The 144,179-nt window shown below is 42.2% G+C and overlaps 1 protein-coding gene, 2 long non-coding RNA genes and 1 pseudogene across 8 annotated transcripts in view; 2 read left to right on the top strand and 2 right to left on the bottom strand.

Annotated features, from left to right (window-relative positions):
- The window catches only part of LOC105238984, a 25,919-nt gene extending 9,807 nt beyond the window's left edge, over positions 1-16,112 (bottom strand). Inside the window, exons 1-5 of one of the 2 annotated variants that reach the window (XR_004623301.1) lie at positions 16,053-16,112; positions 14,686-15,945; positions 6,017-6,125; positions 5,136-5,407; positions 3,433-3,660 (exon numbers count right to left, since the gene is read on the bottom strand). This is a non-coding gene — a long non-coding RNA (uncharacterized LOC105238984). The remainder of the gene's footprint in view (positions 1-3,432; positions 3,661-5,135; positions 5,408-6,016; positions 6,126-14,685; positions 15,946-16,052) is intronic. The other variant, XR_002143355.2, reaches the window with a different exon arrangement.
- A 10,308-nt stretch (positions 16,113-26,420) lies between these two features.
- Positions 26,421-107,045, bottom strand: LRRC8C (leucine rich repeat containing 8 VRAC subunit C). Of its 2 annotated transcripts, XM_034653852.1 has the most exons (3): positions 106,861-107,045; positions 62,530-62,671; positions 26,421-32,934 (listed from the first exon to the last, which is right to left on the bottom strand). In XM_034653852.1, the coding sequence occupies exons 2-3, from the start codon at positions 62,665-62,667 to the stop codon at positions 30,661-30,663; spliced, it is 2,412 nt and encodes an 803-aa protein (XP_034509743.1). In that variant the 5' UTR covers positions 62,668-62,671; positions 106,861-107,045; the 3' UTR covers positions 26,421-30,660. The 2 variants fall into 2 exon arrangements, with proteins under 2 accessions (XP_034509743.1, XP_034509744.1); XM_034653853.1 differs by lacking the exon at positions 62,530-62,671.
- Positions 37,256-55,012, top strand: LOC109490122. Of its 4 annotated transcripts, XR_004623299.1 has the most exons (4): positions 37,358-37,425; positions 42,975-43,104; positions 44,645-44,721; positions 54,929-55,012. It is a non-coding gene; the product is annotated as an uncharacterized LOC109490122 (long non-coding RNA). The 4 variants fall into 4 exon arrangements; XR_004623300.1 differs by lacking the exons at positions 37,358-37,425; positions 54,929-55,012 and adding an exon at positions 37,256-37,308 and having other exon boundaries at positions 44,645-44,777; XR_002143357.2 differs by lacking the exon at positions 54,929-55,012 and having other exon boundaries at positions 44,645-44,777.
- A 9,727-nt stretch (positions 107,046-116,772) lies between the features above and the next one.
- On the top strand, positions 116,773-120,535 carry LOC100475416 (annotated as a pseudogene).
- Positions 120,536-144,179: the final 23,644 nt, after the last annotated feature.

The raw sequence follows: 144,179 nt of genomic DNA, 5'->3' as shown, positions 1-144,179 counted from the left end.
TGTGTGGGGTGCAGCTCGGAGTCTGCTTGAGATTCTTTCCCCCTTCCTATTGCCCCTCCCCCTGTTCATGCACATTCTCTCTCTCTCTCTCTAAAAATAAATATTTATTAGAGCATGTGTGTGGGGAGAGGAGCAGAGGGAGAGGGACAAGCAGATTCTGTACTGAGCACAGAGCCCGATGTGGGGCTGGATCTCACACCTCTGAGATCATGACCTAAGCTGAAATCAAGAGTCAGACACTTAACCGACTGAGCCACCCAGACACCTCAATAAATAAAATCTTTAAAAACCCACAAATATACCTCAATAAAACTGTGAAAAGAAAATGTGAATTGAATAAATACTGATTTTTGTTTTTAATAAATGATTTTTATTATAAAAAGACAAACGTGGAAGAGACACTATTATGGAGCAGAAGGTATGTCAGCAGGTGACAGTAGGCATCTGTCTATTTTGTTACAGATCCTTAATAGAAAGAGTACATCTCAAATTGTAAAGGCAGATAAAAGGGAAAAAAGGAAAAGAAGCCAAATATAGATGAGATGACAGGAAGAAATCACCTAGCTGTCTTCAATGAGTTCAAATATTTATATGAGACTAGCAGTTGGTAAATTTTTTCTGTCCAGGTAGTATTTTAGGCTTTGCAGGCCAACTGGTCTTGTTGCAACTACTAGACTCTGCTTTCGTAGTGTGAAGGTAGCCGTTAGTGATTTAGAAACAAACAGGTGTACCTCTGTTCTAATGAAGCTTTATTTATGAAACAGGCAGCTAGCCAGATTTGGGCTGGGCTGCAGTTCGTAGATCCCTGCACCAGAGCAACCACAACCCCAGAAACCTGAACGAATCACTGTGGGTCAACCCTGAGGAGCCTTGCCGGAAAGAGGAAATACCCTGAATATGGAGAAGGGCAGAGGATAAGAAGAGGAGATACTACAGTTTGCAATCCATTTAGTTTAGCATTGAGTTCTGGCACGTTTCCAGAACAAATGATTAGATAATCCCATTCAACCAATGTTATTTGAATATCTACTGAGCGCTAAGTTCTCAGTGGTGACAGAGATAGCCTTTGCCCTCAAAGAACTTTTAGTCTCAAGGAGAGAGCAAGTGATTTTGTAAGAAGTGGTGATTTTAGGGGTACTGAATGTTCTGAAAAGGGAAGGGTATGGGCCAAATGGTCTAAACCAAGAGATCTAACTTAGTTGTGGGGGGAGGTTCAGAAGACTCCCTGAAAAACTTGAAATTTGAAGTTTGAGGAATTAGGCTGGAAAGGGGGACAGGGTAAGAAAGCATTCTGAACAGAAGGAAGGACTTGTGCAAAAGCTCAGCATCAGAGGGAATCCTCAAGGCATCAAAGTAAATGGAAAAGTGTACAAATGGCTGGAAGAGAGAAGGAGAATGGAGCAGGACTAGCTGAGTGGCAGGCCAGAGCCAGGCTCAGGACTGTGGACTTGGTTATTTCTCTGCTACGCTGGCTTAGCAACACTGGCAAGAGTGGACATGAAGTAACTGACAAAACTTTGTTCTTAGTAAGATCATATTGTCTGCAGTCACCCCATTCCCCTTCCAGACATTCAAAAGTCAACCTCTTAGGGGCGCCTGGGTGGCACAGTGGTTAAGCGTCTGCCTTTGGCTCAGGGCGTGATCCCAGTGTTACGGGATCAAGCCCCACATCAGGCTCCTCTGCTATGAGCCTGCTTCNTGGTTAAGCGTCTGCCTTTGGCTCAGGGCGTGATCCCAGTGTTACGGGATCAAGCCCCACATCAGGCTCCTCTGCTATGAGCCTGCTTCTTCCTCTCCCACTCCCCCTGCTTGTGTTCCCTCTCTCGCTGGCTGTCTCTATCTCTGTCGAATAAAAAAAAAAAAAAGTCAACCTCTTAGCTGCCTCTCCTTCTAGTCCTAGCTCCTTCCTACCACACCCCACTCCCGTGCATATCTAAAATTCAAAATTCACACCCACGCTTAAAATCCTACAATGGATTACCGTGCTCCTTGGGACTTCATATATTTGAATTTTAACAAGGCATTTAATTCAGTCTTTTATGATGTCTTTGGGCAATAAATTGAATTGTTAGCTGGATGTGGAGACTTTAATGAAATACTGTTAACGGTCTTTAATGGATTGCCACGGGCTCACATAAACTCTTCTGAAGTTATGGCATCTAGACCATGTGGCCTGCAAGATCTCTATATCAGGTGAATAGAAGAAAAGGATCGCACTGGCTCTTTAATGACTTGGCCCAGAAGTGACATCACCGTCATTCACAATCTGTTGGCCAGAGGTAGTCACATGGCCCCAACCCAATTACAACAGAGCCTGAGAAAAGTAGGGGAGGACATGGCATATTTGGGAAGAACTATCTTTGCTACAGTGTGCTTGTTGAGTGTATGTATATCATAAAATGTGGGTGGTTACTTAATAGGCCTGATAGGAAAATCAGCATTCAAAAATACCTAAACCAGGTAAAAGAATATATCTAAACCAACAAAGAGATATTTAGGAGTATTCGATATAAAATCCTATACCTAAGTTAAATTAAAAGTGAACCATTCTAGTACAAGGTGAAAAGTATCTTTCTTGACATATTTCAAGTTAAAGAGAAACATACAAATGGTTTTAATTAATTACATACGCAATATGAATCATCAGGGTCTGCCAAAGAAACCTAAAGCAATCATAACAGCCTCAATGGATGTATAGAGTTTACTGTAAGGTAGATAACAATTGCCTTATTCCCTTGGCTGGTCGGAACACATATGCAAGTGGGTTTGGCATCAGGGGCTACATTTAAAGAAGAAATCTAAGAATCTGGAGTAAATCCAGAGAAGGGAAGTGGAATAGGAAGGGTTGTTGAAAGATATGGGGAAAACACTGGTCTGGGAATTAAGAGATCCAGGTCTAAGTTCTGGATCTGCCACTTCCGGGTGATGCCGGGCAGAACCCGCTCCCTACCCAGCTGCACTTCACCCCCCTAAACTTCATCTTTCCCCTGGGTAAAGAAGGAGATCTGGACTTGAATTCTGAAGCCCTTTTCAATTTGAAAGTTTGGCATCTATGAAGTTTGGCCATCTGAGAAGAGTCGAAGGAATTTAGGGATGTGTAGCCTGAGGCAGGAAATACTGAAAGGGGACATGAAAACTGTTTAATTATTTGAAGGATTGTCTTGAGGAAAAGGAATTAGATTTGCTCTGTATGTCATGCAAGAGCAGACCCATAGCCAGAGGGAAGAGGATACAGAGACGATTCATCTTCCTAATGATGCAATGGGCTTCCATGTGAGGCAGTGACCATTTAGGGGAAGCAGGATATAAATTTCCTTCCAGCCCCTCCAAAAGTACTTGGTAACAATCATACAAATCTGTGTGAGAATTGTATTAAAAATTCCTTCATGAGAATCTGTACACACCCATAGGAATTTCTTCAGACTTACTTACCTCCAATCCATGTACTCTGTATTCCTCATTCATCAGTAGCCTGGGTATCTTCTTGTATGACTCAGTATCCTTTATTCTCCCTCTTGTTTCTGAGATTGACAAACTTATTTGGTCCTCTTTTTCCGGGTCTTAACCTTGGCCCCTCTTTAAGATGTGACTTTATCCGTCCTTTGATCCTTCAGACCACAACTTTGGGCAATAGGTACCACAGTCGATGATCTTTCCTAGCTAACAGAACAATTTGCAATTAAATTGCTATTCATTTGGCCCCCATCTGACATAGGAGGTGTATAAAACACGGGAAGATTCCTTATCAGGGCTGCATAGAAGTATCTTACATTAGGTGGGAGGTTGGACTTCATGACCACTAGGGTCCCCTTTTATTTTCAGATTCCTTTTTTAAAAAGATTTATTTATTTATTTTAGGGAGAGAGAGACAGAGAGAATGGAGGGGCGGGGTAGAGGGAGAGGGAAAGAAGCAGACTCTCCCTGCTCTCAGAGCCTGACACGGGGTTTGATCTCATGACCCTGAGACCATGACTTGAGTCCAAATCAAGAGTCAGATGCTTAACTGACTGCACCACCCACGTGCCCCTTATTTTCAGATTCTGTGACTTTTGTATTTATATTTGTCACTGTTCACAGGGTGGGCAATAAATAGAAAGTTTTCAGTGATTCTTTGTCAATTGTAATGCTCTTCCAAGAACACCACCATGCAAAAAGTCACATATACACAGAAATACATTTGCTCCTTGATTTTGCCACTGAACTACCTTCAGCAGATCATAGGCAGCTCTTGGAGCAGTGGAGAGGAGCTCATTCTTCCTCTTTTACCTTCTTGTCTGGTGTCTATATGAGCAAAGGGATTCTATGAAGTATAGCCAGCTAGAGAAGAAGAGGGGTAGGAATTGTCATGGAACAGTGTAGTGCTGATGGCCACGTGATCAAACCATGGCTTTGGCCTCCTTGGCCCTTTGAGCTAACCAAGATTCAATGCTGTTTGAAGGCTTGTTGGGAGGTAATTATAGCAATAGTTGTGCTGATCCTGGAATGATTCAGTTCCAGTGGAAAGTAGCAGAAGACTAGGACCCTGGCCTATACATAGTCTATAGAATGGCTTCTCCTCTTCATGGTGATCTTATTTAAAAAAAACCTCAAATCTGCTCATATCCTGCCACCAATACTCTCCAACTGCATCTCTAATAATATCTAAACTCTGTATCATAACTTAAATAGTCTGATTCCTGCTCCTCTCTCTAATAGTTATTTTTTAAGGGCAAAAACCTTCTCTTTGTCCTGCTGAATCCTCTATGTTGAGAACAGCACCTGGCCTATACTTTAATAACTCTTCATTGAATAAATGAATCTAGACTCGACTTCCAGAGAACTTTACTAAATTTATATAATGGAATCTCTCATCACTAAATTCTTAAGAATAATCCCTTGTTAGAAATTCTATCCTCATATCACCATCATGCTTTGGGGATGAAAAGTGTTATTTTTATTAATAATACGATAGCTGAGGAAGTGAAGACTAATGTCATATCCAGTTCAAACTCCTTGGGAGAATTTGGTTGGGAGAATGGAATTACCCAAGTTGGACTCTGCCCAGCACACCAGGCTTAAGTTATTGGGTAAGAGTACATTAGAAAAATGAATTTTGGCAGCTGACAAAATAGTCTCTTTATGTGGAAGTAACTGACCTTGGATTCAGTTTCTTTTAAAGACTGGCTTTCTCTGGCAGGGGCAAGAGATGATACTTTGAAGGAGCCAGCATTTTGCAATGACAGAAGCAGTACCAGGAAATTTGTGGGTGGTTATGGAGTGTCGATTTCTCAGCATCCATTAGGGTAGGAACGCAGTGGATCAAATCTGTTTTTTGTTTTTGCCAGTGTTTGGCCTCTTCACTCGGGGAATCACCCATGATTGTAGCTGACTGTAGTCCAAGATTCTTGAGCTGCCCTGAATCAGATACCTATGGGCAAAATGGAAGACATTTATTGCTTCCTTCCTTTTTCTCTTTTTTTCTTCCCCCATTTAATTTCCCACATTGTCAGTGAATGAGTCAAATGTTCAGTATTTTTTCCCCCGAGACAGACTTTGGAAGAGCCACTGTGGTGCATCATACTGGTTCTAAACTAGTTCATCGTGACATTCTGGCATTTTGATAGGACATCTTTTCTGTGTCAAGCTGTCCCAGGGTAGCTCAAACCCCTTTGTTCACTTTTGACAAGATAGATGGAAGACAGGGTGATAATACAGCAGGATGAAAGGCAGAAAGTGACCTTAGGAAGGGTGTATGCGTGGCCGTCTCCACTGAAGGTGCAGACAGAGCTGAGGGAGTGGTAAAAGGCCTCCTTGTCTGAATGCCCCATATTCCAGCAAGCCCCTAAGGCTGGAAAAGATTTTAAACAGTGGAGGTCTTCTTTGAGGTATTTATATCCTCTGCTAGTAAGGTTATAAGTAATCACCTTTATTGTGAATCCAAATAGAGCATATGGTGCCAGTTATGTTGCAATTTGGAGGAAACCACCCCAAAATACCTCCTCTACCAGCTGGTCCACTGTCTACAAGCTTTACTCACATCCTTTCTTTGTGTAAAAGCTCCATCTTCAAAGACCCTAAGAAAATGCTGTTGTTTCGCCTGGGAGGAAATGGAAGTCAGTTGACGGGACTGGGCTTGGTTTATTTAGCTGTCAGAAAAAAATGCAAGAGTAATTTTAACTAGGAAGTTTGGGTTGGGGTGGGAGAGATGGGTCAGCCCCAGCAATTGCTTCACAATGGAGTGCTCTGGGAAGGCAAGACCAGCAATAAAAGACACTTGTTTGGGGGAACCAGTGAGGTGAGCCACAGATTAGTGGCAACATATGCAATCTATGAAATGGCTATTGCTAAACTGTTCCCCTTCAAATCTCACCCAAGAACATTTCTTGTGGCCACTCTAATGGGAAACATGCAGGGAAGGGAATTCTGGGAAATGTAGTTCAGCCTCACCAAGTTAACACTTATCAAGCCACCATTCCAAGTCAGCTGATTCTATATCCTGCAGCCTTTCCATAACACCACATTGTCCCTTTCCAACTGGCCTTTTAAGTTACGTGTTCAACCTTAAACCCACGAAAGACATTCTTCCTAGTTCCACCTAATTTGAGCATTGATACCATCACAGGCCTCGAGCAGGGCTGGCTAGTGGCTAGGAGGCAGCATGTGTGAGAAAGACTAGTTTAGCATCTTCTAGAGTAGATCCAACAATAGGCTAAACTCTGGCTGCAAAGGAAAAAGGTCTCATCCGTGGGGTGTATGTAGTAGGGGTCAGGCATTTTGTTCTTCATGTTCCTCTAGCCCAGCAACACCCCCGTCACATAGCCAGTCACCACGTTAGGCTGTTTTCGTCCCGCACAGAGAGGTCCAAACAAGGGGAGGGGATGGGATTGGCTAGAATATAGCCCTGCTTCTCTCACCAGGCTCAGGGATGCTTCAGCCTTGAAATATGGAAACTTTTCCAATCCACAGGTCTAGAGGAAGCAACTTTTTACAGTTCACACAAAGGCACTGGATGTGTGGCTGTGCCCCTTGAGTCACTTGCCTACAGCTGTCTCACAAGACTTCTCTTCTTCCCCCTTGGGAAAGCCACTGGACTTCACAGACTGCCCACAACTAGCTCAGCTCCTGGCCTCCTTGAGTGGAGCTTGAGTGGACCTCCATGTGACGAAAGTAGGAGCTGAGATGAAGAAACCAAACAAATAATTTCACTCAGGTCCTTTCAAAGCATCAAGACAATGACACCTTCATCATGACTTTGAAGAATTCCTCCTTTCCCTTTTGAGGGTCAGCAGAGCATTTCAATAAGAAAACTGAGCTTGATAAACAAGGATTTGGGTGTGCGTGTGTGTGTGTGTGTGTGTGTGTGTGTGTTGTAGGAAGTGAGGTAATGCAAGTACATTTTGAAAGCACCAACTTCCCATCAAGATGGAAGGCAGACTGTTGATTGATGTGGGCTATAAATGGCCTGTGAGCTCACATAACAGGAACACGCCTTATCAGGATGCCTGGAGAGCTTACTATCTACTTAGGATGATTTTTTCGCTGCTGCTTGTCACAGCTCAGCTCTGCCTTCTGTAGCACTTCCAGCCTTTTGCTCTGATGCCCCTCGGAGCTTCCACTTTGGTTCTTACGGCCCGGCACCCTCCTGGTGGTGCTATTGTGACACAGCTAGTTGGAGCTTATTTTGGACAATTCTTCATATTTCCTTTTAAGCATCAAATGAAATACTGAAAGTTTTTAACACTTGTGATTAGAATGACTATGGAAAATACAATTGACCCACACCAGATTCTGCTCTAAGAATCAAAAAGAGGTGTACCAGTTGGCTAATGTGCACATATCATCTGATGAAGACATGATGAACCATCCTTATATGGTGGCACTGCAAGTTATTCGGGGGGCCTGGCATGGAGCCATTCACGCACCCACATCCATAGGCCCAACCCACAGAAGCAACACGATGCCACACGCATTGTTGTTTTCCTGGGTCTTCACTAATTCTCTCTTGTCTGCATCCCTTCCTCTCCTCTCAGGAACTTCATTTTTTACTCTTAGAACCTTGCAGCATGGAATAATGCAAATAAACATACCCAATGTGCATCACACACTTGGCAACGATGACCGTATTGCTGAGCCCTTTACAGGAATCATTCATCCAATAACTATTTCCTGAGGACTATAATATGTTAGAAAATGTTCCAGATGCTGGGGATATAGAATAAAACAGAGGAAAATCCCTACTCTCATGGGATTTACATTCCAGAGGGAGATAAAGAGAATTTTAAAAGTAAAATATATGACATGGAGAAGATGGTAAATGCTTTGTAGAAAAAGAAAATGAGGAAGGGTGCTAGGAAGTACTGGCGAGGGTCCAGGAGGGTGGGCTGTGGCTCTTTAAATAGGGCGGATGGTGAAGACTTCCTGAAGGCTGATCTGTATGACATCTCTGTAGGACACTTAATATTGTTATCTTCATTTTACAGGTGAAGAAACTGAGGTTTAGAAAAGCTTCTTTGCAAAAATTGATCTCTTAAAAGATTATTCATATGTTAGAGTCTATCTCTCCCAGAAGTATTTGCTATGGCTTTCTTCCTAGCTGTAGAATGCAAAGCAATGGTACACAGCTGAGGACCTGTAACCCGAGGGATAGGGATATGCCAAAGGTGTGAGACAGAGGAAGAGCCACATTTCCTATGGATCCTATCATCGCAATGGCTTATCGGCCTGCTGACCCGGTCTCCCTCTTGAGCGGGGATTAACCTCAGTATGATGCTAGGCAGGGTTCTGTGGCCATGGAATAGACTTAAAAAAGAAGTTGCAGCCAATTTTTAAAAGTAGATTTACTTTTGGGGCGCCTGGGTGGCTCAGTCGTTAAGCGTCTGCCTTCGGCTCAGGGCGTGATCCCGGCGTTATAGGATCGAGCCACATCAGGCTCCTCCGCTGGGAGCCTGCTTCTTCCTCTCCCACTCCCCCTGCTTGTGTTCCCTCTCTCGCTGGCTGTCTCTCTCTCTGTCAAATAAATAAATAAAATCTTTAAAAAAAAAGTGGATTTACTTAGAGCAGTTTTATGTTCACCGCAAAACCGAGCAGAAAGCTCCGCGAGTTCCCATACACCCCCGCCCCCACACACGCACAGCCTCCCAGACTATCCACTTGCGGCTAGACTTTTTATTTACAAACGTTAACTCCTGCCCTGTCTTGCCTCTTTCTTAGGAATGAAATCTGGGCTGCAGATTCAAATAATATTGTTCACTAAATGCTGAGTCCCCCACGCACACCTGGGCTGCCCTGTCTGTCGGGGGCCGGCCATTGTCCCTCATCAATGGCGGGCCCTGGAGCCTGCACGGGAGGTCAGAAGGACACACAGGGAACGTGGACAGACGGCCAGGTTCCTGAGTGCTGGCCGGCCTGTGAGCTGCGGCAGTTCTGAGGCCTTCCCCACTTAGTAGCCCTGTCAACTCAAGCAACTTTCTCCTCCAGGCCAAGGTTGTGATTTCTTTTCTAGGAATTTCTCAACCCTGGATTTTCCCTTTTGCTTTTCAGTTTCTCAGTCTAAATTGGCTCCACTTGCGCTCCAGACTTGCCTCAAAGCGCCGTATTCAATGTTGAGCCTGGAGTAAAATTCTCTGCCACAGGCGGTGAGTCACGGCGATGTGACTCCTCACTGACTGGGAGCTGCCTCTCAGACTGGTGGGCTTGCCCCGTGGCTGGCAGGAAGCAGCCTCCAGCCAGACGCCCACACCGCTGGGCAGAGCCACTTCTAAGAGGCCGTGGTCGGGGTGGAAATGTGTCAGCCGCCAGGAGGGTGGAAGAGAGGCATGGGGGTGGGAGTGACCTCATGCCTGACCCTGCTGGATGTGAGGGGAGGTCATGCATGCTCGAGCTTGACTTTTTGGGGGAAAGGAGTTGAAGTCATTGATGAGCTTTCTTTACTTGAGAGTCAGGGGATGAAGTCACACTCGGGTTTACCTTATTCGGGAGAAGAAAGAATGACAGCATGTTGCGTTTCCCTTGTTTGGGGTGCAGGAGTGAGTGGAGAGGGTACACCATCCTAGAAGGCACCTCGTTTAAGAGGCTGGGGAGGTGGTATAGCTCCTTAGCCTCCACGAGGAGGTTTGCCTTCCACCCTGCAGAGCTGGCTTTTCCTCAGCTTCAGAAAGGAATCTGGAGCCGGGGATCTGGAGCCGGAGCACCCCCAGCTCCCTTGCCCTCCCTTTGCCTGACTGAGATGCCGCGCCTGGGACTGGGCTCGGAGAACCGCTCAGAACCGCACCTGCCTGGCCGTACCGACAGAGGGCGCTGCGCAGAAGCCGGCGGCCCCATCAGGCAGAAGGCCGGCTTAAGAGCACTACCTTCAGGGGCAGCGCTCTAAGGCTAAATTATTCATCCACGAGGAGATCTTAGTCATTTCCACAGACAAAGGCAAAGATCAATGGCATGATTTGGAAACAATGTCCTAGGTGAGCAACTACTGACACAATAAAAGGTAGGAGTGATCACATAAATTATCCACATTCACTCATTCATCCCATTCAACAAATAATCATTCAACATCAACTATGTGCTAAGCACTAGGCCTTGGGGATGCAGACAGGTTCGGCTTTCGTGGAGCTTAAATTAATGTTATACACTGTACTTTTGAATTCTCCAAGGTATCTAATTATAGCCACAGGAAAAGGGAGGGGGGGCAACAGATGAGTCCTGCTGCCCCTGAGGCAGGATTAGACTTACTAAGTGAGCTCTCAAAAACGTGAAATTGCATGAAATTTACACTGCCTCTGTCTCAGTGTCTATTCATCACAGAGGTTCAAAATACACTTAAAAATAAAATAAGTAGGTCTGTTTTTTCACAGGCCTCTCATACAGGCCTTTCATACTGAGACCCACAAAATACCCAGTTCCGCCCCACACAGGTGTGGTCCCATAATAGTAACCGGCAGGAGAGTCTCCTGGGACCTCTAGTTGCCATTGTCTGTCATTGACGACCCTCTATCTCTTCTTCTAGGCCTGCACCCCATTACCCACCCAAGTCACTTTACAAGTAGGAGATGGCCTTTTCTTCCTCTAAGGATCTGCCAGAACCAGAGAGATGAAGAAGTCATTGTGAATTAACGAAGTTCCTGAATGTCAAAACAGAAATCAGTCCTGTCAATAAACACAACTGGGAGTGAAGTATGTGAATAGTGTTGCCTGGACGGTTCCTCAGCGGATCACAGGAGGGAACCGAGGGAGACAGGAGCAGGGAAAGGCTCCTGACGTGAAGGAAGGGATTGAGGCTTGACTGATCGGAAAGGAGGAATGGGAAAGACAAAATGGGTTTTCCTTTTTGAAGAAAAATTACCCAAATCATTTTAAATTATTTTTAAAAGAGTGGCATGTCATCAGTCTTATCAGCCTTTTTTTTTTTTTTTAGGGAGAGAGCGCGAGCAAGTGAGCAAGTGTGCATGTCCGGGGGTGGGGGTGGGGCAGGGGCAGAGGGAGAGGGAGAGAGAGACTCTTAAGTGGGCTCCATGCCCAGCACAGAGCCCAATACCAGGCTCGATCTTGTGACCCTGAGATCATGATCTGAGCGGAAATCAAGAGTAGGATGCTTAACTGACTAAGCCACCTAGGTGTCCCCAAAATAAATAAATAAATATATCCATCCATATATATTTTTTTTCTTTTTTTTTTTTTAAAGTAGTCTCCATGCCAGCGTGGAGCTCGACACAGGCTTGAATTTATGACCCTGAGATCCAGACCTGAGCTGATATCTAGAGTCAGATGCTTAACTGATGGAGCCACCCAGGTGCCCCTCCCAAATCGATTTAACATTGAAAAAAATATAAATAAACCCTGGCATGGGAAAATATCATAAACAAGAAAATTAATATATACCCAGACAATAAGGAGAAGTGTGGCGCCTATGATACAGTATAAAGACACAAAGAGCAGAACCCAATCCCCTTCCTAAGGACAGAGCTACCAGGTCTCCCTGACATTTCTGGACCTCCTACCTGGCCCTCAGTGATGAAGTTCACCTCTGATGCACAGCCATCACCCTTATTCATGGAGAAATCTATGAACCTCCAAGATGAGCTAGAGGAGAAGGGAGGTGGCAGGACTCATACTCCTCCAGGGAATTACCGGGCAGAGGGGAATACTAAACATCTGTCCAGACTACACAGAGATGTGCCAAGCCCTTGGAAGCCAGTTCTCTGATGCGGACCTGTGAGCCCTCGGATGGAGTCCAGTATTCCCAGTCTATATATAAGTTACCCTCCCTCCCTCTTTTTCCTCCTTCCTTCCTTCCTTCCTCCTTCCCTCCTTCCCTCCCTTCCTTCTGTGTAGTAAGTAGAGTATACAGAACATAATTTAATCTGTTTCAGTTGATAATAAAAATCCTTCTGGAATTTCAGATTCACCGTTAGGAATTATTTTCATCAGATATAATGACAAATACTGATGTAGAGAGAGTCCGGAGACTAGTCTGAATTGTCAAAGCCTTGAGAAATATCCTGAAAGTTGGCTATGAGAAATTCTTAATTTACAGTCACTTTCTCGAGATTTTTCATTCTCTCCTAAAAGTCAGAGGCAGAAGAATTTCTGATTAGCTGAGGTTTCTTGTTGTTTAGTCTCTGGTGGAAGCTTTCCTTGCCACTGTACTCTTCTTTTCCGGATACATCAGGGTTAAAATATTGGGAACAACCTAACAAGGGGAAAACTCTCTTCTATTTATATAAACCATCCACATATCTGGCTGCAAAATCATCTTCATATACATAATTATCTCTGGTTGAAACATTTTATCTTGATTAATTAAAGCACTTCTGCTGCTCCCAACAGCAGGGAAGTGTTTCTGGAAAAGACTCCAAAGTCACTTTGCCTCCTTAAAAGATCTGTTGTCCACAAGTCTAGACTGGCAAATGCCTACCATCACTTTAATGATTTTATCTACTACAACAGAAGTGTGGCAATTACATACTTTAAATTACTTCTCTTTTAATTGAACACTACCTACATAATTAACAACCTCGATTTTAAAAAAATGCTTTTCGGGGCTCCTAGGTGGCTCAGTGTTTAAGCATCTGCCTTCGGCTCAGGGCGTGATCCCAGGGTCCTAGGATCGAGCCCTGCATCAGGCTCCTCTGCTGGGAGCCTGCTTCTTCCTCTCCCACTCCCCCTGCTTGTGTTCCCTCTCTCATTGGCTGTCTCTATCTCTCTCAAATAAGTAAATAAAATCTTAAAAAAAAATTAAATAAATGCTTTTCTATTTTAAATGTCACAGATTTTCACTGTAGAAAATTATAAAATAGAGAAACAAAGAAGAAAATAAAAATCACCTAAGTGATAAATACCATTACTAAGTAACAAATCACTACTAAGTGATAAATACCATTAATATTTTGGTAAATATCCTTCAGTATTATTTTACAATTTTTTAATATTCAACCAAATATTACATTCTGAAAGCTTACATTCTCATAGGGATTTGATTTTTTTCCACTAAAAAATATATCCCACACATTTTGCCCATGCAGTTAAATATTCATATGCAACAGGACATTTAATGTCTATGTGGTTCTCAGTTGTTAGATGTATCATAATTTATGTAATAAATCTATTGAGAACCTCAATTATATTGTTGTATTTTTTTCACCGTTGTATGTAACCCACACATGGACAGCGTTGGGCATAAATCTTTTCAAGAATCCCTAATCACTTCTTTATGGCAGATTCCCAGAAACAGAATAGCTGGCTGACAGGGATTAAACATTTTCAAGTCTTTTGCTAAAAATACTGCCAAACTGGCCTCCGGAACGTATGGATGTATACATTTATTTTCTTAAAGACAGTTAAGAGAGTGACTCTCCATCTTCAACAACATATGGTCTTCAAAATAAAACTTTTACTAATTTGGTTGTTGAAAATGGGAATCTCATTTTCGTTGCAATGACTTTGGATACTAGTGAGGTGAACCCTGTTTTATGCATGTAATTGGCCATTTGTATGCGGGCTCTGGGGAATGGTCTTTTCATGCCATCTACTCAAGTTCCTTCTGTGAGGGTTATCTTTTACTGATTGGTTTGTAGGTAGCTAATTGGTCTTTTCCACAGTGAGACCATTTCCAAAGTTGAATTTTATGGCGATGTTTGTTTTACATGCTTCCTTTTTGTCACCTTCTTTACGAAGGTCATGGAAAATGAAGGCATGCTAAAAACTGGCCAAATTACCTTGCTTCCTAATTTACAAGTAATCTTTTTTTCCCTAAGCCTACTCATGTAATTACTCTGTTTTGAAATTTTGCAGGGACTCTTTTCCACCTTTATTTATTTATTTTAAAGATTTTATTTCTTTATTTGACAGACAGAGAGAGCACAGCAGGGGGAGCAGCAGGCAGAGGGAAAGAGAGAGTGAGAAGCAGGCCCCCCATGGAGCAGGGAGCCGATGTGGGGCTCGATCCCAGGACCCCAGGGTCATGACCTGAGCCAAAGGCAGACGCTTAACAGGCTGAGCCACCCACGTGCCCTCCTTTCCACCTTTAGAATGAAAATGAAACTTACCAGAAAAAATGAGGATATAACAGCAGACCTCACCTGCCGCTGTGCTGTTCAATACAGTAGCAAGGGCGGCTCTTTCATTAACTGTTCTTATCACACACACACACACACACACACACACACACACACACACACAGAATAATAATAAATAAAGAGGGCAGGGGCAAACCTTTGGAGGTGATGATTTCCCAGGTGTGTACTTTTCTCCGAGCTCATCAAATCGAATACATCGATTCATCACAGTTTTTTGTATTGCAATCATGATGTGGAGAACAAAGGCGAAAGGAGATGAAGACAAAATTAAATTTCCTTACAACTTGCAGTCCATCGACAAATACTCAAGACAGGCAGAGTATGACTTTCCTCCAGGAACTCCCAACTGTGTTAGCGTTAATGCTTTGCTAAAAGCAAAAAGCAATCTTTGCTTGACAATAGCCAGACCTCCAGCATCCTGTAAGTCTTCCTTAACATGTGGAAATCGTTTTTGGAAACTTCTTTGTTTCTTCCCCCCCAACTTTAAAGTATAAACCTAATAGCTCCTCAAAACCCCAATGCAGGGGTGCCTGGGTGGCTCAGTTGGTTGGGTGTCTGCCTTTGGTTTGGGTCATGATCCCAGATTCCTGGGATTGAGCCCCGCATTGAGTCCCCATCGGGCTCCCTACTCAGCGGGGAGTCTGCTTCTCTCTCCCCAGGCTCGTGCTTTTTCTCTCACTCTCTCTTTCAAATAAATAAATAAAATCTTTAAAAACAAAACAAAAACAAAAAACCCAGTGCAGGTCTTTCTGCCCATGTGTCCTGTCCCCATGTTTTAATAAAACCACCTTTTTTTTTTTTTTACTGAAAATGCCTCAAGAATTCTTTCTTGACCATTCACTCCCAGACCCCACATCAAATCACATCAAATCATATTTCAATAAAGTGGTGTTTAAAAAAATACAGTAGCCACTAATCACACGTGGCTATTTAAATTTAAATTTAAAAAAAGAAATAAAACTAAAATTCAGTTCTTCGCTTGCTTGATAACCACATGTCACTGTGGCTACCATTTTGGACAGCACAGATACAGAACTTTTCCATTACTGCAGATAGCTCTCGAAAGCAGTGATAAACAGATTTCATTTTCCAGTTTCTGGGTCTGCTCTCTTCTACTTCTAGCTTATGCTTGGGATGTCTTTCTCCTTTTCTTTGGCTCATTTCCATACATCCTTCAACATACAGCTCAGATGCCACCTATTCTGGGAAAGTGTCTCCTGACCACGCCAGTCCCTGGTCTGGATGGCAGACTCTTCTGTGGTCCATAGAGCTCGGCCACAGCATCCTTGCTATAGCCAACCACAGACGTCATTTCACTGGTCCTTGGCCCGTACCAGCTCAGGGAGGGAAGAGTACGTGTCTTTAGCTTCAGATTCTCCGGGACCCAGCATAGTTTCTGAAAAAGGGACAAAGCTTGGTGTACTATATGGACTGCCCACCATGTGCCCCACCCTGTGCAAATGCAATGGTTCGTTCTTAAAAATTCTCAAGAACTAGGGGCACCTGGTTGGCACAGTGGTTAAGCCTCCAACTCTTGGTTTCGACTCGGGCAATGATCTCAGGATCCTGGGAACAAGCTCCAGGTCAGGCTCCCTCAGCTTGGAGTCTGCTTGAGTATCTCTCTGCCGCTCCCCTGTGTGGGTGCACTCTCTCACTCTCAAATAAATAAATAATAAATAAATCTTTAAAAAAAATTCTCAAGAACTAAAATGCATACAAAAAAAGCATTCAAGGAGCAACAGATGTTTTAAAGAATAATGCAATGATTGACTATAATAAAGTAATGAAATACATGGGTGTACTTTACAAGCTGCCTCAGAGAAGACAGTTATAATAACAATACTATACCCTTTCCCTTGTGAGAGATATAGACATAGTATCTTTATACTTCAACACATGTATGTCATTGGAACAATTATGAACCATATCCTCTTAATTAACCAAAAATAAAAGAGTATGAAAACTTGTCTGTTATCATTAGTCTTCTGGAGTCTCTCTGGGGTCTTCATTGCATTTTCCTTCTAAGTTACAGCTATTACTGCAGAATGTGCATTTTTGAGGAACAGGCATTTTTGAGCAACAGGGCCAAGATACATTTTTCCTTTTAAATTAAAAAAAACACAATTAACATGTATTTCTTAGAGGAAAAAATTAAATATACTGTTACATATAAAGAATAATGGATAACTCACTCTTAATCTTACCCCCAACTGACAATTTCTGTTTGCATTTGGCATATAACCCCCAAATTTTTAAAATCAGAGATATATGTATTTTTGTTTCTTACAAGAGTGAGATCCCACTGTACTTAGATTTTTTTCAATTGACACATCATGAATAAGTTTGTCAATAAATATGCCTGTAACATAATTTTCAATGTCTATCTAGTGTTTTATTGTAAATATGTACCATTTAAAAAATCACTCTCTGGTTTTTGGAATTTTAGATGATCTCTATCTCCCTCTCGCCCCCACTCTTGATAATAGCACTGTGCTGGATGGCTCTCCTCCTGACTAAATGTTTTCCAGAGATCTGTAGATCTGAACTTCTCCAAGGAAGAAATAAGCAATGCCCGTCCTTTGGGGTTTTAGAGTGTGTTGGACAGAGGTGGATAAAAACATGCCCAGACCAACCCAGGAACAAAGCAACCAAATTAATGGGTCGAGAGAAGTCAGTGGGCTGCTGGTAGTAGATTCCCTAGAAAACAGTCTGGGGCAAAACTTACCTGCTAATGCTTCTTTGGGCAGTGCAATGTCAGGGTTATAAAAATGAGGAAAGAAGATAATCAAGGCAGGGAAGGAGGAAAGTGAATACTGGTTAATGAGTTGGTCACAGCTTCATGGTAAAACACAGCCAGTTTCTTGCTGACATGGATGTCTCTAGAAGGACATACACAACAGTTGAGTTTGGGGATGATTGGTAGGAGGGAGGAAGAGGATATTTGCCTGCTTCCTGGGGTCTCCTTTATGTTTTTGATTCAAGTAAGTCCCACTGGGCATGACTCACCCCACTTCCAGGTTGTGTCGCCTGGTCCCTGTGGACAGCCATTGCTGGAGCAGTTTGACACTCAGGTGGCCTGTGCTCCCTTTGTCTGAAAGTGGTTGGAAGAGGGAGGGGCTCCCTGGGTCTGGTCAGGGAGAAGGTGGGAGACAGAGACGCTCCCACTGTGGCAGGCTCCCTGGAGTCCTGCCAGGATCTAAGTCTCACCCTGGGGGAGGCAAGGGAGTGAGGAATACACCAAGACGTGGTACCAGCAGAGGAGGGGGACGACCTCTTGCTTTTCAACCTGTGCTTTTCCTTGGAGGCCCATCAAAGCCCTTGGTTTTGAGAAAAAAGTGATTTCATGGAGGGCTGTCCACACGAAATACCAAGTCCCAGTCTCCCCAGGAGGTAGGACAGGAATGCAGTGTTGTAAAGAACGGGAAAAGGAAATTAAGTTCTGTGGGCAGGAAAGCTCCACCTTTCCTCTGGGGACAGAAAAAGATCAAGAGGTCAGATGGGGACGCTTGGCTGAGCCGAGCCACGCCCCCCTCCACTTCTCCAGGTCTGGACCATCCAGGTCACAGGACAAGCAGGCAGCCTGGGCTCCCCCAGGAGCAGGCTTCGGAGGGGGTGGGCAGATACAAAGTGTGTACATCCTCGGGTGCCCTGAGATCAACAGCACCTCCAAATGATCACCCCATACCCCAAGGGCAGGGGCAGAGGAAAGAGGAGAGTTATGTCCTTAGACTCACACTTAGAGTTCAGTTTGAATGGTTTCCTTTTGACTTTCCAGACTTGAAACAGGACAAGTTTCCAGCAATTAGCTGGGCTATTAAAAAAAAAATGGCAGCAAAACAAAGGAAGAAACTAGGGTGTGAAAGAGGAGGAAGAGGCAGGGACAGAGGAGAATGAGTCCGCTGGGTGGTTTCCCCGAGGTGTCCTAATGCCAAGGACAAGTTCAGCAACACTGTGTTTGTGAGTCTCATTGTGCGCCGCCAAGTCTGCTCTGGGCATTGTCAGTCTGCCCACGACGCTTTCCCCTTGCAGCTTTTGGTTTTCTGCAGGACCAGATGGTAGTTTTTTCTTTTCACAAGGATTTGAAAACAGAGAGGAAGCTCTCAGGCAGACTTTGTAAGATTATCTAGGCTTTGGGTGTAACTGAGGGTGGGCTTAAATTCTTTCCCATTTCCCACTGCCTGAAGGACGAGCTCAAGAGCTCGCTGGCGTGGGACGCCTGCAAGCTGATCCACCACGGCTTCCCATCTGCACCTGCCTCCCCGTGATGGCACGTGGTCCCTCCCTGACACCGTGTGGTGCTGTAGGCTTCTGGACCCACCCAGAAAGCTCTCCCTCAGTCCTCTCATTTCTGCCAGGGGCGTCACATGCGTCAAGACTCAGCTCAGGTTTACCTCCAGAAACCGTACCTATCTATCTCCGGGTGAATCTGACCACACGTCCCCTTGCACTCATGTGTAGTGTGGGCTCTTATAAAGGATTCTAGCTCTTGAATACTTGGCTGTCTTTTCCTGTCAGATTAGGAATTTTTTAAAAACAGGGATCATATTCATTTTTGATCCTTCAGCACCTAGAACAGTGTCTGATACCCGGAGTGTGCTTAGAAAATGCAGTTGGTGGGAAAGCCTGTCTTTCCAGAGAACCGTGTTTACGCACTCGCTACCTTGCTCATCATGCTGCCCACTGGCACTGCTTCCCTGTGACTCTCCTGGCAAGCACCAGCTCCTCCGGGGCAAAGCTACAAGCTTACTGCTTGTAAGACAAAGTCTAGTACCTCTAGGTGTTAAATTCATGTTGGCTTCAGGAAAACGTACAATACCGGAGGCTACTTCTTACATTACCCAGAGCTCAGTTCACAGTCATCATGATGCTAGAAAATCTCTTGAGTGCAAGCACTGAGCTAGGCACATTGTATGCATCACACTACTAACCTTCACAACAGCCCTTAAGGTGGGTATCCCCTCCCTGCTGCCCGTTTTACAGATGGGGAGACAATGACTTGAGGAGAGAAAGGATTTGCTCCAATACACACATCAGGACAGTGACAGAGAGGAGAGGTCAACTCCGGTTTGAAATCAATGCTGTGAGGCAGCCAGACTTTTGGCTGTAGCCTTTACCCCCAGAATTTCCAACTACCTGTCAGTGTTTGAACTTCTGGAGAAAAGGGAACCAGTCATCCTTCCCTAACTCCACCCATGTCTCCTCACAGCCCAGTGACTGCTGCAGAATAGAGCGAACCGTCCACTTGGAGGACTGTATATATGATTACATTGTCACTTCATTTTACTCTCGCTAGCAAACCATGGGTCATACCGCAGAGACCCTGAAAACAGCTATGACTTATGGCTGAGGATACAGGTAGAATTTCCAGAGCACAGATTGTCTTTACCTTGATTGGAACCAGGACTGGTGATAAACTATGAACATAGATTTGTAATTTAGCAAGGACAGAATTGGAAGTAAGACCAGCATGGGGATACCTAACATTTTAGCGCTTCCTGGGAGGGGCAGAATATGGATGCCTTTAATATAAACAGAGACCAGAGAGTTTATATTAACTGTCCCAAGGTTATACATCAGGTGAGTGGATAGTGAGGATCTGAATTCACTTTGGGTTCCAGGGCCTGTGTTGGAAGTGCAAGCCAGACCTAAACTGTGGTGGGCCTTGAAACATAGGTTGAGGTCTACAGACTATTACGAAGACAGCGAGAAGGTTTTGAGCAGAGGAGCCGTAAGATCAGAATTACACTTTGGAAAACCAGTCTAGCCATAGAGAAGAGGAGAAAGCAAGGCTGGAGGGACGAGCAGTTTGCGGGGAGACCATTAAGAGGGCTGTTGCCAATCGTTGTGCTTAGATGAGGTTTGCTCTCCAACACGTCAGGCCTGAGACGACAGGACGGAGGACATGCCCAGAAGGCAGCTGGAGGTGAGAGGCGGAGGGCAGCGGTAGCGGGGGGCACGGCCCCGGGAGTTGCTGTAGAAAGGCAGCAGGCATCACCCTGAAAGTCACGAGGTCACTGACGGCTCCCGTAAGGACCAGGGGGGGACAAAGGGCTGAGGGTGAAACTTGGAGATTTGGCATATTCAGAGGGAAGGAGAAAGGCAGGGAATTTTGAAGAAGACGGGAGGAACCGTCAGAGAGGTGCCGCCCAGAGCAAGGACTTGTAGCAAACAGGCTGACAAAATAATTGAACAGCAGACTCCAGCCTTCCTCTTGTGGAACTGTGCTGAGAGAATCTTTGATAAGCTGCCAGGGTGGAAGAGGTGAGTGAGGGGGTCCATAGCAGGAGGCCACGGAAGAACGGGGAAAGTTAAACTGCCCTGCGCTGGACTGAGGAATTTGAACTGGGGGTGGGGTGTGGAGCAGACAAGAGAGAGGGGCTGGGGAAAGGGAAAACAGGGGTGGAGGAGAGGTGGTGAAGCGGGGGTGGGAGGTGGAGGAAAAATTCGTGGACAGGCTGAGGGCTTTTATAAATATGAGGCTGGAAAGTGGCCTGCATGGCTCTCGTGAATGCTCTGTTCTCTCCCCAAACCTTCACTAGAGTCTCCCAGACACACCAAAGCCTGGTGTGTGTGTCGGGGGAAATCAAGGACCAGGGCAGACTCCTCTTTCAGGTCTGGAAGAGATCAAACACGTGGAACCGTGAGGGTGATGCGTGGAAGACATTCCACAGAAACAGAGGTTCAGAGCCAGTGGCCTGAAATCATGCACACACTGAAAATTTGTGGTTTGGAGAGGGCATGGGACTTCCAAAGGGCTTGGGATGGGGGTATAGCCAGTGTCATCTAAATCTTAACAGACGTTCAGACTCCAGCTGACCTCTGCGGTACAACCTTATGAGGGAAGATGTGCCATTAAAGTTATTTTTTCCAAATGAACTAAATACGTTGGTGGATTTTACAAGAGTGAGCATGAGCGAGGGGAGCCCGCAGTGAATGGTTTGAAGATGAGTAGGCTGGAGGGAGGACACTGAAGTTAAGGCAGCATGACACAGACTCGGTTCACAGGGGCCCCCACGGGGCAGGCTGCCCAGCTGCGAGTCATTAGTTTAAACTGTCTGCTGGAGAGCATCTCTGGGACTTTTCTGGTCCCTTTGCTTGTGAGTAATTGTTTCCTAGAAAACTTTTCCTAACCCCAAATGTTCCTCCTGAGCTGGAAGGACAGGAGCTAACAGAGAAGGTCGGAGAGAAGCAGGGGGTGGGCGACTGCCGAGCCCTGCTCCTGCAGGAGGTCAGGAGGCCAGGGAGGCTGCCGGAGAGGCAGGAGGGCGGGGGCTGGGCACCAGGCCTGGAGAAGAGCGGCGGCTGAGGGACCTGGCTGACGGGCCGCTCCAGCTCTCCCCACCTTTCAGCACAGACACTGATGAGACTTTTCCTCTGATTGCTGTAAGTCACAGACCAGGGCTGCGCATGCCCCGTGTACACGTGCATCTCTGAGCACTGCAGGAAATTCTGGCTGTCACTGGGAGAAACATACGACAAATAAAATTCATGAAAGCACCTCTCACTTACACCCTGTCAAAAGGTTGAAGATTTAACAAATTTTTTTTAAAGCTGTACATTTATTTTAATAAACTCTACCCCCAAGTAGGGCTCAAACTCAGGACCCCCAGATCAAGAGTCACATGATCGGCTGATGGAACCAGCCAGGTGCCCCCAAAGTTGATGATTTTTAAGATGCATTTCAATACAACGAAATGATGACTCTCTCGCAGTTATTTCGTAACAAATTCGGCCAGACTCTCCCATCTTGCCCAAAGAAATTAGAAACAAAGGAAAGGGGTGAGGGGACTATTAGCTGACTCAATTTTCTGATTTTCTGCAATAATCAGTGGATTTGCTGAGGGAGTGTGTAAAACGTCTCAGCTTTATTTGGCCTCTGTGGGTCCCGTATTTACTAGCTACAGTTGCTAGTGAACATTAGGGAGACCTGCTGCCTCTGGTTGAAGAGACTGGTGTGGACAGTGTAACATTGTAATTTCGCAGAGGCCACCATAGTTTCTCTTGTTCCAGCTGTTCTTACAAGGTGACACTGACACTCCTCCCATTGAAAGGTGGGGTTTGTATCTCCTCTCCCCTGCCGCTAACCTCAGGCAAGATTTACAATGGTTTCAACCAATAGAATATGGCAGAAGTGATGTCACAAAAGTGAGGTCATAAAAGGTGATACAGCATCCTTTCTGCCCTTTAGAATAGCCTCTTGGGAGCCGTAAGGGATTACAGAAGAGCTCTGATTACCCTGAAGCTGACATGCTGTGCTCCACTGAGGTTCAAGCTGACAGCCAGAATCAAATGCTGGATGTAGGAGTGAAGATGACTCCAGATGATACTAGCTCCCAGCCATTGAGTCTTCCCAACTGAGGTCCCAGACACTGTGGAGCAGAGAGAAGCTGTTTTTGCTATGCCCTCCAAATTCCATAGCCACAGAATCTGGGAGTGTAAGAAAATAGTTGTTTTAGCCTACTAGGTTTTGGGGTGGTTTGTTACATGGCAACAGTAATTGGAACAGATACGAAACCAGGAGCCCTATCTAGTCTCCGAGGCCCCCTGAGATACTTTGTCGGAGCGTTAGAGCTTCTTGGAACACTATTTGAAAACTCTGAGTTAACCAATCTTTAAGGGCTCCAAATTCTATCTTTCTAGTAAACCTGGAATGAAATAGTTTTATTAAGAAAGAGAAGTATCTTGCCTAGTGCTATGGATTGAATTGTGTCTCCCGTAGTGGCCAAGGACAGGCTGTCCCAAGATGGGCCACTTTGGCATGAAGATTATTTTGAGCTGAGGGCAATTGAGACCCTGCAGGCTCAAGAGAAACGTTTTGCCTCTACCTTAACTACATAGAAGAATCTAAATTGGGGTCTTTCCCAGAATAAGGTTATTAGCAGAGATAAATTTTATCTGACCTATCTATATGGTGGGGCAAACATCTAATCACCAAATATCTGCTCCTCTTCTTCTGTGAATTGCATTCCTTCCCTTTGAAGTTCCAGACCTCTGCCCTCTTCTCCTTAGTTCAAGATGACATAGAGATCTCATTTTTCCTGTTTTTAGAATTTCCAGTCCGTGTGGATTCCCCACAGATACACTATTAAAATTGATTTTCTCCTGTTAATCTGTCTCATAGCAATTTGATTCTAAGTCCAGCTTAGAGGGACCTTGAAGAGGACACAAATTCTTGCTCTCCAACACTCTCAAAATGATGAAGTCCTAACCTCCAGTACCTGTGAATGTGGCCTTATTTGAAAATAGGGTCTTGGGGCGCCTGGGTGGCACAGCAGTTAAGCGTCTGCCTTTGGCTCAGGGCGTGATCCTGGCGTTATGGGATCGAGCCCCACATCAGGCTCCTCCGCTATGAGCCTGCTTCTTCCTCTCCCACTCCCCCTGCTTGTGTTCCCTCTCTTGCTGGCTGTCTCTCTGTCAAATAAATAAATAAAATCTTAAAAAAAAAAGAAAATAGGGTATTTGCAGATTATCAAATTAAGATGAAATTATTAGGTGGGCCCTAACCCAATATGATGGAGGAGTTCTTATAAAAAGGTGAAGTTTCGAGGCACCTGGATGGCTCAGTTGGTTAAGTGTCTGCCTTCAGCTCAGGTCATGATCTCAGGGTCCTGGGATCGAGCCCTACATCAGGTTCCCTGCTCAGCGGGGAGTCTGTTTCTCCCTCTCCCTCTGCCCCTTCCTCCTGCTTGTGCTCTCTCTCTCTCTCAAATAAAGAAATAAATAAAATCTTTTTAAAAAGGGGGAGGCTTTGAACACAGAGATAGACCCACAGGGAGGATGCCAAATGAAGATGTAGGCAGAGATTGAGTGACGACCCATCTATAAGTCAGGGATTCCCAGAGATTGCTGACAAACCACCAAAAGACAGGAGAGTGGCGTGGAGCAGATTTTCTCTTACAGCCCTTGGATGCCACCGACCCTGCTGACACCTTGATCTAGCACTGTGAGACGATAAGTTTGTGGAAGCCACCCTGTGTGTGATAGTTATGGCAGCCCTGGGAAAATAACACAGCCCAGAACCAGTTTGGACGGGGATGATGGTCCTCATAGCCCCAAGGCTATCAGTTAATAGAGTTAGGCTGTCCAGATGTTAGAGTATGATTTTAGCAAAATCACTCCACAAAGACTATATGAAATCATAAAGGAATCCCAAGAACTGTTGCAATTATGAGTGAGGAAATATTATAATTTTTATATTAAAATCACTGCTGGAAGTTAATTATTTTTTTCTTAGACTATAAAGGAGACAAAACACAAAGAGTTACAGGCTGCCTCTTTTGTGTCACTATTCCCGAGAACTATATTACCTGACACTATTACTAAAAACTGAATAAACACTTTTTTAAATGGTGATGTCTAGATGTAACTTGAGTTGAAAAAAATTCCTTGAAAGATTCAAAATATAAAGCCCATTTTCTACTTGTTTGCAAACTTTCTAACAAGATTCCCTAAATCAAAATAATCAGCATGGTCAGTTTGGTTTATGTTTGGTAATAATACCTTTGCCTAATGCTGTGTCTTTATGTAAAATATTTAAACTTGGAAAATGCTGTCTCATCTATGGTATGCCTGATCATATAAATGTTTGTGCTTTGCTTTGTTCAAATATGAAATCTAAAGTATATAGCCTGTATTCAAAGATTTACACACAAAATTAGTACAGCCTCTCACTTTTTTCCTACTTGGATACTGAGGATAACATTCAAACTTACATTCCAAAATATGCAGGCCTGGGGCCATGTGAGTACCCTCACTGAGTCTAAAATTGTCGTGGTTTCCCTCTTATGTACTTCTGCACCCAAACAGAAGGGCTTATATCTCGCTAGCCTGAACAACTGACTTGATTTATTCAATGTCAGTGTTTATCTCAATATTGTGTATAAATGAAAGGACCGGAAGATGGGACATTGGAAGGTACCAGTGGACAGTCTTCTCTGTTTGTGCAAATTGCACTGAATCACCAGCTGTCTCCATTCTATTGCATTTCTCAGCTCATGTCTCCAAAATTTCTCGAGCTGCCACACAATCCTGTGTGAGGTTTTTTTTTTTTTTTTAAGATTTTATTTATTGATTTGTCAGAGAGAGAGCACAAGCAGGGAGAGGGGCAAAGGGAGAAGCAGACTCCCCGCTGAGCAGGGAGCCGGATGGGAGACTCGATCCCAGGACCCCAGGATCATGACCAGAGCAGAAGGCAGACGCTTCACCGACTGAGCCACCCAGGCGTCCCCCTGTGCAAGTTTCTGATGCACACATTCACAGGGCCTCTCACCACTCTCAGAATCCTTCCTTGTCTCGATAGACTTTCTCCCAAGGGCTATCAGTTGATTACCAGTAAAATGATGGAGGCACAAACGACTACAGAAAAATACGGTAAGTGGCAACGTAGCTTCAAAAGTTACCAATCACAATTTTCTTCTGTGTAAGTGGTATATGAGATTTTCCTGAAAAGGGCTTCCATAAGCCGGAGTGCGTGTGATGGAGGAGGGGAGGCTTCCTAGCTGAGCAGAACCGTTCTGATTCCTTCAAGCAGCCGCACTCATTATCGGAACACCGTGTGGTGAGAGCTGCGCTGGACAGCGATCGCATAATCAGATCTGGCAAAGGCACAGCCCTTGCCTCCAGACTACATATTCAAGCACTAATTACTCCAATAGAACTCCAGGGGCACCTGAGGTGGATGCGGCCGCACAGTGAATTAAGGAAGGAAATAATTAGTCACAATTGCAGAAACGAGCTAAACACGAAGTGAAAGAAGGCATGCGGCCCATTTCCTGCGGAGCCCAGAGAGCCTTCGCAAGGGCAGAAGCAACACCAGGAGAAATGCAAAAGGTCAACGTGACTTCTATAATCGAAGAAGGGACGAATCTCAACTTTAAATTACAAAAATGACTTTATTTAAGTTATTTTCTCTTCCTATGTACTACAATAGCCAAATAACATGAAGACATTTTATTGGGAATTTGCACGATGACAAATCAACCTTCAAGCATTTTCTTGACAGTCTTAGAGGTTTGACCAGCATTTGACACAATTTGACATAGACAGTGAGAGAAAACAAGTGGCAGGAAAAACAACAACAGAGTGAGCACATAAGGCATTGAATTTCAACCCCAGTAAAAATATTCATTCAAGAGGCAGAATCGGGTGGGAGAGGGAATAGTACTCAGCAGAGAGCAAATTTATAATTACATTAAAAACCATAAATAGGAACTGTTGTTTAACATGGCCAACAAGTTAAGTTGTACAAAGTATCTTTTTTCAAGGTGATAAAAAAAAAATTCCTTGGGGTCAGGAGGACACTCTTCCCTCCCCCAGCATGAACTTCAGGATATTACCTTTGTCAGTACATGGCTCTGGGAAGATGCAGTAAGAGGGGACACCGAGTTTGAAAGGCTGGTATGAAATTGTATTAGAAGCATGTCACCGAGACCTAAATCTGAAAAAATCAATGACAGGTCTGGTGGAGACTGTCCAAGTTTTCTTACAATGTGTCTGAATTGACAAGAAAAGACGAGACTCTGACAGACTCTTGAGGCATTCCCCTCCCTCGTAACTGAGCTGTTTTGTTCCCGTGTTTTGGTTACTTAAGGTTACTGCGGGACCCTACTGTGAGTTATTGAGATCCTACCAAGACGTGGACGGCTTGACTAGCATTACCACACTCAGAATTAATGGGAGAACACCAACTGAAATTATATGAAAATTTATCTTATCTATTCACTACTAAGTACCGCTGACCATTTTCATAAAGATGGATCATGAATGTTCACTATTTAAGTACATATAGCATTACTATTGATCAGATATTTGGTAGGAAATGAGAGAGTAGAATAAACTGCTTAAAAATGGACTTTTTTTAAATGATAGAATTAGAAAAATAAACAACAGCAAAACTCCTCTTGGGGGGAAATAGTAAGAAGAGATATAAAGAACGTGTCTTCTTTTTTCTCAATATCAGAAATCATAAGACAGCACATTGCAAGGACTTGGATCTTCCCCATCCCAAGTAGCCCAAGAAAGATGCCAGGTTGTTTAAGACGCTCTCTAAGGATGGCTTGAGAGGCAGATAAAGAGGCACCACTGAATAACGAAACACTCCTAGCAGGCATATCTTGCAAGCCTTTTTGCCAAACACGATGCCATGTAGACTGCTGGAACTCTTTACAGCAGCTCCGTGGGAAATGTAATGGCAGGGAAAAGGTGGGTGAACCGCAAGAAAAATCTGCAGTTGTTTCACTGTATCAAGAACATTTATGTTAAAAGTGCTGTGTTAAGAACAAACCAAAACAAAAGCCTAACACACAACTAGTTTTCTGAGGTGTGGTCTTCTTAGGGGAGTTCCACTGCGATACACTTCTATGCTTTGCTTCAACCAGACCACGTCCAGACAATGACCTGTTCTACACTTAACCAGTAAAACTGACCAGAAAGCATACCCAGCATGGGCTTCGACCAGCCACAGGCATTATGAGTACATATGGTGCTTTTAGATTTACAGAAGCAGTTTCTCAGGAATCCTATAGAGGTTGGAGAAATAGAGCTAGTTGTCCTTTTTTTAGCAAGAGCACTTGTAAAATACAGAAAGGGATTAGGTAAACACCTGTTTACACTGAGTTGATCCATTAAAGGACTTTAGAAAAATCAGCAGTTCATTTACCTGAGTTTCCCATTTAAAGGCTAAATGTAATTGAATGATTTTTGCTTATAAATGTGAACAAAAACAATATTAAAATGGGCCAGAGTCAGAAAATTGACACTCAAGATGAAGTCTGAGACTATTGAATTTTTATAAAATCTAATAGAAACATCTATGAACTTTCCTTCTCAGTTAAAGCATAAAGTCATAGAACAATACTGATTTACTGGATGTTATTTAGAACTTAGGTTAGGGGTCAGCCGGTGAAATCATTAAGCAAACAAATTAGGTCTTCTGGAATTGAGAGCAAATTATGACATGTTAAAAGTACTTACTAGTCACTTATGTCAGTTATGAACCCCACGTGAGATTATGATTTAACACCAGATAAAGACTTCAGCATAAATACGATTTTTAACCTGAATAGATCCCTTTTGAAGGGTGGTATAGAAAATAACTATAAATTTTATCCAGAAAAATAGTGCACCCAGTGTTTTACCAGTAGTTATCTAAGCTTACCTTTCAACAGGGTATTTTTGTCATGCTCAGCCATGGAGAATCTTCCAAGTCTTTTGTTTGCTTAAAATAAGAGGGCTGTATTTCTAAATACAACACATTGTTCATAAGCAGGATCCTAACCACATTCTGGAATTGAATATTTGCTCCTACAAGAAATATAGCCATGTTACTATTTTAACATATCATTTCCATTCTAGGTGGGAAATAAGTTATACAAAATCACCATTCAAACACTTGGACAAGAACAGAAACAATAAAGCATCCCGGACTGCATGATTTCATTATTAAACAAATGAAAAGCATCTCTTTCCTAAATCCTTCACTCCATGACACCTCCTAGCATCTCCAACATGAGTGAGGTACGTGTGTCTGCTGAGTAGTTGTGTTGAGTTCCAAAGCAGCACTGTACAAAATCACCAGGATCAAGGCGCAAAATTTAAAAGCAGCTATTTTGAAACCCCAAAAGCATCTTCCTATTTTCTTTCATTGTTAAGTCACAAAACTCTCTTAGGTCAGACTAGAGTTCTGACAACAGTCAGCGTGAATTTACTACATAAAACACAATTCCCATGATCAGCAATACTGGCCCTGGATCGAGGGCACAAATCGTGTTTTCATTTTCCTGAAGAATCAGTTACAGATTTTGCCCAAGATGCGTATACTATGTTGGTTTAAATACAAAGATAAATAAAAGCTCTGCTGACCATCAAGCAAAAATTATTTCTAAGTGACAGCCACTTAGCAATTTATTCACCCCTTAAAAAAAAAAAGTAACAGAACCATTTTAAGTGAGATGCTTATTTTAAGCCAAAAAACAGAAACAGTTCCTTGTGCTCGCGTCGCTCGCACCCGCAGCAGGGGCAGGAGTCCGGGAGCTCCACTTACGGACACGTGGGTTATTCTGTGTAACAGTCAGGATGTGAGGAGCTGGCTGCCCTACGCTGCCCGAAGCAACCCGGGCACCTGACTAGAGTGCCAGCTCTCTCAGAGACGGCTTCAGCAGGGCATTTTTTTTTTCTGTCTGATGTACCCACATATCAAGATATCAAAGGTTATTACATTACTTAAAAACCAGGCTTCTGATTCTGATTTTTAAATTTAATTACCTGTTTTAATTAAAATATATCTAGCTTCTCTGAGGTTGCTCACCAGTACTGCATAGCAATATTAAGATGAAGGGTGGGGGGAGGAGAGCCTCTGTATTTTGTTTTTAAACGATATTTTTGAAATGTTGGTGAGAACGCAAATCAGTCAGATGATACATGACCAATTCAGACCGGCCAACCATGGGAGATTATTGATTTCACTCACTTACAAAATCCTAGCCTAACAATCACATTGACTGTCAGGTAAATGAAATAACACAATTCAGGGTTCTGTTGGAGACGAGGAGAAATTTTGAAAGCAGTGGTCTGTGGCAATGCACTTATGTGAATTTACACTCCAGAGAAGAGTCTTCCGTAGGACGAAGGACTTTGCCAACGCAGAAGGCAGCTGGTATTACAAGGACTAGCGCAGACTCCTTGGTACAGACAGAGTAAAAACAAAAGTAAGGACCCTGGACAGGTGTAAACAAGCAAAAAATGACCTTTGCAAAATATCTATTTAAAAAATACCAAAAAGCATGCAACTTAAAATTCCCTCCCTTTCACAAGAATGAAATGAAAAAACAAAACAAAAAAAAAACCAGACGGAACCACCTGTTTCTGTCAGTAGAAAACAATAATAGGTACATTAGGTTCCAGGACAAATAAAACTTTAAAATATTAATAGTGAAAAAATACAATTAAATTTTTATTAAAAAATACATACTCCTTACTCAATCTTTGTGTACATTTTGTTTTGTGTGAAAAAGAAAAAAAATAAAAATAAAATAGGAAAGGCATTAAGACTACCTAATTATTTATACTGTATTTGGTAGAAGCACGTCTCAGTCAGGCTTTAAAGAAAAATAAGTTATTCTGCTTTCATTTGCTCCCGGACATCAGAAGGCAGAGTTTCAAACAGAGCATCTTCCACAACTAACCCGGCTCGCTTCAGGGCCCGACAGTCACCCAGTTCGGGAGGGAGGATTTCAAAGTGATTGCCTTTAATGTCTAAGTAGGAAAGAAATAATAAATTTCCAATTTTCGGTGAAAGTACTGAGAGGCTGTTTTTCCCAATCTTCAGCGTTTTAAGCTTCTTGCAGAAGTAGAGTTCGTCTGGAAGGCTCTCCACTTTGTTACAAGTGATGGAAAAGTACTGTAAACTCTGTAGCACTCCGACTTCAGGCGGGATGAACCGGATGTCATTGTAGGACAAGTCCAAGTATCGGATTTTGTTGCACAGGAAGAGGTGGGACGGCAGCACCTCTATTTTGTTGTGACTGAAGGCCAGGCGCTCCAGGCTGGTGAGCTTCTTTATGTGCTCGGGGATGTAGGTGATGCTGTTGTGCCACAGTTTCAGCACCGTCAGCTTTCTCAAGTGCTGGAAGCTAACGATTTCCTCGATGGATTTCAGATTATTTTCCTTGAGGTCCAGTTCCTGGAGGCTGAGCAGACTGAACACGGCATGGGGGATGCGCTCCAGGTCGCAGTGGACCAGCTCCAGCTCCGTCAGATTGGTCATCTTCTTTAAATTGTTCAGCATCACCAGCTTGGTGCCGTCGTTGTGGACGCACATCTTCTGCAGGTGGCTGGAGACGTCCACCACCGCCTGAGGGATTTTGGAAACGTTGCTTTTGATAGAGAGGATTTTAAGGCTTTTGAGATCCCGCAGAGACTCGAGAGTGACATTTTTGGAAATGTCATGACTTAGAGAGCCAACCAGGTAGAGCTCTTCCAGATTCCGGAGCCCGTACATCCAGGGGGGCAGCTCCCTCATATCATCAAACTTGACGCTCAAGACCTTGAGGTTTTCCTTCAGGAAAGAGAGCGCCGCACTGTGGATTTTGACTGAGCACTGGTGTAGCGAGAGCTCTTGGAGATTGTCCAGCTGCGCGATGGTGGCGGGGATCATTACGTTCTTGATGATTTCCAGTTTGAGAGACTGCAACTCTGTGATCTCAAAGACTGTGTCCGGAAGGCCAGAGAGCATGATAAGAGGCAATTCCAGCCGGTTATGGGCATTCGTTTGTAGCTTCTGCCTCAGTTTATCGGGAGTCCACTCGTTATTTAAGTTGAGCTGCTTTAATTTGTTCTCGCTGACTTCAGATAGGAACACTGCAAATCTCTTGGAGTACAGTGGGTCGTACTGATCTATCATATGAAGCATAAAAGCAAAGTCATTTTTCACATCCGGAATATCGTCAATTCCAGTCTCCTGCCGGACATACTCGAAAGAGTATTCCCGTAGAGAACGGTAGAACAGCCAGTATAAGGTGTAAAGGCACGTCAGTCCGTAGATGCTTACAAAACACAGGTAGCAAAAGGACAGTTTTGAGAACAAATGTGCCATGGTGTGATTACAAGAAAAGTTTTTATATCCGGTCATGTCCTGAATGTCGACGTTACAGTCCACGGTGAACTGAACTTTGGAAACCAGGGCGCTATTATAGGCGATGATGATCAGGAATTTTATGACCTTAAGCACAGTCTGGCGAACATACATGGCATACAGGATGTCACCTTCTTCGACGTGCAGCCTGAACTTCTTCACCTTCTCAAATAAGGCCTTCGCTTGCTCCCCTTCCTTCTTATCCAGGGCTCCGGCAGTGGACTTGTCAACCACGAACTTCTCGGGAATGGACTTTAAAGACTGAGAGTTGACCAGGCTGCCTTCCGGACCCGACTGGATGGTGTTGGACCTGCTCATGTTGTTCTTCCTGTTGTCCTTTTCCTCGGAATCCTCCCCAGACACCTCCGATAAAGCCCGTGTGGTCCAAGGAGAGTCAAAACACTTCCCCAGGATGGAGATGAAATGTTCTATCTTGGAGCTGGAGCCAGGGAACTTGAACCAGAAGTTGCTGCAGAGCATGAAGACCAGGGTGTGGATGAGGACCAGGTAAGGGAAATACTTGGCATACCAGTGGAGGGCCCGCTCATAGCACATCTGGTTTATGAAGCTGTACTGCTGGAGATCCAGATCTGTCTTTAGTCCTTTCATTTCCACAGTGGCAGGGTTGGTAGGAGACGGTTTGGGGGGAGGCAGCGGGGTGGTGCTGGCCACTGCTTGGGAGACATTGGACACGGAAGAGTGATTCTGAGAAGGCTGGACTCTTTTCGGAAGGCAGATGATCTTGTCTTGCATGACCTGGAACACAGAAGTAATATTTTCAAATTATATTATTCAAAGAGCTCTGATAATGTCATTAGTGTGAAGAAAGCAGCAATAACATCCAATAAATGTCCATTTCCTTTGCCTGGAGAATACAACGTTCGATTCCGGCACCAGGATTTCATTCCCTGCCCACGTGCTGGGAAAATGAAATATTTGACTTTGCTCATCATGTGTAAGTTATGACATAAAACACAGCAGTTGTCTTAGGTCACAGAAGAACTCACAACAAAATAAGTATTTAAAGAACATTCGTGTATTTTAAAATTTTGCATTTCTTCTCTCCCTGGAGCCTGGAGAATCAGTCATTGGTCTGGGAAGTACATCCTCTTATCAGACTCAATCTTGAACTGGATGGCTCCCCAGATTAGATGGACTTGTGTATGAGAATTAACAGGATTGGCAGGAGGAAATGTGGAAGAAATTCCTGTCTTTATCATTTGCCCTTTACTTTCTACCCATATCCTGGAATGCATGCATAGATGAATGCAAATGGCCTTCATACAATGGGAATTCACTAAGCTTTTATAAAAACCATTTCATCTCTCTGCAGAGAAATATGAAAGAATCAGAAGCTCTTCACACTAAAATCGTTAGGTTTAAACTTGCTGGCTTTTCACACAAAATATTACATTGAAAACTTTTATCCCTCTACCAATACCGCAATTTGTTGAAAAAAAAAAAGTAAGTCCAAAGAATGTCCAGTAGTCTCCTAACATTGCAATTTGGGTAAGGAAGAGGGCATCCTTTTTGCAGATGAGGGAGTATGAGACCGAATACTCCTGGAATCAACCTGGAGGAACTGTCCCCAGGAACAATAAGCAAACAGTCTGGAGGAAGAATAATAACCAAGGAATTGACAGCAATAATGTGAGATTAATAATGCAGGGAAAATCTATTTATACCTTAAAAATGTCAAATGGCTGGAAACCCATAGCTTTCAGTGATTCTGCAACAGCAAAATGTTTAGTAATTTTGGTAACAAACAACAGAGTTCCTTCCATTGATTATAGAGGCAGAAACTGAATCCATTGTCAAGTGGGTGCTGTGGCATGGGAATGTGACCACAAGTTGGTGACATGGGGGACACCGCCCCCCAGACAGAAGTACAAGGTCTGACAATGGAGTGGGGCACCCAACATTTAGCAGAGTGTCCAAGACAAAGGAGACCACCCGCATGTATTTGCTGAGAAAGTGGATGAGTCCCAAACTGACACGAGTATTTCCAGTTCGGAGCTGCGTATGTCTGCATGCGGCCCTCAACTCTTCCAGGGAAGAAGGTAAGGATGGCAATTCTAGTGCTGATGGCAGAAAACTTCTGTGTTTAATATGCCACTGACTCTGTTCTAAAAATGTCACCGGTATTCATTGTCACCAGGATCCGATGAGGCAGGTAGTCTTATTATTTCCATTTCACAGATGAGGAGACCAAGGCACAGAAAGGTTAAGTTACTTGCTACTATCATCCTGCTCAGGCCACCTGGACCCAGAGCCCACATTCTTATTTCATTTTACTGCATTTCTAGAATTAAACCAAAAAGATCCCAATCTGACTTTATCATAACAAATTACCTTATGCAAATTTTGTCGCAGGAAAAGAGCTTATTTCTTCAAAACCCTATTCAGGTAACAGTGAAAGAATGAGGTTAAGGGGAAGAGAAGAAGTCTCATTACAAGAGTTAGAAAAGCTCTGTCCTGGAAGATGAAGCGGGGAGCAATTATTTACTATGTCAAATAGGAGAAGCAAAGAAGAAATCACACACGTGACTGCATTTCTAGAATTTGGTGGCTACAGAGGTGTGAGAACTGAGCAGTGGTCTTCAAGCATTTCTATCACTTACCTATGTCAGAGAAAAAATGTTGACCATGCCCACTCAGTATGTCTATTCATAATTACATCCATAAAGTCCTGTCGATCCATATGTGAAATATTAGAAAAGCTTAATTCCTTTCCCTTGAAGCTTAAAATAAATACAGGCATACCGTGAAGATATCGCAGGTTCAGTTCCAGACCACCACAATAAGGCACTTATTGCAACACAGCTAGTCAAATGAATTTTTTGGTTTACCAGTGCATAGAAAAGTCACGTTTACACTGCACTATCGTCTATTAAAGGGTTACGTCAAAAAAAAAATGCCCACTGTCATCTGAGCTTTCAGCAAGTCAAAATCACTGGTCACAGATCATCATAGCAAATATAATAATAATGAAGAAGTTTGAAACATTGCAAGAATTACCAAAATGTGACACTGAGACATGAAACAAGGAAATAGACCTGCTCACACAGGGTTGCCACAAATCTTCCATTTGTGAAAAACACAGTATCTGCAAAGTGCAATAAAATGAGGAGCACCTGTCTAAATAAAAGTTTTCATTTTTATCTCACATCTCAATGCAGCACCCTTTGCATTTCTGGGGGGTCAAGCACTCTACCTTGGAAACCCCTGGAATAGAAAATAGCAGGAGGAAGTCTAGACAAATGCCAGATTACCCTTAAGGAATACGGAAGAGAGACAAATAAGCAATTCAGTGTTTGGGGTCATGTTCTGGATGTGCTCCCATTCGTGGTCTTGTTTAACACTCCAACAGTCTGTGAAGTAAGCAGAAGGTAGGGACAAGAGATGAACAGGGAAAGTGAGTGTGTCCCTGAGTACCTTCCCCAAGAGTGACACCTTGGAGCTAGTGTGTTAATACGGCATTGTTAGTGTCATGAGGAAAACACGGAAGCCTTGGTTTGTGAAAACAAGATCAGTTAGAAGATAACGAGGCAGGTACCTTCTTAAAGTGCTAACTCCTTGCCAAGCAACCAGGCAGCCCCCATTCCTGGCCCCCTGCCCAGCACTTCCCCAGGCTTGTTCCTGATGGTGGAGGATGACAGACCTCTGGAGCTTGCTTGCACAGGGTTTCAGGATATCCATTGCACAAGGGCGCCAAGCAAAGGGGGCAAGCAAGGGTGGGCTGAAATTCTGCTGTGCCCCTCAGCGGGATGGAAGCACCATCCTCTTGGGGTTCTCTATGGTCACAAGGGGGGGCTACCTTTTTATATTCTGCACAAAGGTACCTGATTGGGTAGCATCGGCCATGCTAGGAAGTCAGGTCATATTCTCCCCATTCTACAGAAGAAAAAACCAACTCAGGCTCAGAGAATGGCAGTACTTGTCCAAGTTCACATAGCAGGAATTTAAACTTGTCTTCTGTTTACAGCCTAGTGTTCTACCCCTCCACGTGTCTTCTCATCTCACCAAGCGTCTGCTGGGAGGGCTTCATAGAGAACAGCCCAGCGTAGTGCAGGGAGACAGAGCTCATCTCCCCAAGTTCCTCTCAGTCTTCTGATGCTGGATTTCTCTTTCAATCTTCACAAAGACAGAATTTTCAAAATGTGCCTACTTAAATCCCAGGAGGGGAAGGACGGTGATCTATTTTCCAGCAGCTGTTAACTATTCAGAAGTGAGCACAGAGTAGAAAAAATACTAGAATTCAGAGGCTAAGGACAATAGCTGCTCCTGCAGCTGAAAGAACATTTCATAAGAAGACTCCAGCAGAGATGCAGCTCAGGGCAGAATTCTCCAAAAATGTGACGGCAGGTTGCCTAATTCAGGACTATGAGAAGGAACAGGGCAGGTTCAGGAGTCCAACAGCAAGAGTTGGAGGATTTAAACAGTAAAATGGCCTCAGGACAGAGGACGGAAGTTGCCTCCGCCATGTTAAAGACTCACAGTATTTCTGAAAATGGCAGCATTGAGAAGAACTGGGAGAAGGATCTGCATTTTTGAAGGTACGGTAAAAAAGGGAAAGACAGACAAAAGTAAGGCAGCCAGGCTTCCTGAAACAGCAGCCGCAACCACAACAACAAACGGCACAGGGTGCTCTGTGATATCTTTGTAAAAAACAGCAGCTTGTAAGAACTTGAAATTCTTTGTTTCCTCTTTCCTGCTTTTTGGAGAAATCTGTTAATTCAACCTAGATACCTCACTTCTATTTACCTTTAGCCAATCATTTAAAGGTTAGAGAGCCAAAGAAGCCTTACAGAAAGGCTGCAACACCAATTTCAAAGGAGCCTTGGGGTTGCAGGCTGAGGGAGAGCGGCTGGGGGTGAGCAGGGATAAAGCCCCGCCCCCTGCCCCCCCCCCAAGCTCATACACACGTGTCACAATGCAGAGGAATTCCACCACTTTCATCCAGAGGCAACCCTCAGAATGCCTTTGAAGGAAAAGGGCTTGAGAACAGAAGCTACAAGGGGTGTTTGTGCAGGGAAAAGGAGCCTGGAAAGGGAGGGAAACGGAGTAAGGGGAAAGAACAAAATGGAAAAAGCAAGATAAACAAGAGAATCCAATCCAAAATACAGCAAGGTGAGACAGTTACTATCCTGAAGGCTGATATGAGAATAATTCTTGAATAAAAGTCATCTGTGTTAAGGAAAATATCTGAGTTGGTTTGGAACCAGGAGGGGAAGGATACAAAACAAGGTGAGTCACTGAAAGCAAAGGTCAGATGAAGCCATGGCAACAAAGATGGCCAACCCTACTCTATATGGGGATGAATAGGCTTGGAGGTCGGAGGAGGTGAGTCAGCAGAGCAGAGAGGGGCTTGAATCAAAGAAAATGGGTCAGGCAACATGGTGGGAGGCTGGAGTATATACTCATTATTTCTATTTTGAGATATAAATACCTTTCAGTCTTGCCTGGAAGTTTGGTGAAATCTGCTACACAGAGACACGCACAGACACACACACACAGAGCTTTTGTTAGTCAATTTATAAGAATCACAACAAAAAGGAACAAACTTTCATGTGTGCATCAAATCTGTACAGACAGGGAGAATTTGCCTGGGATGGTAAAAATCTATAATGCCGTTTCCATGGAAGCAGGAATGAGGACCATGAGAACCAAATCCTTCCAGGAGTCTGTAAAACTTGGAGATGGCCATGGGGCCAGGGACTGGAATTTGATCCATCATGCCCTAGATCCAAGGAGCAGCTGATGTCCAGGTGGCAAACCTGTATAAAATGCTCCTCAAGGCCTTATGATGAAAAGCCCCAGAGGGATAAAAATATACACGTAAAATTGTTCCATCACTGTGATTAATACCTAGGTAATGTTTCTGGAAAAGAAACCCAAGGGTTTCAGGGATTGCCGAAATGGGCTCAGTAAAATTTGGACTCATAAATTCTCATTTGTAAATTATTTTGAGATAACAGCAGTTTTTAGGGGGAAAAATGAAACTCAGTGTGTTTTCAAGACGAACAAAGCGAAAATTCAAAAAAGGAAATAACTGGGAATTCAAAAAAAGGATATAACCGTGGTGCCTGGGTGCCTCAATTGCCTAAGTGCCTGCCTTCGGCTCTGGTCATGATCCCTGGGTCCTGGGATTGAGCCCTGCCTCAGGCAGGGAGCCTTCTTCTCCCTCTCCCTCAGCTCATGCTCTCTCTCTCTCAAATAAATANCCCCCCCCCCAAAAAAAAAAAAAAAAATTTAAAAAAAAAAAAAAAAAAAAAAGGAAACAACTCAACCAAACCATGCCTGAAGTGGTCCTCAGATCTAGGAAAAGAAATCAAATATTTAAGATCATAATTGTCACATTTATCCCCGCAAAGAGTTGCATTTTTAAGTGGAATGTGTGCCTACTTTATCACCTGTTGAAATGCCTTGCACGGTCAAGGCAAAATTAGGGCCTTTGGATAGCACTTGTCACTATTTTCAATCATTAATGGTCATGCCTACGTCTTAGATTGTCTGATACAGCTTTGATGATAGTTATTTGAGTCTCAGTACTTTGTTAGAATTAAAACATCCACTATGATAATGTAAAAATAAGATCCCCTTAATTTAGACAATTTCCAGAAACGCAAGGCAGTGAAAAGCAGAACCCACCTGTGGTAACAAGTTGAAAAAGTATCTCATTTGCATGAACGAGACACCAGAGAGCTGAGGTTAAAACAAAACAGAACAAAACAAAACCACTTAGCTTCAGAGAAGCTGCTTGAAATAACAAAGACAGAGTAACAGAAGCAAGTGCCAGCTTATCTGGAACATGCTGGAGATAGAAATGACATTGATGGGAGCGGCAGAACAGGAGAGCGGAGTAGTTGTGTGTGTGCCCTCAGAAGGCAAGCGTTTGGGCATATCTGCTGTATGTCCGCTATTATGTAGGGATACCAAGAACAATAGGCCCTTCGAGGTCAAGCACGGGAGAAAGTCAACTCATCAGTAATCACTGTGATAACTGTTCACACTCATGCTTGTCTTTCACAATAAACTTTAAATCAACTCACCAGATCCAGAAGGAAAAAGAACCCCGCCATGGTGGTATTTTTATTGGAATTAAATTACATTTATACATTAGTTTAAGAAGAATGAACATCTTTATGGCATTGATTTTCCCTCTCCGCGGTGTGTTTCCATTGGTTCCTATCCAATTTTATGCCTTTCAAGAGTGTTTTACAGCTTTCCTCACAGAGATTTTGGACATTTAATGTTATCCCTAACTATTTTTATCATTTGTCATTACCTTTTTTTTTAAAAAAAAAAAACACAGATGGTAGCATCCTTCTTTCCTCCTTCCCTACCTTTGTGCCATCCCTTAGTAAGACTGGTAAGTCTGGGGTACACCCTTCCAGATCTCTACCTGTGCATGTGCATACATAGGACATCCAAACCCATGGGCTCTCACTACATGGGCTGTTCCTGCACTTGAGCATTTCCCTTTGGTTGTCTGTCCTGAAGACCATAGCACATTGCCACACAGGGCTCTGCTTCGTTTTGAGGACCAGAGAACTCGTAGCGTGGCTATGCTATAATTTACTAAAAACATTCCAATGATGACATGCATTTAGGTAATTTTTCTACAGAGACCAATGTCAATGTCAAAAAATGACACGCCGTCTGATTTTATATGGCATTCTACAAAACAGGACAGAGAACAGATGGGCAGTTGAGAGGTTCATGGCAAACATTCAGCACCGGGGAATGCCTTTGGGTTATTGAGATTCTGCTCTATCCTGTTTGTGGCGGTGGTTACAAGATTTACACATGTTTTAAAACTCAAATATAGATCTTGTTTTGATAAAGAGTGCATTCTTGAAGGTGGCAGGGCTAAATGCTGTCTAGCATCAACAGTACCCCACCAGGTTTTTTAAAAAAAATATTTTTCTTTCATCTACTTTGCACCTGTCTGTGATTTTGTTTTATTTTTTAGGTGTCTCTTTTATGGATCCTAAAAAAATCCAAACTAATCACTTCTTTCTTTTTACAGTGAATTTAATCCATGACATTATTTTGCTCACTCATATTTGGATATTTAATGATATTTGAATTTATTTCTGTATTTTTTTATTTTTATATATCCCTTTCCTTCCTTCTTCCTGCCTTCTGCTGTATTGATCACATATTCCACACCTCCTATTTCCCATCCTGCCTCACCTGGTGAGTAATGTGTAGACTGTATTTCTAGAAAGAGGCTACCTATAATTTCTTAAAACATACACATTTAAAGTTTTCAGTATTGCAACCCCGCTCTAAGCATGTTGGAACTACCCACTGAACTAGCCCATTGTGTTGTTCTCGGGCTTTCTTTGTTTTCTCCTGAAACACACATAAAAAAAAAAAAACACACCTATCGTTGGCTGAGCTTAATTATAGGTTTAGGGAATCATGCACTCACCAGTTTTCTTAGTTACTGCATCTTCTCTAAGGAGATTCCTTAATAATTCTTTTAATAAGGGTCTGTGGACTGAAAGCTCATATACCTTGTGTATCTGAACGGGTCTCTATTGCTTTCATTCTTGAATAATAGCGTAGAAAGTTATAAAATTCTCTTGTGGACAGCAATTTCCCTTCAGTGCTTTAGAATGCTATTCCATCTTCTTCTGGCCTATATTTTCGCTGCTGGGAAGCCTGCTGTCACCTCGAGTTTGTTCTTTAGTGGGCAATCTATCTTTCTCTACCATCTATCTCTTTAAGCTCTTGCCTTCAACCCCAGATCCTCTACAATTTCACTTTAATTCTGGATATATGTGGATTAATCCTGCTCAATATCTGTAGCTAAGGACTCAACTTTCTTCAATTTTGGAAGACTTCAGCAAAATTTCTTTAAATATTGCTCCCACCTTGCGCCATCATTTCTTCCATGTTTCCCCTGTCGTTCCTATTAGACGTATGTTAGAGCCTCTCGGCAATCACCCACGGTGTGTGTGCTTTTTAATCCCTGCCTCTCTGTGCTGGGCTCTGGGTTAACTTTGGATTCTTATCTAATTCACAGTCTTATTTTTCATATTTTTAAATTCAGGGACTTTTTATTTCCAAAATTTCTAAATGTTTTATATCCATTTGCTCTTCTGTCACATCTCCCCATTTTTTAATGGTGTATCTTTCTCTTGGACCATTGTCAGTGTATTTATTTGGACTTCATTATTTGTTTCAAAATCTAGTTTGGTCTCAAGTGAATCAATGTTCCAACGGCTGATTTTGCTGAGAGCCTTCTCTGAACATGGTTTTCTTCCTGTGCTCTTGGTGGGAGGCTGGTTCTGAGATGGAGATTGTCTCCCACCATCTCTTGCGCGCTCTTTTGTGGTTTCCTGCACCCAACCCCCAGGCCCCCAACCCACCGCTGGCTCTTATCGCAGCATTCTGATGTTCCGCTCCAAAGTCAGGGTCTCACGGATCCGGTCGGGAAACAGCAGGCAGGCTGGCTCAGCTCCTGGCTGGGAGGCACGGTTTCCTCAGAAGCACCAGTCCACCATCCAGTTACTTGTCATTCTTTTCAGCTTCCTTTCGGGAGCCGCGGCCTTTGGCTTCAAACAGTGACCAGGCTCCCAGTCTCTTATCTCATTTCGCGCATTTTTAGCTCCCCTTGCTGGCGGGAGCCGAGCCCTGGCTGCTACTGCCTGCTTTTGGCTCACAGCCCGGCAGTTGCTTCAGCCCCACTCAGTATTCCATTCCTGCTCCACAGAAATGCTCTCTTGTTTTTGAATCCATGTATGCATTTTTAAAATCTCTTTTTATACCTTATCATGGCTATATACATTGAACAGAGGGAGTGCTTTGAAGTGCAACACTTGCTTCTGTATCTTTTCCATTAGAAATGTGTGTGTGTGTTTTAATATGAAATTTTACTTTCAAGACTAAAATAATGAGGAATCAGCATTGCCTGGGTAGTGCCAGACAAGGTACACCTGTCATGCCGAATTCCTCTCCCCACCAAACAAAGGCTGAATTTCTTTATTCATCTCCCAATAACAGTATATGAGAGTACGTACTGTCCTACAACCTCAACAATTAAGTCCATTACTCTTTTTCTATACATTATAACCCCCAAATTATTTCTCTCGTTTAGACTTTAAGTCATAGTTATGACTGTATTATCACTGAAAGCAGTGAGAAAATTTGCTGTGTGTGATAAAACGGCAGGTGTCATTCCAATATGCTAACTTGTGATCCAGGCATATTCTTTAGATGGGGGTTGATTCTTTAAGAGGTAGTGCTTTATATATTTTTAAAAGATTTTATTTCTTTATTTATTTGTCAGAGAGGGAGAGTGAGATCAAGAGAACAGCAGGCAGAGGAAGAAGCAGGCTTCCCGCTGAGCAAGGAGCCCAATGTGGGGCTCGATTCCAGGACCCTGATCATGACCTGAGCCAAAGGCAGACACTTAACTGACTGAGCCACCCAGGCGTCTCGAAGAGGAAGTGTTTTAACTTGGTAATGGCTAGTTACAAACAGGTAGATGGCAGCCACAAAGAGGCAGATGGGCCGATATAAAGGAGATTAACTGTATCCTCTTCCCACCCCACAGATTCAAATACAGCTGATTCCAAAGGGTTCTCCCCTGCAGCGAATCATCCAGATTTGCCCCCAGTGTGACATCAAAAAAAAATCTCTCCTAACCCAAGAATGACCTAGCAAGAAACATATCCTAAAGACCTATTTCCCAGGGCTTGTTCAGAGATACTAAGGATAGAGAGGTTTTAGTTCTAACAACAAAAACTTCTTGAATATCCACTCTATGCTAAGCACCATAGGAAAATCAAGGAGGCATAACCAAGGTTTGCTGTTCGACGAGCACTTACACTTCTACTGGAGAGACATAAAGCGTCATATGAGAAGTCAGGGGTGCAAACGAGGCAGTATATCCACCCAATGAACGGCGCGGTAAGTACAATAAACACTCGGGCTTGGCGTAAGCAGGGTGGGCTTCGTGGGGGTGGAGCACCTTCATTCGGACTTTGAAGCTACTGGACTTGGATGGATTATGGGAGGGTTAAGGTCAGAACCTCGTGGTTCCAGAGGCAGAAGCAAAGGGTTGCACTTGGGAAGAGTAAGAGAAAAGATGCCAAAGGTCAAGTGCGGGTCTTCCTCTCTGAGGTAGACTCATTTCTCCTGGGAGAAGGGAAGGAAGTTAATTAGCACGTCTCTACGTTATCAGTGAATTACAAAGTTACCCTCCCAGAAGCAAGGTGCTAGAAGAGAAAGAAAGCACCAATTCTCAAGAGACACTATTTGCCTCCACCAGTGACAGGATTCGCTCTGAAAATGCAGATTTTGTTTCAGGGCTAACCACTGGAAATATTTTAGGTACAAACAAATCTTGGTGAGAAAGAAAAGGAACTGAAAAGGTGGGAAAGATGGTTCTAAAGGGTTAGTAAACATCTAAATGCGTTCGTTCTCAGCAAATGTCTGATTCACACGTCTTGCTATCCTCCAAGGCCAGTGCATGTATACTTGGGGGCAGTGACCACGGGAGCACAAACACAGACATCCCCGAGCACCACACACGGCCTCCCTCTCACCAGCACAAGCCAGCGCCCATCTCCAGGGGAAACGGGAATGCAGAACTGCAGGGCTGTGGGGCTCCTTGTGTCCTTATATGGGGGACAGGTAATAACACACAGTGTATAGAGGAAGTGCATAGCCAGAGAGTAACAAGAAAGAGGGGGGGAAATGTACCAGTCTTAAGCAAATTGCCCAATTTTAAAGTGTTAATTAACAAACACAAGGGCTGAGTAAAATGTTTTATTGGTTGCTCATTGCCTTGATAGCAATGGGGGAAGGAGAAGGAAAAAAAAGGTCATACCCTGGCACCTCTGATGCCCGGAGTCCATGTCCTTGAAGCAAAATTCAAGGGATTGGAGGGATGAACTGATTAAAACTTGAATTTTTGAATTTATGGATTCTCTCGGTGGGAAGGTAGAGCAACAGTACACTTGCTATAGGGTTCACCTGCACATGACTAACACCCAGGCATCAAACACATTTTCTTGAGTTGAGCATTATCAGAAACTTCTGTGCCTGAGGGAACTGAATGCCATTAGTCCGGGAGAAGAATTAAACACTGAAAAAGTTAAAGCATACTTTCTTGAGTCATTACTGTACAGAATAAGGATATATAATTAAACAGAACTGGGCACCTGGGTGGCTCAGTTGGTTAAGCATCTGCCTTCAGCTCAGGTCATGCTTCCAGGGTCCTGAGATCGAACCCCACATCGGACTCCCTGCTCAGTGGGGAGCCTCCTTCTCCCTCTCCCTCTGCCCCTCCCCCTGCTAGTACACCCCCCCCCATTCTCTCTCAAACAAATAAATAAAATCTTAAAAAAGAAAAAAAAAGAACTGGAACAGTCTTTTAAGCCCTGGTTGGCCCCCATCACAGCTCCTAAGGAAACACAGCATAATTGCTCATCCTTTTACCTCCTAGACCAGGAAGCTCTTTAGAGGCGGACTCCATCCTCACCAACACCACCTGGCACGGATTAGGAGCACAGTAAATATGAGGTGAGTAAACAAACACATTTTTCCCACCAAAGGGAAACAAACTACAACAACGGCAAGCACGCACACTTATAAAATCAGATGCCAGTGAACATCTGGAAATATTTGGCTTCTAGCTACCTTCCTCTGAGATGAAACAATTCATTTCACACAACTTCCAAATTGCCAAATGAGGTCTGCCTAGTGATTCCTAAAGCCGGAGCTAAGTGCCTACTCATTTAAGATACACAAACAGGGAGACAAATTTGGGAGGCACAGTAAAAAAGAAACCACCACGTCTGCCTTAGGATCATGTCTACATCTGATACTTCCCTTAATAAAGGTGATTCTCCTATCACTGTAATACAGACACACTGACTTTTTGAGGGGAAGGATGACTATACATACTATAAATGTCATTTTATTTTCATTAATTATTTTTAGAGAGAGCGTGAGCACGTCCACTTTTGTGAGTGCAGTGGGGGATGGGGAGAGGGAGAGAGAGAGAGAATCCTAAGCAGACTCTATGCCCAGTGCAGAGCCCCACTGCAGGGCTTGACCTCACGACCCTGAGATCATGACCTGAACCAAAATCCAGAGTTGGTCGCTTAACTGGCTGAGCCACCCAGGCACCCCAAATGTTAATTTTTTTAACCTCTGGTTAGCCTGAGATGTTCCAGCTATGAAGGGTGCTCTCATTTCTTATATCTTAGTGGTATCTACATTGTGTTTTCTTCTCCTTATGAGGTCGGTTGCTGCGGGATGCAAAAGGCACTAGAAAAAAAAATTAAAAAATGAGAGAGTGGATCAGATTCAAAACTGTTTTTGCTTCATGGCATTTTTCCATAAGCCAAGTGGACTAGTGAATTATTTGATTCATGGCAATTTAAGATTTAAGTGGAAAGCATTTCAAAGTCAAAACCATGTGAGAAAATGTAGTGGATATAAAAAAACTATGGATAAACATTAGGAACCTACAGTTAATGATTCATAATAGACACAGTTTGTTTCAGTTGCCTGAGGAATGTAAAATATTTATAATTATGCTCTTGAAATAATGAAGGGAAAGCTCTTTTTGAAGCAATCTCCAGGAACTGAAATCCTAGTTCTGTACTCAACTGACTTAGCCCTGGACACCCTGTAGTTCACTGATAAATCTGTGAACAGGAGTAAGAAGGAAGAAATTGGGGGAGTCCAAAGAGAAACATAAATCTCCTGGGCTAGCTAGACAACAGTGCTGAACAAGCCGCACAAAAATGCATCATTCTAAACAATGGAAGCACTGTGGAAGTACAGACAAAAAGCTGTACTGAAAGGGTTTTTTAGAAAATGATCATTTAGAAATTTACTCTGATAATCAATAAATTGCAACAGCACTCAGCATGCGAAAGATGTCAAGGCTGTGGTCAATGTTATGTGAAGGAACAGATGGTATCGTTTATGAGAGAATATCTGTACCTCATTATGACATCATAGAAGGCTTGCAGGTAAGGCAAGAGTCATGGCAATTCTTAGTCATTTGGGTTTGTTGGATGGTAGGAAATCATCATGCTTTTTGGAAGCTGACCTATCTGGACTCCAAATATCATTCATTTGGATAAGAAAGGTTCCACACATTCCAGGGAAATAGATCTTTTACCACAAGGAGTGAATTCCAGTTATGGATCTTTGTCTGACTTATCTAGATGGTTGACCTCTGGGCAGAACGTAAGACTCTTCTTTGTTCCTCCTTCCTTCTTTCTAGGAGAAACGGGGCTAGTAGAGATAGTAGCATTAAAGGAAAAGTAGTGAACCTTGGTGCTCATAAGGAGTGAAGGCTCTGAGTTCAAGTGGCAAGAGCTCTCAAGATTAGTTCGTCTGGACTCTCCTTAGAGTTTCCCTTGGGAGTCACCACTTTGAAGTCTCTCTTCTTCCTTGAAGCTGGTCACATGCTGTGTCTAGAGCTGCCTCTGTCTTGGAAGTGGACAGTACTGAAGGAGGGCCTGGGGAGGATAGCTCAGACAAGCTCTCTCCTTGGCTTTAGGGTGAATCAGCGATCTCCTCCTCCCCTCTTCCCCTCACCCCACCCTCCCTTCCCGCCTTGGTCTCTTCCTTGCTCGAGTGTCCCCTTTCCCGGTCCAGGCAGGCAAAGATTAAAGTGCAGGGAAAGAGCATAAGGAAGCTTCTTGAGCTGCCCCCCAGTCCCTCCTCATCCAGGTCACATAGCCTTTGGTGCTTAGGGAAATGAAGGCCTTGTGACTATCTGAGGTCTGGCTTAGCTCACCAGGAGATGGATATAGCGACTTTGGGACCAGAGCTGAGCTTTCATCAAATGTTCTCTTGACTGGTCTTGTCCTCTACCAAGCTCCTGTATGGTCCTCTGGGAGAGGGAAGAATTGAGCATTTGGTCCTTTATCTTAGACCTTTCTCAATCTGTTTACCAGAGAACCCAACTAATCACACTTAAGGCTATAAGGAAATGCACCAGATGAAGGCATTTGAAGTCTTCAGTTAAAGAGAATAAAAGTAATATATTTCTATTTTACCACCATTTTTTCACAATAAACTGTGAAATGGAAATGCCTATTCTGCTCATTAATAAAATGGAGGCTCAGAAAAGCCATGTGTTTCACCTAAAAACCTATCCATGGGAGAGTTCACGCTTTCTGTTTGAGCTTGGGGGGAAGGATTTAACTTTCCTCTTTAAATTTAGCTGATGTAGCTGAAATTAGAAAACTCAACCCAGGTTTTGCATTTCCAGTGAGCACACAAGGTTTCTTCCAAGGTAAAATGATGATGTAATTGATGGCCTGTTTATTAGACAAAAGACTTGTGGTTGATGGTGTGGTTGATTTCTTCTTTTTTAAAATTAAGTTTTTATTTTATTTTTTAAAGATTTATTTATTTGAGAGAGCACATGCAAGCAGGGGAGGGGTCGAGGGAGAGGAGAGAGAGAATCCCAAGCAGATTCCACACTGAGCACAGAGGCCGATGCAGGGATTGATCCCACGACCCTGAGATCATGACCTGAGCTGAAACCAAGAGCTGTTGCTCACCCAACTAGCCACCCAGGTGCCCCTTAAATTAAGTTTTTATTTTAATTCCAGTTAACTTACAGCATTCTATTAATTTCAGGTGTACAATATAGTGATTCAACAATTCCATATATCACCATAGCACCTACATTTTAAAAGTTAACATCAACATCCCAAAACATAAGCTAACATGCTTGAACTTAAAGCCACAGAGACTTAGCTTTAGGTATCAGTGCAAAGAATCTCACCAGCTCTTAAGGACTAATATGCTTTGAGACCTCAGCTCAATTTTAAAATAGCTGACCCTAATATTGCCAGTTAGCATAGTTTACTTCTTAGGAAAGCTAGTGTTTAGAACTTGCTATTATATGATGAAAAGTCACTATGCATATTTAAAAGCCTTTATTCCTTTATTCTTTAGGAAGAAGAAATGCTGTTACATCAAAAAAACCTGAGTCCTCATTTGCTAGAATCCTCCAAGTGAACATATATTCAATTTTACTTTGCCTCACAAATCTTATTCTTTGTAACATACCGTAATACTTCCTTCCCCCAGGAATATAATTTAAATAATCCTATATAGAATATTGACAAACTCTATTTCCCCAGTTAGACTTAACTGTTCTTCCTCCTTTGTAGTCATCGCAAACAATGGCCACTGAAAGATGACCACATGCACGCGTACGCACACACACACTGCAACAATTATCTTGCATTTTAGAAGGATGTATAGTAATGTTTTCCTTTGCAACAGTGTAAACATCTTCAGAGCCAAGACCAAGTTTCATGTTGTCAGAACTTAACATGCAACAAAATAAGATGGTATAATGAATGAATATGTTATTTTCATTTCTCTCCAACCATTCCTTAAGCTCCTTAATTATTTTGTTTTCCCCATAATACCAAACACAGTCCTGGGTACTAGTCACCATTCAACAAATACGTACTGATTTATTTGTAATTTCATGGCAAAAATTTCATTGAACAGAATACTTCTCTCTATCACCACATATACTCAGATAGAAACTTGATATTAATCTGTCAAGGATGTTATAGAAGAGATTTCTCTGTTGGATAGGAACCTATACTAAATCACCTCTAAATTCTCCGGCAATTCTGAAATTCTGCTTTTTTATTTCTTTGAAGAAATTTAATTAGGGCAGGACTACAAACTTCAGAGAATAGAATAAACCTGTATCATGAAAGTACCACCATTACTCAAGAACCACTAAATTTTAAGTTAATTTTTAAAAATCCCCGAAAGACTAAAGTATACGAGAGAGTTAATGAACGTTAAAAAGCCCTCAAGAGTCCACTTGAAAACCTGTTGTTTAGAGTGAAGAAAGCATTTTCCCACAAAACAACATGGAGGTTTTTAGACTTTTAGGGAAGCTCATAAAATCCCATCCCTGGGCACAAGGTCAAGTATTAATACTGTTAGGGAACTTAATCACTGCCCATAGTATGGTTTACTTTGGGATGTTGGCAGTATACTTCTCTGCACAACATCCGAATAAATGGGCAACTGTCTGGATAAGAAAAACCTGGTTTTTGCCATGGCACTCAACTACAATTTTATTATAAAACAACCACATATGGTCAAAACATAAATTCTCAGTTCTGTAAAATATATTCCACTGGTCTCACCGAACTGACTCTATAACTTGTTCCGCTGAGGCAGCTCAATTTCTGGAAGTTTCTATGCCAAAACAGCATGGTATTTTTTTCTACACAAATTTTGGGCTGTAGTTTTCTAGCACATGAGGGCATATAACCATATATAAGTCAGGGTGTGTTGATCTCTCTCTAGCACATTATTGCAATACATCCTCAAAGAACTTTTTTTTTCCAAGTCTGTTGCTCAAACATAGGGCCTATCTCACTTCTTTGTCCAAGGCTTATGCTAATTATTCTAAGAATAATGCTTCCCCTGTGCTACCCAGTTTTAGAAGACTGCGTTTAATCTCTGATATCACTAAAGGAAAATTACTTGCTACTGGCTCCTTTTTCTACTTTTGGGGGAAGATCTGATTTTTATTACCTCTTCATTAATTACCCCACACAAAGCTTTCCTCTGTCAGTTTATGATTCAGTTTGAAGCTGCATGTTCATATCATTGTTTTTATTAAGACAGTCACTGAATTCTTAGAGCTGCTGATGCATGTTAATGCATCCACTCGACACATTTCTTGAGTGCATGTCAGGTCTAAGACATGCAGGTGGACACAGAGATGAATCAGACATGCATCCTGCCTTTTGGTAACTTCAAGTCTTGTAGGGACAATGAGATATGCTCTTGACATTTTCTGCCATACACTCTGGCTGAAGTGTTAACAACGGGTCATGCTAATTGCTTTAGCAGTTCATAAGGTCCTAGGTCCCAAACGCTATGCGATTAAATTCTTTGTCCTACATCTCACAAGTCAGACTGAAATCTGAAAGCTTAAATCTAAGACCACTGATATTTGCGGAAGCACAGTGCCCAGGGCACCAGTGGTGATGCTCAATTTAGGTTAATACTGATGTCAAACCTGATGAAGACGATGCAAAGGAGAAAAACTGTAAGGGGTGACATTCCCTTGTGCTCCCACTGGACCTGGCACACTGGCCTCTTCTGTTGCCTTTGCTGGCATTGTCTTCCTCTAGACACCCACATCCCTCCCTCCACTCCTCTAATTCTACTCAAATGTCACCTTTTCAGAGAGGACTTCTTGGACCACCCTCTTTAGAGTAGGATACTTGTCACTCTCTCTCCTTATATGGCTTTAATTTTCTCAAAGCACTTATATCTAATGTTGTATTTTAACTGTTTATTTATTTATTTTTACCAGGGACTTATCATTTTTTATCACTGCCTGACCTCACTGCTTAGCACCGTTTATTATATGTAGAGAACAAAGGAACATTGTTTGCATGACACACGGATTCTTGGGCTATTCACTTTCTGGAAGGGCATCTCTAATAAGAGAAAACTCATTACTTCACATGACATTTTCAGAAACTTCTAGACTTTTTGAGAGTCTGGGTTGTACTGAGCCAAACTCTTCCTTCCTAAAACTTCTGCTATTGGTTCTATTTGGTGTTCTAGGACACTGGAATAAGCTGAAGCCATTTCAACTTTCCACATGGCACCTCTTCAAGCATCTGCTATGCAATCTCATGTTCCCATTAATCTTCTCAACTTTAGGCTAAGCATACCTTCCACCAGGCCTCAGACAGGGGGTGTGGGTTTCTCTCTTGTACTGGTCACAGTCCCTTAAGTTATGGTGTGTGATGCCCACAAATGGATATACTGTCTCTGTGGTTCAAAGGTCTCACCCCCTTTCCACAGCTGTTAGATGCCCACTGCACCTTTCTACTTGGCAATAACGGTCTCATCTACTCTTCCTTGCTCATTCACCTCTTCGTTCCACAGAATGGATTCTAGTGAGCGCTTACACTGGCCTGCTACTGCTCTTGGTCCTGNTCTCATCTACTCTTCCTTGCTCATTCACCTCTTCGTTCCACAGAATGGATTCTAGTGAGCGCTTACACTGGCTTGCTACTGCTCTTGGTCCTGGGGATAGAGGATAAACCTGACATAAGGCATAGCCTTACGGAGTTTATATCACTTAGAGGTAATTCTTCCAGCTAGATTTTTGCTTTTGAAACAAAAGGATGATGACTCGTACAGCTAATGATTCTTCTAGTTGTGGAATTTGGAGTTAAGAAATTTCCAGCTTGGAAAAAAAAAAAAAGAAATTTCTAGCTTGTGAAATACAATAGAAACATTTGCACAGAGATTTAGAAGTTTACAACTGAAAAAAAGGATGAGATTTAAATGGAGCACCTGACTCATATTCTATAAAGAATCTTTAAAGAAATTAGTTCACATAGTTGGGGTGGTGTGTNTCCTCCACTATGAGCCTGCTTCTTCCTCTCCCACTCCCCCTGCTTGTGTTCCCTCTCTCGCTGGCTGTCTCTATCTCTGTCAAATAAATAAAATCTTTAAAAAAAAAAAAAAGAAGTTTACAACTGAAAAAAAGGATGTTTTAAATGGAGCACCTGACTCATATTCTATAAAGAATATTTAAAGAAATTAGTTCACATAGTTGGGGTGGTGTGTGTGTGTGTGTGTGTATGGTAGGGAGAGGGGAACCTCAATGGTACAGGGTTGAATTATCCATATTCCTCAGTGCATAGTAATTATCATTCCTGCAATGCCTCTTCCTTCTTCCCTCCCTCTCTTTCCCTCCTCCTACCCCTCTCTTTCTTTCCTTTTATCCCTTTATGCCACTCTATTCCCTACCACCACCATAATTGAGCACTTGTCATATAAATTTTGGTATAAGTTTATCGAGTTTCTAAAAAAATCAAATTGGAATTTTATTAATATTGCTTTTATTCATAAAATAATTTGTGGGGACTGGACCTCTTTGCAATATCCATTCTGTGCTATCTAAGGACATATAATCTCCCTCCATTAATTCGAATTGTCTTATATGTCATTTACTAGACATTTTAAAGCTTTCTGTGAGGTTCCTGTGTATTCTTGGTTGGCTTAATTCCTATATAAGTGATAGTTGCTATTATTATTGGTATCTTGTTTTTTTGTTAAATCTTTTGGTTGGTATGTATCTTCTAGCTGGGAGTGTTTTACTACATATTTTAAAAAGTGAGCACAAAACAATTCTGGGTTAATTTTTTTAACTATACAAAGGCTAGCTGTTCTAAAACAATAGAAATTATAAAATAAACATAACAAAAATGCAAGAGTTTATAAAGGAAAATAGTACCGTAGAGGAAGAAGGAGCAGCACTCTTTATACTAAACAGAAGACTCCAGATATAACCTAGAAATTTACTAGCCTTACAGTTAAAATATAGTCCCAGTATTAGCTGCATCTTTATCTCAGGGCCCCTGTGTGGATGAGAGGACCCTTATGTTGTCAGTGTCCTCAGTGAAATGGGAAGGAGCAGACTTTGAGAGGAAGCAAGTGAGCAGTGGAGGACTAGCGGGTCTGTTCGGTGGATAGGATTAGAGGACTGGAGAGGGTCTCCAGGTGCAGAGCCCTGACTAGAAACACAAGATCATGCCCTCCATATCAGAGCAAACCTACTCAACAGAGACATTTAAACACAGGTCTTGGTGACTTATAACCCAGGATCAACAACAGAGACCAAATATATGGTAAATCTCATTTGCTTCTTATAGGAAAACATACACACACACTCACACACCTGAAGTCCAACAGTGCTGTGTTATTTGAAGGAAAAGATGCATTATTAAACAATCAATAGGTAACATGATCATAACAATCCATAATAGTGAGATAAAAGGAACTGTTCCTCATTCACTAACTGGCATCGGACGGCACCAGATGATCTAAGAAAAGCATTTAGATCCATGCCCATGTTAAACCCAAGAGGATGAGGTGAAAGGCACTCATATATTATTCTTGTGGCCAGGAATTCACTACACATTAAATTGTCAAGGAGATAGATGACAAGAGTCAAGTTCTAGGGAAGATCAAAAGTATCAGTTTGAATAAACCACCATAACAAGGAAGTCCTAACTAAGGCATATTTTAATTACTTAGATGCAACAGGGACTTTGAAATAGTGTTTTCCGAAAAGCAACCGCCACCGTCCAACAGAGATGGGAAAGGTTGCTCTTTAAAATGATTTTCACCATCAAATGACTTCTGTTTTACATTCCTCAAAGACCCAAAGTAGAATGGTGACATGAGGGTACACAGAAACTTTATAATAAACAGATTTTAGGGACGCCTGGGTGGCTCAGTTGATTGATCAGGCTGCCTTCTGCTCAGGTCATGATCCCAGAGTCCTGAGATGGAGTCCCGCATCGGCCTCCTTGCTCGGCAGGGAGCCTGCTTCTCCCTCTGCCTCCTGCTCCCCCTGTTCCCCCTCCTTTTGTGCATGCTCTCACTCTCTCTGACAAATAAATAAAATCTTACCAAAAACAACAACAACAACAACAACAACAACAACAACACAGATCTTGGATGAGGGCTTCATTTTCAGTCTCCTCATTAAGGCCATCTACTCTTTCATCAGAATTCTGAGTTACACCTAAAACAATAGGCTAATCTAAGAAAGAATTTCTGAGTCTCCATCTCTCAATTCAAATTTGACAAGAGACAAAGATCTACTAAAAATCCAGACAGGATGGGCCAGAGGGTGGGGGAAGGAGACAGAAGCCAGAATCCAGGGCACATTATCAAAATGAACTCCTCTAGAATCATCCTGGAGTCTGTCATCTCTACTTTCCAGTGAACTGCCGTGAGCCCCTTCACCGACAGGCCGCTGGCTGTGGGGTTGACACTGACGGCTCTAACTCAGAGAAGCAGAAGTTACCTTCCACGTGCACCAGAAAGCACAGTGGGGAATTGACTCTGACCGACAAGCTCAGGTGTCCCGAACTCCTCTCTGGGGTGACCCTGTTGGCCACACTGCACCTTGGGATTGGGTTAAGTCCCCACGGATTTTTCAGTAGGTGCTTTCAAGTCACTGAAATCATTCTCTGGGGTTTCTTTTCTTTCCTAATTCAGAAAGCAGGAAATGTCCTTCTTGTGTAACAGTCACAAAGCGGTCCCCTTGGACTTCCAGGGGGCTTGTTTCTTCCAGTTCCTGTTTCTGGTTTCTAACTACTAACGCTATATTTGGTAACAGCCTGCCTGTGGGCTGTTTTGGATTTGGTCATAATAAGATAACCTGGAGTCACGGAGCAGAGATCTAAAGCAATCTTATTTTTCCAGGAAGCAATGTGTTGACCTTTCAGGATTTGTTCCATTTTATTGAGTGTGTTGAGTTTTGAATAGTGTTGTTTATAGCACAAAGTTGGGTGTTTACACGATTGGCCCTTAAGGGTGTATGACTGTACAGGAATAGGATACGTACAGTCTCCTGGTTTACAATGAGTTTACGTTGGCTTCTAATGTGCACTGATGTAATCTAAGGAATGCTTTTTATACATGCTCTTATTGCATGGCAGCCTCAAAAATAGCTACTTGCTTGGAAATGGACAAATATTTGTCATAAGAGTAAGACTCAAGTGTTGACTGTAACCCTTTTACATCAGGGCAAAAAAGAATGGGCACTGATAACTGATTCATAGGTAACAACTTCTCCTTTCCCCACATTTTCAAAATGCATACTGTTAAACCTATATGAACACACATATATTTTTTTAAGATTTTATTTATTTATTTTAAAAAGCAAGAGCGCACGCAGCGTGCACACACAGGAGAGAGACGGAAGGAAGAGGAAGAGAGAGAAACCCAAGCAGATTTCCTGTTGAGCTCGAGCTGAGTGAGGCTCGATCCCACAACCCACCCTGAGATCAAGATCTGAGCTGAAACCAAGAGCTGGACGCTCAACCGATGGAGCCGCCCAGGCGCTGCTGAACACAATTTTTTAGGAATAAACAAGCAACTTTTCCTTGCCATTGGAAGAAGCCATTTTGAAAAGAGTCAAAAAGTTATTGGACTACTGGTTGGTTTTTTTTTTTTTTAATTTTACTTATTTATTTAACACACACAGAGAGAAAGCACAAGCAGGGGGAGTGGCAGGCAGAGAGAGAAGGCTTCCCGCTGAGCAAGGAGCCTGATCGGGACTCGATCCCAGGACTCCGGGATCAGGACCTGAGCTGAAGGCAGCCGCTTAACCAACTGAGCCACCACCACTGAGTGTTCTTGTAACCCTACGTTAGATTTTGCTTTGTCATGTTTTTGAACCACAGGAGTAACTTGTTTTGTAAGTAAGATCAGAAAGATCACACTTTCACTTTACAAAGGGAAACCCAAGGCCTAAGACCCTATTTTATGATATGATTTTAATGATTATTTAAGTATTTAAACTGTTGCCTTGGAATTGGGAAAGGAATTTTAGCTTCATAGAGAACGTTTTGTTTATGAAATCATCAGTCATTAAGACAATTTCAGATGATTATATGAGAATTAAAACAAGAGCTCAAATTCTCCCCCTAAGGAACATTACTTTCATTTGTAATATGGATATATGGGATGTTTTTACTTTCTTAATTTATACCATGTTTTATTTTTTGTTTCTTTAATGTTTACTATAGGGTGAAAGTTATTCTTTTTTATGGCAGGTGTATAGCGAATAATCTTTTAGAAAATCTAAGATGTAATTCAGGAAATTCATTTTCTCTAACTTTCCATTTTCCCTTTTAGTCATTTCTCTAACTTTCCATTTCCCATTTAGTCATTTAAAAACAAGTGTGTTTTTATCTTAAGATCCTGTTTCACAAGCCAGCATTTGGCCCTTTGATCTGTGCAACTGTAACACTTCCATACTATTCCACAGCAGTGTGCACAGGGTGAAAGGCACATGCTGGAGAGGCAACAGCAGATCTGGACATCCACTGAATCCCCTTTGGCTTTGGGACAAGTTACCTAACCTTTCAGATGAAAATTCGCATCTGAAAAATGGGACCCATCTACCTCTACAGTTTCCTTCTAAAGAGCTAAAGTACATAGAGATTCTAGGGCAGTTTCCCTCACCAGGGTTACTCAGTGGAAACACTACTGGCTTTCCGGAGAAGTCAATTCTTCTGCTGTACAGGAATGTTCCACCCATTGCAGCATGCCCTCTAAAATGCCATTGACTCATCAATGAGAGCCTTATAAAATGATTATACTATGTCTTCTGTTTGTGCTTATTTTCCTTCCATTCCTTTAATATATATACACACAAACTATACAAGTATACTAAACCACTATACATATATTCATTCATTGAGACTTAGCTCAATTTTCATCTCAAGTCCCTAACTTCCAGCAGCTGAGATGACATCATATTTAACACTCCTGAAGTCTACTGCCATTGAGGGGCTCACACACTGAATGATACCACTTATGGATTTCTGTGGTCTTCAGACTATTAGCAATCTGAGGGCAGGGAATGTACTATATTTCTCTCTCAGTGTCTAGCACCCCACACAATGCCTGACATACTGCGGGTACTTAGGCTGCTTGTTGAATCGAGTGGTCTACTCCCTATGAATTCCGAGCCTGGAAGCCTTCACATTCTGATGCAATCTTCCTTTGAGGCATTTCATATTATTTGGAGACTTGACATCTCAGACTCCACTGCCCGGATCTAGTTAACTGAGGTCTGTTTTCTTTTAAGGTTGTGAGGATGAAACAGGCCTGTGTGTGAAGGGCCCAGGGCAGGTCACTCTCTGACGAGCAGTGGTGACGCTGGGCAGGGTGCTCCGGGGGAGCACCAGGAACCCCTGCACAGCAGAGAGACATGACAGGGCTGTGTTCCAGGAAGATGACTCTGACCACGGCATAGGAAGAGATGATCAAGTCGTGCTTGAACTCGCTTGAACTCATCCACTTGTCCCTTCTGAGCTCACTGTGGCCACACTTCTTAAATGAAGTTCATTATAGACATTTTCATAGGTTCATGCTCTCGTTTTCATGTTGTTCCAAGTGAACTACTGGTTCTTACAGACACACTGTGCGGGTTCTCTTTTTTGCACTCCATCTGCTATGACACACGAATGAGAGAAAGGATTCCTGCACTCTGTAAGCAGGTCCTGTGGCAGGGCCAGGTGCCACGACGTGGTAATAAAGTAAAACAGATGGAGTCCTCCTGTCCATGTTGCCTCCGCATTTCCCAAACCGGCCATTCTAAATATTTGCCCTTCTCCTGAGGAATCTACCCCATGCCTTCCTTGTTGCCACATCCTGCCACCTCCCTGACCCTCACCAGCACCCCACAGATGGGTCGCTTTCTACCTCACAGAAGCCATAAGGCATAAACTCTCATCTTTCTCAGCCTCCCCCACCCCACCAAAATGCATCTATAGCCGTCATTCCCGATCTGGAGGAAGATGCCCCCTCCCCCCAAATCAAGAGTTATCTGGTTCCTGAATCTATCACCTCCTTTTTCGTGAAGATGACCATCCTTCTTCACCTACCCTGAACTCCTCCATCTTATAGCCAACCTCTGACTTAACAGGTCTACTTGGATATCTAGTTATGCTCAAAAACAAACCTTTTCCAGATGCTCAGGCCTAAAAAACCTTACAGTCACAATTTCTCTTTTTTCTCATATATAACATTCAATCTTTCAGCAAATCTTGGTGCTTATCCTTCAAAATATATCCAGAACCACAGCTACAATCCTGGTGTGAGCCATCTGATTCACGTCTTGCCTGGATTACTGCACCGGCCTTCTAAACAATCCCCCTGCTTCCATCCGTGCCCCTTACACTGTATTCTTAACAACTAGAGTGGTCCTGTTGAAACACGAGTCAGATACTGACAACATTCCACTTGAACCTCCAAACATGTCCCATTTCGCCCAGAGCAAGGCCCAAACCTTTACAGGGGCCAAGAGGGTCCTATGTGATCCACAGCTGTTGCCTCTCAGGCCTTATTCTTCTACCCTGCCCCTCCCTCACTCCGCTCCAGACTCCGGCCTTGCGGCTCTTCCTCCAGCATGCAAGGGCCGCCCCTGCTTGTGGCCTGGAACATCACCAGGGGTCTTCCTAGGTTCATTTCAACATTCAGACTCTGAGATTATCCTAACACTCATCTGGCACCAGAATCACTTAGAAAGATCCAGGATTAAAGTCACAGCTTGCCAGCAAAGTGGCACCAGGCTTTCTACCATTGGAGGAACCTTCACAACTGTCTGTGTGTGGTCCACACCCTGCCCAGGACCTCGTCTCTCCGTGAGCCCTTCCTCCCCAGATCATCTCAGGCACAAGGAAAAGAGATCCACTGGAGGGGGGGTCTGCCTTTATCCTGACTTAACAGGATGTGCTCCAAAGGGACTAATATCTGTTGTACCTCAATAGATAGCCTTTCTGTGTGTCAAGGGACATGCCCAGTCATAGGTGTCCTCACAATCACAGAAGTCCCGTGGTGTGGCTTCCTCCCAGGCATTTGTCATTCTTCTAGTCCAGATGCAGCTGACCAAACAGCGGTCATTTCTACCATCAGCAATGTTGCCTAGTAACACAGCTAACATTCTACTTTCATCAGGTCTCCAGGGAAACAGAGCTAGAAAGTTGAGCGAGTCAAATGTCAAATTCTCCTGGAGAAGGGGAAGGGATCTGTGAACACTTTGTCCACCCGTCTCTTGCTTTTGCTCTTCCCTCTGCCGGGGAGGCTCCTCCCTGGCCATCTGCCTGGCCGGCTCCTGCACTGCCTTCAACTCCTTCATCGGAAGTCACCTTCCCGAAGGCTTCCTGTCTGAGAATTGCCACTCCTAACATCACCTGCTAAGACCATCCTCGTATGCTCTATTTCTTTTTCCATTGTCCTTATTACCCTCTAAGATATCTAATTCACTAACTGATTTCTTCTTATTTGGCTTTCCCACAGAATTTAAACTCCGTGAGGCAGGGATATTTGTTTTTACTTTTTCCTCCTGCGTTGATAATTCTTAGCATCTGGGACAGTGCCTGGGACACAATAGGTTCTTCAACAACCATTTGTTTTAGTTATTAATGAATGTATGTTCTTTCTCTCTTCAAGCCCTAGTTTTTCACTGGCATCCTTTTCGGGGGGTGGAGGAAGGGCAAAATGTTTTCAGGCTACAAATAAAAAGCAACATGGAGTTAGAGATTAAGAGCAGAGACCTTGGGGTTCAACTGCCTGGATCTCAGCAAGGGTTTTGCCATTTACCTTGGAGGTTTCCCTAAGCTCTCTGAGCCTTTGTTATCTCACTGGAAATGAGGATAATAATAGTACCTACATCTTACGGTTGCCATGAGGATGAAAGGAGTTAAAATATGTGCGAAGTATTCAGAAGAGTACCTGACACTTAGGAAGCGCTATGTGTTAGCTATTATTGAAATCCATTTTTTTTTTTTTTTTTTTTAGGGGGAGAGGAGGGTGGCGGGGAGGGGCAGAGGCAGAGGGAGAGAGAGAATTCGAAGCAGGCTCCACACCCAGCATGGAGCCCAATGAAGGGCTCTATCTCATGACCCTGAGATCATGACCTGAGCTGAAATCAAGAGTCGGATGCTTAACAAACTGAGCCCCCCAGATGCCCCTTAAAACCAACCTTTAAAAGCCTTTACTTCTTTTTTTTTTTTTTAAGATTTTTATTTATTTATTTGACAGAGATAGAGACAGCCAGTGAGAGAGGGAACACAAGCAGGGGGAGGGAGAGGAAGAAGCAGGCTCCCAGTGGAGAAGCCTGATGTGGGGCTTGATCCCAGAATGCCGAGATCACACCCTGAGCTGAAGGCAGACGCTTAATGACTGAGCTACCCAGGTGCCCCTAAAAGCCTTTACTTCTATTCTGCACCACTTCTAGTTCTTTCCCTTTCTTCCAAGTTTATCTTCTTCTCAGCCGATCTACTCGAAAGTTACATCTACCCCAGTCTTTAATTTCCATTCACTTTTCCAACCACTCAAACTATGATTTCAAATGACCTACGTGCTGCTGTTCTCTCCTTAGTCCATGGGTTAGTTGTATGCCTGCCATCATTGGTCACCACTGCCTTTGACTTTTTTTTTTTTTTTAAAGATTTTATTTATTTATTTGACAGGATAGAGACAGCCAGCGAGAGAGGGAACACAAGCAGGGGGAGTAGGAGAGGAAGAAGCAGGCTCATAGCAGAGGAGCCTGACGTGGGGCTCGAACCCATAACGCAGGATCACGCCCTGAGCCGAAGGCAGATGCTTAACCGCTGTGCCACCCAGGCGCCCCTCTTTTTTTTTTTTAAAGATTTTATTTATTTATTCGACAGAGATAGAGACAGCCAGCGAGAGAGGGAACACAAGCAGGGGGAGTGGGAGAGGAAGAAGCAGGCTCATAGAGGAAGAGCCTGATGTGGGGCTCGATCCCAGAACGCCGGGATCACGCCCTGAGCCGAAGGCAGATGCTTAACTGCTGTGCCACCCAGGCGCCCCCGACTTCTGAGCCCATCCTCTCTCCTGGTTTCCACCTATCTGTGTGGTGGCCCCTTCTCAGTCTCCTGCCGAGGGACCCCTTCTTCCTTCATCACGCTTTGGTAGTTCTGACATCATCTCACTTGCCACATTCTCCTTGGTGATTCCATTCACAGGCGTGGTTTCAACTCTCACACTGAGGACACCCAACGAGTGCCTACTCACAGTTTCCCAAAGATGTCGTGTTCTTCCCCACATCCATGACTTAGAACTTTCTTTCTCCTTCTTGGCACCTTTTCCCACCCCCAGCTCCCTTCCCCTGTCTATAGCTGGTTCTCCAAGGCTTTGTTTCGGTTTTTTTTTTTTTAAATAAAGATTTTATTCATTTACTTGAGAGAGAGTGAGACAGAGCACAGAGTGAGAGGGAGAAGCAGACTCCCCACTGAGCAGGGAGCCCAATGCAGGGCTTGATCCCAGTACCCTGGGATCATGACCTGAGCTGAAGGCAAACGCTTAACTGACTGAGCCATCCAAGCTCCTTGGTTTTCCAAGTTTTAAAACAACCATCCCCTTTTCTCTCTACCCCAAGCCCAGTGCCCCACCTCTGCACTCCCTTACTGCTTTACGGATGCCTCAATCATAGTATAACACTTGACTGCTGGTCTATGTAGTTTTACCTGAGAAATGAACTCTCTGTGTGTGTGTGTGTGTGTGTGTGTGTGTGTGTGTGTGTGTGTGTATGTGTATCCTCAAAGACAGTGCCTGGCTCATAACAGGAATGCAAAAAAGTATCTGGATTCAATATATGAATATATAGCATCTGTATAGAATAAACTTTGGTTGGGTTACATTTTAATTCAGAAATAAACTTGCGGAGTGGTGCCTGGGTGGCTCAGCTAGTTAAGCATCTGACTTGATTTTGTCTTAGGTCATGATCTCGGGGTCATGAGATCGAGCCCTACATTGGGCTCTGGACTCGGCATGGAGCCTGCTTGGGATTCTTTCTCTCCTTCTCCTTCTGTCCCTCCCCCCACTCACGTGTGCATGCATATGCACATTCTCTCTCTTTCTCTCTAAAATAAATATTTAAAAAAATAAACAAACATTCAGTAAAATAATGTTGTCACATCAAAATGTTAGTTCTTTCAGAAGGTTCCATTTTGGCAAACCAAATGACACTGTGGCTGTATACATGCTATATTTTACTATAAGTCCGATTTTGAAAGGCAAGGGACTCCCTTTGATGTCAGTGGCATCAAGTATTACCTGACTACAGTCCACTGCTCTTTGGGCTCTGAAATCTTACGAGTACCATATTTACCTTCTTAGGAAGGTTCAGTAAATACGTGTTTGGGGCTCCCTGCCATGACTACGAACACCATACACAGGTAGGTAGAGAAGGGCAACTAGTATTTACGTGGTTAAAAATCACACTGCCAGGGGCGCCTGGGTGGCACAGCGGTTAGGCGTCTGCCTTCGGCTCAGGGCGTGATCCCGGCGTTATGGGATCGAGTCCCACATCAGGCTCCTCCGCTATGAGCCTGCTTCTTCCTCTCCCACTTCCCCTGCTTGTGTTCCCTCTCTCGCTGGCTGTCTCTATCTCTGTCCAATAAATAAATAAAATCTTTTATAAAAAAAAAAAATCACACTGCCAGGGGCGCCTGGGTGGTACAGCGGTTGGGCGTCTGCCTTTGGCTCAGGGCGTGATCCTGGCGTTATGGAATCGAGCCCCACATCAGGCTCTTCCGCTGGGAGCCTGCTTCTTCCTCTCCCACTCCCCCTGCTTGTGTTCCCTCTCTCGCTGGCTGTCTCTATCTCTGTCGAATAAATAAATAAAATCTTTAAAAAAAAATCACACTGCCAGCTCTTTTGAAAGGTTTCAATAGCATAGTGACTTGCTCTGGCTTCCGTTCTGACGGGAGTCTAGGCACCTACCTGGAGAGTACATCCGAACACACCAATCATCAGCATGGCCACCGAAAGGTAGTCGGTGAACACATCCCACCATGGCTTCAGCACACGGAAGGCAGGCTGCTGCTCAGAGAACTGCCGGAATTCTGTCACCGGAATCATGGTTCTGAGAAAGGAAAAGTTGTGAATTAATTTATCTTCATGCACAGCATACAGTATTGACAGCATGTGAAATGCTGCTTCAACCACGAGAAACAGCCTGAATTAGTCCAGGAGCTGTCCCGGCACCTGAAGGTGTTATTAAGCCTTTGAATAAAACCACCAGTAGAGCGGTTTCCACATGGAAAAGGCAAGTCCTTTCCTGACTATTATCCCATAAGTGGGTTCCCTTTGGCTCCAGGTGGACCAGGAGACCATGCGAGGGCAGAGCATTCTTTCTGGGACTCCCTTCCCCTAAACAAAACATGAAGGTGCTGCAGAGAACTAAGCCCAACCTTTGAAGTGTTTCTGTTATTTCCCTTACCATCCTGGGTAGCTGCTTTAAACTATTTTATATGTAATCTCAGCATTGGCTTGTGTTATTTACTGATCTCTAGTAGTAAAATAATAGTGCTTGCTCCCTGGGAAGCGGAACGACTTTGCCACATGGTCCATGTCTTAGAAGAGGGAAGATCTCATGGGTGGAGGCTGCTGTAGGGGGAGGGGATGCTTTGGAAAGGACTTCATTTTTTCTTGCCTCCCATTTTTTGCCCCTGTGTTTTTGACTTGATTTCTTTTCTCTATTTTCTGTATTCCTCATATTTCAACATGAACCTCAAATTCATCCTGATTTTCTCCTCTGAGAAATCAGTTGTCCCTGGAAATGTCTATCTCTATCGAAATAAGAGAAGAGAAATGAATAGGATACACCTGAGGCTCTGGGAGGAAGGGGAAAGAGACACAGCCTCTTCTAGTCTGCTTTATACATTCTCACGTCCCACTGCTTTACTGTGATCCAGGACTTGAAGTTCATCATTGCGCTACTGTGAGAAGGAATGTTCTTTTATTATTTTATGGCAACGAATAAGGGTAGCCAATGCGAGACAAGAAAATTTCTCTCCCTTTTGCCACCTTTGGATCCAATAATCTAGCTCTCCGCATCTGTCCTTGTCACTCCATCCTAATTAAAGAGCAAGGGCAAGGCTACATTTGCTGCTTTTCTCCCAAGCCTTGTTTGTGTTAGGGATCCCTCCTTCTGAATGCTGAATTAAGGGCTATACAATAAACAGCGCAAAGCCAAGCCAAGCCTCTTGTTCACAGGTGGTTATCTTTGGAAACTATTATCCTGTTATCCATTCTGTCTTGTTGCTTTAGCTGACTTCCTTAAGCAGTGATTCATCTTCTTTTTGGATTTTTCCTTAACACAATGCTGAAAATTTCAACTGCCTGGTGCTGCTCTCACTTATGACCTATCTATTTGACATCTGTGCAGCATTTGACATAATTTTTTTTAACAATTTTCTCATTTTATCCAAACACAACTTTCCTAACTCCATTCTGTTACTACCGCTAGCTGCATGCCTGTTGAAGAAAGAACCTACATGTTGTCCATGTGTGTTCTCAAAACACACGTTGCCAACAAGCCACACAAGCTAAATAAAGAACTTTGCAGATTCCTAGCATCCTTGGCATTTCAGGCTAGTTCAAAGTTTGATGACCTGACACTTTCATGACCTCTTTGCTTCTTCTCAGTGAATTAGTACAACCTCACTGCCCCAAAAGTTTCCTAGTCCCGAATGTTCCAGTGCAGTCCCAGAGGCTCTAACTCCTCTTAGCCTCTAAGTGCAGCTTCAGAAGCTACTGTCTCACTCCTTTTTGCATTCCTATCACTTACCACAGTACCTGGCAAACAGGAGGAGGCCCTGAACAACTGCTGTTGAACACGTGAATGAGTGAATTCCGATGCTCATTCACAGAGCGGGGCTCCTCCAAATCAGACCCCGGGCGAGCTGGACCAGCTACAGTGACAGCGCTAACAAGTGCGCTGCCTGTGCTCTGGTCTACACTCTTTGATGGGTTTCTTGGGTTTTCCTTCACGGTAAGTTCCTGTACACCTTGGAGGGAATTGGGCTTGGTCTTTAAAGTAAGGACCAACTTCAGGAATAAAATGCACCAATGTAGAGTAGTGTGGGGATAAAGAAGTCGAATAAAAAACTCCAATAACTAAAGGGAGGACAGATGGACCTTGTGCCCGTTGACTGAAAAAAATTTTTTTGTATTCTTCTCTCACAAATTTCAGTACCTCTGATGAAAGACATGCATAACAGGGACTACACTTGATTTCTCTTTCATTATTGTAGCTTCGGATTGATTTGTTACCATTTCAAGAGTTACTGTTTCAAGCTGAAGGAGTCACTTCTGAAAATAAACTGCTTGGGTTTAAACAGTTTTTTCCCCTAAAGATCAATTAGCACAATTTTATTTCTTTTTTTTTTCTATTTTAGAAATGTAAATGATTAGCTTTATATTTCTTCTAACTTTGATTTACAACTTATTATGTAAGAGTTTAGTTTACCTAATTAAATAATGTCTTTGGAAATATGGCATTTCAACTCAATCATGAGATTCTGGTGTCCTAATTAAAATTACATGATTTTTACATTATGTTATATATCTGCCTCTGTGTCCTTTTGCAGAAATCCATGTGCATTTCCTTATTAAAAAATACTTATTTCCAAAAGTCATTTTAATGGCTCTACAAAATTAACTTCTCCAAAAGATCATATCATATAACCCTTTGGTAAGGAATATTGGTAAAGTTAGTTGCAAACCCAGAGTTTCTTTCTTTCATTTGTTTGGCTCTTCCTGAACAATCCATCTTCCTCCCTCTCAGGAGAATCTTAATATCGTTTTTGCCAGAATTAATTACATAGAACAAATCCTGCTCTATTAACCCTTAACTTTAAGAATACAAAACTTGTTCTACTTTGATTCAAACCTGATTGCTAACACTGGTCTCCGATGCCTATCAGGCGGGTATGGCCAGCATTTGCTTTGTTCCACATTTTTCTGGCAGCTGGGAAGTGGCACACTTTTAGACAGTACAACCACACACCATTCAAGGGAACAAGAGCCAATTCCAAATGGTAACATGTATTATAACCGTAATGTAGTGAGTGGCCCAATATAAAAATGAATTTAAAAATTCAATAATGCCTGAGCACATGAAATATGAATTCTACAGAAAAGAAATCCACATATATCGTTCACCATGTCACTAAATTGAATGGCCAATTTTCAGCCCTCACTTATTTGCTCTATCATCGTATCAGCTGCATAGGCATAATTTGACTATTCTTTATTTCATTTTCAGGATGCCATGTGCTTTAGGTTTTCCTCCTCTTTCCCTGGCTGTGCCTTCTTTAACTCCTTTGCTGTTTCCTCCTCTTCTCCCTGACCTCTGACTCTGGAGTGCTCAGTGCTCAGTCTTTGGTCCTTGTCTCTTCCCACAGTCATTCATTGCCTGGTGACTGCAACTAGTCACAGTGCTTTAAAGAGCATCCACACTAAACACAAACTCATACCTGCATCCAGAGTCATGGACCCGAGTCTACCTGACGTCTCCCTGTGGATATCCACCAGACATACTAAATGCAGTATGTCCCAAACCAATTCCAGTTCTATTCCCTTATTCCTACCTCCTCCTAACTCCAACAAAGCCCCATTTCTCTTGCAACTTTCCTCTCTCAGTTGATGGAACTTCATCCTTCCAGTTGCTTAGGCTAAAAACCTTGGAATCATCCCTGACTGCTCTTTGTCTCTTACATTCCACATCCAATCTGCCAAAATATATTGTGTTCCTTATTTTTTTGTCTGTCTCCTATAAGAATGTAAGTTTCATGAAAGCAGGTACTTTTCAGTTCTATTTTGTACACTGATGTATCCCAACTACCCAGAAAATAATGCTTGACATATAGTAGACACTCAATATTTGCTGAATAAATTAGTGAATACGTAGTAATTTTAATGAAGAACAGGGGTGCAACTGACTTAAGCTTTAGAAATAATCATCATAAAGGCAAAGTGTGTCTCTGAGTAACATCATGGGAGGAAGATCCCATGGTACAGGGCCAGGAAATCAGCTGGTGTCCTGAGGCTAGTGTGGAGAAGCAGTGCAAGTGAGGAAGAGCACAGAAATACCAGATTTATTTAGGGGTTCTTCTCAGCTGTATCCAAAGGCTCCATAAATCCAAATAAAGTCATCAGGATATGCTCAAACATCAATTATAAAAATAAAACAAATTGCTTTTCTTCTGGCAGTGCAATGATGGAAATAAAAAACAGGAGAAAATGCCAAATTTTCCAGTTCCTAAAATGATCCTTTCTCTCTTGGGAGAACATGACTCTAGATTGTGTTTTACTCTGTATTGTGGTACACATGATAAAATATCTCTAGAAAAACCCACCAAAGAAGATCGTAATTCCACGGTTCTCTAGAAATATATTCAATTAAAAGAAAATCATAAATGAGTTATAAAATTTTAGAACCTGAATTGCACTTCAGAGATGATCTAGTCAACATCCTAAGAAATAAACAATTTAAGTAGAATTTCTCCTGTATTCAATTTCCCTTTTCATATCCCTATTTGATGGTATAAAATTTTAAAAAGCTATTGTTAATACATTTAAATGATTCTTGAGCTCTACTGCCCTTAGAGTCCCATAAAGCAAGAATTTTGGACTCAGAAGGAGTGGGAAGAGGCAAGTGAAACTTGCAACCCAATGGATACAATTGTGTATTATCTCCTTGCATACTTCCATGGTGCCATATGTTAAATTAATGGTCCAATTACATTATTTGGAAAATATTCAAATTGAGCTTAACCTGTTTTTCTTTTTCTTTTCTTTTCTTTTCTTTTTTTTTTTTTAAAGATTTTATTTATTTATTTGACAGAAAGAGACAGTGAGAGAGGGAACAAGCAAGGGGAGTGGGAGAGGGAGAAGGAGGCTTCCCGCCAAGCAGGGAGCCCAACGTGGGGCTCGATCCCAGGACTCTGGGATCGTGACATGAGCCGAAGGCAGACGCTTAATGGCTGAGCTACCCAGGTGCCCCTTTAAGCTGTTTTTCTAAGGATGGTAGTGGTGGTGAGAAGCAAAAATCACTCCTACTTAGCAATTCTCGTTCTTAAAAGAAAGATATACCTCTTCCTCATTATACTTTTCACATACTTAGAGAAAAATCCCTTTATTCATTTTACATCTCAAGGACTTTGCTTGACATGATATTTTCCAGAGTTATCTTCATCCTAGACAGAAGCTTTTCAATCCACTAAAAATTTGTTTTATATGATGATCAACAGCTGGATTTTTTTCCTCACACGCATAGATTACCTTTTTTTACTCAAGGACTTGCTAGAGAATAATGAGAGTGTAAGATATGCCGAGTATTGTGCTAGGTGCTGGGGAATGGAAGTGAACAAAACAGAAGACAAGGTGCCTGTTCTCACCCCCATATTAAAGAAATGCCTATGAAAGCATCAATTATCCTTGGTCTGCTTTGTAAATGTGACGGATTAGTGCTTAGTAAATGTGCCAATGATGCATTTAAAGAAGTTATTTGTATTTCACTGAAGACAGGGTTTATACCTTGTTTAGATCTGTGTCTTCTAGAAAACAACACAATACCTTAGAATGGACCTCAACTCATATTTGTTAAATCAAACTAGGCCTCCATATACACACATACCCACATACAGATACATATACCCATTTGAGCATTTTGTAGTAAGGGCCAAGCTCTTTCATCTATTATTATCCTCTGTTATAAAGTATGACACTGCAGTAAATACAAGAGTGACTATTACATAGAGCTTCGCATTGTAAATAATGATTATTCAAAGAACATGCATTACTGAAGACAGTGTCTGAGAAGAAGAAAAGAGTCAGGAATAATTTATAATTTCAAAGTTAAGGATGACTGAAATTTTAATGCACAATGTTCTGTCACTAGTGCTAAAGAGGATATGTCGATCGATAATGACTTCTTAGGTCTAGCGTGTACCCAATGGCCAAATTTTGTGACTCCCTTATCAGAACATTGCTCTATTAAGAAACAAGAGACAGAAAACAGATCCATACGTAATAGTCTTATGATAATAATGGTTTGTAATAGTGCACTTCTAAATCTTGGTGAGATCTTAAAAGAAGGCTCTGCTTTCTTTGGAATTTTCGTCAAAGAGCTTCAGCTTCATCTATATGACGCTACAAACTATTTGATGCTTATGGTGTACATTTCAAGTAAATGTGAATTCAGAAATCTTTTCTAAAATGAGGCTACACTGTGATCTAATGGTCTTAAAAAGCGATCATAAAGGATTATCATCAAATGTTACTCACTGCCTTCCTCATCTCTGTCATTGTGAATTTACGGAAAGTCTCTCTGAGAAATGTGGCTTTGGCTCTCTGCATCCCACTGGTGGTCTTGGTCACCTCTTGGTTTCATGTTGTTTCTCTCTCCTTTAAAGCAGGGACAGTCTTGCAGGAGGCACAGTGCACACACACGCACCTCCACCCCTTCCCGAACAGGATTCCAAACCCTTGAAAAGACTGTGTGTTTCCCTTCCAACTCTTGATATCATTGAAATGTGATTGAGACAAGATTTCAGTCCATCTTATCAGTCCTGACTTCCAAAAACTAAGTCTAGGATTCAAGTGAGTAAATCTGTAATGACTGCTTTGAAGACTCTCTCTTCCTTTAATGGACAAAAAGAAACATTTATCTTCAGTCCTGTTTTACCCGCCTGAGCAAAGCAAGCATGACAGTCCTAAGCAGCAGTGTACTGGGAGCATGCGGATCAGGCCAGAAAATGCAGACATGACAGGCGCTGGCCAAGCAATCAGTCCACATGGAAGGCTGCTTCCTTTCGGAGAGAAGGACAGCCCGCAGAGGACGGCGGGGAAGGCAGGAAGACCCTGTCCTTCAGAACATCAACACTAAAGGCTCTTACTCATTTTCCACTTTCTGGAGTTTAAAGAGGTCTGAAAGCCAGAGGTCACCTTTTGTTTCACAGTATGAGCTCCAGGGCCCAACATGCTTCATAGTTTAAGTTGAATTCCTAATGATTCTACAGGAGGAAGGTGCCTTGTCTGTTCCAACAGGCAGTTTGGCATGTTTTATAAATACTTTTCACAAACATGGATAGACTGACAACTTAGAAAAACAGAGTCAACCAAAATTGTGACAGACAGCTAAAGCAACTTATTATCAAGAACTTTCCCACTAAGCTTTTTTTTTTTTTTTAATGTGGTAAAATTTTAAATTTCTAGCTATGTTAAATGTAACAACTAGGAAACAAAGTAACACTGTTCAGGAAACAAGAGATTGGTAAAGTGAGAGATCGGAAGACTAACGGATTTATAGGATAACCTTTTTATTGCCCTTTTTATGAAACTCTACAGGAATCTAACCTGAAGGTTTGATAATAGCAGAAAAACATTAACTGCTAAATAATTCTCTTTGGGGCTTTTCACAAAGATTGTTTTTAAGAAGTCAGCTCTTTGTTTGTCTTTCCTGTTGGATGTGCTCAGTAAAATCCATGATGGAAGGAAGTCCAGGTCCTCCAGCCCCCAGGAAGACATGACACTACGTAAGAAAATGAACAACTACCATATTTTATTGTCAGAATATGAAAATGGATATGGATGCACCTAAAAATTAGAATATTTGGTTTTTGTTCATCCAACTAATAAATATTGAATGCAAGGCTTGTGCCTACAGGAAAAATATTTGTTGGGTTTGGCTCTAAATTTAACATATTGATTTAATGGCCCATCTTTTCCAAATTAGATAATATATGAGTTCCCTCTTTAAACTCTTTTATTTTCTCACAGCAAAGCTAAATGAAATCTAACACAATGATACTCGCTGCTCCTAGAGGCTGGCATTCTAGAAGCTGAGGGAGGGAATAAACATGTCTTTATATGAAGGTTCTAGGAGAATATGGTCAAAGGCTACTTGCCTCTTAGACCTAGAATGTGCCCAAAATCTAAATGAAAGAAAAGCTTAGAAAATATGAATCAACTAACTAAAATACATCTGTTTCTGAAGATAATAGATTCTTTAGTTAAAAAAACACAAAAACAAACAAACTACCCCCAATCCCAAAAGAAAGGGTGAAAGGAGGTGCAATCATTACGTGATTGCAAAGGTCAAGTGATCTGTGTGGCTGTTGAAGTCACTGTGAGGGAGATTCAAGCAATAGGAGCAGGGCCTTGCGGTGTTAATCCTATAACTGAAATAAATGTTCTTTCAACCCCCCCTTGCTTTGCAGATTCCTATGCATCTTGCAGACCTTGGCTCTAGTGCCACTTGCTCAGGTAAGACATCCCTGATCTCCCTGACTGCGTCAAATCGGGCTCTGGCCAGCACCCTGGACTCCCTAGGTGGCCTCTGTTCCAGACCCCATTTCCACTCATTTGTGTGGTTCTTGGATTAATGTTGGTCTCCATTCTATTCCCTAATACTCTTTGGCATGTAACAGATGCTCAACATATATTTGTTGAATAAATGAATAATTAACAAATTTACAATACAAGCCCAGTCTGAGTGTGAGATCTCAGGCTTATTCATTTGAATACTTTGTCAGCAAAAAGAAAATAGAGGGGAAAAGAAATAGGACCCATCAGCTCACATGGAACTCAAAGCAGTGCCACCTTATAGACAAACTGTATAGTATTTTGAAATTGTTTACTTGAAGTTGCTATTATTTGTAAGAAAGATGGCTTGGGGCCAAGGGAGTCCCTTCCTGAGAAAATGATCTCGAACACATTGAGGGCCCTGCTAAATATATTTTTAAAAATGGATGAAAGACCTAGAAAACAAGCAGCTGAAGCCCCACAATGTATCAACTTGCTCAGTGCCGTCTGGTTACCTAAGGTTGTTTTGGTCAGTGACTTCGTCAATAGGAAGAAAAGGTGGACTAGGGAGGCTTGAAAGGAAAACAACTAGTTCAGTAGTTATTAAATTGGGAGGTATTTTTTAAAAGCTTTGATTTATTTATTTGTCAGAGAGAGGGAGAGCACAAGCAGGGGGAGCGGCAGGCAGAGGCAGAGGGGGAAGAAGGCTCCTCGCAGAGCAAGGAGCCCGATGCGGNCATGCAAAAGAATGAAACTTGACCACTCTCTCACACCATACACAAAAATAAACTCCAAATGGATGAAAGACCTCAATGTGAGACAGGAATCCATCAAAATTCTAGAGGAGAACATAGGCAACAACTTCTATGACATCGGCCAGAGCAACCTTTTTCACGACACATCTCCAAAGGCAAGAGAAATAAAAGATAAAATGAACTTATGGGACTTTATCAGGATAAAGAGCTTCTGCACAGCCAAGGAAACAGTCAAAAAAACTAAGAGACAGCCCACGGAATGGGAGAATATATTTGCAAAGGACACCACAGATAAAGGACTGGTATCCAAGATCTACAAAGAACTTCTCAAACTCAATACACGAGAAACAAATAAACAAATCATAAAATGGGCAGAAGATATGAACAGACACTTTTCCAATGAAGACATACAAATGGCTAACAGACACATGAAAAAATGTTCAAAATCATTAGCCATCAGGGAAATTCAAATCAAAACCACACTGAGATACCACCTTACGCCAGTTAGAATGGCAAAGATAGACAAGGCAAGAAACAACAATTGTTGGAGAGGATGTGGAGAAAGGGGATCCCTCCTACATTGTTGGTGGGAATGCAAGTTGGTACAGCCACTCTGGAAAACAGTGTGGAGGTCCCTTAAAAAGTTAAAAATTGAACTACCCTATGACCCAGCCATTGCACTACTGGGTGTTTACCCCAAAGATACAGACGTAGTAAAGAGAAGGGCCATATGCACCCCAATGTTCATAGCTGCATTGTCCACAATAGCCAAATCATGGAAGGAGCCGAGATGCCCTTCAACAGATGACTGGATTAAGAAGCTGTGGTCCATATATACAATGGAATATTACTCAGCTATCAGAAAGAACGAATTCTCAACATTTGCTGCAACATGGACGGCACTGGAGGAGATAATGCTAAGTGAAATAAGTCAAGCAGAGAAAGACAATTATCATATGATTTCTCTCATCTATGGAACATAAGAACTAGGAAGATCGGTAGGGGAAGAAAGGGATAAAGAAAGGGGGGGTAATCAGAAGGGGGAATGAAACATGAGAGACTATGGACTATGAGAAACAAACTGAGGGCCTCAGAGGGGAGGGGGGTGGGGGAATGGGATAGACCAGTGGATGGGTAGTAAGGAGGGCACGTATTGCATGGTGCACTGGGTATTATACGCAACTAATGAAGCATCGAACTTTACATCAGAAACCGGGGATATACTATATGGTGACTAACATAATATAATAAAAAATCATTAAAAAAAAAAAAGGAGCCAAACGTGGGACTCAATGCCCTGAGCTGAAGGTAGACACTTAACGGACTGAGCTACCCAGGTGTCCCAAATTGGGAGGTTTTATGTATTAATCACAAATACTGAAAATGAAACGTCGTGTAGAAAGGTCACAGGAATATTTCTAAAACCTTAGATTTAGTTGGAAAAAGTAAGGAAGAAACAAGGGAAAAACCTAACTTTTTAAAGTTAAACATTTCAAAGCTGAGAGACTCTGGAAGTTCTGAAGCAAAATGGGATTTAGGAATGAGTGGATGATCTTTTGGGTGGCTCAGGTCCAAGGGAAAATCAAGGTTTATGGAACAACTGTGGGGATTTGTTTGTTTTTATTTGTTCTGTAATGTTTGATCCTATTTTCAGATGACCCATGTTAAAAGCTTAGTAGACTAATGTTTTAGGACCAAAAAAATGTCTCTATAGACATAAATTTAAATTGTTTTGGCAAAACCAAAATAAATATCCATTCAACAAAGAAACAGAAATTGGTGGAAAGATAGGTTGGTTCATTTCTACCCCATGTCCTTAGATAAATAGAGTCCATGTTGGGATTCTTGTGGGAAAGAAGTAGGATTTGGGAAAATGAGGTGAAGAAAACCATACCATTGTGATTCACCCTTGGTCTTTCCCCTCTGGAAGCTGAGAGAGGGATAAATTATCCTTGGAAGATACCTACTTCAGGAAACAGTTTCTCAAGGAGAGACACACTGTCTTTAAGAGCTTTGTATCCTAGCACGTACCACAATGCCTGACAGCTTTATTCATTCATTCATTCATTTTTTTTAAAGATTGATTTATTTATTCCGGGGGGGGGGCAGAGGGAGAGAGAAAGAGAGAGAGAATCTCAAGCAGACTCAGTTTCTTGTTTTTCTTGTTTTGAAAGCAGGTCTGGAACCCACGACCCAAAGATCTTGACCTGAGCCAAAATCAAGAGTTGGACACTTAACTGACTGAGCCACCCGGGTACCCCTTATTCATTCTTTCTACAAGTTCTAGAATAGCTTTAAACTGCAAGGTACTGAGCTCACCAATGTGGATATAACAGTGAGCAAGCCAGATACTACCCTGTCCTTATGAACCTTACATTATGGTGGAGAGACAGTAAATAACGACAACCATCTAATCACAGTTGTGATAGGTATGATTAAGTAGAAGTTCAGGACACTGACATATACTGAGATGCCTGAGCTACTGTGGGTTTAAGAAGTGCTGTCTGCATGGAAATATGAAGTTAGGTAGCAATAGTTATCTAGGTAAAGGACCAGGAGAACACTCCAGCCAAAATGAAAGATCTGTAATACAATGGCTCTTTGTTCCCCCTTTAAGATGTATCGTTTTGCCCTCCATCACTTGTCAGAGTCGTTTTGTTTCTGTGTACTTTGATGAAGATTAGATCTGATATTTTCTCGCTCTGGAGACACAGGGTAGCCCAAGCTGGTTCAGACAGTGAGACAAGAAGGGCAACAAGTTACACATTCTTAAGCTGAAATGCCAAAGACACCAAGAATTTTTCTAATTTTCTAAAAATTTACCCAAAGCAACCCTTTTATAGAAGCATATAGACCCTATCAGCTTCACCTTGTACTTTGCTGCTGAACTGCTTTCTAAAACACACGAACCAACCTCCACTGGATCTCCCGAATCATCCTGCACACAATGCCTTCACTCTCTTGTTAATTGTCTAAAGATGCCCCAAAGTTCTGGGTGGGTAGGCCATGTTTGGTACTGAATTCACAAAATGCTCACCATGAATAGTGAACATTGTTCTAGAATCTCAGTAGACCAGTCATGACCAATGAGAGGGCTACTCAGTAATTTCCTGGGACTGAACACAGGTGGCAGCTATGAGGGCCACAGGCTGCTCGTTTCCCCTGCATCTGTCCAAATATGTGCCAACCTGCCATGTAGCCACCTAGCTCAAAATTTATCGAACTCCTCCTTTGCAACTAACGTCTGAGTTACACATAGAAAATTCAGTCTTTGAGCAGAGGACAGTCTCCTTTGGTTTATTTTTTAAAATTTTCTCCTTTTCTCCTTTCCCTTAAATATAACCCCCTTCTTTCCTTTTCTTTCTTCCCCCTTCCCTCCATCTTCCTCCTTCCCTGCCTCTTTCCAAATTTGTTATCCAACTACTACATGTCAAGAACTGGGGATAAAAGATAAATTAGAAGCTATAGTCAAATACGTGGGCAACAGACCTGTTAAACAAGGAGACTCAAAATACATCATCTTTTCTCTTTGCTCCTCAGTTTTTTGCATGAAATCAAACTCAAAATGTTTGTGAGCCAGACCAGCCTTGGGAAAGAAGAATGCCAACTAGCCATTTAGCTCCTGCAGGTAGTTTGCCAAGAGACTTGCCAGAGAAGGACAGAGACATAAAACCAAAGAGGAGATGGCCCTGGGATGAAGTAAAAGTGAAACGAAATAAACAGGTACCTTAACTTTCACAATCTGAACTTAGAAAAAAAATAGAGTAAGACACATTTTTTGATGAATCCCTTGCTATAACTCTTGCAATTTGCTATTCAAAACCCAAGACCCAAATAAATTTGGATAATAATAAATAATATTTGTTCCATATTTTTATCATGTCTTTTTTTAAGGTTTACTTTTTATTTTAGAGAGGCACCAAGACTCACCAAGAGTCTTTTTCTAATTTTCTAAAAATTTAGGGGCGCCTGGGTGGCACAGCGGTTAAGCGTCTGCCTTCGGCTCAGGGCGTGATCCCGGCGTTATGGGATCGAGCCCCACATCAGGCTCTTCCGCTATGAGCCTGCTTCTTCCTCTCCCACTCCCCCTGCTTGTGTTCCCTCTCTCGCTGGCTGTCTCTATCTCTGTCTAATACATAAATAAAATCTTTAAAAAAAAAAATTTACCCAAAGCAACGTGTGAGAGAGAGAGAGAGCATGTGAGCAGGAGGAGGGGCAGAGGGAGATGGAGACAAGTAGATTCCCCACTGAGTGGGGAGCCCTGATGCAGGGCTGGATCTCAGGACCCTGAGATCATGACCTGAACCAAAATCAAGAGTCGGACACTCAACCGACTGATCTACTTGGGCACCTCAACATGACTTTTTAAAATCAAGATATAATTGACATATAACATTGTATTAGTTTTAGGCGTATAATATGATTTGATTTATGTGTCTATATTGTGAAATGATTACCCAAATAAGTTTAGTTAATATCCACCAACCACACATAGCTACAACTTTTTTCTTGTGATGAGGACTTTTAAGATGGACTCTTTTAGCAAGTTTCAAATATACGATACAATATTGTTAACTATAGTTGCCATGCTGTACATGACAGCTCCAGGACTTAATTATTTTGTAACTGAAAGTTCATTCTTTTTGACCCCCTTCACCCATTTCGCCTACCCCTGCTTCTGGTAACCACCCATCTCTTCTCTGTATCTACAAATTTTGTTTTATTTCTTTAGACTCCACATTTAAGTGAGATCACATAGTATTTGTCTTTCTCTGTCTTACTAATGTCACATAGCATAATGACCTCAAGGTCCATGAATGTTCACAAATGGCAGAATTTCCTTCTTTTTATGGCTGAATAATATTCCCCTGTATATATATGCACCACATTTGCTTTATCCACAGAGCCATCGATAGACGCTTAGGCTGTTTCCGCGTTTTGGCTATTGTAAATAATGCTGCAGTGCATACGGGGGGTGTAGGCATCTTTTTGAGTTAGTGTTTTTGTATCCTTCATATAAATACGGTAGTTCTATTTTTAATTTTTTCAGGAACCTCATACTGTTTTCCTCATACCGTTTCCATTGGTGTGTGCACCAATGTTCATGTCTACCAATAGGGCACAAGGGTTCCCTCTTCTCCACATCCTCCCAACACTTGTTATTTCCTATTGTTTTGATACTAACTATTCTAACAAGTAAGTGGTTGATAGATAACAAGAGGTGATATCTCATTTTGGTTTTGGCTTGCATTTCCCTGGTGATGAGTGATGTGGAACACCTTCTCATGTACTTGTTGTCCATTTGTATGTTTTCTATGGAAAAAGAACTATTCAGATCCTCTGCCCATTTTTAATAGAACTGCTTTTTTTACTGTTGAATTATATGAGTTCTTCACATATTTTGGATAGTAACCCCTTATCAGATATATGATTTGCAAGTATTTTCTCCTATTCCATAGGTTGCCTTTTCATTTTGTTGATGATTTCCTTTCCTATATAGAAGGTTTTTGGTTTGCTGTAGTCTCCACTTGTTTATTTTTGCTTTAGTTGCCTTTGCTTCTGGTGTTAAATCCAAAAAATCATTGCCAAGACTGACGTCAAGGAGCTTATCTTCTATGTTTCTTCTAGGAATTTTATAGTTTTAGGTCTTACATTCAAGTTCTTAATTCATTTTGAGTTTACTTTTGTGTGGGGTATAAGGTAGTGGCCCAGTTTCATTCTTTTGCAGGTAGCTGTCCAGTTTTCCCAGCACCATTTATTGAAGAGACTGGCTTTTCCCCATTGTATATTCATCCATTATTTCTTAAACTGGCATTTATTTTTTTCCCCTGCTGAGAAGGTCCATAAATCTTTTCTAATCCTCAGTAGGATTTGTAATTCCCCCACATTTTTAACTACTATACCAACAGTACCTCAGCCATCATGGCTACAGAAAATCAGAAAACATCTGTGTAAAGAAAGTATCTGTGGAAATTAAACTAGAAAAAAAGAACATGAATGAGTCAGTATGAGGGTATAACAGCTTTAAAGGCATCAACTTCAAAGAGAAAAAGAAATTGTTTGGGTTGCCCTAGTAACACCAAGATAAAATGTGGAAGTGAAAATGCAAGATTTAACATTAAGAAAACCTCCTTCAGCACTGAGGTCTCTCACTCGTGGAATGAGCTTTACCATGGCAACAGGCGAAAAACATGTAAACAGATTAACGAAAGAGAATATCCAAGGGAGTAGAACCATAGTAATAAGGACTAAGCTAATCTTATAAACATTCTGTACCTTCTTTTTCTTTAACCCCCAGAATTAATCAGGGGCAAGGCAAAGGGTTTACAGGGATCAAATGAGACTTTCTTCAGTAATATGTGATCTTAAATGACTTTAGAAGTTCAACTTTATGTATTATTTCCAACCCACTCGTTTTTCCCCAAACGGCATGGCACCTCCACACATTCTAGAGCTCGGGTTTTATTACAGGAAAAGACGAAAGAAACAAACAGAAGGAATAGGTTGAATTTTCCATGTGCAATCTCTACTTCTTGGGTGGTTATATGTCCCTGGCAATGAAAGCAAGAATAGACAGTCATATTAACGTAGTACTAGGGTTTTAAAGTATTACTCTAGAATTACAGTGACTGGGGGCACAGCACCCAAGTCAAGGTGCCTGAGTGTGAATCTTGGTTCTGCCACTTGTGAGCTGAGTGACAATGAGCAGGTTTACTTAATCTGTTTCTTCTTCTTTAAAATGGAGAAAAGGATAGACTCTCCCATCACAGGACTACCGGGAGAAGTGTTTAAGAGATAACTGTAGCAAACACTAATTGCAGTACTGCAGTGCTCAATATATGACAACTACTAATTCTATCAACAAAGCTAACAATCAAATTTGGTAAGTGTGATAGGGAGTTTACTATTAAGAATAAGAATTTCTTGGTGTTTGGAGCCTTCGGTTCTAACTTGGCACATCACACTAAAAAATAATTCTTTATAAAAACAGAAGAAACAAACTTTGAAACATTCTTGTTAACTGGAAAAGGAAAAGCATAATAATAATGAACATTCAATATTATTGTGTCTACTAACTGCCACGCATTGAACATGTTGTCTGTCTAAGGAGATGCCACATTAAACCCAAGAGGTGGTATTATCTTGGCTCTACGGAAGAGGAAGTGTGCGGAGAGAGATTAAATAATTTCTCCAAAGTTTCAAAGACTGTGAATGGCATAGCAAAACTTCCCACTGAGGTCTTTCAAATTCCAACGCCCAAGCTCATTCCACTTTATTAGCGAAATTATTTCAGTCTCTAACAACTTCCTTTATGGGAAATTCAGCCTTGTCATCCACGGGCAACAACACCTATGTGAGGAGTTAGGTATATGAGGACTGAATTCAGGACAATCATATTTGCAATTTGCTCACTCTACTCTAAAATCTGGCATTGAGAGAGAAAGTCTGAGGTAAGGTCATCTTAAAGGTCAGAAAGGGCTCAGCTTCTCTCTCTGTAAAGGAGTAACTGGAATGAGACTTACTATTCTATCATAAATAGCTAGGAAAACAGAATTGTACCAGAGGCACAGAGAGTGCTTAATGTTATACTTTTGATTATACCTGTTTTTCATTTGACACCAAACCCTTTGTTGGAGAATGCCATACTCAAAGTTTATACTGTTCCCATCTCTCTTTGGGGGGAATCTCCATGTGATTTCCAGGAACTCAGAGCAGCAAAACAGCAAGCACCTTCTGTACTGAAAACTTGAATACTGGGAAATGTGCACCAAATTAAAATAGAAGGACAGCGACTACTTACTTCCTTTTCATTGTTCTTTTTCAAATTAATTTGGCCAACATACTTAACTATTAACCGTCTCTTGCCCCTAGAAAATTATCAGAATTTCCCTTCCGTGATGCTCCAGCAAAGTGTTTTTGTCTTATTACAGATATGCCCACAAAGAGGATCGGCTTTTCTACAAAATGGTTCAAATGTTCATTGTCTTTTTAAAATTATGACTCTGCATTTCTGGCTTCCCCATCCAGGTCCACAAAGTTTCCAGAGGCAGGGAATAGAAAATACCTCAGGTGGGGGTGCCTGGGTGGCGCAGTCGGTTAAAATTCCAACGCTTGGTTTGGGCTCAGGGTTGTGATCTCAGGGTCAGGAGATTGAGCCCGGTGTTGGGCTCCACACTCACTGTAAAGTCTGCTTAAGACCCTCCCTCTCCCCTTCCCCATCCCGTCTCCCCGGCTCTCTCTCAAATAAATAAATAAACCTTAAAAAAATTCTTCAGGTGAACTTCATGTGAATATTCTCATGGGTACCTAAAGTCTCTTTCCAATCCCTGGGGCTACAGCCTTAGTTGTGCCAGCTAATTTTTGATGTTAAGACATACCCAAATAGAGTGGACCACTTTGAAGCTGTGGCTCTCTTAGGGACTCATCTGGCTTATGACGTGGTTTCACATCAACTGAGTTCCAGGGCTCACGTTCCCTTAGCTTCGATTTTCTTCACACCATCAAACAGTCCCTGCTGATACTTCTACTAGCGCTCTGCTTTGTACTTTATCTCACTTGCTTTGTCCCAGCTCTCCTAGTTTCCACTTCCAGTTTTCCCCAATAGAAGTAATCCTGATCAACCTGACGGATGAGATGTGGGGTTTCAGAGAGGGAGATGACACCAAGATTTTTGGCTTGCGAAGGAGAAAGGATGGGACTGCCATTTGCTAAGGGGAGAGGGAAGCCGCAGCAAGAGCGGGTTGGGGAGGGGGTGATAAGCTTGGTTAGAGACCTGTTAAATCTGAGCCACCTATCAGGGGCTCCGTTCACAGCTGGGTACACTTCCCAGCCAGAGCTAGGAAGATCTGGGCAGGAGATACAAGTGTGGGAGTCATCACCCTACAGGAAGTGGGTAAAGCCATGGGGCAGGATGAAGTCACTTAGGAAGTGCATAGCGAGAAGAAAGCTACCCAAGGACTTCCCATAGCAAGGAGCATTTTCCCACCAGATGTGGGACTGAGTCACTCTCACTTCCTATGCAGAGGAAGAGTTTCTGTGCAAATGTCATATTATCAGACACCTTCTCTGGTCACCCTATTTGTTTACTTTTTAAAGATTTATTTGAGAGAGAGAGAGCAAGTGAGCGCAAGTCGGGGGAAGGGCAGAGAGAGAGTGAGAGAGAGAAAGAGAAAGAGAGAGAGAATCTCAAACAGACTCCCCACTGAGTACAGAGCGCCACACGGGGCTCGATCCCACAACCCTGAGATCATGACCTGAACTGAAATCAAGAGTCGACTGCTTAACCAACTGAGCCACTCAGGTGCCCCTCTGGTCACCCTATTTAAAATATTAATACTAACTTGCTATGGCCAGTAGCACACCAGCCCAGCATTCCCTTTTTCATTCTAAGTGACCCTTCTCAACAGCATTATCTCTGTCAGATGTACTACATATGTATTCACTTGTTTACTTGTGACAGACTTGTTACTGTCTGTCTCCTAAGTTATAAGCTCAGTTCCAAAGAAACAGGAACTTTGTTTTGTTCACTCCTAGCTCCCACTGTGCAGAACAGGACATAAAAAGTATGCAATCAAGGGGCGCCTGGGTGGCATAGCGGTTAAAGCGTCTGCCTTCGGCTCAGGGCGTGATCCCGGCGTTGCGGGATCGAGCCCCACATCGGGCTCCTCCACTATGAGCCTGCTTCTTCCTCTCCCACTCCCCCTGCTTGTGTTCCCTCTCTCGCTGGCTGTCTCTATCTCTGTCGAATAAATAAATAAAATCTTAAAAAAAAAAAAGTATGCAATCAATAGTTGCTGAATGAAAGACAAGTGTATGCTTATTCTGAAATTCTCCCAGTTGTTAAAAGTGTGTAACAGAAATATTTCTGTGAACACCAGGATTTAGAGTTAAGTGCACTTCGTTTTGGGGAAGAGAACCAGCAGCTGTCTTTTGCAACGCTCTGCAGTTTCTTATGCTACCTGCACTCTGCTTAGGGGCAAAAGGGATGCGAAGAAGGCATCCAAGGCCACCTGAGAGATTTATGCATAGGTTGAAAAGAAAATCTTTTTGTGCCTTGTTCAAGGAGTCGGGAGAAGGAAGATGGGAGTGGGAAAGAGGTGTTCTCGGCCTGATTTATTTTGAACCTTGGTTCCTTTATAAAAATATTAGTAGGATTATGTTCTTTACTCTCATTGCCTGTCTAAGCCACCTTCCAGGGACCTACCACAAAATCCAGTAAAGACCACAAGAAAGGAAGAATAGGTGTTTGCTAAGCAACAGCAGTGCAACAGCGATCATTGATTATTTGGGTCAAAATTCTCAGTGGCAGCTGACCAGCAATGCGCAAGTGCAGCAAAATGTGGGGTGTTATGGCGGATCAGAAGTAGAACACATCAGCAACACTGCCGTTCCTTAAAAAAACAACAGGATACTGGATTTGGGGTATTCAAGAGCCAGAAAGTTAATCTTTTTCTACAACTAGAATGATTTGGGTCCCTTACTGGAGTTTGAGACTCTTTTTTTTTTTAAGATTATTTATTTATTTATTTGACAGAGAGAGAGAGAGAGAGAGACAGCAAGAGAGGGAACACAAGCAGGGGGAGTGTGAGAGGGAGAAGCAGGCTTCCCACCGAGCAGGGAGCCCAATGCGGGACTTGATCCCAGGACCCAGGGATCATGACCTGAGCCGAAGGCAGATGCCCAACAGCTGAGCCACCCAGGCGCCCCCAGGAGTTTGAGACTCTTTTAAGAGGAATGTGGAAAAACATGAGACACTTATTTGAGAGCAACAAATTCTACCTTCAAAAATATATCCAGATTCAACCATTTCTGATTCATCTCTATTGCTATAACCCTGGTCCAAGCCATCATTATCTCTCAACTAGATTACTGCGATCAGAACTGATCTCCCTGCTTCTACCACTGACCCATACAGATTAAGTCTCAACAGGGCGGCCAGAGGATCCCATTAAAATATTGGGCCAGACACTCTCTAGACAATTCTCCTCTTCTCCAAGTCTGCTAGTAACTCCATCTCACAGAGAAAAAAGCCAGAATCTTTACAAAAATTCTATAAGGCCCCATGCAATCTGCACCCCTCCCACCTCCAGTACCAGTGTCCCAGCCCTTTCCTTCACTCTCACTTTGCTCCAGCAGCACTGGTCCTTCTTGTAGGTTCTTGAACATCCAAGGTCATGCCTGCCTCAGGGCATTTGCATTTGCAAATACCCTCCCTGGAATTCTCTTGGTGATACCTGCCTGGCTCAATCCCTTGCTTTCTTCAGGCCTTGCTGAAACTTACCCAGATTCTAACCAGTTTTCACCATCTCTGTCACCACCACTCTGGTCCAAGCCTTCACCAGCTCTTGCTTGGATAACACGGAAAAGCTGATTCCATATCACAAACCACCCCCAGCCCCATCATTGCGCGCCTCCTGCCATATTTTTCTTTATAGCATTTAGCACCTTGAACATACCATATATTTTACTTCTATATTTCTCTTCAGTTTCCTTCCACTTGAATGTAAGTCCCACGAAGGCAGGAATTTTTGCCTGCTTTGGACACTATTTTGTCTCTAACGTCTAGGGGAGTGTCTGGCCCATACTTGTCTTTCAATAGGTATTTGCTGAACGAAAAAGTTGTAGAAACAGAACCCATACAGAGATGTTACACACACTGAGATAAGCAAAGGAATATAAAAGTCTAACAGATGAGTCAAGAGTCTGTAAATATATGGACAGACTAAGGTACCAAATACAAAATGCTTCAACCTTGTGTATAAAAACAGAATGCAAACCACTACGTGAGAAGTTTACAGTAGACAGAGAGAACGTATTATTAAATGACTGAATAGATGGCTCTAGAACAAAACCTGTTAGTTGGTCATGCTTTGGAAATGTGAAAAATAGGCAAGGCTCTCTCTCTGGAGGCAGAACGCTGGCTGAGAAAGCCCCCTGCCGTTCCCCTCAGAGTCTAAGGTAAGTCTTTCCCTGGGAGCCAACGTCACTTACGAAACAGCAGAGAGTGGCATGTGTTTCCAAAGGGAAAACATGTGGACTGATATGAAATTACAAACTGTCAATTGGAAAACCTGTTGACAGAATCTGGGCTGAGCCAGTCTTCTGAAGCTTATTAGAACATCTTGGGAAAGCAAAGCCCAGGGTAGGTAGAGCAGAGCAGTGGCTCTCAATGCTGGCTGCACACCGGGATCAGCTAGAAAGCTTTAAAAATACTGATGCTTGGGTCCAGTTAAGTCAGTATATCTGGGGTGGGACCTGGCCATGAGGTTTCTCAGGTGATTCTAACATACAGCTGAGGTTGAGACCTGTTTCCCTACACACATCTTAATTCCTCTTCCTGTAATAAAACATAAACCCAAGCATCAGAGGAAATCTGAAGGAAAAACCAGAGCTTTATCTGGGCCTATCAAAGCAGAAATCACTTACTCAAAAGGACTGCAGTACTCTATAAATTTATATTTTATGGCCGTAAGGAATAGGTTAATCACATCTTTAGTTACTACGTACCTCCGACCCTCTCTTTCCCCAGATCACCCCATCAAGACAGGCTCTCCCTGCGGCCCCCTTCCCGTGGGAAACACACGCGGCTGGATGACATCTGCAAGGGTCCTATTTTGGAAGCCTGCGGCTGAGTATTTTTACATGCAGTCCAAGATCAACACTTTCCCTACCTGCTCTGTTCACGCCTTCACTCCCCTCTCTGGGTTATTTATACACCCATCTATCTCCCCTCCCACACTGTAAATCCTGCAAGGGCGGAGTGTTGCTCATTTTGGCACTCCCAGCCTCTGCCCTAGTTGTCTGGGCAGTCACGGTTGTATGTGGACAAGAAGCCCCACATGGACAGCAATGATTTACCCCTCCAGAACATTCTCTGAATGTAGATGATGCTTTTAAACATGAGAACTGCAATCCATTTTTATTTTACAGGCATTTTATTTTAGATTGGCAGTGAGTACTGAGCTTACCTAGCAAAGATCTCTTTGCATATAAAGGTAAACGCCCCTCCGACGTGACATGAGCTAAGGCCGACTGTGCACCTAGACAGGGTCGGGCACCTCACATGTAACGTAGTACATCATGCCCGAACAGCCCAGGGCTCCAGGTGCTGACAGCCCCCTCTTACAGAAGACAGCGAGTCTGTGGAAGGTCGGATGTCCGGCCCGGCGTTACACAACGGTATGCAGAGAAGCCCGAGCATGGCGCAGGGAACCTGTTCTCAGAGCTGGCTATTCTGTCACTCAACCCAACAGTCCACAGGCAATAGAAACAACAGAATTGAAGACTGAATTCCTTCTAGATTTAATTTAGGAAACAGCAAGAAAAGATGTTTTCCTCTGCAGAAAAATTTCTTTAAAAATGAGAGTGATGCTACTTAAAATTTCCTATTAGCTTACATCATAGTATCAGGGATGCTATCTTTTAAATTTATATTATACCCTGAGTATAATACTGGGCAGAACCTACTTCGCCCAATAGCTAAATGAGAGTACGGATAGTCCATTTCCTGTTAGAAGTGTCCATTCTCAGCATGCTGAGCACCCACATTATTAATAAACATAGTTTATCACTTGATAATGAAGAATAATATGCAGGTTCAACGTTTACACCAATTGCTTAGTTTTAGAAAGACAACGAAGGGGCGCGTGGGTGGCTCAGTCGGTTAAGTGCCTGACTGTTGATTTCAGCTCAGGTCATGATCTTAGAGTCATGAGATAGAGCCCTGCATCAGGCTCCACGCAGAATGTGGAGTCTACTTGAGATTCTCTCTCTCCCTCTGCCTCTGCCCATCCCCCCCCTCGAGCTCTCTCTAAATAAATAAAATCTTAAAAAAAATAAAAGGTGAGGAAGATTTCTTTAATCCTGTTCATAGGTGATTCTAACATAAAACCAGTGATGGTGCTTAAGTAAAATCTTTTTTAAAGTGAGGACATGGTTGTCTATTTTTAAAATATTCTGTTTCTCTACCTTCCCCACTTCCACTAAATAAATGCCTTAGTTGGATGCTGAGAGATGGGGAATGACTATTTTCAAATGTTACAGCGGTTACACATTTTCTAACTCTTTTTCAGATTATATTCTAAAAACAAATATATTTTACAACAGGCTCCCCTCCAGGTTTCCAAGCAAACACACCCAAATAGATTAATTAACCTATCAGAGGCTTAGATTGTTCTCAGATGCTATACTTATATGTCAACAGGGAGAGGCCTGGCAGAAACATAAAAATTCTAAGCAAACTAATTCTGAGACTCAAGCAATTCCATTACCAGAAATGTTAGTTAAGCCAAACAGTAGTGTGGCCAAAGCACATCAAGGAACACCACTGTTTTCAAGATTTCTGGTTTCCTCATATAAGGGACCTATTCTGCTCGTATTTGGATGTGGCACAAGAGGGCTTTTGGAAAGCATGGTGTATTCAGATTACAAAAAATCTCAATACAAACGAGCAAATGTAAAGATGCTCACAGTCATACACTCACATTGCTGAGAGTCTCTGTAAATACGTTTGCTGCTTAACACCGAGAACACACCTTGCCTCACCTACACCACTTTTGGTTTTGTGTATAAAATATTCTAATGTGGTAGGGTCCTTTGTGTGCGGCTCCAGTTTGGGTCTAACATTTTTTTTTTTCTCCTCCAAGGTAGAATAGATGCCCTGAAAACTTCTGCAGAGGCCGCTGTTATCAGATTAAGCATCCTTCTTCTAAACCACAGTAGCTGCTGCTTACGGAGCCCACTACCCACCTTAGGTGAACCTATAAAGAAAGGATATGCTCCTACTCAGAACACTGGCATGATTTGCAGAGTTTTAATATAAAATTTAAAGGTAGTTTGTGCAGATTTCCTTCTCTATGAAGTGATTACAGTTGTTGTGTATATCTAGGGTGATACAAAGTCCTTAGTCCAAAACAAGTATATGCCCACAGTAAAACCAACAAAAAATATTCCTGTTATTACCTTGTACGTATATATTACCTCACTGAACATCGACATCCCCAGAACATGAGGTTTGATCATAAACAGCCACATTCATCTAAAAAATAAAAAGTCATCCCTACTTGCCATTTTCTTCAACATAATTGTAGTGGTTACAATGCAAATTTTACAGCTAGAAAAACCTGGGTTTGAAATCTAGCTCTGTGCCAACCTCTTTAAATTATGCACAGTTTGAAAAGTGCCTGGCAGTAAATATGACAATTATCAACCTCATTATTTAATTAAGAAAATATGAGCTAGGCTTCTCTCTTGGGAAGATTCTGGATCTTCAAAATCCTATTTACTGTATGTTTCTCTATATTTACTACTCATGGAAAGTGTCTAAAAAGTACCCCAAGATTGTAGTGTCCTCTTTAAAACACTTGTTAATTTTTTTTCCAAGATAGGCCAGTTTCCTCAAATCAACCATCTCTAATTCCATGTGTGTTGCATGGATATATTGAAACAAATCCCCATGAAAATGCCACCCGGCCCCAATTCTTTTTTTTTTTTTTTAAGATTTTATTTATTTATTTGAGAGACAGAGAGAGAGCACGAGCAAGGGGAGGGGCAGGGAGAGGGAGAAGCAGGCTCCCTGTAGGGAGTCCGATGTGGGGCTCGATCCTAGAACCCTGGGATCATGACCTGAGCTGAAGGCAGATGCTTAACCGACTGAACCACCCAGGCGACCCCCCCACCCCAGTTCTTGAACCAGAGATCTACAGATCCAGAGGTCTCAGATGTGCACATCTGCCAGATCCCCCACAGCCTACATGGCTCCTGGAGCTTACTTAGCACCTAGCATCTCTAGGGTATGACCCCGAATTTTAGGAAACTCTTGAGTTGAAGGAAATCTTGATAATAATAATGATAGAGTAATGACAAGGTTAACTGAGCGGTTGACCTTAAGAACAAGCCCGTCCCTACTGCACACCTTCGGGTGGGTAGACCTACTAGTGTGAGGAACACACAACTTTGGTAAGGCTCTTCCTCTGACTGCGGCCATCTACAAACACAGCTGCCTTTCTGGGGTCCACAAGTGGTCAGCAACGTGCGTGCCTATGCTCTTTGTGCCTTCAGCTATAAGACCGCAACACCACAGTGGGAGAGAAGATCACTTACTGTCTCCCAACAACCAGTCTCTCTTTTTCACATGATAATAGCTAAGTACGTGTTCCAGCCGCACTGGAGGCAGGGGTGACCATGTGACTTAGTTCTAGCCAGTGAAACGGAAGGAGAAAAAAATATAGTCAACTCTGAGTTGTGCCCTTAAAGGCAAGGAGTTTGCCCTCGACATATCCTCCTCCCTACTTGTGAGTTGGGGTGAAGGCTTAGTACTCACCATCTTCAATCAGACCAGTGGGGAAGACATGAAAGCAATGGTGGAACGTTGGGACATAAGGAGGCTGAACCGTTGACATCATAGACCCACATGATTATGTTCCTACTAGTATGAGAGAGAGAGAAAGAACGTCCTTTCTTGTTCCAGTCACTGTTAGAGAGAGAGAAAGCAGAGACTCTGACAGCACTTGTGCTCATAACTTAACTCTTTAGCTGCCTGGGGCAGTGCTCACCCTGGAGAAGGTGCACGCACGCCAGAGTGGGGTAGGAGAAGCCAAAGGACACACATGGTGGATTTTACAGGCACACTGGCTTCACTCCAAGATTTTGGATTAAAAGAAAGTGTTATATTGAAACCAACAAGGGTGTAGTTGAATGTGCTTTTTAAAGTTAAAATACAAGATATTAAATGAGATTTGGTGCTTCAATAGAATGCTTCTAGCTCTATTCCAGATTTCTGAAATAAGCTGAAATTCTGACTTCTGAAAATCTCTTCTGTGGGAGGCTCTGATGGAAAGTATGAAGAGCATCAGTTGTAGAAAGAACATGAGACTGGAAGTTCAAGGTTCTAGACCAAACTCCGCCTCTGACTACACTATATTAGACAAGATCCTACTGCCCTGGTGCTTTTACATAATAAAACAGAGTCTCACACCTATTGTCCAGTCAATACACAATATTATATATAAATACACATGCTACTGGGTGGTGTGCGGGATAAAGATGATGTAGACATGATCTTGAAAGGCATGCTAGGTGTTGTAATCCTGCAACAATGATGTCTAACTGGAAGCCTTCCCCGAAAGGCTGCCTACCATCTTAACCTACAGGGAAGCTCTTCAGTGGATAAATTCTACAATTCACACCGTACTCTTAAACAACTCTGTATGCTTCATTATTAAATGTGAAAAACTAGTATAGATTACCAGCCATTCGGGGAATGCCTCCAACCTGAAAGACAGATATAAACGCATAATCAAGAGTGAATGAACGCACAGAAAAACCAAAGCAGGAGAAACACACAAAGCAGATTGCAACCGATCCCATTTAAATTAATAATTAATACTCTCAGAGTGCTAGCAGAAGATATTGTTTCCATAAAATAAACATATCAGAAAAAAACTTGGAAATTAAAAATAAGACAATAAAAAGTCATTATAAGGGTTAGATTATAATACTAAGGAAATTAATTTTAAAGTCAAACAAAAGGCAAAGGGGAAGAACAAATAGATATACAGATTCCAGATCTGACAGCTAAAAACCAGAATCTCATAGAGTAAAAAGATAAAATAAGTGAAGAAACTACCAGGGAAATATTGCGAAATTCTCCCAAACTGCAGGATATGAGACTCAATATTTAAAAAGGCTGACCAATGTGTCCGACACAATGAATGAATATAAATACCTGTACCACCATGAGGTTTCAGAACTCAGGGATAAAGAGGTGATCCTAAAAGCTTCTGAGGGAGAGGAGGTTAGAGGATACATGCAAAGAAACAAAACTCAGGCCAGCATGAGACTTTTCAGTGACAATACTGAACACCAGAAGATAATGGTTAAAAAGAAAACCTTTTGAATTCTTAGTGAAATTGTTAATTTAGAGTTCAATATCCAGCCAAACTAACTTTCAAGTCTGAGAGAATAAATAATAGATCTTAGACCCTGAAAGCCTCAGAAAGCTTACTTTTATATGTTCTTTCTTTAAAGAGTACTGAGAGATGTAAAGGCAATTAAAAAACCCTTCTCCTAAATCCCAGCCTTAAATATCCAGCTTCAGACGTGACATTTATAATTGGATGTTTGATCGACATTTCAAAATTAGGAAGTCCAAATCATAATTCTTCATTTCACCAAATCTGCTCTTCCCACAATCCTCCACATTTCAGTTCTTCTGGTTCAAAACCTGGAATTTTGACTTTATGCTTTTACATCCAGGTCTGTCCTGTCCACAAAGCCCGTGGGGGTCAACCTTCACAATATCTCCAGAATAGGGCCATTTCTCATCACATCTACTGCTACCCTCTGAGCCACCAGTGATCTCCTGTGGTTTACTGCAACAGCTTCCTAACTCATCTCCCTGCTTCTATGCTTGCCTCTTACATCCTGGTCCCTTCTCTGCCTCTGTTTCTCAAAGGGAGCCTTCTCTGGGGATGACTGAGGTCAATACTACACATTATTTGCCTTTTTATTCTCATTTTCTCCTGAGTATATGGTGGAATTTTCTAGAAGCTACATGACATGCCACAGTGAACAGGCTGAACAGACCCTGAGGAGACTGTGAAAATGTAAACAATGTCATTTTCTCTTTTTTAGAGGAAAATATAGTTATTTTCATTAAAGTATGTTATCTGCGTTAACATGTAGTGGCTTTATTATTGTCATTTTAAAATAAATACTTAGTTTTAAATTCCTAATATGGTAAATATCTACAGATATAAGACACACAAAGCTCTTTTGGGGTCTTCAATAATTTTTTAAGAGTGAAAGGCTCTGAGGCCAAAAAAAAAAAATTTGGCTAAGGGCTTCTGCACACTACAGCCAGAGGGATCCTTTTAAAAGTCAAGTCAGATTTTGACCCTCATTTGTTCACAATCCTCTAACAGCTCCTCAGTTCACTCAGAGTAGAAGTGATCAAAAATAGTCTTTTAAAAAAGGGTGGGGGGTGCCTGGTGGCTCAGTTGTTAGAGCATATAACTTTTGATCTCTGGGTTGTGAGTTTGAACCCCACATTGAGTGTGGAGATTACCTAAAAATAAAATCTTATTTAAAAAAAAAGTGGACAAGACACTCCATGAACCTACAACATCTTCTCTTAATAACTGCTATTCTCCCTCTTGCTCAGTGCCCTTCCCTCACCCTGGCCTACTTGCCATTCCTCCATTGTGCCAAGGATATGTCTTTATTATTTGCTATTCCCTCTGCCTGGATTGCTCTTTCCTCAGATACAGATGGCTCCCTTCATGAGTTCAGGTCTTTGCTTCTAAGCCATATTTTTCATTGGTTCCCTTTCCATATATTTAAAATACTTGCAAATATTTCCTTGTCCCCCTGTGGTAGTGCTACCCCTTACCTTTGCCACTCATGTTTTGTTTACCTTACCTCCTTGGTCACTGAGTAAGTCCTCAGGGATTTACTGGTTTTAATCTCCTCAAAGGATAGCAGACCTAATGACTTGTACCTAGTATGGTCTTAAAGGAAAAACATATGATCTCAAGGGGTTATCTGGCTAAGCCTTCAGGCACGGCCATATTAGATCCATGGCAGAGAGCCCCAACTCTACTATATTTTTAAACTGTCTTAAAGACCCAGGCTCTATGAAAATTTGTGTAAAGGCTAACGTCTTGATGTCATCCTCATGCTGCAGGTTAAATTTTTACCTCTTTTCTTCTTCTTTTTTTTTTAAGATTTTTTTTTTTTTTGAGAGAGAGAACATGACTGGGAGGGGCAGAGAGAAAGGGAGAGAGAATCTCAAGTAGACTCCATGCTGACAGCAGAGCCCAACACAGGGCTCAACCTCCCAACCCTGAGATCATAACCTAAGCTGAAACCAAGAGTTGGATGCTTAACTGATGTACCACCCAGGTGCCCCTAATTTTTACCTCTTTTGAGAAGAGATGTACAATCACTCTTCATGTTCAGTTGGAGACCCCTTTATACCCTTGGAAGTAATTGTTAAATTTCTCCTTGTCCTCCTCATCTTAGCTGAAATATCCAGTTCCTTTCATTTTTTTCCACATAGATTCAGCTTTTCAATGCTTTAATCCTCTTTGCGATGGTCTTCTGACTCCCTTCCAAATTTTTCGTCTTCCTATTTATTTGTGTAGTCCTAAATTAAACTGTAAGAGTTAGTGTGGCGTCAAAGGTTCCTAGAGTCTACTTTTCTTTTACTGCATCCCAGTGTATGCTTTTAAAATATATAATACATTGCCTTGTAAAAGAGAAACTGTTCCTAATCTGTTTGTATGATATAATTTGCAACCTCTTCCCAGAAAGAAATGTGCTCTCGATACAATACTCAAGTAAGTAATTGATTCTCATGAACTTTAATGACATTAAGACTTGTTCTGGGAAATTAGTTACCACCCACATAGTTGACCCGTTGTCAACCAAGTTTACTGCCCTTTAACAAATTTTATTTTCTTTTGATGTCAAATCTAATGCTTTTCTAACCATTCTCTTTTCCCACAAGATGTCCCTACCAAGAGCAAATCTTTAAATTAGCCTACTAGAGAGCTTTTCTCTTACAGGAAGTTTGTTATAAAACTTGGATACATACTAACATTGAAGTCGTCATTTTTTTAAAATGCAGGGATAAGTAATCTTGTTCTAAAAAGGGAGAGATAGTAAATATTTAGGATTTACAGGTCACATATAGTCTGTGTTGCATATTCTCCTAAAAAATTTTAAACAACCCTTCAAAAACGTAAAAACCAATTTCAGCAAGTGGGGCAGATAAAAAACAGGTTGCAGACCCAAACTATGTGGGCCACAGTTTGCCAATGCCTACTGTAATGGTTCTTGAAGGTTTGACGGAGACTCACTCACCTCAAAAGAAGCAGAGCTGTGGGTAGTCTCTGGATTAAGGAACTTCATGGCATGTATACTCTTGAGATCCTTTGGTTTTTCTTCCCGAGCCTTGGAGTTTTTGCTGGAATATGGCAGTTTGAGCACTTGAATGTCCAAGTCTAATGGCCATCTGAATGGATTCTCATTCTTCTGGGCTTAGATGACTTGCCACCCAAGTTGAGAGCTTGGAGAGCATTTTGGGCCCTAAGAAGTGGTTGAACTTGGGATTGAAATTAAAACAGAACTCCTCCCCAGAATGAGGTTAGAGAGGTATATTGATATCTGAGAGAAATAAAGGACTTGCAAGGACTCAAGTGTAGAATCCAAAGTTTCTGTCCCATTTTTTGAGGATTTCCATGGCCAGTGTTTTGTATTTGACACATTCCATAGCTAAATGTCTGTTACTTTACTAAGAAGTGATCAAATCCCTTAAAAAGAAATTTAGGATGAGCAAAAGTTTGCATTTTTTGGGGGAAAAAAGTATCCAAAACTTGGAAACGAGACTAAGGGAAGGCAGTACACCCTTTCGATGTAATACTAAAGACCTGTTTTACTGGTTCACCCAAAGATTTAGAGAAATATACCTTTCTTGGACTTGCTAAATATTGCTGATTAAATTCCAGGCTTGCAGATTTTTGTCCAATATAAAAGAAAACCCCAAATATTGTTTGTTTGTTTTTTATGGCCCTGAAGGACATTACCTAGTTTTTGTATCTAACCTAGCAATGTTATTCTAACATTTGTTTTTCAGATAGTTCCTTGAATGCTCTTTGAACCAGCTGGCTTCTTTATTAAGAGCTTGAATAAGTCCTTGACATGTTCATTCTATATTAAGAGTTATGTTCAACTTTTTGAAAATTATCCTTTGACAACATTCACAGAAGTCTGAAGTTTTCTGTGTTCTGCTTGCAGTTGGATTGTGTATACATTTGCATCTATATTTGCATTTGTCTAACAGTTAAAATTGTATGTAGGAATTTTTTCAGAGGTTTTCTGTTCATTTGCCTGTGTTTGGAAGTGGTTATTTATAGTATTCTGTTTTTATGGTGAGTGAATCCCTTGGGCCCCTACTAGACCTTTAGCTTCCCACTTGCTTAGAACACCTCTAAGAATGAAGGTTAAGTGGTTGCAGGAGTTTGTCTTTTGTGTGTTAGGAGAATACTTCCTTAAACAAATAGATTCACTTTGAAAGGAAGGGAAAAGGGAAATCTGTCTTGATTTTTTTACAAGGGTGTGAAGAGAAAGGGTTAAGGGAAATTTCTGCCAGGTCTTGGTCTCACAGTGAATTACAAGAATAGTATGAAATAGACTGAAACAGATCCAATTTATCAAGACAGCCTCTCCATCACCATCCCAGGCAAAAGAGCAGTACCCGAAAAAAATGTTAACCAATAAGAGATATTTTACTTTTATAGGTGACTTTACCCCTTTCCAGAGGGAAACTAACAAGACTGCAGACTTTCAAATGAATGGAGTTCACAGTTTCTAGGCAGGAGCTAATAAACACTTACATACTTCTAGAGTAAGGGAATATGAAAAATATCCCTCCTCCACCTTACAATAAAAAGAGGAAAAATGCACAAAAGAAAAGTTTGGCATTAGCGGGTGGTGCTCAGTTCACTAAGGATANTATAATATATATAAAAATTTTATTTATTTTAGAGAGAGAGAAGAAGAACCCGAACAGGGGGAGGGATGGAGGGAGAGGGAGACTGAGAATCCCAAGCAGACTCTCTGCTGAGCACAGAGCCTAATGTGGGGCTTGATCCCAGGACCCCGAGACTGTGACCTCAGCTGAAGTCAAGAGTTGGACGTTCAACCAACTGAGCCACGTAGGTGCCCCCTTTTCTATATTTCTTGACCAGAAAATTTAATCCAACATTTAAAGAGATTTAGTAGTGCTTTAACAGTACTTTGCAAACTGTGGTTGAAGGATATTAAAATTCAAAGGTCGGGGCGCCTGGGTGGCACAGTGGTTAAGCGTCTGCCTTCGGCTCAGGGCGTGATCCCGGCGTTATGGGATCGAGCCCCACATCAGGCTCCTCCGCTATGAGCCTGCTTCTTCCTCCCCCACTCCCCGCTTGTGTTCCCGCTCTCACTGGCTCTCTATCTCTGTCAAATAAAAAAAATAAAAAATAAATAAATCTTAAAATTCAAAGGTTAATGGATATTCCTAATGATGAATACTTGGACAAATTAAACTATTCTGTCAATTTTCATTAAAAAGACAGTTAAATGTCTTAGCCCTAATTTTATTCTAGTTTGGGATATGATGCAAAAATTATACCTCATTTACACCAAACTCACATCAAAATTTTAAACACCAAGTTATATATGACCCAGCAATTCCATTTCTACATCAATCTATCCAATAGAGAAATGAAAACCTATGTCTGCACAAAAACTTATATATGAACATTCATAGGAGCATTATTCCTTGTAACAACCTGAATGTCTGTCAACTGAAGTCAAAGAAGCCAGTCACAGAAGACCATATACTGTAGGGCACCATTTACATGCAATGTCTGGAATAGGCAAATCTATAGATACAGAAAATAGATTGTTGGTTGCCTAGGGCTCGGGAGAAGGAGAAGTGTGGGGGGGAGCTGGTGGGGAGTAATAGCTAATGGGTACAGGTTACTTTTTGGGATGACAAAAATGTAAAATTAGATTATGGTGAGGATTTCTGTAATTATACTAAAACCACTGAATTGTATCCTTTAAACAAATAAGTGTTATAGTATGGAAATTGTATCTCAATAAAGTTGTTAAAATGTATTTTAGCTTATGCATGACTGATCTGTTCTCTGATAGGATGCATATTTAATTGGACGTTGTTAAAGTCCTTGTATTTATATCATAGGTCAGATCATTATTTACACTAAAAATTTAAGTGTAGATATGTTCAACAAAATTGAATTATAACTAGTGTCTGTTTCTCTAATGGTGGTCATAAATCTTAGGCAATGCTGCAGTAAAGTGAAACCATGGAATGTCATATTTCTTTGATAGATTTTTAATATGAATAGGAATCATGTCATTTTTAAAGATTTTATCTCTTTAGAGAGAGAGAGAGCAAGCGCACGAGTGTGCAATGGGGGAGGGGCAAAGGGAGAGGAAGAGAGAGAATCTCAAGCAGACTCTGTGCTGAGCGTGGAGACCACTTGGGGCTTGATCTCATGACCCTGAGATCATGACCTGAGCTGAAATCAAGAGTCAGACGCTTAACTGACTGAGCCACCCAGGCGCCCCTATACTATTTTTAAATGGCAATGTAAATTGTAACTCAAGATAACTAATTTTAAGGCGTGGGACTAATTTTAAAATTTGATAATGAATAATCTTTGACAAAATACTATCATGTATAGTTTAAATTTACATATCATATATACAAACATAATTTGTTCTTCATAACATTCAAAGATCATAATCATTATTTTATAACATGCTCTATAAAATTAATTTTATCTTAAAAAGTCTAACATTTTAAATACTCTCATCCACCATTGCTTAGCTTATGTGATTTATAGTATAAATAACACATACAGAGATAAAATTATTTTTTAAAGTAGCTTAATAGAATAAATAACTGGCAACTGAGAAAGAAAAATTATTTTTGAGATGGCCTTTATCAATATAAGGCTGTAAAATTATTTACTTATATATCCTACCCAGGTAGCAAAAGTTATTTTTGTCTTTACCCAACCCAATGTGTTCTTTCAAAAGAGGCAATTAGCTTTTTTGCCTTTTTTTTTAAACTTCATTTATTTATTTGAGAGAGAAAGCAAGTGAGTGAGCGAGAGAGGGAGTGAGACAGCACAAGTAGGGGGAGGACAGAGGGAGAGGGAGAAGCAGGTTCCCTGCTGAGCAGGGAGTCCCATGTGGGGCTCGATCCCAGGACCCTGGGATCATGACCTGAGCCAAAGGCAGATACCTAACCAAATGAGCCACCCAGGTGCCCAGCTTTTTTGCTTTTATACCGTCTTTTGGAATTGAAATTATAAATAACTGAAAGTAAACACGCAGAATAATAAAAGATTCCTGGCCTCTAGAGAAATTAAAATTCTGACATTTTTTAATAAACTTTCTGACTTAGTTGTTAGTAGTTAATACAACAGCCAGCAATATGACCTTCTCTTATCATTGGTCATCGATATTCTTCTTTGACAACATTTTATAATGTTGTCTTAAGATTATGTTCCAAATTTATAGCAATAAAAACAGGGGATTTTTTTATACTCAGAATATATCTGATACTATGCAGTATCTAGGTAGCATCAAAGGTTTGCTCCCCCTCCTACAATCCAGAATACAGCATTCATAAATAAAAGAGATGCTGGAAATCATTAGTTTTAATTAATTTGCTCCCTAATTCCTTAATTCGGTCGATAGCAGGCTGCTCTGTTTATTGCAATCACATTATGGGGAAAGCTTTCATGTGGGGGGAAAAAAGCTAATAGACAACATGTAATTAATGTGATTACATTTTTAGGACACACTCTCAGGACAATAAAATCTTCGACACATTCATGTACAAGGGCTGGCTGAAATAATGACTGTCAACATATTTACTTCTAAGCTTTTTTGGAGAAATTTTAAATACCTGCAGGTCAATTAGAGATTAGTGAGGCACTTACTGTTACTTGCCACTTTGTAGATTCCTTAGGATATGGAATCCTAATTTCTAAGCACAAAGTTTATCAGGAGAGATACTTTTACTTCACCCTTTCTCATCTTGACGTCTTAAATTTTTTTCATCCTTATTGCACTGGCTAGCCTCCTATACAATGTGGAATGGGGATAAGACTCATCCTTGGAAACCAGCTACCGAACGACCCAGTTAACTATCAACTGTTACTCAAGAGTCTAATAACCTTCAACCTACATTTTTTATCTAGATCTCATAATGATGTCTAACCATCCATTACTTTTATAAGAGGTCCCTAGTAAGAATGAATTTTCAAACTGACTTACCAGAAACCTTTTCTCTTACATGTCAGACTGAAATAAAACTTTAAAATATGCTCATAAATAAATGATTTGTCCAGAAAGTTTTTCTAACAGTCTATTCAGTCTACTAGTTACCCAGAGCCATTTCCTTAAGAATAAATTTGCTTTTGTCCTCATGGCATGTACTTAGTCTTTCTCCATCTTGCATTTCATTCATTTATTCATTCAACAAATATTTATTGATCCTTTGCTACATGTTAGGCACTATTCTAAATACTGGTGATACAGAAATGACAATATCCAAACAAAACTCTAGTATATTTATATGGTTGGCTTGTTTATTTTTCTTCAAGATATAACCCTTTACTTTCCTTAAGTAAATTTTATTGCTTCATTTTGACTATTTCCTTTCATTTTAATTTCATTTTATTCTATTTTTGCAAAGCTCATTTCCAATCCTTGCTTCAACACCAAGCCATTCTACCCACCATGCAGCCATTTAATGAAATATCAGATACATGTTTCCTATTATTCCACGTAGATTCGTAGATAAAATATCTAAACTCCCAACTCAGATCCAAGCACTAGACACACGTGCAGCTGCTAATTCTTCAGCTTTAACCACGTTCTGGGAGCCACACGGCTTTGCATTAACTAGAAAGATGTGTGTGCTGGACAGTATTTCCTAACTATGCTGATAAGACCATTATCCTGGAGCTAATGTCAAGGGAGATAATACAAATTAGCCTGGCGGTATTTTTCTAATGAAGTGATTCTCATAGTTATTTTGAAAAATCCAGGTATTATTAGCTTAATAATCCTTTATAATACTTTTCCAGAAGTTGGATTTATTGGCTATATTTTTCCCATTTCAAAAAAAAAGGCTCAAATATCTTTTTTTTTTTTAAAGATTTTATTTATTTGAGAGAGAGAAAGAGCATGAGCAGGGGGGTGGGGCAGAGGGAGAAGGAGAAGCAGAGTCCCTCAAGATGCAGGGCTCATTGCAAATGACACTACAGATAAAAGACTGGTATCCAAGATCTACAAAGAACTTCTCAAACTCAATACGTGAGAAACAAATAAACAAATCATAAAATGGGCAGAAGATATGAACAGACACTTTTCCAATGATGACATACAAATGGCTAACAGACACATGAACAAATGTTCAAAATCATTAGCCATCAGGGAAATTCAAATCAAAACCACACTAAGATACCACCTTACGCCAGTTAGAATGGCAAAAATTGACAAGGCAAGAAACAACAATTGCTGGAGAGGATGTGGAGAAAGGGGATCCCTCCTACATTGTTGGTGGGAATGCAAGTTGGTACAGCCACTCTGGAAAACAGTGTGGAGGTCCCTTAAAAAGTTAAAAATTGAGCTACCCTATGACCCAGCCATTGCACTACTGGGTATTTACCCCGAAGATACAGACGTAGTGAAGAGAAGGGCCATATGCACCCCAATGTTCATAGCAGCATTGTCCACAATAGCTAAATCATGGAAGGAACCAAGATGCCCTTCAACAGATGACTGGATTAAGAAGTTGTGGTCCATATATACGATGGAATATTACTCAGCTATCAGAAAGAACGATTTCTCAACATTTGCTGCAGCATGGACGGCACCGTAGGAGATAATGCTAAGTGAAATAAGACAAGCAGAGAAAGACAATTATCATATGATTTCTCTCATCTATGGAACATAAGAACTAGGAAGATCGGTAGGGGAAGAAAGGGATAAAGAAAGGGGGGATAATCAGAAGGGGGAATGAAGCATGAGAGACTATGGACTCTGAGAAACAAACTGAGGGCTTTAGAGGGGAGGGAGGTGGGGGAATGGGATAGACTGGTGATGGGTAGTAAGGAGGGCACGTATTGCATGGTGCACTGGGTGTTATATGCAACTAATAAATCATCGAACTTTACATAAGAAAAAAAAAAAAGATGCAAGGCTCAATCCCAGGACCTGAGATCATGACCTGAGCTGAAGGCAGATGCTTAACTGACTGAGCCACCCAGGCGCCCCCTATTTCTAATTTTCATAAACCTCAACAATATTTGAGAAAGAGTACTTAATGATTTTTATTGATTTGACAAGGTCTTCAAATACACAGAATGAAATCACAGGACTCATGAGTTTTCATATATTTAGCTTATTTAGAGACTTTTGCCTCGGATTTATTTTGGTGTCCAGTCGTCATATTTTACATAATGCTTGCTCCTAATTTCCAATCGCATATAGAAATATTCCCCTGTACATATTTCATGACCCTATTATGAAGTGTAACTTCTGGTTACACTATCAAATTTCATATCAGAATTTAAAAAAACAGAAAGGGAGAAGGATACACTCCAAACTGCTAGCTTAGAAATGTTACTGTAACATCTAGCATTAAATATTTATCGCACAACTGTGTCTTGAGCAGCTATGTCCCAGGCTCTGTGCAGGTGCTGTGGATACAGAAGTGAACAACAGATCAGTGCACCTCCAAAAATGAAAGAGAAAAGATGTTGAAAAACAATTACTGGAGGTTTGGCGGTGAAGGAAAGGAAAAAGAACAATACAGTTAAAACAAAAGCTGGAGGAGATGAGGATGAGCTATTTGGGGGGAAGGGAGTGTGCAAGGGCTGATGAGCTCCAAATGCTGAAAGAAGTCAACACACAAAGAAGCCAAGCTCTTCTAATGCTTATAGCTCCTGAGACTGGACACCAGAAGCCCAGGCTTACTCCCTAGGGAACTGGAGTAAGGAACAGAACACGAAAAAGCTAAGAATGACTTCAGAGCCCCACTCCCCCCCAAATATCTACTTCTTATGAACTGAGTTCTCTTTGGTAGGGAACGTAGTGTTTCATAAGTATAAATAAATGGCTTAAAATACACATGCTCTATTAAAGACTAACTTATACTCATGTATAATTGACAGGTCACAAGAATGATCAGTTAATAGCAGAGCCTTCCCAGCATTAACATAAGTAAATAGAGGGTATTGAGCATTTAAAGTTTGGGGACGGCCTCCTATCCAGGAAACAAAAGAATGCAGGTAGAGGGGGCTTTAGAAGATAACATTAGGGGCGCCTGGGTGGCTCAGTCCTTAAGCGTCTGCCCTCGGCTCAGGGCGTGATCCCAGCGTTACCGGATCGAGCCCTACATCAGGCTCCTCCGCTATGAGCCTGCTTCTTCCTCTCCCACTCCCCCTGCTTGTGTTCCCTCTCTCGCTGGCTGTCTCTATCTCTGTCAACTAAATAAATAAAATCTTAAAAAAAAAAAGATAACTTTAAAAATTTAATAATTTTGCCAAGGTAGAACTGGGACAACTAGAAGCCTTATATTTTTTTACACGTATATTTCAGCTTAAGAGCTGATAAAGTACGCTTTTCTTCATAAAGGCAAAAAAAGAAAAAAACAATCTAATTTCAGAGAATTTGTCAATTAAGGTATGATACACATTCATACAAATAAACATATTGACTCTTCTTTATGTCTTTAGTTCTATATGGCTCTTTTATGATTTTTGGACATAACATAGAATCATGCCACACCATGTGTTCTCAACTGGGTGACAATCTCATCCCTGTCAAAAATCCGTTCTGGAGGGCAGAGTAAAAAAAAAAAAAAAAATCTTAAATAATGGTTTGTAGCCTGCCAAAAGGCCACAGTTCATGAACAGATACACAGTGTACCTGCGGAATTACAATTTATCTAAAAAAAAAAACTCGTGGAGGGAGAGTAATAATGAAAAAAAATGGTTGGGAAACACTTTTCTATGAGTTCCATTATGTTCTCCCCAGTGTTTCAAGCCTTTGGGCAGTTTCCTGGCTTAGCCAAAATAACTCGTCTTTGCTCTACCTTCCCACCCTTCTCCAGTAGAATAGCTCTGGTTCTTCCCAGTTTTTAGAAGAGTTCTTCAAACAACATATGTTTCTGGATTCCTTTGACTCAAAATACTGCAGTCATCTGAAAGATCTTCAGTTATTTCCCTAAGCTTTAAGGCATCTTTCTTAAAATTGATTTCTGAATTTTGCCAATTCCCTCTTTTCTAAATCCTATTCATTTTCTTTTTTTTTTTTTTTAAAGATTTTATTTATTTATTTGACAGAGATAGAGACAGCCAGCGAGAGAGGGAACACAAGCAGGGGGAGTGGGAGAGGAAGAAGCAGGCTCACAACAGAGGAGCCTGACGTGGGGCTCGGATCCCGCAACGCCGGGATCACGCCCTGAGCTGAAGGCAGACGCTTAACCGCTGTGCCACCCAGGCGCCCCTAAATCCTATTCATTTTCTGAATCCATATGACCATTTCTCTACCAGCTGCCATTCACAACTGGATACACCACAGACTATAAACCATATTTTATTTTATTTTATTCTATTTATTTATCTTTTAAAAAGATTTTTTATTTTTATTCATTTGAGAGAGAGAGAGAGAGAGCACTAGTGGGAGCACGAGAGCATAGGCAGAGGGAGACGCAGACTCCCCACTGAGCAGACAGCCTGATGTGGGACTCGATCCCAGGACCCTGGGATCGTGACCTGAGCTGAAGGCAGACGCTTAACTGATTGAGCCACCCAGGTGCCCCTACAGAACCATATTTTAGAATACCTATCCAACATTAGAAAATGATCCTAAATTCACTCCCAGAACTTGCGAGTGTGTTACCCTTCTAAGCAGATAGTCCAGATTCTTTATTTCATGTCTCATATTGAAAAAGAGTTCAGTCATTCTCTACTCTTAATAATTAGGAAACTTTCAATATATTCCTGGCAAACAATCTACTTTAAGCAAACCTCTGAGATTATCCTCTTGTCTTTCTGTGAAGCCCGGGGAGCAAATGAGAGTACACTAAAGGTACTGGACGTTTGAGGCCACACTAGTTCCTCTCCTCTCTTGCCAATCTTGCCTCACGGTCTCTTTCCTATTTCTACACTCCAGGAATACCATCTATCTAGCAGGCCTCAGTCATATACTATTATAGTTGTGCTTCATTTCCGTTACCTCTTCCATTTTTCCCACCTCTTATATTTGTGTGAAACTGTCTGCATCTTTTCCCTGTGCTAATTCTCTCATGAAGGTCACTTCTGGTTGCAGCCTCCACACTGTGCCATGGTTAGTCCTATTTCCAACCAAAGGGGTTTGAAATCCTCCTTGCTCGTTACCTCAACCTTCTCTCAAGGTAGGTATTCCTTTCCCTCAGGTAAATCCTACACCTCATTAAAGAAATCCATCTGGACCATTGAAAATGCCAAACTACTCAAATACTGTTGATGTGTTCAATACTTGCAAAGTTAATGAGTTTTTTATACCATCACAGGAGCCATTTATTAATGAAACAGCTATCTTACCTGGTACCAAATGGCCAAGGCTATAAGAACTATGGCCTTCCAGGGATGTCTGAGTGGCTCAGTCAGTTAAGCAACAGACTTTTTGATTTCAGCTCAGGTCATGATCTCAGGGTTGTGAGATTGAGCCCGGGGTCAGGCTCTGCGCTGGCCTTGGAGCCTGCTTGGGATTCTCTCTTCCTCTCCGTGTCCCACCCTCCCTCTCTTAAAAAAAAAAAAAAAAAAAAAAAAAAAGGCCTTCCAGGAAATGTAATACCAGTTAAATTGGTGGAGAAGGCTAGGACAAAGAAGTCTCAAAATAAAGAGGAAGGTGTCACTAATAATCATGAAACAGAGACAAATAATTTAGAGGCATCTTTCCTAATTACTATAAGGCTCTCTCTCAGAATATCTGACTCATCTTTCATTCAGAAATTAGAAACACTTTGTATTTTATATTAAGCAAGAAATAAAAATAAATAGACAAATTCCCTTGTCCTCAAAGGGTGTACAGATTTTCATAGGATACTATCTGGGCAAATAACTAAAAAAGTAAAAAAAAATTTTTTTTTAATTATTAGGAGTACATGGTGTCTGAATTATAATTGAATTGAGAAAAGATTTAAAACGGAACGTACATGGGCTCAGGAAGGAGGCAGCATTTAGGCTGGGCCTTGAAGGACATGCAGAATTTTAGCTAGCAGAGATCTGGTCAAGGGTGAGGTATGTGGTGGGAAGATAGTGGGATTGTCACTGTGCTTTGAGTGATAAGCAAGGCTGAGAAATCAGGAGAAGCAGAAAACAGGAAAGTGTGTTTGCCAAAAATTACAAATTCCAACTCACTGAAGTATGGCTAGTAAAGTTCTAAAAAAATATGCAGAGTGGAGCAAATAAAAAACTATGTAAGGTGAGTAAATGTAAGTCAGAACTACAAAAAAAGGATGTGATTCAAAAGTTAAAGATGCTAGAAATCAGATTAGACCTTTGTCTAGCCACATGAAGAATGAATCACTGATAGCAATGACTAATTACTATATGTAAAATAGAGGTGGAGCAAAATCCAGCAGAAATTTCCATCAGCGCCAGGATACAGGAGTGCTAATCCCTACCATTTACTGAACACCTAGTAGGTGACAGGAGCTGTCCTTTATACGGATTGTTACATTTAGTCTGCACAATACTCCAACTAAGTAGGTGTTATTAACTCCATTATATATCAGGAAATGGGCTCAGGAAAGTTCCACAGTGTGATTAGTTTACACTCCTATTGGACAGTAAAACCAAAATCTGATACCAGCTTTTCCCATCTTGAGACCATGTTCTTTCCCTCATGCCAGTCTAGCCTGATTTTTATTTTAAGAGAAATGCAGTGGATTCAAGGATACCTCCATTGTAATGTCACCCACATTGGTTACAAATGTGCTTTCATCAGTCATCTAGGGCTGGAGATACAGCCTGCACCCCAGGGACTGAGTATAAAATTTTGAGAGTGTATTACAGCCTATGAGACCATCACTGTCATGCGGATGAGAACAGCTGATGAAAAAAAGCAAAATGTCCATTAGGTTAAGTTCTTAATCTGTCATTTAATAGAGATCAGTGGCAAGAACATGGGTTTAGGAAAGAGATGGCCCCGATTCCAAATGTGAATTCTACTATCTACTAGTTACATGGAAACTCCTGGACAGGTGATTTCACCTCTTCAATCTCAGCTTCTGCATACAGTCATTACAGCCCGTCAACAATACATTTTTGTGGAAAAAAGATAGGCGGATTTGGATAACAGAAAAGTACATCATTAAGGCTAAAGAGGCTTGGCCTCATTCAGGCATTGTCTTGTCTTGGGCAAGTCACAAACTCTGACCCTTTTTCTTCTGTAACAGGTGGATGGCACCATCTACTTTAAGCATTTGTTGTACGAGTTTGAGTATAATGTATGTTAGGTACCTACCGCGCTACACTATATTATAGCAATGTACCCACCATATTAAGTCATTAACACAATACTTGGCAAAATATGTATAACTTTCCACCCCATCTGTTTTTACACTTGGGCTCTATTGTAATGTTATTGGTGACTATAACTTAAAAACACTACAGACTATTGGAAAATCATAACAGCAGTTTGGTAAAAATTAAACACCTTAGGCGTTTTAAAAATTGCTAACTTTGTAGTGTTTTTAAAAGTTAAAATTTACATAAGTGGAAAATTATTCATTCTTTTATACTCCCTCATATATTTTTTTCATTAAAAGCATTCTCTTCTAAAAGCATTCCATTAAACAAAGTGCTTAGTCAATCTGAGAAATAAGAGATTAGTACCATTAACAAAGACTTTGATAATTTTATTACTAAGAAAATTGTTAAACATGCTTGCTATCTCTGATAGCATTGTTAAAGTGGTAAGACCCATCTGTGGTCAATCCATTACGTGAATCATGAAAAATATCCTTGCAAAGCTGATCCCCAACTGCCCCTCAAAAGCAAACAAACAAACTGACCTCAAGACAGTATTTAAATTAATCACTCCAAAGTAAAGTAAATCAGGGTTACACCCCTGGTCTTCCCTAATTAAGCAAGTCAGAAGAAATACAAATATCATAGCTTAGAGTAGTACACAGCTAATGGGTTATCTATGCCCACACATCCAACACATGGTTTATGAATCTCAGCAAATTTGGCTAAGTTCAACCTACATTTTTAGTTTACACAAATCATCAAAAAATAAAGAAAAAAGGTATACACGTATAAAGCTCCTTGGTTCCAGCAATTTTGCAACGTGCCAAGCAAGAGGGTTACCATCACTTTGCCTCCTTTCCCATCTAGACGGCATCTTATTGACTTGTCCATGAGAAGCCTCATAGATGCCTTAGGAAACCACTCCATACCTGTCCAGAAATGTGCCCGTTGGCTGAAGCTCCATTTCTTATATTATAAGAAGTATGTGAATAAAATAGGATTGCCATTTCTTTTATCTATTCCTCCCCCGTAAAGCTGCAATAAATAGGGTCACTCAACCCTCCCTTTGCCCAAGGCTAGCCCTCCCACAAAACTGACCGGTTCTTATTTTTTTACTTTAAGGAGAATGGGGACTTGCAAGTGTTTTCCTAACTGGTTTGCTGAGTTTCATATGTTTAAAAAGAATTTGAAACCAAGTGAAGTTTGGTCTTGACACTCTGAAATACCCGTCCTGGGATGTGGGCTAGGTGTCTGTGGTTATTCAGAGCTAGGTACCATGTGAGCTTTTGAAGGAACTGAAATCTGATGTGCACCGGCGGGCGTGGGTGGGGGAGGGAAGAGCTGGCTGGGGAGAAAAGAATGGAGTTAGCGCCTACAGAGCACATCCTAAGGCTCCGGAGTTGCTAACTCCATCCCTAACCACATCGCTGCTGGGAACCGGCTGGAAAGGGAAAGACCGGCGACCCTGGTTTTGGGTTGAAGGCGGCGATCCTGGTCTCAACTGCCGGCCTAGACACCTGGCTTCTGGGGCCCGCCCGATCCGGCTAAACCCTCTCTCCCCTCCGGTCCTGCAAAGGGGCAGGCACCGCGCTCCCGTTCCCGTCGGAGACCATCAGATTCCTCTCTCCCCAAAAGTGCTAACTTCAGGGACTCGGGGATACAAAAGGAGAGCAGACCAGAAGGGACAGGCCGTGGGGTCTCAGGGGATTTTCAGGTGGGGAAGGACGATTGCCCCGGCGGTGGCCGCCTTTTCTCCTCGTCCTCCACCTCCGTCCCCCCACCCCCCACCAAGTCCGCAGAACCTGCGGCGGCCGCGCGGTGCTTGGCGCCAGGCTGGGGTCCCCGGCGCCTACGCTGGGGCTGGCTTGGGATGGGTGGGGTAGGGGCTCACGGGTCCCCGAGCCCCAGCAGCGGGTGGCTGCAAGGACCAAACACTGGGCGGGCGACCACCTTCCGCCCGCCCGAGAGCGGGAGCAGGCAGAGACGCGAGCGAGGCGGGGCAAGCAGTGGCTCCCGCGCACCTAGCGGACCGAGCCCGGCGGTCCCCGGCGGGCCGCCCCTCTCCATCCCTCGGCGGTCCCCGCCTTTACCTCCGGACGCGAGGGTGCCGGCGGGGAGGGTGCTGGGGAGCGGCGAGCTGTCTCCGGGTCCGTCTCAGCGGCGGCCAGCGACAGCTGGGTCCTCCGCGGGGCCGCTGCTCATGGCGTGTGGCGCCCGGAGCACTGCGGCCGCGGCCACGGCGGCGCCTTCCTCCTCGTCCTCTTCGCGGGCTCCCAGCCGGCCCCGGGGTCGCCGCCGCCGCCGCCGCCCGCCCGCCCCGCGGTCCCAGCCCCGCTGTGACGCAGGCCGCCGTGCCCGGGAACTTCCTCCCCTGCGGAGACCACCCCGCGCCGGGACTGGCCGGAGAGGCTGCCGCCGGCCGCCGGAGGCTTTCTCCTGGACGTGGAAAACGAACCCTCCCGCGCTTCCCGGCGGGGCCGCTCCAGCCTCGGAGGCGGCCACCTGGCGGCCTCTGCCTGGGGAACCGGCTGCGTCGAATACCTCCCCCATCCCTAACAGGGCGCGGAAAACCGAGGCTTCTTTGCGCGCTGCGGCCACTCCACTGCCGCAGCTTCACCCCCGGGTGTTAGAGGGGAGCAGCTACCACTAAAAATAGCCCTCTGGCAACTCCCCTGCAGGACTGGGGTCAGGATGGAGCTAATCCCTCCTGCTCATCTCCCGCCCCGCAGGAGAACAGAAGGACCCCATAAGATCACAGGAATGAGGCGGGGGGCGGGGGGAGACTGAGGGAAACTGAGGAGAATGGTTAAACCAATCTCCCTGGACACCTGAGTCTCCTCTCCAGCAGGAACCCCCATGTTTCCGGACACTGAGAGCTGGGCTCCCTGGTCTCTCAGCAGCAGGTTCCCGAGAGGCTGGAATTGAACGCTCCGCCTACAATTGTGAACTGTGCATAAAGGAGTACGGTCCTCATCAAAACCACCTGTTAAGAGTATGGGGAGAGGTGTTCTCCCTATTGATTGATCTGAAGCATGTTTCCTCCACATTCTCCTACCCAATTTCAGGATGAGAAAGCAAACGGTCTTCTTGAAAGCTGACAGCTATTCGGATGGAAAATCTTCTGCCCAGTGAAAAATGTACAGACAAGAACACTCGGTTATATAAAGTCTCCTGGGATGGCTTCTCAGTGTTAGTTATTCTCAGAGCACTGAAAATGGACCTGTTGCTCTGTCCTGGCAGTCAGGAGAAGGCCGACGCATCGAATGGTCTTTCACTAGTTGATTTGTTCTTACAAGCAAGCCTTAAGAAAGCAGGCACCTCCTTTAACCCCATTTCTAGTTCCAAGTCAAAATGAAAAGAAAATTTGTCCAGAAGTTGTTCCCTTAAACTTAACTGCTTTTCCCCTACTTGCTGGGCAAACTCCCACATTTGTTTCAAATCCAGTATATTGTGGAAGTCAACCATAAACCCTCTTAGGCTGTAGGAGATGACTCTAACACCAGCCTTAATTAATCTAGATCAACACAAAAATCTAGGGTGGGGCCTTTCTCCTAGATAGCAGGCAGAAAAATTTCTGGAGAGTTCCTGGTGAGAGGGAGAGGTTGGCTTCAGCAATTTTGCAAACTAGCAGATACTATACGAGGCAGCTTCAGCTCTTAAATACCTTAACTGGATTTAAATGCTCAATGAGGCAAATACTAAGGGCACAAACCTCTGGTAGGGGGCTTTGTTCTGCAAGGGCTTTCTGCGTATCTCCATCCTTCTGTACCATTGTCACCCTGACCTCAAGCTTACACATCCTTGAAATGCTCTTTCATTACCAAGTGGCACGGAACTATTATTCCACGCTAGACTTTGGACTCAGGTGAATCAGGAATAAATCCCTACTCTTCCTGTGTAAATATAAGGGAGTTATTGCTAATTTTATTTTTCCCCATCATCAGCAATATAAGGACAGTACTCTAGGGTGGTGTGCGAATTAGATAACATGCTTAAAGCAGCAAGAACAGTGCCAAGCGCTTTATAAGTACACAATAAATGGTGGCTGTTATGTACTTAATATATTCTTCATAGACCTGAAAGCAAAAGGACCAGGCATGGCAACAAGATTTGGAAATGGGGAAGGGGCACCTGGGTGGCACAGCGGTTAAGCGTCTGCCTTCGGCTCAGGGCGTGATCCCGGTGTTGTGGGATCGAGCCCCACATCAGGCTCCTCCGCTATGAGCCTGCTTCTTCCTCTCCCACTCCCCCTGCTTGTGTTCCCTCTCTCGCTCGCTGTCTCTCTGTCAAATAAATAAATAAAATCTTAAAAAAAAAAAGATTTGGAAATGGGATATGAACCCTGAAAATTGAGTCTCCTGCTTCCCCCAGATGCTTAATTGCAATACTTTTGTCTGCACTTGACCTGTTTTTTAATAGGGTATATTGGGTAGGGCTACATGTAGTCACATGATTCACATGCACTCTAAAGTCTGACAGGCACTAGTCTGAAAACCGCTATGTTAGACTGCTTAGGTCACCTTTTCTTATTTTAGAGCATGCAAACCCTAAGTCTAGTCACCTCACCTCAGTCAACCTAACTTACATCAACATCCACGCTTATCAAGCCCTCGGAAAAACATCAGGTGAATCCACAATTGATCAGCCAACTCCTGTGAGTGCTGGACTCTGAGGGTCTCGAGGAAGCACAGTAGACCCCTGATCTGTGGGGAATGCGCTCCAGTACGCTCAGTGGGCGGCTGAACCTGCAGATAGCACCAAGCCCTAGAGAGAGGCTGTTTCTTTCTGTACATACATACCTGTAATAAAGTTTTATTTATAAATTAGGCACAGTAAGAAATCAACAATAATGAAATAGAGCAATTATAACAATATACTGTAATAAAGTCACGTAAATATGGTCTCTCTCTCTCAGAATATCATATTGTATTTTTGTATTGTACTCCCCCTTCTTCCTCTTTGGATGATGTGAGGCGATAAAATACCTGCGTAGCGAGATAAAGTGAGGTGAGGGACATAGGCATTGTGATGTAATGTGAGGCTACTATTAGCCTTTGTCAGAAGGGGCATCATCTCCTTCTGGACCACAGTTGACTGTGGGTATCTGCAACCGTGGAAAGCAAAAGTTCAAATAAAGGGGGACTACTGTAATTAGGCTCATTCCCTGACTTCAAGGTGTTCACAGAGCTGGAGAGAGGGAATCTGGCAGCCCATGAATCAGAATAATCCGTTTTGAACTAGATGTGATTGCGTTTCCGAGTAAGGAGAGGGCACCAGAGCCCAGGTGAACCATCTGTACAGAGCCACTACCTTCGCCTTTCACTCTCCCAATTCTTTAGACCAAAATTTGCCATTCTCAGTGGGCTTGCAGAGTGAGTTCCCACACCAAGACTCCACATAGTTACAAGTCAACCATGTCCTGGTCGGCAATAGGGAGCTGAAGTGGATCTTTCTGGGCAGTGCAGGGCCACGGTAAGGGATTTGGAATGATACAGATCTGGGCTCAAGTCCTCGGTCCGCTCCTATCTACGTGACCCTGAGCTTCTTAATCTTTGAACCCCAGTTTCTCCGTCTGTCTAATAGAACATCAGTACTTACTTTTTTTTTTTTAAGGTTCTGGTGAGACTTAGAAAGAGTATCTGCAACCCCTCTAGTGGGTTGCATGGAAATGGCATTTATATTGTTTTGTTGTTAGCTACAGTAAAATGCAGGCTGGGCTATAGCATTCCTTGGAGGCATATTTCAAAAGTTGCTCTCTCTGTGAAGCTTCTTTAGGCTCCCGGCAAGTGTAATTCTCCCTTCCTTGTGCTCCCACAGCACTTACCATGATGTGCTGCCATTTATCTCTTTACATTTTTGTTTCCCTACTGTATCTTTTTTCATCGCTATGTCAACACCTAACACAGAGCCTGGTATTAAACGTTGGAAGAATGAGTTTTTTAAAGTTTCCATTTTTTTGTACTGGTTCTGACTTTCAGTATAATTTGTACTAAACTTCAGGTTCTCGGATGTGAATCCCTTAGCTCATAGAGTTTATACTGACATTATGTATTATTTGTGTGTCTGCTTAAACCTTGCTCTTTCAATGTGGGCTTGTTCTTGAAGACCAACCTGTTATGCTTGTTTTGTTTTATAGTTGATGTCAGTTGATCCTGCCTAGTAATAGTGAAAGTAAAATCTACATGCTAAACCAAAACCACCAGCAGGGTTTAACCCAGCATTCTCTACCCACCCTATGCACATCTGCTCCCCAGATCCTCTCGGAGCTTTCGTGGGAAGGTCCCAAGCTAACAGAAAGCATTGCTGCTTTAAGTTGCAGCTCTTATAACACTGTTGCGACCATTAGCACTTTCTGAATTAATAACTGCCAGTTAAAATCCACCTTTAGCAACAGTTTTGAAATCCTTGACTCTATGCCATTAAAAATGCTAAGACCGGGAGAATAAAACCTCCCCTAGAAAATGTCGTGTGAGCAGGAAATTACCCAAGAGGTAATGTGGTCAAATGTGGTCTTGACCCTAAAATGGCAGTTGAATTTGTGCCAGAGGAGAGGGTGGTGGTGCTGAGGATTTAAAAATAGGATACTACAAAACTATGGGCCAAATCCTGATAAAATCAGTCTTGTTTATTTACCACCCCCCAGCCCCCACCCACCGCCAACACACGCAGACACATAAGATGGAGGGGGTCGGTCCCACGAATCTGTGATAGACTTTGGAAATGATAATCATAAACACTTACTCGGTACATGCTGTGTGCTGAGTGCTAGCTTTATACGCATTGTCTGATTTATTTACCCTCGCTATCCAGGCAGTGTGATTTCCTGCTACTGACAGAGGAGCAAACTGAGGCACATTATAACCACTGATCAAAGGTCATATGACCACTCAGTAGAAGCATTAGGATTTGGACCCAGGCAAGTCTAATTTCAGAGTTCTCCTGCTTAACCATGACTCAATCCTATGGAAAATGAGTATTTTTAAATTGAATCCATCAAGTAAATTCAGTAAGGTACATTTTCGGTAGTTTGTGAAATGGCATGAGTTTGTGCTTTTTCCAATAGCATACTCACATCCCAAACGTGTCTTCATGAGGCGATTTTACAGCTTGCTTTTTAACTCAAAAGCATTTTATGACTGAAAACAAACTTCTTAATGAAAGATCAGTAAGTGTCTGTGGCTCTGAGTTCAGGCAATATGAAATATACCAGGCAGAGAAACTCATTCTTAGAATTATTGTTCATATGGGCCAATGATAAATTAGTCACTTTCACATAATACATATATAAGCTTGAAGTAAAAAATGAGTTTGACATTCTCAAGAGCGGTGTTTTTTTTGCGCCTGAATCTCACCGTTATAATTATATTACTAAATAATATCTTCGTGCCACTATTTATTAAGCATGTGCAGCCATTGCTCGAAGAACTTTATATGTGTTAACTCCTTAATTAAATCTGTAAATGACTAGCTGTAGCCATGCAGTAAATTATTCTGAAGGTAATGAAACATCTTTAAGGGGTTTGGAACGTCCTTATTTATTAAAACAAAACAAACCACTAAGATATACCTCCTAAGGGAGGTAACTCAATTTTCCCAGGACTTGACATTTCCAGTCTCTTAACACCCTGTCTTATTATGCATATAGAATATACCATAGAACACCTCAGATCACAGTTTAACATTGACTTCCTCAAATTTCAGTGACATCAGCCCTGACAAAGCACCTAATTTCAAGCCAAAGGAATTGCTTCTTTCCTTTGACTAAGAAGCTGCTTGCTCTCTGAGGCATGACTATCGATGGCTCAAGAAACCTTACCAGTGTAGTGAAATGGAAGATGTTCTTGTTACTCACATAAACATGACTCTCTTTGGAAAACTATATGGGGACACCTGGGTGACTCAGTTAATCGCCCCACTCTTGATTGTGGCTCAGGTCATGATCTCAGGGTCGTGAGATCAAGCCCTGCGTCGGGCTCTGTGCTCACCTTGGAGTCTGCTTGAGAGTCTCTCACTCCCTCTCCCTCTCTTCCTCCTCCCACTTGTGCACTCTCCCTCCCCACCAAAATAAATAAATAAATAAATAAATAAATAAATAAATAAATAAATAAAAATATTTTAAAAAAAGGAAAACTATCATGAAAGTTGCTTCGTGTACTTAGAAAATGCTTTAACCACATCCAGATGATCTCTTCTTAAAATCAATACCCATACTGATACATGGTGCATATTCTTGAGTTCACTTAGTAATTTCCTGAATTTTCTCATGTTGTTTATCTCTCTGAGAAAAAAACAAAACAACAAAACAAAAACAAAAAACTAAGAAAGCCTGGTTTTCCTTCTCAGTATCGATAGTGGTCAGTAATGGTCACTTTTATTGCTGTTAGTGAAAAGAATACAAATTGGGATTAATGAGGCCTAGATTCCAGGCATGGCTCTGCCATTAACTAACTTTGTGACTTGGGACAAGACTCTTAATATCTTTGCATCCTCAGTCTCCTTATTTGCAATGAAGGGGTTGGAATAGGAGATTTCTTAGGACTTCTGCAGTGCTAAAACTTTTCAGATTGATCTTAAAATGATACATATTTATCCTCCCTAGATTTCAGTCAGTAATGGGTATAATCACCAACATTTGATCAAGGAAGGGGGAAGGCCCCCGTTGCTGCTGTCCATAGGAAATCTGCCTGGAGCACGGCAGGCCCATCAGGCAACACCCTCCCGAAGGACCTTTGTCACTCACCGTCCATGGCCAATGAGCTAGGGCCATTCCTCTGCTGAGGCATTTCCAAGCTCCTTTCCTTAGAGCTCTCCCCTTCGAGCGCCCTGAGAGATAGGGGTCTGTGGTCAAATTCCCTTGCAGGATACCATACCCCTTTTGGAGATTCACAGTGCATGTTAACATGCTTAGGACTCTGAGAAGTCCTGAGTTAAAAATACTTGTTTAAGTTTGCTGACCCTAGCATTTCTCTAACTTTATTTGATAATGGAACTGTTTCCTTTGTCACAACTACCAACATTCCAGGAAGAACAAAACCTCTCAGAATAGAACGTTTGAACTGTTTTTCTAGAGTTAAAGACTGCGAACCTTTGTGTGACCTTTTTTTTTTTTTTTTTTGGAAAGAGCAGGAAATTATCAGCCCTATTAATTCATTTAATGAATGCCTACCAAGATAAGCCCTCTTGGTAGATGTTTCTCATAGCTACTTTCCTTACAAACATCAGCTGTAAATAGAGTTGCCTGTCGTCTTTAATAGGGCAAAGAGTACCCATTCTCACCAGTAATAGCGTGGCCTTAGTCCCTTACCCTGAGGAATATTTCCTTGCCTTTACATATTCTTATTAGCCCCTGGGTTTTTTGACATCCTTTTAGAAACTTGAAACTGGTATAAGACAAACACATACATTCTGAGTACTTAAAGGGCTGGCGTAGAATAGTTGATTTATTAATAACTTGGAAGACAGTTCTCCATGGGTTTCTAGTATTTCCACACATTTTATGAGCAAGGCACTGCACATCTTGTAAGGAAGGCCCTTTCTTCCAGACTAAAATTCAACAATACTTGTAGAGTGAACAGCCTTTGAAGAGAGAGAAAATGTCTCCCCCTGGAGCAAAAGGCAAGCAAACCCACTGTCCAGTATAATAAAGATAATGTTTCTCTTCAGAGCAAGAGGCAGGCATCCTTGCACTCATTATAAAGCATTCACATTCCCGAAGCTCATGGTTCCTCTCCTATAACACAACCTACTATTACTGTGTTGGGACTCCAGGAACTGACACAAAAATGCTAATACTCTGGCTTCTGCTCTTGCTGAGTAATAAACTTTCATCTGATCCAGGAGCTTCCTGTCTTCCACCACCATCCAAGAAACTGTGGCAGGCTCATTTCTTTTCTTTTCTTTTCTATTCTTTTCTTTTCTTTTCTTTTCTTTTCTTTTCTTTTCTTTTCTTTTCTTTTTTCTTTTCTTTTCTTTTCTTTTAAGTTTGCAAGGGATAAAGTCTCAGATCCTTCACAGTTCTGACAATAATTGGCTTTCCACCCCCCTATGAATTGGACACTGGTAGAATAACTTTATATCCTTGGGTGTTCTTCCTCCCCGAATCATCCCCGGTCGTGTGACTATTCTCTCCTCCGACGACTTCTCTAGGCCTGTGGTAGCATTTATAGCCGTCTCTCCTTGTTTCTGAGGTACATTCAGTAGAAGGCTGTTAGCAGTGCTGTGTTCTGATTATGGAATTCAAAGAAAGGCACCACGAATTCTGTCCAGCATGATAACATTTCATTAAAATGATTAGAAAATATTTTACATTCTATCTCGTTTTTAAAAAGAAATTGAAAAATTAATCCTCAATGAAAAGGAAGTACCATCTTATAGTAAAGAAAGGACGTGTGTGTGTCCGGGGGTGGTCAGGGAAACTTCCAATTTAATTGCACTGATTGCTTCCAAAAAAGCCCCATAGAAAGAAAGAGTTGAGTTCAGATAAGATAAATTGCTTCATGGGACCAAAGGAAGGATCATTTTACCACAACATGAAAACAACTGTGGCCTTATTTAGGAGACTGAAAACATCCAGGTTTCTTGAACGTCCTCAATATTCTTCAGCTTATAAAATGCTCTCAACAATAGTCTGATCTGATGTCATTTCACATTAACTGTTGAGTTCATTGGCTAAACCAGAACTCAAAATTTTGCTTTCTGTACTTCTGATCAGCTGCTTTGAAATGACCAGAAAATGTTTTCAGGGAGTTTAGAAATTGGTTTGGGAAGCCTGTCTGGAAATCAAAAGTGGTAGTCCGATAACTTGCTACAGTAATTTGAATGCTACAAATAGGGTAGTAAGTAAGCTTTGTTGAGTACTCTATACCAGGCACAGTTTAAGCATTTCACATGTATTATTTCACTTAATCCATGTAACAGCACTATAAAATAGGTACTGTCACTGTCCCCATTTCACAGATGGCAAGGCTGAGGCACAGATAGGTAATGTCACTTGCCTAAGGTCATGCTGCTAGTAAGTGGCAGAGCCAAGAACAGAATCCAGGCAACCTGACTCCAAAGCCTACACTCTTACAACTCCCTTTTTACTTTTACACCACAATTTTTTAAACTGCTGGAAAAGTGATTTTTTCCCCCTTAGAACACTTAAAAGAAATCAACATCAATTTTCTTACTTCTTTTGATTTTTATCTCTTAATGATTATCTTCCAAGATATAATGCTGTTCTTCATTTTTCTATGAGGAATATACCTCAGGACCATTAAGGGTGAATTATGTCCATCATCAGCCCATGTAGGCAGAGAAAAGAGATACTGTGTAGCCCATTTTGAGTAGGGAGACACTGCAGTTAAGCCACCTTGAAATCTTTCGTGTAAGATTTTGATTTGTCTTGAACTCCTAACACGAAAAATCTTTTAATAATCTAAAACCATTACACAATAGATGTTGAGTGTTTTTCTTGAAACACCTATCCAGAGAAGATGGAAAAAGCAACAATATATTGAAGGTTATTCATTCTTTACTTGGGCAAGCTTTAATCTTTCATGATCAGGAGTGGTAGGTCATACCAAATCAGCCACAATTGCCACAGTCCCCAGATGGGCGCATTGTGACTCTGTCTAGACCACCAATAACATCACAATGTTTTTCCTCAAATCAGACTGGCCCCTTATCCCCTCCAATCTCCCAAGGAGCATAGAGGTGGGAAGACTAGGGGACTTCTGCATGCTCGAAGGGGAAAGGAATTTTCAAAATCTTGGAGGACTATTTCTTAGAACAGTGAGGAAAGCATTTACTATATAGCATTTATAGATTGCTGCCCAGCCTTTGAAATTCCAAAATACTTCTGAAAACTAGTGATAGCAAAGTTTATATAGAACCCTCTGCAAGGTTAGATCTATTCAGCATTCTGAAGACAAATGGCATGGTACAAATTTCAGATGTGAGAGCGAGACGCACTTCTGTGCGCCCTGCCATCATTTTCACAGGAAAATGAGGGAATCAGCATGGTCTTCGCTGAACAACTTTTGTGGAGATTGGAGGGTATTTTTCTCTCTTCCTGTTAAGGCCTTGAAAAGCTAAGAGTTGAGTGGGTTCCTGCCTGTCTGCTTCTGAAATCTAGAGTGAAGCTGGAGGTTCAAGAGAAGCACAGATGAATCCTTCTGATCTTTCTGGGACCCCAAGCAGCTACACAGAAGTATTGTAATTTCATAACTAAAAGGATTTGGATTTATCTTGATTTTAACCAGCACTACTTTAAAAAAAAACAAAAACAAAAACAACTTATATAACTGAATTCTTACAAACCCAACTTATTTGGGCAAAATCAACTTCCCAGATGTTACAGTTGTTTACTCTGAGGGGACCCGCCATCAAATTTGGGCGTGCCTTCAGTGGCTTTACCACTAGTTACCAACTCCCGGATTTTGTTTGTATATTTACTCCCCCTTCTAATTTCTCTCACTTCCCTGCTCTCCTCTCTCTCCTCCCCTCCAAACTGCATCAGTCTTTAAATGCCCTATCCAAATCCTAGCTCTGTGAAGTGTTTCTAACACTTTCGTTTCTGAAAACTCTTGTAGTAAGTAATCATTTTCTATCTTCCATAGCTGTGAAAACTTAGATAAGCTGCTTAGCTTCTCTGAGCCTCAGTTTCTCCATAGATAAATGTGGATAATTACAGTACTTTATAGTGTGTTGTGAGGATTAGGTGATCTAATATGTGTGTCTTAGAACTGCCTGATACATCATAAACATGCATTGTGTCAATGTTTATTAATATTCAACAGTTAATTTTATCTTCTCTTTTTTTGACACTTTAGATTTTTTTCATTTCCCACATAGTTGAGGTTCAAAAATTATTTGTTGACTTAATTATCTTGATAATATGTCAAAGGGGGAGTATTTCCTTCATGTTTTTAAAAAAATCAGTTGATGGGTGTCTGGGTGGCTCAGTTGGTTGAGCAGCGTCTGACTCTTGATCTCAGCTCAGGTCTCAATCTTAGAGTCGTGAGTTCAAGTCCCGTGTTGGGCTCTATGCTGGGTGTGGAGTCTACTTAAAAAAAAATTAATAAACTGATAAACATGAAGAACTGCCAGTTGCCAGTTTTCTTAAAAGCCAAGATCTTGCAGCTTGATGTATATATATATATATATTTTTAGAAGTAAACATAGTAAGTGCTTATTGCAGGAATAAAATATATATTTTTTATACTTTCATTTCTCTTTCAATTTAACATATCACCCATGATACAAAAAATAATCATTATTTCTCTTCCTCCCCCCAATTGAAACCCATGAAATTATTTTTTGAGAAATTCTTATGTAAAATATCTATCATGTTGCAGAACTTCTGCAAATATGAGTGATTCAGTGTCTTAGTTAATATTATGGAAAAAAGAGTACACACTTGAAATATTGCTTTTATCGTTTACCAAAATCTGCATGCAGGAAGAAATAGCCAGTTTTAATATATCAATGTTACAGGTTCTCTTTTGTACCCGATTTCCCCAGGGATCCCAACATTCCTCCAGCTGCTTCATGAATTTGTGATCTGCAAGGGGAGGGGGGGCCTTGCACTCCAAAGACAATAAATTTCAAAAATGTGTTTGAAAGGTAAAAACTGACCATGTTCATTTTAAAACAGAAGTAGTTCAGTCATTTGAAGACAAGAGGAGTCAACATTTTTGTTCAGAAGAATGATGGAAATATGGCATTAAAAATCAGGACAGAGGTGCTGAAGGTTGCTCAGGAGCTAAAATATTAAGATCTTTTCTGCTAGTTTAGTTTTTAATGTTTAGAACACAAAGCTCTCTTAATCACAGAGGAACTAGTTTATCAGTATTACTTGGATTTCTTTAGAAAGTAGTTTAACTCTTCAACTAGTCTTCTCTAGTCATCACATAGTAGTTTGTCATGGAAACAAACTTTGAATGGAGGAGGGAACTGGCAAAGAGACAAGATTGGCCTGGGCAGTTCCCAAATTCCACCCTCTTGCTACCAGGATTCGCTTTCTGCTTGTGCTGGACTGAGGTACCCAGACTGAGTTATCCGACGAGGAGAAAACCTGTTCCAGGTGGAACAGGAAATGCAATGACTGAGGGGCAGGCACCAGGGTCAGACAGAGATTGGGTTTCAAGCCAAGATACCGGATTCTTCTGGTCAAGATAAAGAGCTCTGCTTGTGTTACCTGGCATAATCTGTGTTAACATCTCATAACTTGAAAGCATGACAATGAAGGAACACACATAGACTTGTGGCACATGGAAATGTGTGCACAGAAAAAGGAGATCTATGATTTTCTAAACGTAGGAAGGCATTCATTCTTTCTCACCAAAATGGCTATATTCTGCTTTGTTATCAAGTTTGACAATCTCTAAGAATGAGACTGTGTCACTGGGGTCCCATCAGAGCCCTTGGGGATAGAGTGACACGTTCTACCATGGCCAAGATTGACCCTGTGTTGTGCTCCTGGCCTTTACATACCACTAGAGGAAGCACGACTTTATTTCATCATGCTGATAAGTTATAAATTATAAAATTCTTTACAATTACTTCAGTGCTATGTTTATTGGCTCTGGCTTTGTCCCTTTGGGGTGGAAACCAGAAAATTCTCAGGATAGTAAAGTCTGCCAAGCATACAAGGCACCACGGTCGCGTCACTGCAGAAGGTCTAACAGATGTGCGAGGAAAGAGACCATCACTGTCCTTGGAGCAACAGTTGTCGTGGTTCACAAAATCACACTTCCTTCACACTGTTTCTCCTTTGAGCACCACCAGCTTGTATTCATGCTGCCTTCATCTTTGTTATGACTATGTTGACACAGCTTTATAGTTGGCTCTTCTTCAGGTGAAACATGGTGAAGATCGATATGCATGCAGCTTGGAGAGATCCTTTTCCAATCAGTCCCTTTGAGTTAGCAGCACTTGCAGCCACCTTGTTTGCCTTGGGATTAGCTTTAGGAACAACTGTAACTGTTGGGATGTTATTTTGTAACCAGATGAAAACAATTTGCACAAACAAAACTTCTATTGAACCATGGATTGAAGAAAAGGCTAAAGATCGATTTCAATATTACCAACTAGATGAGGTCTTTGTCTTAACTTATGATATGGGAAGTAGATGGAAGACTTTAAACAGGTATTTACATGGTCAGGGCCCCTAAAGGAGATGGGCTAGAGCGGCCAATTAGAGAAGGTTGTCACCAGTAGAACTTAATAGTAGAACAATTGAAACAAAAAACAGATAAAAGAGTCAGAAGTGGGGGCGCCTGGGTGGTTCAGTCAGTTAAGCATCCCACGCTTGATTTCCACTCAGGTCATGATCTCAGGGTCATGAGATTGAGCCCCAGGTCGGGCTCTGCATAGGGTGTGGAGCCTGATTAAGATTCTTTCTCCTCCCCCCCACTTCCCCACCATGGACGTACTCTCACTCTCTCTCTCTAAGAAAAAAAAGAAGAGTTCAGTATAAAACAATTGAAGATTATAGTGGTAACTGCTATCCTTCCAATAAAGGATCAAAAGGAATGAAAACCTTCTTCACGAGCCCCTGTGCTGAACAGCCTTGAATAAGGCTACAGAAAAGGGAGTTCATTTTAGCCACGAGATGGTTATGATACTGATTGTGTAGAGAGAAAATTCTTGATGATTCCTTTGATAGAAGGTCTTCCAAGAATAAGAGTCTGTTTTTCTACAAACTGTATGGAGAAGTATCCATGTGATGCTGAAATAGATCAAGCCCCAGAGGGAGAATAGAAAAATAGCCACAGTTAAAGTAAAATTATTCTTTAAGTCCTCTCCATTACTTGAAAATTGTACATATTACTAAAGAATTATTCAATGAGCCTACTCGGATCAAGGTGTGTTTTTTTCCTCAAAAGTGCCCTAGTGCCATGTCCTAAATATTTTAATTACCATTCTGAAATGGGAGAAGCCACTCTGCTTATGCCTTTGAACTCCTGCCCCTTTTTGCCACCACTTCCTCTCCCCAAAAGGAAAAACACGTTACTAAAGTAAGTCAGTGCATTGTCTCTAGGACACGTGCTGCACATTATGGACCACACCTGTGGATATAGTGATGCTTTTATCCTGTTTCCCCCCTCAGTCGACATTTCTTATGTAATATTCTAATACTATAGAACTTAATATGTTAGATTCAATATAAGCTTAAATTTGATTGCCTGTCTTTTAATAATGCAGATTTTTATCAAATCAAATAAAGATCAATGGATTTTCTATAAAAACAAAACCAAAAAAAGATGGTAAATTGAAATCTTCCTTCAAAACCTCTCTCAAATGCCTCCAAAATTTTCCATTTCCACTTGTGCTTTCTTAGGTTAGCTCTCAGTGCTTTATGGCCACACAGGGGCTCGTGCCTCCTTCCTAGTCTCCTGCCTTCACTTCATGCAGACCATCCTCCATGCAATCATCTAAATTTTCTTCCAAAAGTATAGCTCTCAGCATGTATATTATGAATGGCCCATAGTAGCTGTTCAATAAATCACTTGCTTTAAGTGATGCCCTACTGCCCAAAGGAAAAAGCTTGAACTCAAAGCCCTTACGTTTTGTGAATAATAATAAGAGACTATGATATAATAAAGAATATTATTTGGTCTTTGCCCCTGGTTCCTGGTACAGAGCTCCTAAAATCCTTGGAATTTCCTGAATGATAGAAGTTAAGCTAATGAGATGACTCCTGTGGGTCTTTAGATAGCTTCAGGATGGGAACTGGACATCAGAAAGGCCAGCCATGTGATTAGAGTGTTGGAATTTTGGCCCAGCCTGACCTGGGGTGAGGGAAAGTTCCAGAGACTGGGAGTTGGGGTGGAGAGAGATTGTTCACAATGAAACCCCAATAAAAACTCTGACATCAAAGCTCATTGGAGCTTCCCAGTCAGTGAACTCATTGAAGTGCCTGGAGGGTGACAAACTCTGTCACACTCCATGGGGAGAGGGCACAGAAGCTGAGTGCTTTCCAAGGCTCTCCTCATTTGGCTCTTCTTGAGTTGCATCCTTTCAAATACAACTGTAATCATAAGCACAGCATTTTCTTGAGTCATTCTACTAAATTATCACACCTGAAGGAGTCATGACACCCCCAAGTTTGTAGCCAGTTGGGCAGGAGTTTGGGTGGCCTGGGGACTCCCCAAAACTTGTGACTAGAATCTGACGGGAGGGCAGTCCTGTGGAGGGCTTTGCTCTGAACTTGGGAGTCCACACCAACTCCAGATAGTCAGTGTCAGAACTGGGTTGGGTAGAAACAAAATCCAGTATTAAGTAGCTGTTACTGGAATCTACAAAAATAGAGCATGTCACCAGAGCACGATTTTGGATATCATAGCTGTAATGGAAAGATTGATTTACTAAAAGCCTCCCCAGGACCACAAAATGATAACACTACTTCCTGTGCCCTCACTTCCGCAGAACCCGTTAGTTGGCCTCATGCTAAGGAACCGTGCCTGTGAGTCATTTGAAGAAAGAAGAGTCAAAATATTTTGACTAGCCTAGAGCAAGGCACTTGAAATGCATTATAATCTATGGTCTTAATTCCATGGGGTCCTACCAGTGGTTTATTTTGGCGAAGACAACGTAAATGTCCTTCTCCCCTAAGTTTCTCTGAGAAACATTCTGCCTAGGCAAGACAGCCGAGACTGGCTGATGAGTTATAAGTAAATGGCTGTGTTCTCTGTGAAGATCTGGAGTCCTCCGTGCTGTCTACACCCTAGTAGCACTTCTGAGAAGAATCAAGCTGCTGGTGCTGGTGACAATGGTTAGGGCAAGAGAGAGATCCCTGTCTATTTGTTGCTCATCAAGGTATCTGTTTCCAATTTTGGCAGTAAAACATGGCAACAGAGGGAAAGAAAAGAGAAACCTCAAGGCATCGCACACCTCTTGCCTGAGAGATTCCATATGAGTGCTTTGACTTGAGTTTGCTGGTTTTATCCTCATCACCTCCCTGGGGAGGAGGAGTAGGCATGATCAACCCGCCTCACACAGACTCAAACTGTGGCTGTGAGTTCTCTGAGGTCTCCCGGCTCGTCAGAGAAGAAGCAGGAGAATTCAGGGCTGTCTGAATCCAAATGTAAAATCTCCATTCTCTGTTACAGACCGCGTGCCAGCTTGGGGCCTCACCCTGGCGTGCCCGACTTACACTCTGGGTGAAGAAAGCAGAGAATGGTTATCTTTGCCCTCTCAACTTAGTCTAGAATATGCTCCTGAACCAATTTCCCCCAGACAAGCCAGAGATTGCCACTGGCAAGACAGCACTGAAATCTTTTGCAGCCTTTTCTCTCAGCATTCTCTCATTTAGGCAAATTGGTGCTAATGCTGGGGCCAGCGGGAACAAGTCATCATCACAGCCTTCTGGAGACATCTCTGGAGCAGCCTCCCAGGACATACTTGGCTGTGTTTCCAGAGTGCTCCCCTCCACTCCCCTGAATTACCTCCATCCACTTGCAAGTAGCAAACAGTGACTCTTCCAGCAAGAATCCTTGATGGTGCATCCCTCTGACCACGAGAAGACTCGCTGGAGGGCTTGAAACGTGCTGAAACTCCCTGGGAGGTTGAGGCCGGGGGACCCGCATTATCAAGTGTCCATGTGTCACTAGTAGGTGCCTTGTCTAGCATGGTGGCCTGGCCGTGCCACTCGAGTATAGCGCCAGACCCTGGTGGTGGACACTCCAAGGACACTCAGACAAGACATGCTGACCTTCTCGGTCTCACTCGGCCACCAGCACAGCGGCAGCCTAGGACGGTGTCTCGACTGTCCAAAATTTTGAACAGCTCGGGGGCTGGAGCCTGGGCGGTAGGCAGAGGGTAGCCACTCACCAGAGAACGAACACCTTGAACTGAAAACACTCTCCCTCCCATTTCCTAAAGTTTCACAGCAGTTGATTTCCCATGGAAACAAGCAGAAACCTGTTTTAATCATCTGGCATTTTTTAGTTCCCTAATTTGTATGAGCACCTGGAGATACTGACATATGGTACATCCATTACCTCAGAAAGCTACAGATGAAAGAGAAGTAAAGCCAGTCTTAAAACTGGAAAGCTTCAGCATATGCCTTCAAATGACTTTCCTTAATCTCAGAGATCGTCAAAAATGCTGCCAAAATAGTTGTTTCTGTTTCAGCTCAGTGCTTGCAACAAGATTCACATTTGAACCTTGGTGGGTGCCTCTCCCACAGCGCGGCCGCCCCCTTACCTCCTGACCCAGACGGAGAGAGTGGAAGGAGCCCTGGCCGAGGCCGGCCTGACCCTTGCCCTCACTAGTCCTGTGACCTTGGGCTAAAACGGAGCCTGGACCTCATTTTCCTCATCATGAAAATGTCGTTCGATCAGCTAACAAATATTTATTGAACATCTATTTTGTGGCAGACGCGGTTCTAAGAACTGGGAGGACAGCAGTGAATAACATAGCACCCCCACCTTTGCGGAGTTAAAATTCTTTGTAGGGGAGATACACAAACCCGTAGAAGGCATAATAGGGGTCATGGAGTAAAACAGAACCGGGGGGCGGGGAGGATTTGCGCAGGGCGATTGCAAACGGGAAAGACACTGGGCCAGGAAGCTCTCCTACAGAGCAGGCCAGGCCGCTGAGGAGAGGCCAGAAGCCGGCGTGAGGTGCGCCTGCTGGATGGCCGAGGGAGAGCATTTCGTGGGGAGGCCATGAAGTCAGGGTCAGCCTCGGATTTTGAGAAACAGCAAGAAGTCCAAAAATGGCTAGAACCTGCGAGCGTGGGGCTTTCGGGGCCACCGAAGAGGATTTGCCTGCGGTTGCTCTCAGAGGGTTTTGAGCAGAGGAGATAGATCTAAGTTGTGCTAAGGTGACTTGGCTGCTGTGTGGACAGTACACCGAAGAGGGACAAAGCCGGGCTGCCTGCGCCATACCTGGAGGGAGGCCCCTGGTGGACGGGACCAAGAGAGTTGGCGTTTGGTGGTGATAAGTGCTTGAATTGCAGCCTATGTGTTATTTCGAAGGTAGAGCTGCCAGGGCTGCCAGAGTAGAGGCGGGCGTGAAAGAAATAAGGGAGTGAAGGCTAACTCCATGGTTTTTAGCCTGGTTACCAGGAAAAATGGAGTGTTCACTTTCCGCGACCAACAGTAGTTTAAGGGGGACAGGTGGGGAGGCCTGGCGCACCTGGAATTCAGTTTGGGGCATGCAAAGTGTGAGGTGCCAGTTGGAAATCCAAATGGATACAAACAAAACACGTTACTCAAACAGTAAAACTTATCAAATGAATTAGATCTAAAAGAATGACTGCTTTTGTCTTCAAGAAAAATTAGAGTAACCTCTGGTGATGCCAGGTGGTGAGAAGCCAAGATGCCTGAGGAGTAAATCATTTTGAGAAATGAAGTTTCTACGCTTTCCTAGCATGGTCACTGTTATCGTTATTGCCTCCTTCCAGTTAATTATCTAATGGGATTCCAAAGGTTCACAAATTTAAAGGTAAAGAAAGGTCTCGTCACTGGAACATACCATATAGAAAGCCCACATCCAGGGCGCCTGGCTGGCTCATTGCGTTAAGTGTCTGACTCTTGATTTCAGCTCATGTCATGATCTCAGGTTTGTGAAACTGAGCCCTCCGTCAGGCTCTGTGCTGGGCGTGGAGCCTGCTTAAGATTCTCTCTTTCCCTCTCCCCCTCAGTCCTTCCCTATCTCTCTAATAAAAAAGAGAGAAAGAGAGAAAGCACACATCCACCCACCTATTTATTTGGTCTCCTTACAAAAATGACATGGTGCTGTATAGTCTAAATGTATTCCTCCATACCCCCGCCACACACACCATGACCAAACTGATACGCTGAAATCCTAATCCCTAATGTGATGGTATTGGGAGGTGGAGCCTTTGGAAGGTGATTAAGCCATGAGGGGGGAGCCCTTACGCATGGGATTAGCGGCCTTATAAAAGAGATTCCACAGAGCTCCGTGTCCCTTCCACCATGTGAGGGCACAGCGAGAAGTCAGCAGTCTGCAAGCCAGAAGAGGACCCTTGCTAGAACACAACCATCCGGCACCAGATCTTAGGTTTTCCAGCCTCTAGAACTGTGAGGAATAAATACTTGTTGTGTAGAAGGCACCCGGTCTATGGGATTTTGTTATAGTAGCCCAAATGGACTAAGAGATACAGGCTAGAGTTGGAGGGAGGGTATTTATGACTAAGTGTGTAGAGAAGATTATGGTGCCTATGCTCATCTCAGTTTGAAGAAGCTTTCTGGCCCCCAGATAGAGAAGGCTGTGAAGCTGGAGTCAAGCTGTGTAGTGGAAATTATCATTATAATAACCAGTTTGCAAGGTGGCCTAGGCCTGGCTCATAGCAGGACTCAATGAATCTTTCTTGTTCACTTGTTCTCAAGGACAAGAACCCTGTGTTATTAATCTTTGTACTCTTAGTAGGTACATAATAAATGTACTTATTTCCAGATGTGAATTTAGTCACTTTATATATTAATACATTTATATTTTTACATTATATACTAATTTTATATAATATACTAATATACATAAATGTTTCTAAGGTCCTGGAGACTTAAGAATCAGGTCAAGGGGCGCCTGGGTGGCACAGCGGTTAAGCGTCTGCCTTCGGCTCAGGGCATGATCCCGGCGTTACAGGATCGAGCCCCACATCAGGCTCTTCTGCTATGAGCCTGCTTCTTCCTCTCCCACTCCCCCTGCTCGTGTTCCCTCTCTCGCTGGCTGTCTCTATCTCTGTCAAATAAATAAATAAAATCTTTTTAAAAAAATAAAATAAAATGTTATCTTCTGGGGGGCCTGGCTGGCTCGGTCGGTTAAGGAGTTAAGAATCTGCCTTCAGCTCAGGTCATGATCCTGGGGTCCTGGGATCGAGCCCTGCCCCTGCGTAGGGCTCCCTGCTCAGCGGGAGAGTCTGCTGCTCCCTTTCCCTCTGTCCCTAGCCACCCTCATCTCTCTTTTGCTCACTCTCTCAATCAAATAAATATATAAAATCTCAATAAAAATAAAATGTTACCTTCCTCTGATTTTATGTTAAAAGTCTCTATAATGAAAAAGCATAAAAATGGTGGTGGGGAGGGGGCACAAATACCTTGGAATTGGTGGCAGGAGGTCTTCTGAGAAATGGCATTCATAGGAAATAAAAACAAGGGGAAAACTATCCTGAAAAACGTAGAGCTCTTAGTCGCAGAATAAATGGGACTTTAACATACATTTCAGTTTATCAATATAACTGCATGTACTTTTGCAGACTCGATCATATCTCTAACTTACAAAATTCCTCCCTGACTCCAGATTCTTAGTGTTGGTACTTAGAGTTACTGCAAGCAATACTATTCTAAGCACTTTAAATGCATTAATGTGCTTAATCCTTGTAACTGTCGTATGCTCCTTATAATAAACTTGTAACAGGTTTGAATCTCAGCTCTGTCACTTGCTAGTTAGGAAACTTTCTGAGATTCAATTTTCTAATATGTAACGACTTACCTCATAAGGTTGTTGTGAAAATTAACTTGAAGTGTGTGAAATGTACATAGAACAGTGCTTGACACATGGTACATCTCCATAGACACCACTGCTATTATTGGTGACAAATGGTTACTTTATAAACCTTGAGGAAAGAGGTTACAAATATTCTTCAGCAAGGAGGCCACAGGATTAGAATCTCTTTTTCTGGCTATTTATAGGGTTTCAGCTTCAAGAGCCACAATTTCCCTTGTCCATATTATTAGAAAGCTTTAGAGGGTATACTCTAAGATGTGGGAGAATTGTTTCTAGATTATGTAAATCAAGAACTTATTTCAACATCATTGGCATTTTTTAAAAGATTTATTTTTATTTTTTAAGACTTATATTTTTAAGATTTTTAAGATTTTAAGATTTTATATTTTATATTTTTAAATTTATATTTTAAAAGATTTTTTTATTTTTAAAATGATTTATTTATTTATTTATTTGAGAGAGAGAGTACAAGCAGGGGGAGGGGGAGGGAGAGAGAGAATCTCTCAAGCTGATCCCATACAGAGCTCAGAGCCCAACAGAGGGCCAAGGCTGAATCTCACAACCTTGAGATCATGACCTGAGCTGAAACCAAGAGTTGGACGCTTAAATGATTGAGGCACCCAGGCACCCCTAAAGATTGTATTTTTAAGTTATTTCTACACCTAATGTGGGGTTTGAACTCACAACCCCAAGATCAAGAATCACATGTGCCACCAATTGAGCCAACAAGGTGGCCCCCAACACCACTAATATTTTTACAGTAATTTCTAAATAGGTAAAACATGCACATGATACAAAATTAAAAGAAAATACAAAAAGATACACAGAGAAAAGGGTATACAGTATGTCAAATGAGAAAAGAGGTTAAGCTAGAATAAAAACAAAAGCACTAATTTGGGGTCTCAGAACTGCAATTTGGGGAACACAGACGCGGGCAGGATTCCAAAGTGTACCCCCCTTCCAGCTGAGAGCACAAAAAGTCAAGGCTTTTTAAAGGCAAAAGGGAATGCCTGTATATATTGCTTACAAAAATGTATTGGTGTTGGTGGCAAAAAACCAATCTTGGCTGAATATAATTGATCACTAAAGCTGTCACCAAGCTAAGTCTCTCACTCAGGAAGTCGCAGGTGTTCAGGCTAGGTTCTTTGAATATTTGCTGCTTGGCCCAGTTCAAAAGTTCATGGTTCCACCTGGTGAGGACCTGCATAAGGCTTGTCTCCTTAATGGCCTCCTAGCTCCATTTAAAAACCTCTTGACATAAGTAACCTAATTCATTTCACCTTTCACATGGCCCCTTTTGATCAAGATTTTTCTCAGAAAGCATTGCTGATCTACCATAGATGACTTAGTCCCTCGTTGCTGGAATGGACCTGTCCCAGGAAGCCATGTCTGGCATTGGGGAGCATTTTTAATCATTGGTGGTTGTTTTAAGGCACCACTGTTTTAAGAGTCAGTCCACATTTGAGCAATAAGGGGGCTGTCAGGAAATGGTTCGTAGGCACTTTACTCATCTGGGGCTTTATGAGGTTTCCTGGAGTTTCAGATGAATCAATTTAGGGAGTGACCATAATCAGACGCTTACAGAGGTTCTGGCAAGGTGACAAGTGTAAAAAGAACAATTAGCAAAAAAAAAAATTATAAACCTCATGGACATTAGGCATTAATCCAAGAAATTGTTAAGAATGTTGGATTATTAAGTATCTAAGGGTTCAGTAAACTTCAGTGTGATAGAGCAGATCAAAGGAAGTAAAACCTTACATTAATTTTGGCAAATCAGCAGGGACAGTACAGTTTCATTTTTTAACAAGATTGATTACAAAGTACAGAAATGGAGTCATTGGTTGGCAACGTTTTTTATAAGGCGTTTAGTTGAGCTAGCACAGATATGACTGCGGAAAGGTTGCAGAAGGTAAGGGAATACCTGGTTGTAATGATTTAGCCCAAAAGGTAAAATTTATAGGCTTGTGAGTATAATCAATAGTAGCATTTGGGACCAAAGAGTAATTAGTTATAGGTAAGACCCAGGGGTCTCTGACGTTGTGAACAGATCAGTTTTTTGGTGACAGATCTAACAGTCAGAGAGGTTTCCTCCTTTTGCAGTAGACTGAGAAATGTTGGTAAGAACATGTGGGTGGCACAGCGGTTAAGCGTCTGCCTTCGGCTCAGGGCGTGATCCCGGCGTTATGGAATCGAGCCCCACATCAGGCTCCTCCGCTATAAGCCTGCTTCTTCCTCTCCCACTCCCCCTGCTTGTGTTCCCTCTCTCGCTGGCTTTCTCTATCTCTGTCGAATAAATAAATAAAATCTTTAAAAAAAAAAAAAAAAAGAACATTGTCTCTCCAAGAGAAAGAGGGGAAAACAAAAACAAAAACAAAAAAAACAAGGTAGAAGCAACAGTGAGAAAATGGTGTACAGGCCTGATGGGGTCATCCTGGGAAAGCTGTCTCTTTTAGCTCTCATCTGCTTCAATTCCTGGAAATTTTTATTTTTAGGTCACCAGTTGGTGTGTAGGTCTGATCAGGAATTGGTGTTTTGTTTTGGTTTGTTTTTGAGATGTGATCTGTGAATCCAAGGGTCTTTTTCTTGGAGTTTGTTAGCACAAGGATTTGCTCATTGTACCTGATGGGAGTCTTGCTAATGGGGTTGAAAGCAATCTTTTTGGAGGTGTCTTTTCTAACAGATGAAATCTCTGGGTTGTAAGGTGTAATGTTGAAGATTTCACTTTTCAAGAGCACAATGTGAAAAGATTGCTCTACCAAAGCATGGCTATTTTTTTTTCTCCTTCAAATTAGTATTTTATTTTATTTTATTATATTATGTTAATCACCATACAGTACATCCCCAGATTCCGATGTAAAGTTTGATGCTTCATCAGTTGTGTATAACACCCAGTGCACCATGCAATACGTGCCCTCCTTACTACCCATCACTGGTCTATCCCATTCCCCCACCCCCTCCCCTCTGAAGTCTTCAGTTTGTTTCTCATAGTCCATAGTCTCTCATGTTTCATTACCCCTTCTGATTACCCCCCTTTTCTTTATCCCTTTCTTCCCCTACCGATCATCCTAGTTCTTCTGTTCCATAGATGAGAGAAATCATATGATAATTGTCTTTCTCTGCTTGACTTATTTCACTTAGCATTATCTCCTCCAGTGCCGTCCATGTTGCAGCAAATGTTGAGAATTCGTTCTTTCTGATAGCTGAGTAATATTCCATTGTATATATGGACCACAGCTTCTTAATCCAGTCATCTGTTGAAGGGCATCTCGGCTCCTTCCATGATTTGGCTATTGTGGACAATGCAGCTATGAACATTGGGGTGCATATGGCCCTTCTCTTTACTACGTCTGTATCTTTGGGGTAAACACCCAGTAGTGCAATGGCTGGGTCATAGGGTAGTTCAATTTTTAACTTTTTAAGGGACCTCCACACTGTTTTCCAGAGTGGCTGTACCAACTTGCATTCCCACCAACAATGTAGGAGGGATCCCCTTTCTCCACATCCTCTCCAACAATTGTTGTTTCTTGCCTTGTCTATCTTTGCCATTCTAACTGGCGTAAGGTGGTATCTCAGTGTGGTTTTGATTTGAATTTCCCTGATGGCTAATGATTTTGAACATTTTTTCATGTGTCTGTTAGCCATTTGTATGTCTTCATTGGAAAAGTGTCTGTTCATATCTTCTGCCCATTTTATGATTTGTTTATTTGTTTCTCGTGTATTGAGTTTGAGAAGTTCTTTGTAGATCTTGGATACCAGTCCTTTATCTGTGGTGTCCTTTGCAAATATATTCTCCCATTCCGTGGGCTGTCTCTTAGTTTTTTTGACTGTTTCCTTGGCTGTGCAGAAGCTCTTTATCCTGATAAAGTCCCATAAGTTCATTTTATCTTTTATTTCTCTTGCCTTTGGAGATGTGTCGTGAAAAAGGTTGCTCTGGCCGATGTCATAGAAGTTGTTGCCTATGTTCTCCTCTAGAATTTTGATGGATTCCTGTCTCACATTGAGGTCTTTCATCCATTTGGAGTTTATTTTTGTGTATGGTGTGAGAGAGTGGTCAAGTTTCATTCTTTTGCATGTAGCTGTCCAATTTTCCCAGCACCATTTATTGAAGAGACTGTCTTTTTTCCACCGGATGTTTTTTCCTGCTTTATCAAAGATTAGTTGCCCAAAGAGCCGAGGGTCCATTTCTGGGTTCTCTATTCTGTTCCATTGGTCCATGTGTCTGTTTTTGTGCCAGTACCATGCTGTCTTTGTGATCACAGCTTTGTAGTACAGCTCGAAAATCCGGCATTGTGATGCCCCCAGCTTTGTTTTTCCTTTTCAACAGTTCCTTGGAGATTCGGGGCCTTTTCTGGTCAAAGCATGGCTATTTTTAATACAAGCAATTAGGCCCTTACAACATTGAAGTATGTTGTCTTTTATCAACGTGGATCAAAGAAGCAGAGGCTACAAGTATGGGGTGTCCTTTTATAAGAACAGATTTCTATTAAAATTATGCAAATACATACATTTGTCATGAAAAATAAGAATATTTAACAAGAGTTTTAGAATTCTGGATGAAGGGAGAAAAAAAAATGTTTTGAACTTTGTTGTAAAGACAATGTACTGGGGTGCCTGGGTAGCGCAGTGGTTAAGCATCTGCCTTCGGTTCAGGGCGTGATCCCAGCGTTCTGGGTTCAAGCCCCACATCAGGCTCCTCTACTAAGAGCCTGCTTCTTCCTCTCCCACACCCCCTGCTTGTGTTCCCTTTCTCGCTGGCTGTCTCTCTCTGTCAAATAAATAAATAAAATCTTTAAAAAAAAAAGTACCAACTTGTGGTGAGTTATAGATAGCTAAAAGGGGAGGAGAAAGGGGGGGTCCTTTAAACGTGGAAAACAAAACATTAAGAAATCAGTTTTTCATTAGCGTTTTAGGAATTTTATATAATTTCTACAACATTTATAATATATATTTATGCAAATACAAAATAGAGAAGCTTAGTATTACTTTTTATTTGACATTGCTTCCCATTGATTGGGCATATCAAATAATCCTAATTAGTGTAGTATCTCTCTATAAGGAGAGGGAATAGATCTTTTGAGAAATTCCAGAGACCCTCTAGAAATTCTTAGTTACTTTTACGTCAAAAAGACTTTCTTTAGAATGTGATTTGGGGAAGTTTGTCAAAAATATCAAAAGGTTTTGAGTCCTATTTGATGAAATAGGATCATAGATGATTAAAAAGCAATATTTAAGTATTTATTTGACCAAAGCAACAATTAAAGATTTCAAAGGCAAATACAAAGGGTCACATAGTTGGATGCAAAACAGCTCTCTTAATACCAAGAAGACTTGGTTTACTTGAATAATTAAAGATCTGATGAAGACAAAACAGAGAATCTTCGTTTTCTAGGTAGATTATATTAGAGGTAAAGAAAAGTCTTTGTTTACAATTTTCTATTAAGGGCAGAGAAGCAGGGCTCGATCCCAGGACCCTGAGATCATGTCCTGAGCCGAAGGCAATGCTTAACTGACTGAGCCACCCAGGTACCCCTCAAGTGGTAGTTTTTTAATTTCAAAAACTTGTCTAGAAAAGAAATGATGTATGACAGTTGTTACAGAATAATTACAGATTTACTCTTAGAGGATAGTATAATTGCTTATGCATTGCATTAAATTAATATAAATTCCTTCTATATAGTATACTTAAAATAAACCATACACTTCTAGGAAAATTATAGTGTGAGATTTATTTGTCTACACGCTGATCCTGACATTGCTCGGCTAGAATGGAAATGATAGGACAGGCAAGGGCAATAGGATCTCCATATTATTGCTGAGAAGGGTTGTTCTTAAGTTCAGTGAGGCAGAATAAGGATTTGAAAGATGGGACAGCTCCTAATCTGATGGCAGAGCTATATATATCAGGGAAACCACCACCAGAATTCCCAGCCTTGCAAGTAGGTATACGAAATGGGGCGAGTTCTTTTAAACAAAGATTGTTGCCTGGCTGTAAATTGGAGAAGACAAGGCAACAAAGTATGAACCCATCAAAGAGTGATTACAGCTTGGCCTTGAGCAGTTATGACTGCGTCTACAGGACAGAAGGGTGGTTGTCTGGGTAATGGCCTTTTCAGCTGGCCGCATGGACCTTCTGTTGCTCAATTTACTGTGCTATGAAGAGCAGTGGCTTTTTCATATGTCGGATCATTCCACAGCAGGAAATACGGTGTGTGCTATGTCCCAGCACATACACGTATAAAACTGTGTGACTGAAATAAGAGTTTAACAAACTGACACATATTTTCTATTTTCAGTCTACCCCATGCGTGTATTTTATTTTTCATTTTATGAAATTATTCTTTCTCATAATATTTTTAAATTTAAATTAGAAAGCCAAAAGTAGGGATAGCTGGATGGCTCAGTTGATCTCCCTCTGCCTCATGATTTCCCTCTGCTTGCTGCTGTCCCTGGATGTGCTCTCTCTATCTCTGACACATAAATAAAATCTTAAAAATTAAATAAATAAATAATTTTTTAAAAAGCCCAAAGTAGATAAACTTATGTTTAGCATTTAATGTCTGTCTTACTTGGAAAGATGATTCAGGTATTCAATGAATATCCATTATTTAGTTTAACTTAGTATAAACTTTGATCTTATTTATATTTATTTAAGTTACTTGTTTTTAGTAATGATACTTGGAGTAGTCATTATACAGCTGATTATCATTTTAAGTTATTTTTTGCTGTTGTTGACAAATTTTGTGTCATAGAGATAATAGGGGCTTATTTGATTAGTAAACCCAGGTAAAAAAAGTGGTTGGGGCGCCTGGGTGGCACAGCGGTTAGGCGTCTGCCTTTGGCTCAGGGCGTGATCCCGGTATTGTGGGATCGGGCTCCACATCGGGCTCCTCTGCTGTGAGCCTGCTTCTTCCTCTCCCACTCCCCGTGACTGTGTTCCCTCTCTGGCTGGCTGTCTCTCTCTGTCAAGTGAATGGATAAAATCTTAAAAAAAAAAAAAAAGTGGTTGATCTCATTATATTTAATGCTGATAATTCTGAAGACAGGATTAAACCAACAAACTTGAATTTGATTTATTTATCCAAAGATTATTTCAGATTATATGAACTTGAAAAAATTTGGGTTAGTTTTTATTATACTTCTGAGAACTTTAAGAATACTTAATTTATAAGCACTTGACTTTCCTTCAGCCAATTAAATAGAGCTCTTCTATGAACTAACAGCATCCAAAGGCAGAACAATATCACATGCCTACAACATACAGAGGCAGAGATCCTATGGTTTTTATTTGTGGTTTGATTTTTAGCCATGCCTCAGGTATGAAACTCAAATAGAATAGTTGGATCCAAATTATGGTTTTAGCAGATGGATAAAAGTTAGTTACTGCCTTAGAGGGCAAAAGTCTTTTACTAAAAACTTTTATACTATTTGTATGTTATAAGGATCCTTTTAGAATTGTTTCTGAAGTCATTTTGTCTTTTAGAAGCTTCTGTACATCAATCAAAGGGCATGGCATATTCTTTTTTTTAAAGATTTATTTATTTATTTATTGACTTATCACAGAGAGAGAGAGAGAGTGCACAAACAAGCAGAGGGAGCGGCAGTCTTCCCACTGAGCAAGGAGCCTGATACGGGACTCCATCCCAGGACCTGGGATCATGACCCAAGCTGAAGGCAGATGCTTAACTGACTGAGCTACCCAGGTGTCCCTCAAAGGCCATATTCTATTGTCTCCCAGAAGTTTGGATTCCTGTCTTCTAAGAGTGCCCTTTTAAGGTGGATTGATCTAAGTTAAAGGTTCCCTAGTATGGCTTTCACTTACAAGCATATGAATAAGTTGGTAGAGATCAGAATAGCCAGGTTTATAAGTTTGAATGACCAAGTTAATTTTTTTTTTTTAGCAAACTCTAGAGGGTCTTGAAGGGTCTTAGGAAATTCTTCAGTAATTGCTCACAAGGGTGCTAAGAAACAGAGGGAGTTCCTGAACCCCCTTCATTAGGGTTTGTCTCAAAGGGTGCTTGCCTGACTGGAGGATTCAGGGGGCCTTCAAGGTTGTTGTTATCAATGAGACGCTCAGCTACACTGGGGTAGATAGGTAGAGGATGGGGGAAAGAAGGCAGAGGAGAAGTGGTAGTGACTGTGGTCAGTTCAGGAGCTCCAGAAAGCTTTTCTATGTTGGATAGCCTCTGCAGAAGGTCAGAGTTGTCTTTAGAGAGTCAGGATTAGTTTCTTGTAAGGAAGAGAGTGTTGAGTCCTTTGATTACTTGAAGGCCTCTGAATACCAACTGAAATATGCTTCTCATTATTTTGCTTGGCTATATACCCCTTTTCCAGTTGTGCATGCAAATAAATTCATTTTTGAATTTCAAAGGATCTCCAAAGTGACCATTGCAATTCTATTTATCTCTTTTTAAAGATTTTATTTATTTACTTGACAGAGAGAAAGAGAGAGAGAGAGGACACAAGCAGGGGGAGAGGGAGAAGCAAGCTCTTTGCTGAGCAGGGAGCCCAATGCAGGTCTCGATCTCAGAACCTTGACATCATGACCCGAGCAGAAGGCAGATGCTTAACCAACTGAGTGACCCAGGCACCCCTGTGACTACTGCAATTTTAAATGTAGAGTACGCCCCAGAGAACTCTGGATAGGATAGTGTTAATCCCCTGTGAGTATTGGATAGCTTCAGACGGAATGTGTGAATCCCCTGTGAGAAATTCTACCTAACAGAATTGGGTCAGAGAAGTTTTACTCTTCTGTACAAGCCAACAACCAAAAAGACACCCAAAGAGAGGCTAAAACCTCAAACAAGGAGGGACGTTCAGAGCCAGGAGGACTCAGCACAGGAACTCAGGCTGTGGGGAGACAACAGAGCACAAAGCTTTCAAGCACGTACCTTGCTGGTCCAGCAGCAACACCAAGTTGAGGCTGTGTGTCACGTCAGATGCCACTTGTCCAGACACCAGAAACGTCAACTGAGAAGAGAGGCTGAGCTAGAATAAAAACGAAAGCATTTATTTGGGGTCTCAGAATTGCAATTCAGGAAACACAAATTTGGACAGCAACGAAGGAATGTTCCCCCTCAAAAAAAGATTTAAAGGACAGAAGGGAATGCCTATATATGTTGTATACAAAAATTTTGGATTGAAAAAAGAAAAAAAATTTTTGGATTGGTGTTGGTGGCAGAAAACCAATCTTGGCTGAATATAATTGATCACTAAAGCTGTCACCAAGCAAAGTCTCTTACTATGGGAAGTTGCAGGTGTTCAGGCTAGGTCCTTGCAATTTTTGCTGCTTGGCCCAGTTCAAAAGTTCATGGTTCCACCAGGTGAGGACGTGCATAAGGCCCAACTCCTTCATGGCCTCCTGGCTCCATTTAAAAACCCCTTGACATAAGTGGCCCCTTTCATTCCATCTTTACAAGGGTTACCAGTTTTTTGTGCATCCACCCGATATTCTGTGGCTATCCAAGCTTACACACACACACACACACACACACACACTCAAATACTTGATTTGCAAATATATTCCATAGGAGTCTATTGTTTTAACTGAGATATTCCAAAGCCATAACCTTTATAAAGACTCAGGGCAGGAGTTGTAATTTAGGGGTATTGATGAATGTTTCCCCAGGGACACTTTCTTGCATGCTGACCATAGCTATTGACACTGTTAGCTGTTGCCTCACCAGGGTTCCCAGAGAGGTATCAATCATCAGGTATAAGAAATGAGAAGTGGGTAAGAAGAGAGCTTGGAGAAAGGAAGGTGAAACTGATGAGTACCTATCCACTGTCAGATATGACTCCAAGAATTTTAAAGGTACTGTCTTACTTAATTTTCCCAACCACCTGGGAGATGGTTATTATCCTCTCCCATTATACAGATGAGGAAACTGAGGTGTAGAAAGGTTAAATGACTGCCCAAAGTAACACAGCTAGAAAGTTTTGGTGGCAAGATTCAAACCTAAGTCTGGCTGATATCAAAGTCCCAAGCCCAGTGACTTCCACCCTCTGGGGACAAAGGGGGAGCAGGTAACCAGGAGGGGGGTGATGGCTGAACTGCTCTAGGAAGGGGTGGGAGGTGAAATCTGAAAAACTAACAATTAGAACATCAAAACCACACCCGATAGGCAGAAACCATGGACAACTACCCTCTCTGTCTCAGCACCTCTTCAGACATGTGGAAGCTTCACAAGGCCACATTTTAAATGTTCACAGAGGTCCAGTCTAAGACAAACACATAGAGATGGTGAAGCTCTGTTGGGAAAGTAGACATTTTACTTTTATGTGTGCTGCCTTAGTCCAGCCCCAGAATCTGTACTTTTGTGGCTAGGTGGAAATTATAATCACTTAAGGACATAACTCAGATTTTTTAAAAGCTTTTTTATTTTAGAGAGAGTATGTGTAAGCAGGGGGAGGAGCAGAGGGAGAGAGAGTCTCAGGCAGACTCTGAGCTGAGTGTGGAGCTGGACATGGGACTCGATCCCATGACCCTGAGATCAGGACCTGAGCCGAAATGAAGAGTCGAACGCTTAACCAACTGAGCCACCCAGGTGTCCCACTAAGATTTTTATAAATCGAAATGCTCAAAGAAACAAAACAAAACTAGGTATGTTCTTGAGTTCTGGTGGTGTTACTGTTACAGTCAGTTTGGGCCTTTTTAACAGAACGCCACTGAGTGGCTTAAACAATAAACATTTCTCACAGTTCCAGAGGCTGGCAGTCCAAGATCAAGGTGTCGCCAGTTGGGTTCTTGGTGAGGGCTCTCTTCCTGGCTTATAGACAACTGACTTCTTGCCATCACAAGACACAGAGAGAGAGCGCTCTGGGTTTTTCCTCCTCCTCCTCCTTTTCTTCTTCTTCTTTTTTTTTTTTTTTAAGTTTTTATTTATTTAAGTAATCTCTACACCCAATATGGGGCTCAAACTCACGACCCTGAGATCAAGAGTTCCGTGGTCTTCAACTGAGCCAGCAGGATGCCCCTCTTTCTCTTCTTATAAGGACACTGATCGCCTCATGGGGGCTCCACCTCCTTGACCTCAACTAATTACCTTGCAAGGCCCCATTGCCTAATACCATCATGTTGGAGGTTAGGGTTTCAACATTCGCATTTTGGGGTGACACATTCAGTCCACAATACTAACAACAAGTAAGTCCATACACAGAGCTTCGCAGTTGGCAGTCAATTCACATAAATCGCTCATTTGCTCCTCATGATTGTTACCAGTGAGTTAGCTATTTTTATTTCCCTTGTTTTACAGATGAGGGAGCTGAGTTGAGAAGGATTCAGTGATTTCCCCAAGGTCACACCCCTAGTAAGTGGCTGCTGGAGTGCAAATTCAGGTCCTCTCATTCCCAATCCCGTGTTCTTTCAGCCGCCGCAGGAATCAGGCTGTTCCGCCCCTGGCATGAACAACAGCAGTCACGCAGCCAAAATGAGAACTAATGTTTACTTAGTGCTCTGCTGTGGGCCAGTCTCTGTGAAAACATTATCTCTTAGGGTAGGTATTATTACTCTATTTTACGTCCCTGAAGAAACCTAAAACTATCAGGCTTAAGTCACTTTTCCAGATCATGCAGCTAGTCTGTGATAATACAAGTATTTGAACCAGGTCTGGCTGAACCTAGAGATTATGTTCTTAAACCCTCTGCTCTTTGAAATGCTCTTTGGAAAACAGTATGTAAGATGAAAATATTCTGTTAGACATACTAACTGAGATTTTAGTAGAAATGAATCTCTTGCCCTTTTAAAAGCATGAGTGTCCTACAATGTACTCCATTGAAAGCCCTATTTTCTAAGCACTGCAGATGGAGGACAGATGTTTCTTTATGCTCTGAAAGGTCCACTCTATGTTGCTGACCATAATGCGATTGTATCTTGTTCTGAATGTTTCAGAAAAGTAGCATCGGACAGATCATTCCAAACGAAAGCTAAATCAAAGGAGTTACTGCATAGATTTGATGAAAACAACAGGATGTTATTCAGTGGTTTGGGTGGGAACTTTTCATTTCAGAGTTCATTCTGAACCACACAGACATTTTCAGATGCGTTCAAACCTAAAATTCACCCTGAAATCAAAGAATTGCATGCATTGTCAGATTGAGATTTCTGTGATGGGGTGGGGTGCCACAGGTTTGGGTCATGCAGTGCTGGGCTTTATTTCACTATAATACAGAATTACAGGTAGAATGAAGTCCCTAAGGCCATGGAGAGGGAGTGGAAACTTGGCCTTATGCAGACTATTCAGATAAAGATACTTTCTGGGGCGCCTGGGTGGCATAGCGGTTAAGCGTCTTCCTTCGGCTCAGGGCGTGATCCCGGCGTTATGGGATCGAGCCCCACATCAGGCTCCTCCGCTATGAGCCTGCTTCTTCCTCTCCCACTCCCACTGCTTGTGTTCCCTCTCTCGCTGGCTGTCTCTATCTCTGTCAAATAAATAAATAAAATCTAAAAAAAATAAAAAGATACTTTCTGAGTCCAACAGTTATACTTTAATGCCTAAGTATATTTTAAACACCTATCTGGGAAGAATAATTAGGCCTCTAAGATAATATTTCATAGGTTGTGTTGTGTTTTGGGGTCATGATTGCAACCCATGAAAAGGTTTTGAGGGCCAATACACCAGGGCACTTACGTGTTGACTGAGCTGATTGCCAGGTTAGGAAGTGTGCTGGTATTCTACAGAGAATCCTGGTATCTCAGAGCCAGAAATTGGCCTCATAGATACCTAGCTCAGTGTTTCTCATTGTATCGACGGGGAAATCAAAGTGGGCCCCAGTAAGGGTTAGTGACATTCTGGAGTCAAACTTAATACAGCTGAGAGAGCATTCCCCGAAGACCTAAAGGACCCAAGTTCAAGGCAGTGTTTGAAGATTTGGTTGAGGATTTGCATAGCATCTAAGAACACAAACTCTGAAATCAGATCTAAAGCAGATTTCTTTGCTTACTAGCCCTGTGTGTTTTGGTAAAACATTTAACTTCCTCAAGCCTTAGTTTTCTCATCTACAGAGTGGGAGTAAGATTTTCACCTCTAATTTCACCACACCCATTACACCTTCAAATAATGTACCCAAAGTTCTGCTTCCTTATGCTGTTTCTTTGTCCACAAACCTTCAATGACTTTTCATCATTTTCACAGTCTGTCCACAGAAGCACCCACTTGTACTTTCTGGCACATAGCCTTGCAGTTAGGCGTGCTTGCCAATGCCTGGCTTTTTGCTGTTTATCATTCTGTACCTGCAACATGCTAGGCACTGTACTCGTTGAAGGGGGTAAAAAAGTAAACAAGATTTAATTTCTGTCATCAATTTAGTGAGGAAGAAATCTAGAAATAACCTCACTACATTGTTATTCAGAATAAAAGTACCTAAATCCAATTTTGGAGAAGGGAGGTCAGAGAAAGGTGTTGGAGACAAAATGATATTTCATTTTAGTCTTGAAGAATGAATACACAGAAAGATGATGGGTAGATAAATGAGATACTATTCCATATCTCCATGGAAGGAAGGAACTTCTGATGGAGAGAACAGCATGGGCAAAGACACACAGAGGTTTAGAAAGGCCTGGCTAAGAGGCCTGCCATGCAGTTCCATGTGGTGGGCTTGTAGGAATGCACGTGGGAAGTCCAGCATGGCCCAGAGCATTTGGATTCTGGCCAAAAGAAAACCACTGGGGTCAGGTCACATTGCTGCTTTGTTACATCCCACAGGGTCCCAAAGGGCAAGAACATGAACCTTTGCAGTGAGTCACATGTAAACGACTGTGTTTGCCAAAGTCTCTTTCTCAACGCACTGAGGCTGGGGGCACTTTTCATATTGCGTGACACAGCGAAAAGTCAACATGGTCACGTTTCTGCGGCTGACATCATTCTGGCCATGTGGCATTGGATTTCATTTTTTCAAGCTTCTTCTATCTAGTTACCAGAGACAAGACCTTTTGCTTTAAATCACGTTGCCTGGTGGTGGGAGAGCAGACGAGGGTGTGACGGTGGTTCATGGTCCCAAAGGAGACTCCTACTGCCCTGTTCTCAGCAACGCCCTGAGGGGTAATGGATAAATCTCGTCACCAATGGGCAACCCAACAGCCATCCTTTGCACGGTGACTTGGCTTCCTGATTGCCTCCAGGGAGATGTAGGTGCTGCCCAGGGCATGGCCTGTTTTTTCAGCCATCTCTTGGTTGTCCCTACTCTTCATATTAGGCCAGAGAAAAGAGGGAGGAAAGAAAGGGCCCGTGTGCTCCTGATGGGCCAGGTTCTCCTTTTTCTGGTCCAGTATACTTCTCTCATTTGGAAGAGAACATCCCATTAACACGTCAGCCGGTTGGATGGTCAGATACTTACGGAGCATCTCAAAGCCGGGAGCCCAGACTTCCGGTAGACGTGGAGGATGTCCACACCAGCTTTACAGTCTAGTCAGGTACACAGACACTGAACAAGTAGTAGTTACCAAAGTGATGGATACCTCAAAGCAGAGTGCGAGTTGCGAGGTGAACACGCAACAGGGGAATGTGGACATAGACCTGGTTGAGGAAGTGACCACTGACCCCAAGGACTGGATGAACGGGAGTTAGCTAGGCAAAAGGAGCAAGGAAGAGCCTTCTAGGCAAAGAGAAATACATGTGTAAGAGGTGAAAATGCGCACATTTTAAAAGATTTTCTACCATATTTGGAGGAAAAGTCATTAGAGCTAACCAGCAGTGAGCACCTACTAGGGTCAGACGAGATGCTAAGCATTTTATATAATCTCATGGAATCATCCTACAGCCATATTTCCATGAAGGTGGGGCCCTGTCTGTCTTGTCCACATTGATCCCACTGTCTCCTCAGTACCTAGGGCAGCAGCTGGGTGGGCGCAGATGCTTAGTACTTGTGGACTAGAGTTTACGTTTTACAGAAGAGGAAATGGAGGCTCAGAGAGATAAGGTTACTCAAATGTTACAGGTGGAGATAGGATTCCAAGCCAGGGTGAAACGGAGTGCCTTCCCAGTAGCCTGCTGATCCGCTCACTGTGTCTAGGACAATCATCTTGCTTTCCCTTCTAGACCCATGGGAGCCCAAGCCTAGGCCTGAAACAGGCCTGAGCTGGGTCCCAGGGCACAGAGGAGGAGCACAGCACACAGCTCCAGGACAGCCCGCCGCCTGTCAGGGGAGCCCGATGGGCCCACAGTGTGTCGTGGGAGCTGACACCCAGTTGGAGCCATCCCCTAAATGCAGGGAGAAGCTGACATGTCTCAGTCCACCGAAGACTGGAGGTGTGCCTCTCCAACTGAGCCTGTCTGCTGCTTGGACACTTAAGCCCAGAGCCCCATGGAACAGAAACCTGAGAACTGAAAACTTGGAGGCCTCCGTGGGCCCCGAGTCAGACTCCAGGCTCAGTGTCAGTGGTGATGGATCGGCCTCAGATTTCCAGCTTTGGTGTTAAAGCCCAAGAGGGTCAAGTACCTCACGGGTCACCTTTTTACCTGTGCAACCCCAGGACATTTGTCATTACTGGGAACTGTCACCCGAGCATGATGAAGGCCCTCCTGAGAATGTTCTATCTGGCCTGCCCTTGATAGCACGTCTTCACTACACACCTGGCTCTCCTGACACGGAGGCGTGGCAGAACAGCTCTTTCAAACAATTCCATCCTCCTTCACTTGCTATTATGCTCTAGGTTCTCTAGTGAATAAAAGTCTTATTCATATGTCATAAAAATGAGTCATTTCAAAAGCTCAAAAATAAATGTATGATGTGCTCAAACTCTTAAGAAAGTTAATATTAACCCCAATCAACACTTCCTACTCACTAAGCATTCTATGTAGATCAGAATATCAGAGTTGCAGGCACCCTAGGGAACACCTAAATTCACCCTCTCATTAGGCTCAGTTAGGCCAGACCCCCGAGACATGCCGATGTGCACATCACACTGGAAATGCCATCACGAGGGCAGATGTTGAATTCCAGAAGTCACGAGGACCCCATATCCTCTCCCCTGATGAACCAGCCTCCAGCATCCTCGGCACCACCAAATTCCCCAAGTACGGCTCACCATGAGAGAGAAGTGTGTTATTTTCCTACAGGCCCTCCAGTCACGGGCTCAGCCAGGGTCTCTGCTGATTATGCTGAGGCAGCACCCAAGCCATCTGGCTCATTTCCCTCCTTGCAGAAAAACACTCTATGGGTACTCTTTCTTAAGCAGGAGGAATTATAGACTCACCACCAGAAGAAAAGGGGCCAATTTCTTTCATCTTCTACAAGAATATAAAACCCCCCTGATGTGATTGCACAGAGTCGCTTGGTAAGTAATCTTCCCTTCCTTAGCAGAGCTCAGTGGCAGGTGGGGAACAGGCAACATCGAAGAGCTGCTGTCCCACTGGGTGTATAGACCCTGGAGACAGCTGACCTGATGTATCACTTGCCATGAAAGGCAGGCATTTTGAAGAAGCCAAAGGCAAATGCTGAGGGAATCAGTGCTTCAAGGAGTGGGTTCTTCACTTGACTTAAGGCTTTTTCCATGCTTAGCAGTGCATTCAGCCAAAAGGCAAGACCAGGGAGGGACACACCATCAGCTTGGGGTGAGAAACACAGCTTCTTATCTGGAGCATGGCATGAATTCAATAAGGACAGCATAACCCGCTCCTCCACATGTCTAACTCAGCAGAACGAATTTAGAACGCCTTTAGCCTGAACTGTGATTGCTAGTCATTTTGCAAGTCTAAAATGTCTGCCAGCATCTCCCTATAATAAATCAGGACTCTCGGGGAGTTAAACGGCAATTCTGCAGTAAAACCCAAACTGACTGCGAGCCTCACCCGTACCTTGAAACAAAACCCAAAATGTTAACAATCCCTTTTAACGGCATGAGGGTCTTTACCCAACATCTCCCACAGGACTCAAAATTCAGAATGGCATTCCATCCTGCTAATGATAGCAAATGTGCTCAGAGTTTAGGTTAGGACATTTAAATAAAAAC

This window comes from Ailuropoda melanoleuca, chromosome 2 (assembly GCF_002007445.2).
Source record: "Ailuropoda melanoleuca isolate Jingjing chromosome 2, ASM200744v2, whole genome shotgun sequence".
Lineage (NCBI taxonomy): Eukaryota > Metazoa > Chordata > Mammalia > Carnivora > Ursidae > Ailuropoda > Ailuropoda melanoleuca.
The sequence above is the reverse complement of the archived record's forward strand: the minus strand, read 5'-3'. Positions and strand labels throughout refer to the sequence as shown.

Excerpts from the sequence above, each read along its gene's own strand:
- LRRC8C (XM_034653852.1), bottom strand. The coding sequence starts at position 62,667 with ATGATTCCGGTGACAGAATTCCGGCAGTTCTCTGAGCAGCAGCCTGCC. Across the intron at positions 32,935-62,529 it reads TGTTCGGATGTACTCTCCAG|GTCATGCAAGACAAGATCAT; the intron begins GTAGGTGCCTAG and ends TCTGTGTTCCAG.